Source organism: Bidens hawaiensis, unplaced genomic scaffold, assembly GCF_021521415.1.
Source record: "Bidens hawaiensis isolate Kalapana, Puna unplaced genomic scaffold, B.hawaiensis_p1.1 tig00010384_1, whole genome shotgun sequence".
NCBI classification, from domain to species: domain Eukaryota; kingdom Viridiplantae; phylum Streptophyta; class Magnoliopsida; order Asterales; family Asteraceae; genus Bidens; species Bidens hawaiensis.
Window position 1 is genome coordinate 483,092 of NW_027491789.1, and position 105,393 is coordinate 588,484.

The 105,393-nt window shown below is 36.0% G+C and overlaps 8 protein-coding genes, 2 non-coding genes and 1 pseudogene across 10 annotated transcripts; 5 read left to right on the forward strand and 6 right to left on the reverse strand.

Annotated features, from left to right (window-relative positions):
- Positions 1-8,686: 8,686 nt before the first annotated feature.
- LOC143535018 (kinesin-like protein KIN-14T) lies at positions 8,687-15,704 on the reverse strand. Its single transcript, XM_077029365.1, has 11 exons — positions 15,494-15,704; positions 14,372-14,455; positions 13,704-13,871; positions 12,984-13,090; positions 12,710-12,888; positions 11,962-12,123; positions 11,654-11,869; positions 11,281-11,318; positions 10,856-10,983; positions 9,442-10,315; positions 8,687-8,834 (listed from the first exon to the last, which is right to left on the reverse strand). The coding sequence occupies exons 1-11, from the start codon at positions 15,702-15,704 to the stop codon at positions 8,719-8,721; spliced, it is 2,283 nt and encodes a 760-aa protein (XP_076885480.1). The 3' UTR covers positions 8,687-8,718.
- Positions 15,705-27,830: 12,126 nt separating this feature from the next.
- Positions 27,831-32,275, reverse strand: LOC143535048 (pyruvate kinase, cytosolic isozyme-like; annotated as a pseudogene).
- Positions 32,276-35,003: 2,728 nt separating this feature from the next.
- Positions 35,004-42,813, reverse strand: LOC143535070 (glucosidase 2 subunit beta-like). The gene is made up of 17 exons (XM_077029403.1): positions 42,763-42,813; positions 42,564-42,690; positions 42,371-42,499; positions 40,367-40,462; positions 39,338-39,577; positions 38,738-38,934; positions 38,285-38,362; positions 38,122-38,193; positions 37,333-37,633; positions 37,142-37,246; positions 36,965-37,066; positions 36,827-36,884; positions 36,653-36,721; positions 36,428-36,515; positions 35,990-36,051; positions 35,214-35,265; positions 35,004-35,080 (listed from the first exon to the last, which is right to left on the reverse strand). The coding sequence occupies exons 2-17, from the start codon at positions 42,670-42,672 to the stop codon at positions 35,030-35,032; spliced, it is 1,809 nt and encodes a 602-aa protein (XP_076885518.1). The 5' UTR covers positions 42,673-42,690; positions 42,763-42,813; the 3' UTR covers positions 35,004-35,029.
- A 15,116-nt stretch (positions 42,814-57,929) lies between these two features.
- Positions 57,930-58,006, forward strand: LOC143535080 (small nucleolar RNA R12). Its single transcript, XR_013135656.1, has one exon. It is a non-coding gene; the product is annotated as a small nucleolar RNA R12 (small nucleolar RNA).
- A 179-nt stretch (positions 58,007-58,185) lies between these two features.
- On the forward strand, positions 58,186-58,271 carry LOC143535079 (small nucleolar RNA SNORD24). Its single transcript, XR_013135655.1, has one exon. It is a non-coding gene; the product is annotated as a small nucleolar RNA SNORD24 (small nucleolar RNA).
- A 3,944-nt stretch (positions 58,272-62,215) lies between these two features.
- LOC143535049 (YTH domain-containing protein ECT4-like) lies at positions 62,216-65,660 on the forward strand. The gene is made up of 8 exons (XM_077029387.1): positions 62,216-62,387; positions 63,255-63,331; positions 63,429-63,525; positions 63,601-63,647; positions 63,729-64,544; positions 64,641-64,853; positions 64,931-65,077; positions 65,209-65,660. Exons 1-8 carry the CDS (start codon positions 62,360-62,362, stop codon positions 65,398-65,400), a joined length of 1,617 nt encoding a protein of 538 aa, XP_076885502.1. The 5' UTR covers positions 62,216-62,359; the 3' UTR covers positions 65,401-65,660.
- A 345-nt stretch (positions 65,661-66,005) lies between these two features.
- LOC143535071 (YTH domain-containing protein ECT2-like) lies at positions 66,006-70,770 on the reverse strand. The gene is made up of 8 exons (XM_077029404.1): positions 70,557-70,770; positions 69,158-69,228; positions 68,927-69,068; positions 67,666-68,147; positions 66,998-67,597; positions 66,710-66,922; positions 66,464-66,610; positions 66,006-66,180 (listed from the first exon to the last, which is right to left on the reverse strand). Exons 1-8 carry the CDS (start codon positions 70,576-70,578, stop codon positions 66,079-66,081), a joined length of 1,779 nt encoding a protein of 592 aa, XP_076885519.1. The 5' UTR covers positions 70,579-70,770; the 3' UTR covers positions 66,006-66,078.
- Positions 70,771-72,063: 1,293 nt separating this feature from the next.
- LOC143535019 (protein MET1, chloroplastic-like) lies at positions 72,064-76,718 on the forward strand. The gene is made up of 7 exons (XM_077029366.1): positions 72,064-72,719; positions 73,779-73,885; positions 74,602-74,696; positions 74,793-74,869; positions 74,954-75,074; positions 76,279-76,338; positions 76,430-76,718. The coding sequence occupies exons 1-7, from the start codon at positions 72,064-72,066 to the stop codon at positions 76,568-76,570; spliced, it is 1,257 nt and encodes a 418-aa protein (XP_076885481.1). The 3' UTR covers positions 76,571-76,718.
- Positions 76,719-77,009: 291 nt separating this feature from the next.
- LOC143535020 (beta-amyrin 28-monooxygenase-like) lies at positions 77,010-85,628 on the reverse strand. The gene is made up of 5 exons (XM_077029367.1): positions 85,324-85,628; positions 84,640-84,932; positions 78,106-78,462; positions 77,693-77,880; positions 77,010-77,357 (listed from the first exon to the last, which is right to left on the reverse strand). Exons 1-5 carry the CDS (start codon positions 85,518-85,520, stop codon positions 77,058-77,060), a joined length of 1,335 nt encoding a protein of 444 aa, XP_076885482.1. The 5' UTR covers positions 85,521-85,628; the 3' UTR covers positions 77,010-77,057.
- A 1,937-nt stretch (positions 85,629-87,565) lies between these two features.
- On the forward strand, positions 87,566-90,499 carry LOC143535072 (uncharacterized). The gene has a single exon (XM_077029405.1). It carries the CDS (start codon positions 87,683-87,685, stop codon positions 90,317-90,319), a length of 2,637 nt encoding a protein of 878 aa, XP_076885520.1. The 5' UTR covers positions 87,566-87,682; the 3' UTR covers positions 90,320-90,499.
- A 1,229-nt stretch (positions 90,500-91,728) lies between these two features.
- On the reverse strand, positions 91,729-93,597 carry LOC143535021 (uncharacterized). The gene is made up of 2 exons (XM_077029368.1): positions 92,825-93,597; positions 91,729-91,925 (listed from the first exon to the last, which is right to left on the reverse strand). The coding sequence occupies exons 1-2, from the start codon at positions 93,142-93,144 to the stop codon at positions 91,865-91,867; spliced, it is 381 nt and encodes a 126-aa protein (XP_076885483.1). The 5' UTR covers positions 93,145-93,597; the 3' UTR covers positions 91,729-91,864.
- Positions 93,598-105,393: the final 11,796 nt, after the last annotated feature.

Below are 105,393 nucleotides of genomic sequence, written 5' to 3' on the forward strand. Positions count from 1 at the left end.
TATAATTATTTTCTTTTTATTTGTTTTTCAATCAAGCCATGTTAGTTACAGCTTAAAAATCATCTAAATAAACTTCAAAGTAAGATAAGAAATGTAAAAAAACAAGCATTTCAAACTAAACGGTCTCAATATCAAAGACAAAAAAAAAATAAGAACGTCAAATAAAGTCAACTTGATAAAAATTAAGTACAGAATAAAATAAAAATATCAAAACAACTTCACCCACTTAGACATCCATTCTTCTAGCCTTGGAGCGACATGTTGACATATTATGACTACGTTCTCCACAAATTCCACAACGGTTACCACTTTTTTCTTCTTTCATGTCCATTCCATTCCGTAGCCTTGTTGAGTGAGTGTGACCCTTTTTGTCTCGCTTTAGATCCGAATTTGAAAGTAATCTAATAGATGGTGATTGTGGCCAATAAGCTTCATGAGGAATCGGGAAAAACTCGGATGACCAAGTAGTACAATAATCCACAATTGATCAGTAACACTTGTTAATGTATTGCCAATTGTTCAAAGAAAGTTTGACGTTCTTATTTTTGTTTGTCTTTGATATTAAGACCGTTTAGTTTGAAATGCTTGTTTAGTGTGTTTTTACTTTTCTTATCTGATTTTGAATTTTATTTAGATTTTTATTAAACTGTAGCTAACATGGTTTGATTGAAGAAAAAATTAAAAGAAAATAATTATAATAAGTTAATTAAAAAAATAAATTAAAACTCCTTTTAGTTCCCTGTAGGTGTCAAAAATCTTTTTTTTTGTTGTTTATTTTATTTTTATTTTTTTAACCTTAGAGATAAAAACATATAATAAGGAGAGAGAAAAGAAAGAATCCCTAATTTGATAAATAGTTCTAAAATAACATATATTGATAAATATTTTTCCCTCTCCACCCATTTTGGTAAAAATCCACTTCTAAAATCATCATACATACGTTCTGCATAAAGATTCATGGAGCACGCCACTTCACCACCAGGTTTCTTGAAAACAAGATTTCTTAATGCGGATTAAATTGATCGTATAAATGAACTGGAGATTAACATGAATAAAAAGTTATAACTTGGTTCGGTTTCAATTTAAAAAATTAAAATTGAACGAAAACCTTAAACCAATTACTCATCTAACATCCATTACTGTATTTACACGTTTCAATAAAAAATCAATTTTAAGTAAAGAAAAACAAACATATGTCTAAATATGGTGAAGGTGAAATATATTGTTAGTGGTGAGATGATACGATAGTTATTTAAATAAATCAAGTCATATTTTAAAAGGATTTTAGTGTTAAAAATTAAATGAATAATTAATTTGCGTAGTTAACTATATATAAATCATCCGAGGCACGTCTCATCAATAATGCTCTAATCCATACACGAGTCACATGTTTTCAATGTATTGTTCGTTGTCGAGGCCTAAAGGTCATAACCTTTTCTCTCCTATTATTTGAGACAAGCGGTCATTCCTGAGGTTTGAGGGTATGAGGAACGACTCGAATATGAGATTGCACAACAACTTTAGTGATGTAAAATAAAATGTAAAAAGTATAGTGCTTAAATCTTTAGTGATTATCAGAATGATAATATCGGTGTTGAAATGTTGAATGTTAAAGAGTTTTGTTCAATTTTTTAATATGTTACGACTAAATAATGTAGCGGAAAAAATAATTCACCATTAGAATATTTAAATGATTCGAATAATTGTATATGACAATTGGGTTTTTTTGACCGATTATACTTTATTTTTTTTATCAAGAAAACTTACCAACTTTGACTCGATTATTGGTAAATGGATACTCTTTAAGAGTTACTAATTAATTTGGTGGCCCCAAAATATTTTTTTTTATTACCATGCATGCACTTCATTGTAAAAAATATTCAAACAAATATGGATTAGGAGCTTTTCACACTTCACTTCATCTGATAGAAAAGTAAGATTATCAATAATAAACCGTTACCGGTGGACAAAAATGGTAAATGACATAGGTGTCAAAGCTTGAGCCTATATTGGAAGGATGATGCATATTTAACTTTATCATTTTTCCTTTGTGATATTTAGGTTTGTGTTTGTATTTTTATACATTCAGGCTTCTTGCGACTTGTCAGTTGTCTATAGCTTTTCCCTTAATAAATATTTGGCGCTCTAAAGAGCCGTATTAGCGATTTTTCTTTTATAACAGGGTAAATACGGTAGGGGAGAGTAACTCAAAACCATCCATTAATTTAATTATTATAAAATAAAAATATTTAAAAAAGTAGATGCAAATGTCACTATTCAATCAATCAATCAATCAATCATGCCAGGTAAAATCCCATCGACAGCAAAGCTATAAGTAGGGTCTGGGGAGGGTGGGATGTAGGCACACCGTACCTCTATCCAAAGGAATAAAGAGGTGGCTTTCAGAGAGACCCTCGGCTCTAAGTACATGTGTATGAAGCAAAATAAAGGAAATCAAAGTTTAACAGTTATATAAAAACTACTACTAATTATAATAATATTAATAATAAGATCACAGTTTAACAGCTTATATAAAAGCTAATAATAATAATAATAATATATGTAAGGGAAATACCATTATGGTATGTGACCTAAATAAGTTAAGTCTAAGCCCTAAGGTATTCAATTCTCTCTAAAAATCCTTAACTTTAATTCTACTTCTTCACGAATTCCTATCCTCAACCATGTCCTCGGAGAGGTTTAGGTCTATCAAATCATGCCTAATCCTCTGATCCCAAGTCAATTTCGGTCGTCCTCTACCCCTCCTCCCCTCTATAGTAATGTTTTCTACGGATCTAACAGGATTCGTCGTCTGTCTTCTCTTTACATGTCCAAACCATCTCAATCTCCCTTCTCTTATCTTGTCTGCTATGTTCGCCACCCCTAATCTCTCGCGAAACACAACGTTTCTTATTCGGTCTAGCCTTGTGTGCCCACACATCCAACGTAGCATTCTCATTTCTGCTACCTCCATCTTCCGCCAAATGTCACTATTGTAACATTTAATTTAGTACGTAATCACGTATGTAGACAGCCGGTGATTTTGAACCGGAACATAGTACTATAGTAGTTGAGACGCATCAACTCGAAACAGTAGTTTTTTTTCCAACTATCCAAGAAACTATGGTGTCACACCCCGCCAAGGCGGAAGCGCGGGCGCGTGACTTCATGTATATCGTAAGCATATGATTATCGTAAACATAAATTTATATAGGATACCAATTGTTTAGAGCGTTTACAAAACATGAGTTATTCAAAATACATAGTAAGATTTCAAAACATTTTAAGTTATAACAATGAAATCCTTCAAAAAGTGGTATCCTACGATGCATGTGAGGTCCCTACCTGTATTCCATGACTTTGGTTTTAACCTGAAAAACATACTCGAAAACGTTAACATAATGTTGGTGAGTTCACAAGTTTTATAGTCGTAATGTAAAACAGTTTTCCAAGGAAAATTAAAAAGTTTACGTGCTCGTAATACAAAAACATTCTTGCGGAAAACGTTAGTAGGAATTCTTGTCCACAAATAGAAATACGATTTTCATAAAAACATCACATATATTCCAAAGACCATATTTAGAAAGCGTTTTCCCTTAATAATGACCAATAACAGTAGTAATATAGGGGTCGTAACAAGTAATCATTTCCTAAAAAGAAACTTCAGTATCAACAGTGATGATCTTGTGTATAAGTATGATTCAATCCTCGTGGGTCTAGGTCTAGCTTGGACTACAATTATGTTATTATATGAGCTTATATCCAACACTTGACCTATAAATCATATATTCCTAGAGTTTTTATGCGCCTCATTTGATAACGAGTATCGGCGATTTAAGTGACCAACCATGATTGAAGAGTCAACCCATTAGTCCTATTCGTATAACCTCATGTTAAGCCGTAGCTAATGATTTACATTGTGAATGATCTCGACAATCCTTAGTGAATGATCCTACAGTCCCCAAGTGAATGATCTTTCGATCCTACGAGAATGATCTTTCGATCCCAGTGAATGATCTTTCGATCCTACGTGAATTGGATGAACTTTCGAACCCAGTGAATGATCTTTCGATCCCAATGAATGATCTTTCGATCCAATGAATGATCAGTAATTTGTAGTCTTGTGTTCGCATAAAACTTAGTTATATCCAATAAAACTTGGTTATAAAATAATATAAGTATAATATGGTCTAGTGATTGTATAAAAATAGGTTTGAGTATGTTTCTCCCCCGGAGTTATAAAATCACTAAAAAGCATAAAAGGGGGTCGTGAACTCACCTGGTGAGCGCGAATTTGTAACGATGGTGAATATTGCAAAACCTTGTCTCTATGTCGACCTATTAATGTCCTAACATTTATAAGGACATTTTAAGTTCTAGAGACATAATCTCCAAAGTGTATGTCGGTTTATGCAAACCGATCACCCAATAAGTTAGATTCATGTATTTGGTGATGACCCTTTAGTGATATATTCTTGTGGTTTCAATTAAAATATTTATATAAATTATATAAACATAACTAACCACAAATAAAATATTTATATAAATTGTATAAACAGAGTATCGCTTTCGCTTCAAATTTTACTCGGGTGGTTTCGTATATTATCGTTTTATTTAATTCGAATCAATTTAAATTGATCAATATTTTCATAAAGTATGTAAAGAATTATGTTTTGTTGAAATTTTCAAACCGACATCACCGGTCGTTTATGTTGCGAAAATTGTTATTTTTCATACGTTTTAAACACATCAATTATACAACTTAAGAAACAGATTTTTGACTTCATAAAATATATAAGTTTCCATTTTCCAATATATCTGTTTTTCAATATATTTTACCCGCAACATATTTATTCAAATACTTCATAAGCCCTTATTCTTGTACAAGATAATCCACCATTACACATAAACATGCCTAATGTTTTTGTTTTAGGAATATTTAACCATCATTTTTGTATATTTTCCTGTTTATCCAAACTTTTTTAACAACGCTTCAAAATCAAACAACTTTATTCAAGATTACACATAATTCAAGCATATTTGTGTCTGTAGTTTAACTTTCAAACATGGATTTAATTAGGTCTAACTCTTTGGGTGAGATTTAAGCATAAACACTATCTTATATGTGCATAAATACGTGATGTAAAAGTTAGAAGCTCACTTTGCTATAGTATAGGTTTAGGATGAAGATCTTGAGCTAATTCACTGGTTAAACATAGACACCTTCTTGCAACCATGATTTATTTCTTTCTTCTTGGTATGATGTTGTTCAAAAGAGAGGGAGAGAATGTAGAGAGAGATAGGTGGCCAGTGGTGGTGTAGTTACGGCGAAGACTGTGTACGGTGGGGCCGGGGTGGCGTATTGGTCATGATCGTGTTACGATGCGGGTGGAATACGTTGGCGGCTGGTGGCGGAGGTATGCGTTTGTTCCGGTCAGACCCGGCTGTAAGGGACACCTCGATAGGCCCGGATTTTATTTAAAAAAATAATTATATATATATTTTAATAAAAACAATATGTATATATAATGTTTAAACTTAATATCACAACCACTAGCTTGGTTTAGTGGTAAAGGGGTATGACTTTCAACTAAAACGTTGTGGGTTCTAACCTCACTTGAGGCATTTTGACTATATTTTTATATAAAACTTTTTTTTACACAACCAAATCATAAGGCCCAAAAAATTAAGGCTTTTTAAAAAAATTAAATTGTAAACCCAACAAGATACCCCTTTTTTTATTAAGGCCCAAAAATTTTTTTTGTCTTCGACACCAAAATTTTTAACCGTTCTCGGAGCCGGGCCTGGTTCCGGTCACCAGAGTGAGAGCCGAGAGAGTGTATATGTGTGTTTGAGATTTGTTTGCTTGGCTGTGATTTTCTCCAAATGTATAAGTCTTGGTTATATACCAAGGTGTGGAGGTGGGATATTTCTTAAAATAATCAAGTGATGGTCTGTTTATAAAAAATAAAAGTAGAATAAGTATGGTTTCCAATATTAAGAAACATATGAAATGATGAATGAGATTGAGTGTAAGAGTAAAGTTTGAAAATTGGAACAAAACAAATGGTTTGGTTTGGTTTGGTTTGGTTTGGTTTGGTTTGTGTGTTGTCGGTCAAATTCAAGAAAGAAAGGTGGTGATAGATATGATTGTTTAGGTGATGGTAAAAGATTTTATGTTGACCATTAGCTTTCATTATTCCCCCAAAGTGGAAGGCATAAGGCTGAGGGGTGTGGGGCTTCAGCGGGGGCGCGAGAGCCCCTCCGCTCGCGCCCCCAGGCGCGAGCACCACACCACCGGGGCGCGAGAGGGGCGCGAGCGCGGAATTCAAAGCAGGCGCAAGGGGGGTCGCGGGAGAAAGGTGGCGTAAAGGTGCATGGGAAAGTGTGATCTAGCCGTTGGAAAAGTGCAGGTTGGTCGGAAAACTGATACGGCAGATTTTGAACGTAACTATGTGATCGAACTAACACGATCAATATGAGATTAACAACCGGTTCATCGGAAAAAGTGCAGGTTGGTCGGAAAGGGTATTGTTTTGTTGTTGGGTTTCATATCGGTTCATCGGAAAAAGTGCAGGTTGGTCGGAAACCTTCTTTCAAAGGTGGCGGGGTGGGTTATGGAGTGAAGATGGTAAATCAAGGGTATTGTTTTGTTGTTGGGTTTCATATCGGTTCATCGGAAAAAGTGCAGGTTGGTCGGAAACCTTCTTTCAAAGGTGGCGGGGTGGGTTATGGAGATTATAATAGCAAGGGGTATTTTTTATTTATAAAAAAATAAAAAAAAAATCCGCTGGAGCCCCTGCTGGAGCCCCTCCACACCAGGGCCAGGGGCTCCAACGGGGGCTCCAACACCCATCTTATCCAGTTTCTCTCTCTGCCACACGTCACAATATTATTGGCTGGAGCCCCCACTCGCGCCCCCATTAGAGCCCCCCACACCCCTTAGCCTAATAACTCACCAAGAGATAAAACAGTATGCTAGAAATTTTATGTTTTAACGTTTTGTTAACTTGCTAGAAACAAGTATCTCTTTCTTTCTTTTTTTTTTTTGCTAAACATAATTAACCATATCCATACATATGTATTGTATATGTATTTTTGCATGATATAATTTTTATAAGTTCATACGTTTACTATTCACTAAAAGTTCAAGAAGTAAATAATAATAACACCTGAGGAGTCATTTCTTATTTGTTGTCAATTTTTTTTATAATTGTATAACATGAAATTTAAACCTCCTGTTTTTGTTTAATATATATATTTAAGTTGTTTAAAAATATTATCACCGTACGCACTGTTTAGTTTAGTGTTTTTTTTTCGGTACGCGGTTCGGTAATCCCTATAACTACCTAACGTATGCGATAGACAAGAATGAATTTGCTCAATTCATGATAAGACGACACATTTAAAAAGAAAAATAGTTTAACACAAGTATGCTTAATTAAGCGTTAAAGTTCTACGGACGTTGACCAAATTTGACGGGTGTTACAGATGGCCATTGACCAGTCCAAAAATATATAAAAAAAATAAAATTAAAAAATTATGGACTCAACATGATGACGTAATTGCTAACGTCATTGAAATCGTGACTACAAATATGTTCTTTGATAGTTCAATGTCTTTCCGGATTTTTTGTAAATTCATTTTCTATATTTTTTTTATAGCTTTATTATAATTTATTTTCATTAATATTTTTTAACATTAAACTTGATAAGTGATTAAAAATATTAGCAAATGTATTATGAATTTGATTGCTATTATTTTGCTTATATAGTATTAATAAGTGAGTACCATAAGTATAATCGATTTACGAGTCGTTCTGGTGAAATTGTGTAATTGATGAAGGCGGGGTCGTTTTGAGCTACAAGCTCGGGTTGAGTTTGTCTGTAGAGACGGACGAAAGTGTTTGGTTCATCTGTTAAGAATAAATCAAAATAAAATACAGAGAATTTTTATGTAACATTCGTGAACAATCTTCAAGATCCTTGAACCGTCTAGCTAAACAAGTTATAGAATAATAGAATTACTAGCATTATGACCTATATGGTTCAAGGATTAAACGTGTTTGGTAATACACTAGCATTATGTTACGATTTATTCGAGACAACCGTCAATCTCCCAATAACACAAGAGAAGAAGAGAAAATAGACCCAAAATAATATTTCTCTTTTATTCTTTTTCTTAAACGAGATTACAATATATAGAAAAACAAAGACATAAAGATAGAACAAAGATAAACAATAAGGAAACATAATTCGACTATAATAAGGAAACTAAATAAAAGATAAACTTAAATATTAATAATAAATTTATTAATATAATAGGTTCGTATCACATTATGACAATGATAATTAAATGTGTTCGATTGTGTTAACCAGACACACTTTTTAACCATTTTTTCATAAATAACTAGTGTCGAATATGATTTAAAAAAATGGTATCTCAACAAGAAACCGATATTTGTTAATAAAATGATTTAGAAGGTTTTATGCATTAATTTTTTTTTTGGGTGACTTCATGAAAAAAATACTCTTTGATTGAACCCAAAACTTATATAATGTGATTGAAACAAAGTTTGATTTTGTCATGATGGTTAATATATAACTTGAACAGTTGAACTTCAATCTAGATAACAACACATATTTATAAATATACATGCATATTACTTGTTGATGTATGATATCTTACATATAATTACAATATGTAGTTTTGTTACCATTAAATCATTAAATCTTGGAAGAAATCATGATCAAAGCCCAAGCTTTTAAATCCCAATCCTAGAAGGACAATATTGTACATTACCACAATAGTTTCTTTTAGGCTATAAGAGTAACCTGCCAAGATGCATAAAATCATTTAGTTTTCATTAGAGATGGCGGTTTCGATGAACAGGTTGATTCAGATCATGTTTTTTTTATCTAACCCCGTTGATTCAGATCATGTTTTATATAATTAAAACATGTTCGTTTTGACTCGTTATCTGACTCTTTTATTTTGACAAAACACTATATTTAGTTAACGGGTCAATTTGGATATGTTTCGTATCTAGCCGGTCAAATGGGTTAGAAATGTATTTTTTATGCGCAAAGTCTCCAAAATATTTACAAAAACTTTAAAAAAAATGTTCGGGTCAACCTAACACCTCTGTTTTTACCTGCACAAAAATATTTATTTTGACCCGTTATCTGACCCGTTTATTTTGGTAAACACTACTTTTAGTTAACGGGTCAATTTGTTTATGTTTCATATCTAACCGGTCAAACGGGCTAGAAATTTATTTTCATGCATAAAATCTCCAAAAAAATTGTAAAAAAATTTCAAATTTTTCATCAAAAAGTGCTTGTGTCAACTTAACACCCTTATATTACTTGCATAAAAAATATATTCGTTTTGACCCGTTATCTGACCCGTTTACTTTTACAAACACATACGCTTTTTTACCTTTGACTTCTGCATTTTCACGCGTTTGGGACGAGTGATTAGTCAAATCCTCAAGAATAACTTTATCAGTATACGAAAACTTTGCAGGCAAGTCGTCTTCCAGCTCACGGGCCTCTAAATCCCGTGCTGTTTCTTGTTTTGGCACTTGAGATATAACTGTCCAACCGACTTCAATATCATTATCATTCTGATCACATATATCATTTATACTACGACAATAAATGTCACATTCGGTTGATGAGTCATCAACAACGGTTGAAGTAACCGTTGAAATGCATTTCTTTTGTTTACTTTTCTGTACACGGGTCGGGTCTGAAACGACCCGTTTATTCTCATGCAAACTGGCCCGGTAGTTAGCTTCTGACTCATTTACTGAGCTAAACTCCATGTCATCATCGAATCCCGAGTGTATCTCATTCAAACCAACCAAACAGCTTGTTCTCGAGACACTGCTGCCCGAATAACTCGCTGTCATATTCTTTAACGGAAAGCTAACAGACTCTGCACGAGTTAACGGTAACTGCTTTCTTCTCGCGGGCCTGATGTCTTTTTTGTATAAGTTTTGATTACTCGTTATTCCTGATTTTCTTGTGCTGCATATTGTCGGTTTCATGAATCTTGGAATCTTTGATGAGTGGTGTGTTTTGGTGTTTTCGGGTGCATGTTGAGGGGGTTTTGAATAAGAGGATGATAATGATGGTGGTGATAGTAGCCCGTCTAGTTTTTCGGTTGAGTCTGTTGGTGTTTTTGTTAGTGAGTCAAGTTTTTGGTTCAGTTTCTTGATTTGTTTTATGAATCTGTCACGGTTGTTTTCGATCTCTTGCATTTCGTGTTGCAGGTTAGTCATTGCTTCTTCCCTCAATACTCTTGCTTCCTGTTAAGAACGTTAAAGGGATAAAACGGATGAACAAGTCTAAACGGGCCATTCGGGTTGACTGGCAACACTTTTTTTTTTTGCTTTCTATATAATGTACATATTTAATTCGGCCCGTTTGACCAGTTTGCTTGACTTGTAAAACACATTTTGTTTACTTTTACTTTAAAGTATACATATTTAATTCGGCCCGTTTGACTAGTTTGCTTGACTCCTCAAACACTTTTTTTTTACTTTAAAGTATACATACTTAGTTCGGCTCGTTTGACCAGTTTGATTGACTTGTAAAACACTTTATTTATTATCTTTATAGTATAAATATTTGATGTGGCCTGTTTGACCATTTTGCTTGACTCATAAAACATTTTTTTGTTTTCTTCAAACTATACATATTTGATTCGGCCCGTTTGACCAGTTTGCTTGACTGTAAAACTCTCTCTCTTTTATATAATTTTCTTTAAAGTGTACATACTTGATTCGGCTTGTTTGACACATTTATATATATGAAGAAGTTAGCAGCTTAAGGTTTGGTCAACTCACATTCGGTTCAGTCTTCCCCAAGTGGATGCTTCTCAAGCGTAATGCAAAATTTAGAGAACATACGGTCTCGCATATATCTTCTTCTTTTGGGCTGACATGAACAAGCATCAGTGTTTTGGAATCCTCTCCTGGAAATAACAAGATCAAGAAACAAGCTTTTGACTGAACTCAAAAAGTCAAAACCAATATTTTGACTCAACCAAAAAGCCCAAATCAAACTTTTAACTCAGCCCAGAAGTCAAAATCAAGTTTTGACTCAAACCAAAAGTAAAAATAAAGTTTTGGACTCAACCCAAAAATCAAAGCCAAATTTTGACTCAACCAAAAGTCAAAATCAAGTTTTTGACCTAACCCAAAAGTCAAAATCAAGTTTTTGACTCAACCTAGAAGTCAAATCTAATTTTTTGGGCACTTTGTATAATTACCTAATGAATCTTTAAGCACTTGTGTCAGCTTGCTGTTCCTGTAAAACACAAGAATATGTCACGTTAACGGTTAGCGTTTTGTCCAAAATTTTAAAAAACAGGTAAGTGTGTGAAATTAAATTTTAAAAATTAAAAAAATTCTATAACAACTTTAGTTTGTTCTAAAAAAATAATATAAAACTTTAGTTTGCTCTTAAAAAAAATAATATATAATATTTTATCTTTTGAGCATTAAAAAAGATCTTGACCCTTACGATTTATTTGTTTGACCCGTTAAAGATATAACATAACCTGAATCAACCCGTTCATAAATAAATGGTCTAACCGCTACCGATATGTATTTGATGTTTACTTAAAGTACCTTATAAGTTACCTGTAAGGTATGTGACTATTCTTCCTTTGGAGGGCATTGATGACATCACCAAGAGCCGAAAGCGAAAGATTAATAGATTTTCCTTCTTCAAATCTTCTTCCCCATGCTTTCGTTTTTAAAACGCGCTCGCTTCCTCCCAAATCAACCATCCAAATTTTATTTGTAACTTTTCGCCTTTCGGTAGCGTCAGAACAAGTCATTGACATGCGAATCATGCTTCGAATAATAACAAAAAGAATAAAAACATTTTGTTTATTTCATCATATAATAAATTTCTTGCTCTTATTTCACCAAAAAAAAGGGTATACCAATGTGATCTACTTGAAACTTTATTTGAATTTGTTGAAGCAGTTGACCTGAGTTGACTTCCAAGTCTATAAAGACTTATTGCATGATTAAAGTTGCTGACTTGGATGCTTACAAGATTATCAATCACAATCCCACCATTAGGATCTGTTTGGATGGAAAGACTGCATGCATAAAAAATTTCAACTTTACATAATTGTTGGTATCTGCAACCGATAAGGGTCGGTTTTGGACTAAAACCAAAACCGAAATTTCTGTTTTCGAAACCGTTCACTTTCTGTTTTCAGTTTTCACAACGGGTTCGGTTTTTATTTTTTTGGTTGTCATTTGGGCTTGAAATGTTTGCGCCACAAAAATGTCTCAAAATAATGAATTTGTTAGTTAAAGATTTATATATCATTATTACACATTTGGGTCTAAATATTTTGGGCTACACCCTTTGTTAATTTCTTTTGCATTACTTAACAATCAAAAATAAAATTATAATCCATAAAGTAAATAACAAACATTAAAAAATAAACAATTTTGTGGTTTTTTCAGTTCAGTTAGGTATTTTTGGTTTTCAGAAAATACAAAACCAAACCATATGTTTTTTGTATGGTTTAGTTATTTTGGTTAATTTAGTTTCGGTTTGGTTAATCGGTTTTCTACTCACCCCTAGCAACCAATGTGATAATTTTATTTTTTTTATTTATTTTATTTTTATTTTTTTATTATAAATTTTTCGACATTTTATAATATTAAACTCACCATGGTGGCATAGGATCAGTTGTTTTTCTTCCATGAGGTATGAGTAAATCTTTGAGTTGACCAAGGTATATTTCAAGCATGCTGAAACTAAAAAGATATGTATAGTTGCTATCTGCAGCTTGTTTGAATAATGCTTCGATTGTTCGTGGCACTACACCAGGACAATCTGGATTTCCTTCCTATAAATGTTTTTTTTTGTACAAAAATAATAAGATGAGTAGAAGTAGAATGTGTTTATTCAAAAAAAAAAAAAAAAAAAAAAAAAACTAGTTACCATGGTGAAAGTTTTGCCTGTGCCCGTTTGCCCGTATGCTAATATGCAGACATTATATCCGTCCAAAGCGGATTTAATAACGGGCTCGATTTCTGAAAATACTTCATCTGACAGTTTAAGATCATGATAATTATCTGTTAGCTTTTTACTGTGTAAACGAACATGAACACATGTCCCAGTTGTTGTTTACGTGTTCATTAATATTTTTATGGCCCGCTACATTTTATTATAGTTTTATGAAGGTAAAGTATCACTAGTTACAATTTAATCAAGTTTTATTAAATTTTAGGTCCAACATATTAATGCTCGTTCGTTTGTGTACGTTAATGTTAGTGAGCCGCTCGTTTATACTATTAACGAACGAACATGAATACGCTCATTTTCTTAACGAATGAACACGAACAAGAAACTCGCCCATTTAACTGTTTGTGCTCAATCGTTTGTTTGGTTAAAGTTATACGAACATGCCTCGTTCGTGTTCGTTCGGTTCGTTTACAAGACTTGATAAAAGGGTGAGATCACAAGAAAGTAGAGGTGACAGTTTTGACCCGTTTACATATGAATATGCAAATTCGGGTTATGATTAATATCTAACGGGCCAAAAGGGTAAAACTGGGAATTTTAACTAAAAAGTAAAAAAAAAAAAAAAGGTGCCCGTTATGGTTTTGACCCGTTACCCAACCCGTCTAGTTTACCATATGGACATGATAGGTAAATCACCTTGTGTTGAACCAGGGTGTAAAACCATGTCAAAATTGTATAACTTTCTCTTGTTCTCAGCAAAATTTATGACAATGCCACTTGAATCTAGAGGAACAACGGGCCTTTGATGGCTAAACGTCTCGCCATTTAATGCGGGCCTGATTCGACAAAATACACGAATATTTCCTGAAAATGTAAATAAGGTAGAGAATTATATTAGCACCTATATGACTATATCAACCATCTTTGTTAATGTAACAAGATCAAAACGAGTCGAGTTGAAACGGGTCATTTTAGTATGAGTCGGGTTGGCCCGTAAACAATTGTTTTCTATTTCTAAAAAAAATAAAAATAAAAATAAAATTTGGCAACTCTCAACCCCTTTGACCCGTTTCCCTTTTAGCTAAATGTTGGTTTAACACATTTGACCCGTTTAAGATGAAATAAAACCAAACGGGCCCGTTTTACATTTGTTATTAAAACGGGCTTCGTAGTTTAAATCATTTAATTATTTAATTATTGTTCATTTTTATAGTTATTTAATGTGTTATGTGTTGATCATATTTTTTTTATAATTCCATTTTAGCTGAATGTTGGTTTGACCCGTTAAAGATAAAATGCAACCGAACAGGCCCGTTTTACATTTATTATTAGAACGGGCTTTATAAATTTAAATCATTTAATACCTTTCAGTTGCAGAAACTGATTTAGAACTTGCCTTCTTTGTGCACTCAATCTACAAACTTCTTGATTCAAGGTGGCAAGTTCACCTGTTAACAATCAAGAAACCGAATTTAGTCGATTCCACAACATAAAGATAACCTTTTTTTAAAACTTTTAACTGTAACATCCTAGGCGAAATACACATCGCCCGTGGACAGGAGAAATTATTGGTTCATAAGTAAATGTCCCCCCTCTTAAATCACGAACGTGTTTTGGGCTTAATGCCAGTGGACGAGAGAAGAGCTCCACAATTAAGCGTGCTATGGTGGAAGGGCTGTAAACGGACCGAACTGTACCGGACAAAAGCTTGTCCCTGTTCGTCCGTTAAATTCTGACGGACAAACGGACAGTTCATGAACACTTTACCAAACGAAAATTCGTGTATGTGTCCGTCCATTAAGGAATTGACTAACGAACAAACAAACACTAACGGACCCTAATGGACATTAATGGACAAACGAACGCTAGCAGATACTAATGAACATTAATGGACAAACATACATAAACGACTCTAATGAACAAATGAACATAAATGATTTTTTCATGTCCGGTTCGTCCGTTAAGCTTACTGGACAATTTTATTTTTTCATGTCTGGTTCGTTTATCAAACAGACAAACATAAACGAACTTCTCGCCGAACGAACGCCGGGACGTCCGGTTCGTTTACAGCCCTAGGTAGAAGTAGTACTATGACGGTATGACCTCCTGGGAAGTCTCTATCAGACCAACCAAAAACAAATCCTTCATGAACAAAGCAGACAATATTGGTGGTACGAGGGGGTCGGATGTTACATTAACACGAAAAACAGAATGATATTTACCATGAATATTTGAAATAAATTGATCATGATCATGATGATTCTCATAGTGGATGGCAAAGCGGACAATATTGGTGGTACGATGGCCCAGATATTACGTTAACATGAAAAACAGACTGGTTAAAAAATATTTACCATGAATATTTGTAATAAGTTCATCATGATGATTCTCATAGTCAGCAGTGGATGGTAAAGCGGACAATATTGGTGGTACGGCCAGATATTACATTAACTCGAAAAACATACCGGTTAAAAAAAAATCTTTACCATTAATATTTGAAATAAGAAGTTCATCAAGATCATGATCATGATCATGATGAATCTCATAGTCATAGTCAGCAGTTGATGGCAAGCTTTTGATGATGTCACACACAGTGTTAGCCCATGTGGCATTAGTTTCAGTCTTGAATCCCAACAAAGAATGGATTGTTTCAGATAAACTTCTAAAAGATTTCTTGGTGTTCATCTTCATATTCATGATCTTCATTATTATTAATAATATTATATTATTCAATGTTTATGTGATTGTAAAAGTTTGTAAAAGTTGATGATATTGAATATGAGAGTTTAGCCTTTTAGTAATAGGTATTGGAATCAACCCATCATCAGAATGGGGCCACTTCATTTTAACAAGTTACCTTCTCTCTCTCACTTGTCAAAATATATATTTTTATAAAAAAAAACATGAAAGTCTTGTATCTTGCTTGTTAAGAATAAGGGTGTAAACGAGCCGAGTTTGAGTTTAAAATTGACTTGTTTCGGGCTTTTTTTAAAGTTTAAGCTCAGCTCGTGAGTAGTTTTGCAAGCTCAAGCTCGGCTCATTTTTAAATTGTATAAATTTTGATAAAAACCTTAAACGAGTCTAGCTTGTGTAGTACCTTAAACGAGCCAAAAGCTCAGCTGTGCAACATGAAATTAATACATACAAGTCCAAAAGAGGTAAAATTTAAAATACGCAAGGCTCGTTAATGTTTGACGAGCCTAAATGAGCTTTCTATATAAGGCTGGAGTTCGCGCTCAATAACTAAACGAGCTGTATTTGAGACCCAGACTCAAAAAAAGCTCTACTTATTCGAGCTTTTATTGATCTATCTCATCATCAGAATGGGGCCCACTTAATTTTTAACCTATTCAAACTATATAAAATAACACTGAATTCTTATATCTTGGATGTGAAGAGGTATGTACCCGCCTTAACATCGAGCGGGGCGGGTCAACCCACAAGATATAGACAAGAGGCTTGAAATCAAGATATCATGAAGGCACAAAGCCAAAACCTATGCGCACGGCGCATATCACATATGCTCACGCATCACATATGCTCACGCATATCACATGCTCGCGCACCATATATGCTCACGCATATCACATCTACGCGTGGCGCATCTGCGCGTGGCGCATATCGCATGCTCACGCATCATATATGCTCACGCATATCACATCTGCGCGTGGCGCATATTACATATGCTCGCGCATATCACATCTGCGCATGAAACATCTGCGCTTGAGAATAAAGAGAAGACTTCGCGCATCCTCAGGATAGGCGCATATCACACGTGCACATAATCAACCTCGTCCTTATCCAAATCAGGATAAGGACAACCTTGATTGTGCTCGTCAGACAACCTTCCAGAAGGTATCCTTTAAGGAATAAGAATATGCTGATGTTGACAGCTGCCAATGAAAGGTGGACAACTCAGCAAAACCCATGTGCTACCACGTGATTGCACATGGGTCAGGTAAAATGCCTGGGTCAGAGAATAATCAATGAAAAAGCACCAGGTGTCCTAAGGACACGTGGCGCAAAGCAATAGGAGGAGGCCAAAAAGGCCCTAATGGGATCTGAGCCCAATCATTGGAAACCCTAACACTATAAATACCACACCACCTCCACAAGGGGAGGTAAGCAAGAAAATACATTCCAATTCCTTACTCACTCTCAGATTATTATTATCTTCTCCTACAATCTCTTATTCTCACACCGGAGGGTTACCCCAAAGAGGACCCCTCTGTCCCTTTCTGAGGGGTAAGTTCACGGTGCTGCTCGTTTTGTAGGTGGAACAAACTCATACTCCGGAGAACCATCGGTGAAATAGTATACTCATACCCGAGGAAAGTTGATCGTCTACCAGTGAGCCGATCCACGTTTCTTCATTGGCGCCATCCGTGGGACAACGGCAACAAAATCTCATCAGTTCTCTCTGAAAAACTTCACCATGGTTTCTGGTGTTCGAAACAGCGATCAAGTTCTGGAGGATATTGAGCGTGAGGATGTTAATGAGGGACAGCAGTTTCTGAGGGTGCCGCGTGATTCTGCGCGCACCACCAGTAACCATCCCTTCATCACAACTCCTCATAGCCAGACTGAAACTCCTCCAGACGATCTCACGTTCCAAAATTTGACCGGGCCGAAACAAAAAGGACCAATGGGTCCAGAAGATGAAACAAATGACCCTAAAGAATGGTTCATAAACGAACAACGGCGTTTAATGGACAAATACAATGAGCTGGTCAAACACAAAAAGTTAGCCGACCTAACACAAAGGCTCGCGTTTGATAAGCAAACCGTTCAAGGAACAACAAAAAGGGCGCGCGCGCCGGAAGATGGTCACTCTGTTCATACTGAACACGCTGATTTTAGTGATGAAGAAGTGCACAGCATGAGGAAGACGCGAGATACTCATGCAGGAGGCTCACAGCTCCGCGCGCACATGAACATGGCGCCTGGAGCCAAAGCCGATCTGGATCTGTACACACCGTACAGCCCACCAGCGAGAGGGCAAGTGGACGTAACCACACCGTACAAACCAGCCATCTTGGTGAAGCATTCAAAATTCACTGAGCGCATCGCGAAGGCTCCCATTCAACACAAAACCAAGATGCCAAGTGGGTTGGGCAAGTACGATGGCACAACAGATCCAGACGATTTCTTACAAGGTTTTTATAACACTGGAAACCTAGAAAGCTGGACGATGCCAACATGGTGTCACATGTTTGCTCGCTGCCTCACGGGCGCGGCGCGTGTCTGGTTCGAAAGCTTGCCGACTGGGCAAATCGATGGGTTCGAAGAGCTATTGGAGAAGTTCCAAGCTCACTTCGTACAGCAGCGCAGACACACGCGCGACCCTGATGACATCATGCACTGCGTGCGCAGGAATGACGAAACGATTGAAGACTACATAACTCGTTTCAATCAGGAATCTCTTGCAATTGGAGGTATCACTGAGCAACTCTTGCGCGTGGCCTTTATACAAGGTGCGCGCAGTGATCAACTCCGCAGAGCTCTCGTGAACAGAGATGGCATGCCAACCACTTGGGCCAAGCTAATGGAAGCATCGCGAGTCTTCGCGCGAAATGAAAAACAAATTGCCCAAGATAGAGCAAGAGAAAGAGGGCACCAAGCAGAAGCACCGCGCAACAACGAAAGGAGGGGCAAACAAAACTCTGTATGGTCCAGGTTGCAACAAACCAGTTTTTCTCCCGCAGAAAAGCAGGCGCAACCAAGCTCACCCCAGCCCCAAAAAGACAGTCGTAATCGCGAAGAGGGTGACAAGAGGGAAGGGGGCAGAGAGCCTAACAGACCTCTACCAAGAATATGGACTCCCCTCACTAAAACGCCTTCACAAGTGTTAAGCACAGAGAATGTCCAGTTTAAAAGCCCCAAGCCACTACACTATAAGGGACCACCAAACAGTGGCAAGTATTGTGAGTTTCACAAGTCCACAGGGCACAACACCGATGCATGCCATCATTTGAAGGATGCGATTGAAAGAGATGTGAAATCAGGCAAGTTGGCTCACCTGGTGAAAAACCCAAGACCAGAGAATGAACAACCAGATGGAGCCTCAGCCAGCAAAAAGTTCAAAAGAATCTGTGTAGCCGAGGGAGGAAGGCAAGGGCAAAGATCGAGAAAGAGAAGCACGCAAGTCCAAGGAGATTGGCGCGAGCAACAAGTAATCTTCCCAAGAATCAGGGGAGGCCCTTCTATCAGCAGTCCTCTAGTCATCACTACACACATTGCTCATTATGAAGTGTCAAAAGTCCTGGTGGACACTGGCAGTGAATCAGACATCATATATGAGCAATGTTTCAGGAAGTTGGATCCAGCAGACCAAGCAAGGCTCGAAATTGTGAATGCACCAATCTCGGGTGATTCAAATGAAATCATTCACCCCTTAGGTCAGATACAATTTGAACTAACTATGGGGGATGAGAAACACAAGCGAGCTGAAATTGTCAACTTCTTGGTCTTGCCCACCACTTCATGCCACAATATGATCTTGGGTAGAGGAACGATTGCCCAATTCAACGCCATACCGTCGCCAGCGCACGGCGCGTTGGGGTTCCCAACACCAATAGGTGTAACATTTGTATACCGAGTTAATTTGTGCGCAGTGACAAGTATTCCGCGGGAAGGGAGAATGAAACTTCCAATGGCAAACAACGCGCCAGAGGAATGGATTCTCAACCCAAAATTCCCAGAGCAAACAATCACAATTGGAGCTACGATATCAGACGACACAAGGTTGAGAATGAAAAGATTGCTCACAACGTATATGTCGGTCTTCGCGTGGCAACATTCCGATATGACTGGGGTTCCGCGAGACCTGGCGCAACATTCTCTCAACACGTTCAAGTCCGTAGAGCCAATTGCTCAAAAGAAGAGAATCATGGGGGATGAGAAGGCAAAGGCCATGAATGAGCAAGTAGAGGATCTACTACGCGCAAACATCATCCGCCCAATACGATACCAGACATGGGTAGCCAATCCTGTGATGGTAAAGAAGAGCAACGGGTCATGGAGGATGTGCATTGACTTCAAAGACCTCAACAAAGCATGTCCAAAAGATTGTTACCCCCTCCCAAACATTGACGCGAAGGTGGACTCCGTGGCGCCATTTAAGCTCAAATGTTTTCTGGATGCCTATAAGGGCTATCACCAAATTCAAATGGCACCACAAGACGAGGACAAGACTGCCTTCAGAACCGACAAGGGTGTTTTTTGTTACACAAAAATGCCCTTTGGTTTGAAGAATGCGGGAGCCACCTACCAAAGACTCATGGACGCGGTTTTCAACGAGCAAATTGGAAGAAACCTAGAAGTCTACGTGGATGATTTGGTTATCAAAAGCAGGGAGGAAAAACAAATGCTCAAAGACATCGAAGAAACCCTTTGGCGCCTAAAGGAAGTAAACATGAAGCTCAACCCGAGCAAATGCACATTTGGCGTAGAAGAAGGGAAATTTCTCGGTGTAATGGTCACCAAGGATGGTTTCAAGGTGAACCCAGAGAAGGTGGAGGCTATCCTTGACATGCCCTCACCATCCACCATAAAAGAAGTTCAAAAGTTGAATGGTAGATTGGTATCAATCAACAGGTTCCTAGCGAACCATGCAAGCAAATCTACCCCATTCGTTAACACATTGAGAAATTGCCTAAAGAAAATCCAATTCAAGTGGACGCCTGAGGCCGAGCAAGCTTTCAGTGAGATAAAAGAATGTCTGATAAATCTGCCTGCGCTCACAGCTCCACTTCCTGGCGAAACTTTAACATTGTACCTGTCAACAGGAGAGCGCGCCATCGGCGCAGTGTTGTTGGTGGATCGCAAGGGAATCCAAACACCAATTTATTATGTGAGTCGGGTGCTGACAGATCCTGAGACGCGCTACTCCATCATGGAAAAGTTAGTTTTGTCACTAACACACGCGTCGCGCAAGCTTCATAGATATTTCAACGGTCATCCTATTGAAGTTCTGACTGGTTACAACATCCAGCAAGTCTTGCGGCGTCCCGCGCTCTCAGGAAGGCTGACAAAATGGGCGCTGGAATTAGGAGAGCATACGATCGCCTATAAGCCCCGTCCAGCAATAAAGGGACAAGTCTTAGCTGATTTCATCGCAGAAATCCCTGAAGGAAAAATTGAAGAGGCTCAGCGCGAGGTAGACCCTCCGCGAGCCAATAATGAAGAAAATGTTTGGAGATTATTCACTGATGGAGCTTCAAACAATGAAGGGTCCGGCGCAGGCCTCAAGCTGGTGGATCCAGAAAGTCATGAGTATACTTACGCAATCAGGTTGGATTTCAAGAGCACCAACAATGAAGCTGAGTATGAAGCCCTGCTGGCTGGTCTGCGCATCGCGCACAAGTTCGGAGTTAAAAAGCTAGAGGCCCATGTTGATTCATACTTGGTAGCAGCACAGGTCAATGGCCTTTATGATGCCAAGGAGAACACCATGCCTCTGTATCTAGAGCAGGTGAAAAAGCTCATCGAGCAATTTGACTTCTTCAGAATCATACATATTCCGCGCAGTGAAAACAAGTCTGCTGACGCGCTGAGTAAGATGGCATCAACCAGCTTCGATCACTTTGGCAAAGATGTCAGGGTAGAAGTAATGAGCAACCCGTCGGTGGGAGCGAAGTCTGTCCTTGTAATTTATACAATCCCTTCATCATGGATAACTCCAATAATGGAATTCTTGAAGGAGGGAAAGGTACCGGACGATCGCGCACAGGCGAGGAAGATAAGACACAAGTCGCAGAACTATGAACTGCTTGATGGTACATTATATCGACGCTCTTATCTTGGACCGCTCATGAAATGCCTAAATGCTGAGGAAGCAAGCTATGTGATCAGAGAGATATACGAAGGAATCTGTGGAATACATGCTGGCCCGCGCATGGTGGTTGCCAAGGCAATGAGCGCAGGTTACTATTGGCCAGGCATGTACTTGGACGCGTTAAAAGAGATCCAAAAATGCAAAGCGTGTCAGAGCTATGCGCCAAACACCATGCGGCCAAAGAACAACTTGATTCCGGTGACCTCCGCATGGCCTTTCCACAAATGGGCAATCGATATTGTGGGTCCCCTACCGCAAGCGCAAGGGCGAGTAAAATTTTTGGTAGTGGCAGTAGACTATTTCACAAAATGGATTGAAGCCAAGCCACTAGCAAAAATCACAGCCGAGGCGATGAAGCAATTTATCTGGAGCCACATCATATGCCGTTTTGGCCTGCCCATGGAAATTGTGAGCGACAATGGCAAACAATTCACCGACAGGAAGATATCCAGCTGGCTCAAGAAATTGCGCATCAACCAAATCTTCACTTCAGTATACCACCCTCAGGGGAATAACCAAGTGGAGCGCGCGAACCAAAGCTTGCTAAATGGGCTGAAGAAAAGGTTGGAGGGAGAATCCCATTCATGGGTCGAGGAGCTACCTAATGTCCTGTGGGCGCACAGGACATTAAGCAAAACCAGCAATGGCGAATCCCCGTTCAGCCTAACCTATGGAACGGAGGCTATGATTCCAGCAGAAATTGGATGCCCATCCCATAGAGTGCTCACGATGAGTAAGATTGATAACGAGCGCGAAAGAAGGTTGGATCTCAACTTACTTGAAGGGCGCAGAGAAGCGGCTATCATCAGTGAAGCCAAATACAAGAAAAAACTAGAAAAGTATTACAATCAGCGCGTGAAAGAATGCCACTTCAAGAATAATGATTTTGTCCTTCGAAACAATGAAGCTAGCCGCGCGATACCCCCGGGAAAGATGTCCCCCAATTGGGAGGGACCTTATCAAGTCTCGGAAGAACTGGGAAAAGGCGCATACGCTTTAAAAGATTTGAATGGAAAGAAGATCCCGCGCGCATGGAACGCAGCACAGCTTAGAAAATGTTTCATGTAAAAATTGTCAAGTTTGTAATCAAGGCTTTTTAAGCCATTATGAATAATGATACGCGCTATCTTCTCTTAATGTGTGTTCTATTACCTTTTGCATACATGTTTCACACTTCCCTTTATTAATTTTGAGCAATATGACAACATTGTATTGACATCAAAACAAAAATAAAACGAAGTAAAACATACATGCGCGAGCATCAAGCTCAAACGCGTTAACGAGTTTTAACTCTAAAACGTCAGGGCCTTAGCCCAATAATATGAGCCTTAGCTCAGGGCCTTAGCCCAATAATACGAGGCTTAGCTCAAATCACTCACAAGATCCATCCTACATGCTGCGCAGCTAGACCATAAAAATACCTAAACACAACTAAGGCAAAGCACATGCCAAAACATAGTTGTTAAGGTCTCAGGTCGAGGTCGCGCATGGAATTGTAATGGATATCAGAGTAACACATACTGACACGTAAAGGCTAAAAAACTCATAATTCCCTATAATAAATGTGCGATAACGTCGCGCAAAAGAGGAATAATGAAACGCCAAGGCACGTGTCAACATAGTCAGGATATTGCAAAATCACTTAAAATATGACAAGGATGAAGTAAAATAATTTCCTTACAACCTTGTTCTTATTTCAACGTGCAAGCATATCTTATATTCAACAAGCAAACATGCAATATAAAGAGATGAATGGGGAATGCGCAAGATGCGAATAAGGGAAAAACAAAATTTCATTCCAAAACATAGAAGGTTACAAATTTACAAAATGATGAGATACAAACTGCAAATAAAAAAAAAAAAAAAAAAACATGAAGGGCTTCTCAAGTCTCTATGTCGACGTCAGCCTCTTCATCGCCCTCATCATTACCTCCCTCAGCATCTGGCGCAGCCCGCTCCTCGTCATCTCCAAACTTGCCATAGTCAAGCTGTTCGTCTTGAATGGAGTCGTCTTCTATCACAATAGTGTCAGGAACGGGTCCTTTGGCCACGCCAGAGCCGCTAGCAGAGGTAGCATTGCCCGCGCCATCATCGCCGCCACCAGCCCCTTCACACTCGTCAAGTAATTTCTTTAGAGCGCCGAGATCGGGCTGATCAGCAAGCAAGGCTATCTGCAAAGCATAAGGAAAAGTGTGAGTACAAAAAGACTAGGAAAATAAGTCAAGGTAAACTCATTAAGGTTAAAATACCTGCTCAAGGATGGGAATGGGAGTATTCAAATACTTCTCCCCCACCTCGGCCATGTCTGCGCAGACAACGTCGAGCTGATAAGGGTAGTCGGATGGGTTCTTCTTCAGCATGCTATATTCACAGCCATCCTTAAACCCTTCAGCTCAACCCACCAAGCGCGAGGCAGCGTTGCAATCCATCACAAGGGTCTGAAACTCGTCTGAGTATTTCATCGCATAAGCGCAACGAGTCATACCCTGTGAGACTAGCCATCGGCGATCCTGCGCGAGGGAAGAAACAGACGTCTCAAGAGCAGGAATATGAGAGTTTTACAACTCAACAGTTTCCTTCGCTGTCAAAGCAAAATCCCAAATCAACAGGGATGAACATATCAGCGAAGCGATCGGGGAAGCCAACTTCCCCAGCGCCCAGCGCGACAGAGCCACCCTCCATATGCTCATCATAGGCGGCGTGGACGTACTCCTTGCTTACTGCATAAAACAAGACAAATGATATCAGCAAAACGAATTATATTCACGCAGAAATAATGCAATGAGCTAATAACTCACATAATCCATCAACTTGGATAACAGGCTCAGTCGCGCTGTCGGCCCACCTCCTGCTCATGCCAACCCCCACCAGCGCTTCCTCGCAAATATTCTTGGCGGGGGATGGTTCAGCAGTCAACTTATTAACCCATGCGCCAGTTGGGTTCTTAAAAACATTCACATCCGCGGGCGCAGAAGTGATCGCGCGCATGGTCATGTGGATGGGAATCACACCAGCCTTAATATAGAAAAATTTCTCAGACCAGTCATGAAGGCTCTTGAAGGAAACAGTGCAGCACTTGACCTTCTGACTGCGAGGAACTAATGAGAACCAAGAATCTTGGATTTTTGGCTTATAGAAAAATTGAAAGCGCCGAGTGGTTGGCGCCTCGCGCTGAGCTTTGCACATGAACTCAAAATGAGTCATGCGCACAAGTCCAAAAGGATGGACTTGGGATATGTGAATCCCATAAAATTGAAGCAGCGCACCCATAAACCTTGTCATCGGGAGACGAAGGTTGCAGTGAGTGAAAAAATGGCAATATAAGGAGATATAGCCGGTGGGCGGATCTGCCGCCGTTTGCCCGGCCGCCGGGAGCATACAGCCGTACTCAGGGAGAAAACCCTGAGAGGCGATGAGACTGTCGAAATCAGACTGTCTCAACTTGCAGGGAATCTCATCCCACCTCTTCACCGTCTTGCCCTTCCCCACCTCCTCCGACGAGGCCTCAGCAGCCCGTTTTCCCTTGCCGGTCTTCTTCAAAGTGGACATGACTAATGGTTTTACACGGCGTCTGCTGGGGGAGATTGTGGCGTCTGGGTTATCAGACATATAACTGTGAATCAAACAGAGGTTACTTCAAGAACGGAAATCTGGAAGCAAAAGACAAGCTCTTAATCGGAATAAAAATGAAAGGAAAGAAAAAGCTCTGAAATAACAATGAAGATGAAGAATAACAACTCAAAAGGCTTGCTTTTATAGGCCCAGGAGAGAGAGAAACAGGTACTGATCAGAGTTCACGCGCCCCCACTCGCAGGTGCAGGCCAACGCGAGCGTGACACGTGTTCCTGACACTGTGTGAGGGGACATAAAAGGGAACGAAACAGGTACCGATCAGAGTTCACGCGCCCCCACTCGCAGGTGCAGGCCAACGCGAGCGCGACACGTGTTCCTGACACTGTGTGAGGGGACATGAAAGGCAACTGTAGCACCTCGAGCACACGAAAAGTCTGACACGTCTCCATCTCTGACGCATGTCAGCACCAACCAACCACGTACATGGACGATTCATTTCAACCACAATGATAGAATTTCGCGCAACGATGAGAAATAAAAAAGGAAATGACAAAACCCTATTAAAAGAGAACTATTAAGTCTAATATCTATCTTACCTCGCTCGCGCGAGACAAGACACACATTAGACTGGGGGGGCTTGAAGAGGTATGTATCCGCCTTAACATCGAGCGGGGCGGGTCAACCCACAAGATATAGACAAGAGGCTTGAAATCAAGATATCATGAAGGCACAAAGCCAAAACCTATGCGCATGGCGCATATCACATATGCTCACGCATCACATATGCTCACGCATATCACATGCTCGCGCACCATATATGCTCACGCATATCACATCTGCGCGTGGCGCATCTGCGCGTGGCGCATCTGCGCCTGGCGCATATCGCATGCTCACGCATCATATATGCTCACGCATATCACATCTGCGCGTGGCGCATATTACATATGCTCGCGCATATCACATCTGCGCATGAAACATCTGCGCGTGAGAATAAAGAGAAGACTTCGCGCATCCTCAGGATAGGCGCATATCACACGTGCACATAATCAACCTCGTCCTTATCCAAATCAGGATAAGGACAACCTTGATTGTGCTCGTCAGACAACCTTCCAGAAGGTATCCTTTAAGGAATAAGAATATGCTGATGTTGACAGCTGCCAATGAAAGGTGGACAACTCAGCAAAACCCATGTGCTACCACGTGATTGCACATGGGTCAGGTAAAATGCCTGGGTCAGAGAATAATCAATGAAAAAGCACCAGGTGTCCTAAGGACACGTGGCGCAAAGCAATAGGAGGAGGCCAAAAAGGCCCTAATGGGATCTGAGCCCAATCATTGAAAACCCTAACACTATAAATACCACACCACCTCCACAAGGGGAGGTAAGCAAGAAAATACATTCCAATTCCTTACTCACTCTCAGATTATTATTATCTTCTCCTACAATCTCTTATTCTCACACCGGAGGGTTACCCCAAAGAGGACCCCTCTGTCCCTTTCTGAGGGGTAAGTTCACGGTGCTGCTCGTTTTGTGGGTGGAAGAACTCATACTCCGGAGAACCATCGGTGAAATAGCATACTCATACCCGAGGAAAGTTGATCGTCTACCAGTGAGCCGATCCACGTTTCTTCAGTTAAGAAAAAGAAATTTTAAATAATTGAAATGGTCAAAATTATGATGAAGTTTTAGTTGAGTAGGAGTGACTTTGGATGCTTTAAAAATGATGAAATTATTATTTATAAATTATAAAACAGTTTTTTTTGTTTGTTTTAATGTCATAGATTTGGAATAATATGTAGTGATACTGTCTGTGTGTGTGCTAGTGTTTTTTGTATTATTGAGATTCTTTTGAAGTACAATATCATGTGATGGTATGAAGAGAACCAAATTTCATGGCTGTAAATAATATAACTATTTTTGGAATGTGGCTTGTGGACACAAAAACATACATTCTTCATCACTATGATTACTTTAAAAAAATAAAAATAAAAATAAAAATAAAAATAAAAAATTATATTTTTTATTTGAGTTAGAGGTAAGTTATATTAATTAAATTATGATGAAAATTTACCAACTACTACATAATTAAAATAAGAAATCTATTGCCATGTTTTTAATCCAAGCTACCAACATTATGAAAGACACATTCCATCTGTGGTTATGTCAAAGTCATCTTGTAATTTTATTTTACTTTAATATACACAACAAAAAAAAGAAAAAAAATGATTAAATTATTTATGTTTATGTTTATAATTTATGTATATCATAGATAAATTGTTAAATTATTTATGTTTATGTTTATAACTCTATTTATATTATGTATAGATAAATGTATATTATGCAACAAGCCCATTATGTTAAAAGTTAAAAAAAACACTAAGCATTAAAGGCCCATATGAATATATCCCAATAAGTCATGAAACCAAATAATATCAAATCTAGTTAGCCATCAAGCAACAAAAATGACTTATTATTAACCGAAAACAACCCGAAAACCGAGACGAAAAACGTGAACCCAATCACTTAACGTTGACGATCTTGATAATCGACGAGGTCCCAATGCGGTGTAACGCCACAACCGCGTCACCCTCCTTGCAAAGTCCAACTTTTTTCGCATGTTGCAACCCAAACTCCAATGCTTCCGTGGTTGCCTCAGTGGGACAACCTTTAGTAGACCTTTCACACAAAAGTGGGACCAACCCGCGAACAATGAAACTATGTCGGTACGGTGCTTCGTCACTGGCTGACAACTCAGACCCGTCCTCGGGTACCACAACAGATAATATAGTACCCGAGGTCGGTACTTGGCCACCAGTTTAGCTGTGGTCCCGCCACGTGTCAGGACTAGAATAAGACTAGCCTGGGACGTGTTAGCGGTTCGGACAGCGGAAGCGGCTAAGCTTTCGAGTGGGCTCATTGGAACCGCTATCCGTGTGGAAATTCTTTTGCAAGCAGCCGAGTAGTCGACCTTGCTTTCGGCCTGCATGCATATTTTATTCATGGTTTGGACCGCGATTTCGGGGTATGCACCGGCTGCAGACTCGCCACTAAGCATGACACAGTCGGTCCCGTCTAGGACCGCATTGGCTACATCGGTGGCTTCAGCACGGGTCGGTCTAGGAGACTTGATCATCGACTCGAGCATCTGGGTCGCGGTTATAACGGGTTTTCCTTTGAGGTTGCATTTGTAGATCATGAGTTTTTGTGCTAAGAATATTTTCTCTATGGGAATCTCCATTCCTAAATCGCCTCGGGCCACCATGAACCCATCGGTGTTGGCGAGGATGTCGTCGAAATTCGCCACCCCTTCTTGATTCTCCACCTGCCAAAACAAAGTCTCTGTATCATTTGAACACATATGATCGTGTCGGGTTGACGGGTTGAAATGTGCAGCCCGGACCCGACCCGTATTATTATTCGTGCCAAAGATTTCAACACTGACCCAGACACGCATAAATTCAGGTTGACCCGAACATGACTCGTTTAACCCATTTATCATAATAATAATAATAATAATAGTAATAATAATAATAAACAAAATGATACATATTAGAGTCGGCAGAGTAAATGAGTAATATAAATATTTTTTTTTTGAAAATTTATAAAAATCTTGGAAATTACAAGTGTATCTTTAGAAAAATGGAAAACGAAAAAACATAAATAAAAAAATAATCATAATTTTTTTTAATACTTGAACAGGTTAATAGGTCAACCCGAACCCAACCCATTTTTTAAACAACTTGCGTTAGTCAACCCGAACCCGACACATTTTTTAACAGCTTGCGTTAGTCAACCCGACCCGTTTTTTAAACGTGTCATGTTAGTCGACTCTAAACCTGTTCATATAACTTAGAGTCGGTAGAGTAAATGAGTAACAAAAATATTTTTTTTTTGAAAATTATTAAAAGTCTTGAAACTGAATTAGAAATTATATTATAAGTATACCTTCTAGGAAAATGGAAATTGAAAAAAAAAACATAAATAAAAAAATATTCATAAATTTTTTTAATACTTGAACGGGTTAACGGGTCAACCCGAACCCAGCCCGTTTGTTAAAACGTGTCATGTTAGTCGACTTTAAACATGTTCATATAATTTAGAGTCGGTAGAGTAAATGAGTAAACATAAATTTTTTTTTTGAAAATTATTAAAAATCTTGAAACTGAATTAGAAATTATATTATAAGTATATCTTCTAGAAAAATGGAAATTGAAAAAAAAAACATAAATAAAAAAATAATCAACGGGTCAACCCGAACCCGGCAAATTTTTTAAACGGGTCATGTTAGTCAACTCTAAACCTGTTTTTTTTTCGTGTCAGGTTCGGGTCGTGTCAAGTGTCAACAGTCTATGCAGTCGATATCGCCGATATATCACCGATATATCAGTGATATATCGGTTATCGGTCCCTTGACGATATATAAATCAGAATATCAGTTCAGAATATCATTACCGATAATATCAACGATATTGACCGATATTGGACTAATATTTGGCCAATATATCACCGATATTCATGGTATTAGTGTTTTAAGTCTTAATAATCAACTTTTAGCGTTCAATGTTAGTGCTTTAAGTCTTACTCAGTTCTTACTTGTTACGACTGTTAGTGTTTTGCAATTTGAAAAAGGTTAATTTGTTAATGGTAGGAGACTATACTCAAGTATTAGTGTTAAATTGCTATATATATGAATTTTTCATGTTATTAAAATTACCGATATCCAACCGATATCTCACTGCGATAACCGATATCTCAGATATCGGTACTTGACCGATATCCGATATTTTTCCGCATTAACTGGTTAGTCAACAGTTGATGCCCCTAATGGAGACAAAAGAACAAATTACCTTCGAAATAAGCGCGATATTTTTGGCATGTTCGCCAAGCACCCTGCGAACCTCAACCAAATCCGAGCCTTTTCGAACAAAAGACAAAGCAATCATATTAATCTTATTAGGAACCCCCCACTTAAGCAAATCTTCTTGGTCCTTTTCAGTCAAAGTTGGGAGGTCAACAATGACCCCAGGAAGGTTCACATTCTTTCGTTCGCCAAGGGTCCAAGTGTTCTCACACCGACAATGAACCAGGCCTTTTTCGGTGTCACAAGAAAGGACCATGAAGGTAATAGTGCCGCCGAGCAAAGGATTTGACTCCCGGGTTTGACATCTTGAGCTAGCTTTTTGTAGCTCATGCATATCATCTTTTCATCACCCTTGATGTTGTAATCAGTTGATATGGTGATCTCATTGCCTTGTGTCACTTGTATGGGCTTCCCATCTTTTAGAAACCCGGTTCGGAACCCTGTCACGAATTTTGTCATTTGTCATTCTGACGTTAAACTTCACCCTTTTTAAAGTTATCTTAATAAAATTTATAATGATATGTCACAGCCTATGAAACAAAAAGACAGATAATAATCTGTGTCTATATTCTTTAATAAAAAGTTACAAGTTTTGTCGTTATTATTACATTAAACCTCACCCTTTACAAACTTATTTTAAATAAATTTACAATAATATTTGTCATAACCTATAAAAAATCGAAAACAAAAAGACAGATAATAAAAAATAATAATAATATTATCTGGTACTGCATACTTACTATTCCTAAAATTTATGCTTTAAAAATTGTTATTTAATATTTACATCTTATTTATTCTCAAATATCTTAAAGAGTTTCTTTTCTAATTCTTATAATGTAATGTAAATCGTTATTCTATTAACAAGAACAGGATTAAATATATTGTATTCTTAACATGAAAACAGTGAGAAACAATTTGCTGTTATCATTAGGTTTATTTTTATAGTTGTTTGTTGTTATTTTCTATTCGTATTTGCTAATTTTCGATTGTGAGACGTTATAAGTATCTGATGATTTATATTTTGTTGTTATTATTAAATTTTTTCTTTTGTTGTTATAAGTATTTGTTGGTATTGTTGTTATTATTTTGTTCTTAATTTTGATTCTTTTGTTGTAATTTTTAGGTTTTTTTCTTTGTTATATTAAAAATCATTGTTGATGTAGATTGGTATTTGTTTCTTACATTCTCATTTTTTTTATAAATTAGTATTAATTTCTACGTTCTCATCTTAGGTTGAAATATACATGAACATTCCCCCTATATATTAACAATATATGATATTATGTTTTATGGTGTATTGTGTTTAATTATTAAAAGTTATAGATTTTCAATGTATTCAACTAAACTAGTAACAAATGGATTTCCATGCAATCGCCTGATAAATACCCATCCCAAACCCGTAAAAAAATTTAAAAACTAATCCCATATGCTTTTCCAATATTATTTGACTCTTATAATGATGCATGATTCAGTTTGGTTCAGATTTAACTTTCAACAACTGTTACTAATGGTTTGGTTCACAGTCTAAATAATTGTTAACCATGCAAACGGTTTGGTTTGGTTTGGTTCACAGTTTGGCCTAAAATCCGTGAAACCCGAAACAAAAACAAACATAAACGAACAAATACCATACTTTGGTATCGAGCATGACCGCGCACTGAATCCCGGTATTCTTCATAGCAGCACGTAGATTATCAAGTGTCTCTTGATGGTACTCATGAGACCCATGCGAGAAGTTGAACCGAGCCACATTCATGCCTGCTCTCAACATCTTTTCAGCCATTGGAATCGACCTCGAAACCGGACCGAGAGTGCATACAATCTTTGTTTTCGGGTGTTTCCATCCGCCTTCGTTGGTGGTGTTTAGATCACACTTTATCATTTGTTCCATTGTTGTTGTTGTTTTGTTGGTGGTTTTTGTTGTTATGTTGTTTGTGTGTTTGTTTGTTTGTAATTAAGAATATTGTTATGGTTGGAGAATTGGTGGTTAAACGAAATGAATGTGAAGAGGTAGGTCCCAGCAGAGCCCAGTTGGACCCGCAAGACTCACCTTGAACAGGGACGTCTGCGCAACGACCAACTGCTCACGCAGGACCCACCATGCTCAGAGAAAACCTTACGCGCAGTACGCCAGCTGTACCCGCAGGGAAAGCCTCCCAATGGTGAAGTACCCCGCCTGTTCCCGCAGTTGCGGATACAAGCCATCAGGGAAGGCTACCCGCACTAACAGCAAGGCTACACGCACAAGGCACTAGCTACTTCAGTAGTCACATGAAGGAATGAGCAAGGCGGGAATACTCCCGCCTAAATGAGCCAGTCCGTATGCTTCTGGAAGATCTTTTGTACTATACCTACTAAGGTATGGGCAGAACAGACGATTTGACCAGAACAGACGATTTGACCAGAACAGGGTGACAGCTCACCGACAACAGTACGAGGAGGAGCACCCTCTAGTACTGTTTGTCACTATTAGCAGCTGCCTACTCACCAACCCTTACGATGGGACGTGCGCAGCCTACAGTTGGTGGAACAGTGCGTAGCCGGCAGTAAAGGAACAGTGTACAGCCGACCTTGTTAATGTCGGCCGTAGCCTATCCACCAACCAGCATGGCCTGTGCGTAGTCCACTGTTGGTGGAACATGAATACTATTCAGCCGGCTGTACCTTCTAGGAAACCTACCTTCGGCTATAAATACTCCAACACCTTGGAATGGTAAGGACATCATCTGATATCTCATCTTATCTAGCAATCTCTTAATATACACTTATATTCAGAGCAATCTAGTCTGATTCTCACGCCGGAGGGTGGTCACAAGGAGGAACCCCCCCCCCCCTTCTCAGTGACGAGCTTACGGTGTCTGTTTTGCAGGTCATCTGAAGAACAATCTTCTCTGCTGAACCTCATCCTCGTGGGAAACATTACTTAACCCCAGATTATCTATAATCTGCCCAGGGTTCACTTAGTGTTTCTTCAGAATGGAAGAAAAACTGTGCATGAGATGCGGATATGTTTACGGTTTCTTTGTTTTCATCACAAACTGTTTTTTTTATTTATTATTATTAATTTTTTATTTTTATTAATTAAACATTTTATATTTTAACTTTTACTAGACGGGTGCCCGCGCGATGCAGCGGGTGTTTGAACCTGTTAATCACGTACAAATATAAGTGTTTATGGTTCGGTTAAAACCTTGAAATCGTTTAAATCGGTAATTGGTTTGACTTCTTTTTTCTTTTTCTTTTTTACTTTCGTTTTGTTGGTCGGTTTCAAAACGTAGTGAACGGTTGGTTTGCGGTTTATACTGGCAACCGGCCATATGAAACCAGACCAGAATGTAAATGTTGAATGCATTTTAATGTTTTTTTATTATTAATTATTAGATATGTTTTGTAAAATATATTAGATATAGTTAAAATTTAATTGAACATAATCTTTTTATTACAAACAATTTGAAAATACACCTTCAAGTTAACTTAATTGCAGTATGATTCATTTTGTGATCTTAGTTGTTATTATTGAAATCTTTTAAATTTTAAATTTTGTGATATACTCTAACTTTTTAAAACTAAGGTGAGATTCTTTTCTTAAAAATATATTTACTAAATTTATATTATTAACAAATGATAATAAATATTTAAAAAGTTGTGAAAGTGTATGTGGTGATGACACCTAGGCAAAAAGTGGCAGTTTTTTTTATTAAGAATATGTAAAAGTATAAAAGTTATTCGGTTTGTTTTTATGCATAAAAGTAGCTAGAAAATCATAAACCAAAGATTTTATAAAATTGTTCGAAGAGTTTTTTTCCCTTGATATTCATGCTCACCAAAAATTGTAAATTAGGGATATGGATTTCTTACCTTGAAAAAAATGCTAACATAAAATTTGTGAGTTGAAGTTTAGTCCAAGCGACTTTGGGTCAATTACTAGTCAAAACCGCATACACATTTAGCTAAACTAGTATCGAGCTATCGTGATTATAAACAGGTTGACAAGTTTATTTTTACAATTGTTTTAAAGAGATATTTGATCATAAAATGAAACTGGTAAAAGTAATTTGTGTCTAAAACTAAAAATTTAAAAGATAGATGAGTGATGGATTATGTTGTTATAAGCCTTTAAGCCCAGCTAATTTATAAACGTGTGCATTTTTTCCTTTTTTTGTAAACAAATATCTCCACGTGCGCGTTGCGACGGAGCGCATTAAATGCATTACATGTTCAAAAGCTATCATGCGTTGTTGTGGAAACTCGATCGGTATTAATTCAGTTCATTACGGTATAAGTTTTTGTTCAAAGTTGAAAGCCTAAAAGTTTCTAATTTTTTTGTAACCAAAGTTGAAAGTCTAAAAATTTTAGGCTTTTAGCAGCATGTTCGTGTTTTATTCTTGAAGCATCGCAAACACATTAAGTACCTATCACGTACGTTCGTTTGTATCCATTTATTGTCTTACCAAACAGACAAAAATGAACACAAACAAGAACATACATTCGTTTATGTTAACACGAGGACGGCTGTAATCTTTTGTAAGTCGTGTATATTAAACTAAAACAAGCACGGGGTGTTGGCTTGTTATATTACTCGTTAACGTTTCTATTTTATCTTGTACCTATAAAATGTCCCTTCTTACATGCCTCGCCCCACCATGTTTCACTCGACACGGTGTCACCTACATTGCCCGCCAAAAACTATGTTGATCGAATATTCGAACGTACATCAAGTAACACTTTAACCATCACATGTTAAACAAGACTCAAAGCTCGTCATGAAAAGGCGCTTGCTTGTTTACTTCATCTTCTAGCTCCTGAAACATTTTCGGTTACCCCCAAAACGGTTAGAAGATTTGATCAAGTTAAATGTAACTAAATAAATTTAGTTATATTAAATTTTAACGCTTATAGCAGGTTACGATAGCAGAGTGATATGGAGACAGATACCTTGAGTTTTCGTTCTAGGCAAAGAGCCGGGGTGGTTAACGTTGCAGTGTATCTGAAATGAAAATACCAATTTAGAATCTAAAGAAAACAATGCCTCGTGGTTGGATTGATTATCGCACAATGCAAATAATCAGGAAATAATAAAATTAAATAAAAAGAAAATGGTAAAATAAATGGCAGAAAATGGGTCATAATAGTCCAAAATCATGTAACTGCATTTTAATATGCTGACGCTATACAAATACCATTGATGTGCTATCCAGACACAAGTGACGTGTCATACGGCCCGTATGGTAGGACGAAAAGTGGTCAAAGAAAAAGATCATACGAGTTTAATGATTTTTTGACTTACAAAAAAATGACTAGTGTGACCACTGACAAAGCATACGGACTGTATGACCTTTTTCGCACTCTCATACGCTCCATATGACAACATACAGCCTGCATGATAGAAAAGGGTCATACGACCGGCGTGATAAGGATAAAAAGGTCATGTGTCCCGTATGATAGGGTGAAAAAAGGTCACACGTCCAGTGTGATAGGGAGAAAAGGGTCACACGGCCCGTATGATGTGATAGGCAAGTTGGTGTACTGATAGCATGATCCTGTTAATAACACAGGCTCCTAAATCATTTCTCAAAAAAATAAGATTATTTATAAAAGAAATATAGCTTTTACTATCATATTTAACATATTAACTATTTATAAAAGAATTTGAACAGCATGCAAGCCACATCCAATACGTTGCGCAAGAAAACAAAAGGAGGGGGGCTTACTCGCAACGACTTGGTTCATCTATGTCAGCAACCTCGACTTTCAATCCACAGCTTAATCTGACCTGTCATATGTGGATAAAAGACCAGATAAATGGCTGTTCAAAAACTAAGGAAACATGATATGACAAACATAAAGGTGTTTAACGATTATTTGGATTTTGACAATCGAATGGTTGGGTAACAAGTCAAAACATCTATCTTTTGGTGTCGCTTGGTCAGTTGACCTAGAACACACTTAGTCCAAATTTAATATACTGAAAAATACACTTTTGGCCAATTTTCAACACATGAACTGTTGCCTTTTATGAATTTTTATATAGCAGAGCCTAAGTCAACTCAATGACAAGTAAGCGAGTTATAAACGCCACAAATACAGATACTTTGTGGTCAGAAAATCATAACATGAACTAATATCAGACGATGAAGTTTAATTAGTACCTTTAAACTTCTATCAGGACCATTCCAGCAATTGTCACCGTTTGAAAAAAGCATTACATTATATGACTCCTCAAACTTCTCCCATTTCCTGTACATTTGATGGAGGATTAAAGATGAGTAATTGAACATTCAAGAAATCTTCACAAAACTACAGCCTAAATGGATCAACCCGACCCGGCTCCACCCATACTAAAACCAACCCGTTTCAACCGTGTTTTAACTTACCCCAAACGTGTTGTACTGTACCCTTCCTCCTGAGTGGCTTGTTTAAAAGGGCAAACTTTGTAAACATATCTGGAATGCAACGAACAAAAAGCATTAAAGCAGGAACAATTTAGATCAATATGTAAAAAATAGAAAAACAAAAAAATTAAACTGAAGAAGTTGCAAAGGGTGTACTTGTTCTGTTTGCTTTCATAGCATTGGCCAAATAACGAGTAGAATTCCTTTTCTGGTCCTGCGAAGTCAAACACGTGTCATAGAATACGAATGGATAAAAATCTGTTATATTCTATAAATAAATTTAATAAAAAATACCAAAATCATTTCCTAGCTTCTTTGTTAAGCGAGATATCCTTGATTTTAGCTTAGATAACTTTGTGCTGGCCTCATCATATTCTTTTTGTACATTTTCAGCTTCTGCATAGCATACAAACAAATAAAAAATTTAGAAAAAAACAGTTATATTTAAATCTTAAAAGATACTTGTTTTACCAGATATGTTGACTGGAGTCTGAAATGGATTGACAGTGAACAAGACATTCCTCGCAGTTCTTCGAATCTTATCAAACCATGATGGGCTGCTTTCGGTGTCCACGTCTAGAAATTATCATTGTGTTATTATTATTACAAAACCAATATTATTAAATATTAATATTTTCCAGATGTACAAATTAACCGCATACCTAACATGTCCATGTCATCATCTGGGTCATAGTTGTATGAAGAACTTGAATCATCATGAGCTTCATCTCCAACACCATTCATGTGAGCCTCAGTGTCATCATCATCATAATGCTGATCTTCATCAGTATCATATCCATTATTTTCTTCATCATGGGCATTAACAGATGTCTCGTGATCATTCTTAGCATCGTTAGCATCATGATCATGCTGATCTGTCTTTTTTCCAGTCCATCGTGAACCAATTTCACGGCCCAAATCTTCCCTTGACAATGAATCAATGTCTTTAGTTGAATCTTCTCCCTGAGCAAATATCCAATTGTGACTTAAGGTTGTAAGGGAATAAAATGATATGATAGATTAATTTTTCATGTATTCAAAAGATTGTGATTTATGGAGATGACATAACGTTGCAGGTTTTCATGTGACATGTGAGCAAAAACAGTCAACACAGTCAAAACTTGCCAACAAGTTACCTACCACGTTATCTATTCTAAGTTTCTACCCGGTGATCAGGTGAGATTACCTTAAAAAAAAAAAAAAAAAAGTTGACTACCTTAATCACAACTGAAAGTATGATGGTTCTTTCACCCCTAAAATAAGTTTGTTACCTTTTTTATGCATTTACCTATCTAAATATGGAATCTCATGAGTTAAAAATATCTAAGGGAAATTCAGTAACTTCAATGCTTTTCAAGTTGTCATTTTTGCTGAATAACTAACATAGATAGATCTAAACAATTGTTATGAACTTATGATTGCTTGAAAATTTAATAAAATATTAAAAGTACCTTACTTCCGAGCTCAGTATTAGGTTCAGATCCATGAACGACTTCAGACACTTCCTCGTCCTTCGGATCATGCTATGTAGAAAAATGCAATAATATTTGAAACGAGAAATTAGCTCACATGAAAGATACTAAATGGGAATTTAAAATTGTATTATTTATTCACCTTTTCTCCATTATCAAGTGATGCATCAGTATTCTGTACCGCTTCAGGTTCCAGTTCAGCAGGATCTTCCTTTGAGTTCTAATAAAAGAAACTGAGTATGAGAAGTAGAAGATAACATGGGGTAGAATATCACATATATAAAATAATAAACATCAAATGATGCAAGAACCATACACTAACGAATATAGCCTGCTAACAAAGATTTGAAAAATTGATTATTACTGAAATGATACTTCTTTTTTAATGGTATATGACATGCTAATTGTTTATAGAAAGATTTTTAAAAATTTTAACAAAGAGGCTTTCGGGTCAACCCGTTTTTGCCCCATTGCGGCAATACCAAACCGTTTACCACCTCTATTATACACAGTGGGACTAGTGTTGGAAACGTCTAATTATCACAATGATTTGTTCAGATTATGAAAAACTTTAAGTTTGCAGGGTTACTCCAACCTGGCTCGAAGGAGAGTCATCAAGTATTGCAGCTTCATCATGATTATTTTTCACGGTCTCCTGTTCTTCAACATCATTTTTTTCTTCACCTTTGTTTTCCTTTGATTCAGTTTCTTCGGCTTCCTTTTTCTGCTTTTCCTCTTTTTCTTTTTGGATGCGTTCTTTCTCAACTGCCGTATCTATTCGTTCCTTGTGCTCTAGAGAAATAGTGACACAAAAACATACCATAATTAATAACTTATAATATATGTGAATAACATATGTAACAATCCCTAAACAATATGGCAATTCTAACCCATTAAATAGTGAATGGGTCAACTTGAGCTAAAAATGAAAGTAGTCAAATGGAACCAGGTCAAAAATGACCCAAATATTTTTTTTACTACAGGGACGATCTGCTAAATCCTTTTATTAGAAATATAGATTGGTGACTACTGTTGTGTTAATATATATTTGTGATCATATTTAACACAACACACTTATTTAAAAAAAAAAAAGGAGAAAAGTGTTTTGGGCCAATCATAAAAATTATGTTAAGATTACCACCTCTAGTATGAATAGAAAAGCCAATTTGAAGACAATGGATGATATAAAAAATACCCTTAAGTTGTTGAACAATCCCCTTGAGAACCTTCTCTTCATTCTTCAGCTTTGACAGCTCAGCCTCATCTTTGGCTGCTGAAATTTTTGCTTGTTCAACTTCATGCTTTCTTATGGCAACACCCTCCCGAAATAATGCAATCTTTTCCATTAATTTATCTCTGGCCGCTTTTCCAGCCTCCCAACACGTGTTGTTGCACCTGGTTTTGCCATCATACTCATCACTTCCATCACAGCAATCTGTTCAATAAAGCCAAGTTAAATTTGTTGGTAGTGATGAGAAATAAAGACTATATTCTGAAAATTCCACTGACCAATAGTATATTATATTTGAATCATGTTATATCAAATAAAGATCAATGTAATCAGAAATAAAGATATTAAGCTGCATTTCAGTCTCCAGATGGGATCCATTATATAACGTATAGAAACAGATTATTGACAATATGCCATGAAATTCTAATGATTCAATTTGTCACACTGTATTATCAAAGAGAACTGACCATAAAGGAGAAGAACAAGATAATACATACGAAACATGTCAATAAAGGACTAGAGGGTCCTTAAAGACATGTTGAACAGTAGGAATACCAATGGACAAACCAAACAAAAAAAGTGCTATTGGTTGGCACAATGATTACATCTTATAGAAAGGACAGTAGGGAGTCTTTGTTCTTGGGGTGTACAAAGGCATCTAACTCCAAGTTATGTGAATGCCACGTGACAAGAAAACCTTTGATTTCGGTTCATAGATAATCAGTTATCTTTAGCAGTTATATTACGAGATTTTTTTTATTCTTTTGAATCAAAAAGAAAGCAGGATTTTGTATGTGCTATGGATAACTCTCATCATGGTATATCCTAAACTTCAAAATTCAATGTCCCATTGCTATGTTAGGCAGATATGTTTTTTTTTTTAATAGAAAAACCATAATACTCACGAGTATAATCCTCAGGAAATAGGGATTGTAGTTTCTTACATGTGACATGATGAAATTTTTTAAGTATAAATGTATAATCATCACTTACCACAGATACCATCATTTATCCTAGACGAAAATATAGTAAGAGCCTTATGTCCAGCATTTCTGCAATAGAACTTCCCAGTAGGACATGCTGATGTACCTGCAAAGACAAATATACCATTATGTTAAGATAACTGCATTACTTTCAACTCTGTCAAGTTGCATTCAAATGGCATTAAAATGCGCCAAACACACTGGTCAAAAAAATTAATCCAATTACACTAACGTATCTAACAGAAAACACTCTTATTAAAGTTTATATCTATCAATAGGCCTGTAAACAAACCAAACGAACACGAACACTTAATTGGACAAATATTTGTGTACATGTCCGTGTTTGTTTATGTGTTTTCGTTTAAAATCTAAACGAACATAACTGAACAAAGATAAACGAATATATTATGAACCAATGTAAACAAACACAAGAAAAAAAAGATAAATGAACATGAATAAACGAACAAACGAAACATGTGTTCATGTTCGTTCGTTTAATCAAATAAACACAAGATTTATGTTCATGTTTGTTCGTTTATTAAATGAACGAACATAAACGAACCCCCCGCCGAACAGTTCACTAAACGTAAACGTTTAGTTCACGAAACGTTCGGTTCGTTTACAGGCCTATCTATCCATCTATCAAATTAAACAATAAATCAATCAATCAATCAATCAATCAATCATGCCCAGTGAAAATCCCACCGACAGCAAAGCTATAAGTAGGGTCTGGGGAGGGTGGGATGTAGGCACACCGTACCTCTATCCAAAGGAATAAAGAGGTGGCTTCCAGAGAGACCCTCGGCTCTAAGTACATGTGTATGAAGCAAAATAAAGGAAATCAAAGTTTAACAGTTATATAAAAACTACTACTAATTATAATAATATTAATAATAAGATCACAGTTTAACAGCTATATAAAAGCTAATAATAATTATAATAATAATAATAATATATGTAAGGGAAATACCATTATGGTATGTGACCTAAATAAGTAAAGTCTAAGCCCTAAGGTATTCAATTCTCTCTAAAAATCCTTAACTTTAATTCTACTTCTCCACGAATTCCTATCCTCAACCATGTCCTCGGAGAGGTTTAGGTCTATCAAATCATGCCTAATCCTCTCATCCCAAGTCAATTTCGGTCGACCTCTACCCCTCCTCCCCTCTATAGTAATGTTTTCTACGGATCTAACAGGATTCGTCGTCTGTCTTCTCTTTACATGTCCAAACCATCTCAATCTCCACTCTCTTATCTTGTCTGCTATGTTCGCCACCCCTAATCTCTCGCGAAACACAACGTTTCTTATTCGGTCTAGCCTTGTGTGCCCACACATCCAACGTAGCATTCTCATTTCTGCTACCTCCATCTTCCGCACTTGTGCCTTCTTGATGGCCCAACAATCTGTTCCATATAGCATTGCAGGTCTAACTGCCACCCTATAGAATTTTCCCTTTAGTTTAGTCGGGAAACTCTTGTCGCACAATATACCTGTGGCTGCTTTCCATCTACACCATCCTACCTGAACTCGGTGGGTCACATCACTGTCTAATTCCCCATCGCTCTGTACAAATGATCCTAAATACTTGAACTTCGTTACCTGCGGGACCACCTGCCCTTCAATTGTGATCTGTGCGTCTTCAAACAATAAATCAATCAATCAAAGGTAAAATGCAATCACTAATTCACTATATGAGAATCATTTCATTTCAGGTAATAACAACTTCAGTTCACAATAATAACTAACAATAACAAACTAATAAACCACAACCTAGTTCATCAATGCCGTCAAAGCAATCGCAAAAATCATTCAACACAAACGGACATAAACGAACGTTCACGAACATATACAAACAAACAAAAAAGAAAGTGTTCATGTCAATTCGTTTACCGTCCACTAAACATAAACGAGCTTCCTGCCGAACCGTCCACTAAACATTCGGTTCGTTTACAAGCCTATCTATAACATCAATTCATAACAATAACTAATACTAACAAACTAATAAACCTTCACCTGGTTCATCGGTACCGTCAAAGCAATCGCAGAAATCGTCATTCAGCTGCGCCTTCGTAAACGCTCTAGATCCGTCTCTACATTTAACCGTTCCTGAACTAGTCCATAATCCTTTATAATACTTCTCATCTAATAACATAACATACATATCATAAACACTAACAATTAATAATAATAATAATAATAATCGGACCTTCCGGTGCAACTCCGAGCAGATCGTTGGATGAAATTGAAATTGAAATTGATGAAATTAAAATGACGATGAATGTGAATGTGAAGACTGATGCGTTAATCTTCTTCATTTTGAGCTTCTGATAACACTAATTGTGGCCTAATTATTGATAATAATATACATGAAATTGAAATTAAACGTAATGACGGTTTTAGATTACCTGATGGAAGATCAGTGTTGACTGTTGAGTGTTAAACGATGATGCAGTCGAACGACGTCGTCGTAATTTGATGGTTTTATTTTGTCTCTCGTTGAGCTTTTTTCGAGAGAGCCGACGAGCTACGGTGGTGGGTTCGAGCTCGAGCTTGAAATTAGACGAGGAAGTTCAGCTAGGCTTTAGGTTGGTTTTAAAGTTAAATGAGCCTGGGCTGCTCACGAGTCAAGTCTGGATTGTTTCGAGCTCGGGCTCAAAATTAAACAAGTCAACTCAACTAAAGCTCTAGCTTCATTTTAAAGTTAAACGAGATTAAGATCGAGCCAACGAGCCGAGCCATGATCGAGCCAAGCCTATGTCGATTTTGGCTCGATAACAAAAATGAGCCAACTAGCTCAGGATGTTTCAAATCAAGCATTTTTAGTTAAATTTATTCGAGCTTTTATCGAGCGAGCCTCGAGATTTTTGAACAGCCCTATTTATGAGCCTAAGATCGAGACAATGAGCCGAGCTTGGGATGGGTTTTGGTCGGTTACAAAAATAAGCAAACTTGGACCAGGTTGTTTTGAAATCAAGTTTTTGTAGCTTGTTTTATTCGAGCTTTTATCGAGCAAGACGCAAGCTTTTTAAGTAGCCCTAACTAGGGGTGTTCACGGTCTGGTTTTAGTTATTGCAAACCATAACCAAATCGTAAAACTTTTGAATCGAACCAAACCATTGCATGGTTTGGGCCTTTCGGGTTTTTAGACAAATTGTTCAACATAAGGTATGATATATTTATAGTAAAGTTGTCAATAATTTGCAAATATAAAAAAATGTTTAAACAATATGTTCACGATCTAAGTTTAAACACAAGTTGCTTGAAACACACATCAAAATAACTATGTTACCAGACTTCATTATGCCAAAATACATCAAACATTAACGATTTGACTTAGCACATTTTCTAATTCATTGCAAGTATGTAGTTAATATATTATATACATTACTATTTCTAGTTTAACAATATATTCATATATAATCTAAAATATTTTAAGAAATTAAATATAATTAAATTATACAATACGGTCCCGTTTTATACGGTTAGTTTTGGAGGTAACCCCAAACCGGGCCTGGCCCAATAAGGTTAGGGTTTCATGATGGTGGCCTTGGAAGCAATCGGAGAAAAAGATTGAGGTGCGAGTTCGTTCGTGTTCAAAACCATGTTTCTTCACCGACAAAACTGAACTAGTTTTTTGGTAATATATATGTTCTAAAAGGTAACTACCACAAACCGCAAATAAATGTTCCTTTCAGTTTCAGTGCTTGGATTTTGGTAAAAATACTATTATTAGCACAATAACAAAAAAAAACATTAATAACAATTTGATTCAAAATATCTTTAACATTCATATATTCATATAAACGAAACATACATCAACACTAAACGAATCAAAGAACAAACGAATTAAAACACTAAATGAATCAAAGAAATGAATCAGATAATAGAACAAACGGAGAACTAGTTCTTCGGCTTTTTCGGGCAATCCAATGAGTAAAATCCATAAATGGATTTAAAGAAACCCACCTCGACCCATGCATGGCCGCCATCGCCCCACTCAATTCTCCAGGAATTATTTATACGCATGCTTAGCCTTAAAGGATTAGTTGAGATGGTGTGCACATCAACGATGACGACAATAAGGGAGTATACAAAATGAGGTGAAACATGGGCACAAAAAGGTGATCGTTTATCGGATGCCTGCGCAAGCGGAGGCCAACCCAAGTCGGTCATCTAGCAGGACCCGAGCATGGGATAACACGTACCGTCTCGTCCAAAGTTGTTGATTATCGCCTTCCTTTTATATTTGTCCTCATCATACTTGATGAGGCTGTGGATCGTGCATCCCTCCCCCTCCGCTCCATACTCGTAGTAATCTGAACCATTCTTCCAGTTTTGTTTGATTTTCTTGTCTTGAAGGCCACGATTAGATTTTGTAATAACTTTGTGGGCATCATTAACCGTATGCGATTTTATTAACGGTTGAGCGCACAAAAACAATTTCTTGTTTTTCTCCCAATCCTTCATACGGAAGAAGATAGTCATCATCTCCGCAATCACAAGAGGAAGGCATAAGTATTCTTGGTATTGGTTGTGAACTCTTCTCGACGCGCGCGCGCACGATGCTCCATAGCCTCGCACACGAATGCTGCAAATAAAAAAAAAGATAATGATCAAGAACATGCAGATCGATCGATGAAGGAAAAATAAAGAATTAATGAGAACCAAAAGTTGCAGGTAACTTACTTCGTGCCGGTTCTCCGTGGCTTTCCACTTCTGGCCATTATGTTGAAACCTAACAGAAGTCGATGATCAAGAAGCTAGGGTATGATTGATGATATTGATCGATCGATTAAGAACGTAGAGGAAATTAAGTAGTGGAAGAATATAATGGGTAAGTTGATGATGGAACGTTGGGTTTATATACACAAATATTATAATTTGTATGTTGGTTTATAAATCTTGATTGACCAGCCAGTTTTGACGGACATGTTTCGACCTGAAAACGTTTTAACCGAAGCCCATTTTGACATGAAGCCTTTCGATCTAAACCCATCCCGACATCCTGTTTCTCTCCCAATCCTTCATCCTGAAGAATATGATCATCATATCGGCGATCGCTAGCGCAAGACATATTAATTCTTCTCCCTAGTTGCGAACCCTATCGACACGTGCTCACAGGATGCTTCGTAGCCTCGCAGAAGAATGCTATAAATTAAAAAAGAAAAGATAATAATGACCAGAAAATGCAAATCGATCGATGATCAAGAAATAAAGAATTAAGGAGAGTCAAAGTGAACTTACTTCACGCCGGTTCGTTGTGGCTCTCCATTTGCGGCCATCATGGTTTCAACAAAATTAGTCGATCAAGAAGGCTGGCTAGGGTATGATGATGGTATCAAGAACGTACGTAAAATTGAAATCAAGTAGTGAAAGAGAGAATAGGTAAGTTGATATGGAATAGGTAAGAGAGAATATATACACACACAAATATTTGTATGTTGCGAAATCCTGTTATTTTTTCAAAAGATTTGGTTTTTGTATATGCGTGTCTTAATATTACTTATACATATGTATATTACACACACTTATTCAAACCTAGTGTTTAAAAGGACGGTTCAAATTCACCGCCTCATTTTTTTTAGTAATTAACATCAGTTCGTAAGCTTTTATATTATCATGTTCTTATATCGTTGTGCGGTGAAATCCTTTCAACCCCCCCTCTTATAGCCATTATTCGCCAAAAAAGATATACTACTACTCAACAAAAAAAATGTCAATTCAATAGAAAACTAACTAACACGAACATGCATTCGAACGAATAATATAAGCACTTGCCTGTTGAGTACTCTCGTTCCCATATTCATCAAAACCACATCATCCTCGGAAGCAGCCTCTAGATTCTGATAATTGATGCCAAAACATGAACATATTTTACAATAGGGGTTTGGATCAAATACAAATGAAATTAATGCGCTAAACGTGAGAATCAAATAGAGTAATTATATAAACGTGAAAATTCCGAGTTCAAAGTATCAACTTTCCAAAGTCTAGGGATTAAAATTGCCAAAATCCAAAATTGAGGGTTAAAAATGTAAATTCTGTTTTATTGACCCATAGCGGTACGCGCCGGGTCAAAAGAGACACCCATCGCGGTACGGGATGGGGTGTCTGACAAGTTGTGACACGTGTGCCACGTGGCACACAGTGGCACTATGTGCTGCCACGTGTCACCATGTGGCAACACTGTTGCCACGTGTAGCCACGTGTCGCAACAGCTGCCACGTGTTGCCACGTGGCAAGCCTACGCAGTGACTCACCTGGGCTACGTCGCGGTACGCGACGGGTGCCCAGGAACCCGGGCGCGGTACTCGATGGGACACCATATTTGGTCTATAAATAGCGGCCAAGGGCTGCTCAATTTCACATCCCAAACAGCTCTCTCACATCTCTCTACTCTCTCACTAAAAATCCCAAAGTTTGTATAAACGATTTCCTCGATAAACGTGCCTCGAATCTCGTTTGTGTATCATCGTTTCCTTAAAAGTTCATACCACCCTCCACCCACATACCAAGAAGGTGTTGTTGATATGGCAATGAATCTCGATAAACGTGACGACGAGTATTGAAGCTTGACGTTTGACGATCGAGAAGATAAAGCGGCGTCGAAGTGCTGCTCAAGTCCCTAGAGTTTCTGTACGCCATTAAGGTTAGGCGTAATAATGAATTCAATATAATTTAATATTATATTTAAGGCTTAGGCCTTAAGTCGAGGGTATACTCGATACCTCGATAAAAGAAAAGAAAAGAAAACATAACAAAGAAACGAATGAAAGTTTGAGTATTGAATATTGATAAATACATATGTGTGTAAGTATGTATATATGATCTTTGTTATGAAAAATATTATTTAATGAATAAAGAGTATTCTTAAATAATAAAGAAAATGATTACGTTTCTTGGAGAAGAAGAAACGTCAGGTTTTTGATATAAACTAAAGGCTTATAATTTACTTTTAAACAAGAGGTTTTCAAGTAAATAAAGAATTGAACTAGAGGTTCAATCGAGGATTGAGATATAAGACTAAAGGTCTTAAGCCGGATCGTGTATCCGACTAACAAATATTTATACTCGTAACTATAGGTTCGAGATAAAGAAAGGGAAAGACCCTTGGACGGTGAGTGAAGCCGATCCTAAAGAGATAAGGTGAATACGCCCCCAAACTTTTAAACTTGTTTTCAAAATGAGTCTACTTGTTAAATGAAATTGTTTACAAGGAACTACGTGTTCCTAAAACCATTATAACTATGGGTATGAACCTAGCCCTCAGGCTGTGGTATACGTGTGTTTGGATCCTTACATAGGTGGTACTATGCGATGTATGGGCATGATCGCACCACCCTTGGTTGTAGGACGCTCCTCTGCAGGGAGTACGACCGTATGTGTATATTTAGGGGGTACTTAACTAAGTCGAACGCTCCGGTGTTCGTGAAGTGACATGGTGTAGAGGCTCTAGTTTATAATGTGTTATTTGACTTGATTATTCCTAAGCCACGTTGGGCCGAGGCAGACGTAGTCTCGAGGGGTAATTAAGTAAAAGATATTATTTTGCGTCAGCGTGTTCACCAGCATTCGTTGCTGACGTATTTTTTTACATTTTGCAGGTGAACAAGTTTAGCACTTGGAGTGACGAAGTGCTTAGATATATCCGATGGCTCGGATTTCTTTTGTAAACTTAATATGGTGGTTTGTAAATATAAACACATAAATAATTTGTAACTCTAACGGGTATTTTATAATTCCCGTCTTTTGTTTATATATATAAATTTTACTTTCGATCCTTAAAGTTTATAAAGTCTTCCGCAATTAAACGTAACTCTGATTTATTTACAATTACGATACCAACTTATGGGTCACGCTCCTAGGCCTTAGAAGGGGGTGTGACATATTTAGGTCCCGCCTTTGCAAAAAATGAGTCACAACTGGCAACAAGTGACGCGACATTGTCCGGTCGCTACACAATTAATTAAAAACTTATAAATAAATATATATTAATGCATAATTAACTATAAATTAATTATTATAACGTACTATTTCCAGCCAACGGGCAGAAGTAGTCGCAAAAGAAATTAATTTTTTTCTCGGCTCTTGTTAAATCATCTAAGGACAAGGTGTTAACCGCTTCCTTAACCAACAGATATAAATGATATAGAATACGATCAGGTGCACTCCCGGGAGAATAAAATCCGATTTGGAATGGTCTGGTGTACCTCAGCAGCCGCCGTTGGGGTTGTAAATTTTCCTAGGCGCAAATTAAACAATGTACAAAAGCGTGATTATTAATTCGTACATCGTACTAGCTAGATAAAAAAACTCGAAATCATGAGTTCGATATTCGATTTTACCTCTTGATCTTGACTGCTCTTCCTCTCATTAGCTAACCTCTCACTTTTCATTAAAAACAAACGATCATGAGAAATTAATATTAAAAATAAAATAAAAAAAATAAAAACCTTACATTCAATGAGCTATTATGAAATTTAAATATAAAATAATAAATAAATACTTACAGGTTCTACTTCTTATTAGCTGATGTTGCTGACCTCTTACTGTTCACCAAAAACAATAATATAATAACAGTTACGTAGGCTTGTAAACGAACCGAACGAACACGAACAATGGGGCTTTGTTCAGTTATCTTGGCGGGTTCGCTAATAAGGACACCGTCCCCCCTAAAGCCCAAAATGCTTTGGCAAGTGCCCTTTATAGTAAAACCGTCCAAAGTTTGGGAGAAAAGTTTGGCATGTCCTCTTGTCAGAAAGCGGTATTAGAATGTCTTCAGGCTCCTCATGCTCAAGACTTTTTGACTGTCACCCCCGTCGAAGGGTTAGGCCAGCACATGTCAGCAGTGGAGTACCGAGCCATTCTTAAATATCGGTTAATGATCCCCGTGTTCCAAGTTGATGAGCCCTGCCCGGTCTGTTGTAAGGCGTGTTTAGACAATTTTGGTGAACATGCGGTTCATTGCAAAGAACTCCCGGGATTTAAATATAGACATGATTTGGTCAGGGATGTCCTTTTGATGTGTTAAAACGAGCGGGAATTTCGGCAAGAAAAGAGGCTTCTGTGAATTTCTTGTCGGATCCGAGTGAATGAAGGTCTACTCTCCAACCAGCGGACATTCTTGTGTTTGGATGGGCTGGGGGGAAGCATGCTTGTGTGGACCTTACTGGGGGTGTCCCCTCTTGTCGGGCTTAGGGACACCGGCTTTGTTGCTATGCAGGCCGTGTTAAAGGCAGAAGCTGGAAAAATTGCTAAACACGAGAAAGCGTGTGTGGAGAATCAACACGCCTTCATTCCTTTTGCTTTTGATACATTTAGGTCTCTCGCTCCCGATGCTGCTACGTTTCTAAAACGAGTTCAGCGGGTCGTGCACAGTAACTCAACGACGCCAAAAAACGATAATTTTATTTTCAGTAGGATCGGTTTTGCCATTCAAAAGAGGGTGGCGGCCCAACTTGTTGCCCGCTTACCTGTCTCTTTATTGTAATTGGATCCTTTTATTTGAAATGAAGTATTATATAAAAAAAAAGGTTTAGGATCTTGAAAAAAAAAGTTAACTTTAAACGAACACGAACACATAATATGTGTTCGTGTTCGTTTATGTTCATTTTTTTAAAAATTCTAAACGAGCAATTCACGAACATCTATAAATACTATTAAATCAATACAATGTGGACACATTGCCTTCTTCTAGGCTGTCCACATGTGCAATCCAGTCAGCATGTTTCCATTCTCATATGCTCTAATATTCTGTCATGTGTCATGTTGACCAAACACCCAAAAAAACTTATTTAAACCTTAAGATTTTCCACCAAAATCATTTTAATCTCTCTCTATCTCTCTCTCGGCTTACTAACTCCACCATCTTCTATATTCCGGTAATATAGATCAGAATTAATCGTTTTCTGGTAAGGTTTTCCGATATGGTTTTATATTTATTTTAATTGTTATATGATTTTGTAATGATCTCTTTAGGTTGTATATCAAAATTCAATATTGAATTGATATTTTGAAGTTATGACGGTTTTCTGGTAAAGTTTCTGGTAAGATTTTTGTCACAAATTCAACGTTTTCCGGTAAATTTATATATTATACTTTAATGGCCAACAATGTTATATGATTTTCCAGCAAGGTAATATCTTTTTCCGCTAAGGTTTTCCGATATGGTTTTATATTTATTTTAATTGTTATTTGATTTTGTAATAATCTCTTTAGGTTGTATATCAAAATCGAAGATTGAATTGATATTTTGAAGTTATAACGATTTTCCGGTAAGATTTTCGTTTTTGTTTGTATTTATATTAATTATTATATAATTTTCTATTAATCTCTTTAGGTTCTATATCAAAATCGAAGATACAATGGAGATTTTTCCTATTTCGTTTTTCCGGTAACGCGATTTAAATTTTCGGTTATCGATTAGAATATTTGTTTACATAATTCAAATCTTCTATAATTGGCAATTTATTTATTTTGTGATATTAATATTAATATTTAATTTTCTCATTTCAGGTTATCTCTCCAACTTGATATGGTTAATTTCATGGATTGAAGATTTTTTGATAAGATTTCTTATTTTTTGTTTAATATTGATATATTTTTGTTATTATTCATGTATTTATGTATTTTTGTTTAATATTGATGTATATTTTTGTTATTATTTATGTATATTTTTTGCACTTTCAAAAAATATTCCATAAATGTCAATACTATTGTCAATCTCCATTAGTAAGATTAAGTATTGAGTATTTCCTAATTTTCACATGCTTTCCATTTTTTTTGTTTGACTAATGTATAATGAGACATAAATGTCACAATTAATGCTAATGAGTGTCATCATTTAGTTATGGAAACTGTTTAACAATTAATGCACTATAAAAATTCGAAATATTATTTGAATTTGAATTCTAAAAAAAGATATAGTACAATTGGTTATGAAAATTTTTTGTTTCCATTGTTAATATTATTATGTTTATTAGTTTCCAATCTCCACAAGCTTCCTATCTTATACGTTTGAACAATTCGTAATTAGACATAAATGTCACAATTAATGATAATGAGTTTGTAACAAAATTAAATGCAAATTTCAAAGACCGTAATAAAATAATATAAATTAATGATCGCCTAAAAAAGTAATAATTTCAAGGTTACATTATGCCATGGTTTTGTAATATTTTTTGTATTTTGGATCTTTGACTATAATAAATTTCGTTTAACAATTTTGATAAACAGATTTATAACTTAAATAACAATTTATTATATTTTAATTTAATCAAATCATATAATAAAGTTGAAAGTCATTATTTATAATTATTATTTTTTACGTGTATTCAAATTAATAATTTGAATTTCAAATAAATAAGTTAAGTATAATTTATTTATTTATTTTTGGAATTGACTATAATGTGGGTCGGTGTTTTCTAAAATTTTTAAAGTTAATAACTTTCTTTAATATTGTTGACCTACTATTAGTTTTGATAGTTCCAGAAATTTTGATAAACAGATTTATAACTTAAATAGCCATTTAATATATTTCCTAATTTTCACACATTTTCCATCTTTTTTGTTTGACCAATGTATAATGAGACATAAATGTCACAATTAATGCTAATGAGTGTCATCATTTGGTTATGGAAACTGTTTAACAATTGATGCACTATAAAAATTCGAAATATTTTTTGAATTTGAATTCTAAAAAAAGATATATTACAATTGGTTATGGAAAATTTTTCTTTCCATTGTCAATATTATTATGTTTATTAGTTTCCAATCTCCACAATCTTCCTATCTTATACGTTTGAATAATTCGTAATTAGACATAAATGTCACAATTAATGATAATGAGTTTGTAACAAAATTGAATGCAAATTTCAAAGACCGTAATAAAATAATATAAATTATGGATCGCCTAAAAAGTAATAATTTCAAGGTTACATTATGCCATGGTTTTTGTAATATTTTTTTATATTTAGGATCTTTGACTATAATAAATTTCGTTTAACAATTTTGATAAACAAATTTATAACTTAAATAACAATTTATTATATTTTAATTTAATCAAATCATATAATAAAGTTGAAAGTCATTATTTATAATTATTATTTTTTACGTGTATTCAAATTAATAATTCGAATTTCAAATAAATAAGTTGAGTATAATTTATTTATTTATTTTTGGAATTGACTATAATGTGGGTCGGTGTTTTCTAAAATTTTTAAAGTTAATAACTTTCTTTAATATTGTTGACCGACTATTAGTTTTGATAGTTCCAGAAATTTTGGTAAACAGATTTATAACTTAAATAGCCATTTAATATATTCTAATTTAATTCATTTTCCTAATATATACTCAACATAAAATGTCAATGTCTTAAATACGTGTCTATTACATTTTCTGTTTTTACGGGATATTCATGTGCGTTCGTTAGTAATGTCTTTAATAATATTCTCATTTAAATATAACAATTAATTTCCATGTTTTTAATATATTTTTTTTATTAAAATACGTGTATGTATGGTATATATATTTTTGTATCATATTTTTTCACCTTTAAATATTTTTAAAGTCAACATAAATTTTTTTACTCTTTCAAAATTTATTTGAAAATTCATTTATTGTAAAACGTATTTATGTTTTGCAAGTTTAACAAGATATTAATGTCATTGATTTAAAAGTTTGTAGCAAGATTGGTAAAAAACTAAAAAAATATTCATAATTTTTTGAAGTTGACTAATTCCATTTTTTTTATTTTTTGTAACTATTTTGAAATATTTCAAAACGGGTTGTTTTAAAAGAGTATCAAATTTGTCATCTATACAATTACGGCCAAAAAAGTTTTTATTGATATATCTTTTCGGTTTAATGGTTTAAGTTAGAAAGATGTTTTATGTTGTCATTTTACTTTGTTTGTTGTTGTATGTTATTTTGTTTTAATAAAAACAACAATTTAATAAAAACAATTTTATTAATATTCAAATGTTACTCATTATTAAATATATTTAATTTGGATGCTATGTTTTATTATATTTTCAGGTGGTAAAACAAAATGAGTTTCTTTTGATAGAATGTTTGAAGAAGTTGATGATGGTTTAATATGAAAAAACATGTTTATGTCTTTTGTTGATTTATTTGGTTGTTCGATGTACATTAACTTATTGTAATTTTTAACTTTTAAAATCTAGAACATGTAAATGGTTAACGTTTTGGTCCGAAAGTTTGAAGAAGTCTAGTGTTGCTTGAATTTGTTGTTTAAATTTATTATGTTTATTGACATGTTTTTCCACCCGTGTGTAACATGGGCTATACCCTAGTAAATGAATATAACTAAACAAATATAAACAAACATAAATGAACACAAATAAACATTTAAACAGACATAAATAAACGGACGTTCACGAACATAAATGAACGAACAAAACATGTGTTCATGTTCGCTCACTTAGTTAAACAAACACAAATCTTTTGTTCATGTCTCGTTCGTTTATTAACAAACGAACTTCCCGCTGCCGAATGTTCACGAATAGGTACAATTACGTACTGCTTCTTCTTCCTCAACATGCAACCTTGACAACCCATGATGCCAAACTCTAATTAATCAATAATCACTAAATGGTGGGATATATATATTAAGAAGGTTAAACCCTAATCAGTAATTAGTTACAAGAGTTTCTTTTTAATATGAAGCCCAAAAAAATAAAAAATAAAAACAGGCCATTGGGTAAAATGGGCTGACACGTAATTACTAAAAAGGATAAAATGGACATATTATTATTATTAGTTACATTCGTTCATTGCGGCTTGAAACGTTGAGGGTGCATTAGTTAGGCCGAATGACATGACCAAGAGCTTGTAGTGACCATCAACAGTCTGAAAAGCCATTTTACATATATCTTATGGGCTACTAGAATTTGATGATAGCATGCCCGTAAGTCTATTTTGGAAAAAAAAACTGTCGATTGATATAGTTTGTCTAACAATTCATCGATAGTGGGAATAGAAAAACGGTCGCGTAATTAAGGGTGCTTATAGTGACCAACTTGTTGAGTTGTTCACCCGTCAAGACGCATTCGGTTCCTTTCACTTGATTTTTGGAATTGAAAAGTCCGTCACTATTGGTCCGAGCGAACTTAGCCATTGGATGCCAAGTACAATATTACTTTTAGACTTCTATGTATTAGTTTTATATTACACAATCAAGTTCTAGCCGAGTTTTGACTTATTTAAGGCACTACACTTACACCAACTTGATCTGACTTTAGTGTCACATACCAAATATTTGATGTGACAATCGTCAATTTCAGGTTAACTCCGTTAACTCAACTCCGTCAATTCAAACTTAAGATCACTAAATCTATAACGCACACTTCATTACATTTAAACTAGGGTTTAAATGACGCTTAACACTTACTGCATGTGTAGTCTTTCGGGATTTGCACCGAAACGCAAACGAGTTGACGCAAACGATTGATGAATAAACGAAAAACGTCAAAACAGTAATTATGTGATAATTATGTGTTAGACTTAGTTGTTACGTGATAACATGGTTATAAACATTAACTCAAGATGTAAACTAGTTAGTTAAGTTAGAAAAACAACAATTGAAAGTAGAGGGACTTGAGTGTAACTTGTATGTTTATAAATATATCCTTAACAATCAACCCTAACTCATTATTATTAACCCCACAAGTCCGATCGGCCCCTCCCTCCCTTGCTCCCTTGGCTGCCGTCCACTATACACACACATACAAGCAAGAAATCAAGTGTTTGATTGAAGAACTAGGTGCTAGGAAGGTATAATTGATCATCCTTTACATCCTTGTTACTTGATTTTGATGTTTGTTGGGTTAATTGTAAACCCTAAGCTGCCGATTTCATGAATACATGTAATCAATATGATTGTTGTTGATTGAGTAATGATTTGATAAGTAGAATTGATCTTGTAACATGTTGATTGTTGTGTCTTTGATTTGAGTTCAAACAAAAACCCTAATCTTGTATGTAATGTGTAATTGATGTGCATGGATGGTGTTTATGGAGTCTAGAGGGTTATATGAATGCATGATAGTTCATAGATTGTTATTATGTTGAGTTTGGATGCAAACAGTTTCTGGACAGAATGTATATTTGATGTTTAAGTGACTGTAACGAAGTGTAAACATGAAAATTGGTTGAGATTATTGGTACTACAGTAAACTAGGTTGAGTCTAGTTTCTATAAAGTATAAATTTGTAATTTTTGGACAAGTAGAAGTTAACTTTTATGATTTTACAAAAACGTTGTGCAAAGCTGAGCTGTTAGACCTGCTGTTAGGTTGTTTTGTAAATGTTATATCTCATGAACTACGAGACCAATTGGGTTGGTTCCACTTCTGGAAGTTGACTTATTGAGTTAGGAACCTAACCCAAGTGGTCTTGCATTTATTGGATTTTTCGTTTAACGGGAATTGCAAATAACATTCTGTTGCGCATGAATTTGACTGTTATGAGTTTGCTGTAATGATTTGATGATTGTGAGAAAATTATGTGGAATAAAAATATAATTAAATATGTTCTGGAAACCTAAGACATATATGCTTCTGTGATGATTTTTGGTAAATTAATTGAAATGCTATGATCGGTGAAATAGTACAATCTTTCTAGTAGGATTTCTGTCTCGGTGAAACTAGCTGCTGAGTTGTGTAAAAATGCATGAAACATGATACTTGCTATATAATTGTTATGTTTTGACCAAAATACCCTTGCGGGGAATAAATGCTAATTGATTGCCATGATTTGACCAAATTTCCCTCATGGGGAATAATGGCTAGTTAATTGTTATTTGTTGACCAAAATGCCCTTACGGGGAATAATTGATAGTGAGGTACTTTATGAATATATGACACGTATATGATTGCTTACACATGTAATGTGTCACAAATACGCTGGTTAAAGTCACACACAATTTACAAACGAAACACAAAACATGTTATGTGCTTAGGTATTATGTGCCGGGTCTAGAGACTCGATAATATTCCGACACTTAGAAAAATCTCTTTGTTGTTTTAGAACGCTAGAGAGAGTTTTTCTGTGACGCGCATCTTGGTGATTTAATTTGGGAAATTCTTCGCAAACAGTGAGTTTCACTTTCCCCTCTTTAAACTGTTTTCAAACGCTTTTCACTTGGGGGAGATAACATACTCCACAACGCATTTAAGATTTTGTTATAAATTATATATCACTTGTAAAGGCTAAGTGGCAAACGAAACATTTGAAGTCCTACACATCGAACCGGTTAATGTTTAGAATAGCGAGTCATTGTTGAGTAGTACTACTGGGTTTGACAAACCCCACCCAACGCTAAACTCGACTGGAGGTCGAGCGGGTGTAATTTTGGCTAACACGTACCATGGTCTGGATGACCTGGTGACAAGGCACTTAATAAACGAGTCAGCTTCGGTGTCGAACACTTAGTAATACTTGTTGTATAGACTAGCTACCTATCGATATATAATTGACATAACACTATCTGTAACGCAAAACGCTGTAACGCAAAACGCTGTAACGCTGTAACGCAAAACGCTGAACGCAAACGCTAAACGATTTATTTTTATATAACTTGTGAACTCACCAACCTTGTGTTGACACTTTTAGTATGTTATTCTCAGGTAGCCGAGGCGGGCGCGCGGTTTAGGAACATGCATTGCTTGATAAACTTTTAACTATGCAAATTTACTTTTAACTGTTATCATTGGTTTTAAATCGTCCTGCGTGACGTAACATTGTTTCTATGGTTTTACGCTTCCGCACTTATTTTCATTTAAACGTTTTTATGGTTTGATTATAACTGATGATTCCGATCCTGTTAGTTCACACCCTCTGACGGTAAAACTCCGTTAGTGGATTTTGAGGGTGTGACATTTGAAGATCGAGATGCTTGATTTGTGTTGAAACGCTTGGGTTTGTTGGCTCGTCCCGAACTTCATCGGGCACAGACTCAGGGGAAAGGAGGCCTATATGCCTAGTCGTGCTTGCACGGGGAACGTATCGATGGTAGCAAGCTGTTGCCGCTCGCCTAATGAATCCAAGGCATGACGAAACCAACAGACCCTGATCATAAGTGGATTGATTGGTTGGCCTTCGAATGCCACACGGAGTTTGAGAACATAACTTAGTCGCATTAGGCTCGTTTAGATGTTTTCTCAAAATATATAAAAATAACCAAAAACATATATAAATTAATTAATGAATGGTAAACGAGCCGAGTTTGAGATTTGAATAAGATCGAGTTTTGCTGAGCACGGGCTCAACTTGGCTCGTTTACACCCGTATATATGAATCTTGTATCTTTGATGTGGTGGGCCTTGATGTACCAAATGTTTAACTATGGCCCATAAAACAAAATCCGGTCCGTTAACAATTAGGGTTTCCATAGCCATGTCATACTCATAAACCATAACTACTATATATATATGTCGCCTAACAATTACAATATGCTTATACTTATCTCATTCTAAGTTCCAACGTTTTATTCTTCTTTTTTCTTAGTTTAATATATACTTGTATTTTTTTTAATTATATTATTTATGATGATAATGAGGATGATGAAAAAATCAGACGGATTCCCAATGATTTTACAAAATGATCATACAACCAGCTACTTCTGACTCATTATTATTATTATTGTTGTTGTTATTATTATTATTATTATTATTATTATTATTATCTAGTTTCTTACATTTGTTCAATTTTATTTTATGTTTTGGTGTAATTTTGGTTAACTGGTATTTGTTATGAAAATAAATTTGTTTTTTTAGTGTTGTTAATTGGTCATTGATTTAAATTAAGTGATACCAGTGATGTAAGAATGATATTTGCTACTCTTGATGAGTTTAGGCTCACTTGATGAATTATATTCCACCAAGATCTCTGAGGTATCATTAAATTTGAATTTATATTATGATTTCAACATCCATTTTTCAATTTTTACAAAACTTTTATGTATTTAACTAAAATTGTTTTTTTATAAACAAAGGGTTTATTTTTTATGTATTTGCAAACATGAGTTTCAAACCTTTTATCCATTGGACGTAAATGCTTATTTAGACCTCTGGAATATGTTGAACCATTCATTTAAACACAACGTACCTTTTTGTCATTTACAGACGGTAACAAACCTCGACACCATATCCCGACATGCGATAACAATGATATTTAACAGACTTCGGACAACAACCCTTTAGAGTGACTCATAAAGCACCATTTCTTTAACCACAATGAGTATAACTCAACCGGTTGTGGATTTTAAACTATACGATCGGCTTGTATTTTGTCATTTCACCTGATTTTGTTGTTAAGAAGTACAAACCAATAAAATGAAAAAAAAAAAAAGAATAACGCTTATGATCTAGAGACCATAGTGCTATCAAAAAACAAGAAACATTATAGAAGTCTCATTTTTTTTTCTTTTGAAATTCTATCAGTTAGGGATGAAATTTGTATCATACCAAACACAACCAGTCTCAACATTCCCTTTTTATGTCTTTGTCATGATCGATTGCTTACCCACTTCAAACAAATTAAAATTTGGATCCCACTTATTATTTTTAATTAGGTTAAGTGAGAATTGGGTTTGGTATTGAGCTTAAAATTGGGTATTGAATTCAAATTTTAGTAAATAAATTATTTATATTTTATATTTTCTAAAAGTTTTATTTTAGTTTTTTTTATCAAGGCCGGTCTCGAACTTTCATGGGGTCATCTTGAAATTCCACAAAGATCGGTAACAAATTTTTATTCAAATCAGTCGGGATTCTAACAAGGTTAAAGTTTGTGGAAACAAGTTTAAGATCCAAGTTTTCAACCAATCTTATGGGGGGTAAGGTATATGGCACATGATTTTTGTTATGAAAAACTTATATAGATATAGTATATATCATGATTATAGTCTACTTTGGACTTTATTGAAAGGAAGATCAGTGTGAAGATTCTTACTTGTTGAAAACGGTATTTTCTGTATTGTTCTAAGTTGTGAAATTGTCTTAAGGTATAAATGTTAATGATGTGTTTATAATAGTTATTGGATTCTAATGTCTTAGTTATGTTGTTGAAACTGGACAGATATGTTTTCATGTCCGCGATTGATATGTGACTTTTGTCACCTTTGTTAACAATTCTCTAAGTTTTCGGTTTATCTATAAATCAACATTCGCCAAGATGAACCGAACGTTAACATTTACCACCGGACATAAAAATCAACATCACCTAAGCTAGATATGATTTAAAAAATAAAACATTGGCATTGCTTCACCATATGGACGGAATGGCAGTTTACTCATTTTCTAGCTAGTCATCCTTTGGTGTATAAGAAGATCGTGGTATGTAATCCTTTACCAATTCTTATTGTTGCGATTTGTGGTTGATTTAGGTTAGTAATTATAACATACATTTATGTGAAGCCATTTTAAATTTATCAACACACAATTGTAGAAGTTCTAGCCTTCTTGCATGATAAAAAATGGGAAATCAAAGGGGTTTTAAGGTGAAATGTATATATCTTATTTTACTAATGATAAAATTTGACTAATGACATCTCTTTTGATGTAAAATTTGACTAATTCGATTAATCAAGCAAAAATCATGTTGTTGAGTTTTTATTGTCTAAAACTTGAACTAATAAGTTAAATGGTTTTATGTTAATTTGTTATTAAATGGTGTGTTATAATTTAAATATTGTGTGTAATTGCTTACAAGGAGGATAATTGCCATGATCTCGAATAAATAAATCATGGTAAAACATACTAAACAACTCAAGCCGTTGACGGGGTATTTCATGACAAGCTTCGAGTCCAAGTTGTAACACCGCCGCCACCTATGTAGTATGTATTCATGCATGGCTTCGAACCCATCTAGTAAACCTTTGCCACATAAACCCAAACCATTTTCCTTCTAACTTCTAATAATCAATTTAAAAACAAAAAGTTCTAAGATACTTGTGAGTAGGTTCCGACTATGATTTTACGGTTTGTAAGTACTTGAGGATAGAAATGAAGTAACAGTGCAGGATTTGCCGGTTCAATGGTGCATGAATAATACACATGAGTGCCTCTTCCACTATAATGATTATTGGACGGGATTACCAAATGAATGAGCTTGACAATATACATGTTTGGACAATAATGACAGGTTGAATTGCACGAAGTGTATTGTATGAATAGATGTTTGTGAAATACTCGATTGTTGACTAACAAACTTGTAAAGGACGTCTTATAGACGGTCAAAGTTCATACGTAGCTGTATTGCCTACATTGAAGAATTACATATGAAAAGGAGCAACTTGGCATATAATACGCCCACCGATGTATTATATGCCGAGTATGATTATTTTTCAATTTGCTTCAATGTTTGTGGTGTAACGTGCTAGTTTGATAGCGTCCATTCCATTAAATACTTGCTAACCAGTACGTTGTGTATGTATTTTAGGCATGAAAGAAGAATTGGGGGTCGATCGTGATCAAGGATCAAATAAGTAAAGATAGAACACACTTTTTATTGGACTTTATATATGTAATTGGACTTTTAACCAGTAATGGAATAATCGATATACTTTGTTTTTGTAACTAAAGATGTTATAAGGTGTGTTTGTAAATTGTTTTGTTAATCTCCTAACATGATAAGGCTGGCATATAAATTACGCGTGTTATTTTTTTAGTGCTAGACAGTTGGCCGTTGCATTTATAGAAAAGTCATAAATTTCTATGTTTCATTTAGACCCCCTAGAAAATGTTGAGCCATTCATTTAAACACAACATACCTTTTTGCCATTGTCATGACAAACCTCGTTACGATATACAAAGATGAGATAGAGATTGATGTTTTCAAAAGAGACTGCTTAATCCTTCATTTAAGTGACTTATTTAAAGCTCTAAACCATAAATTAAAATTAGTATAACTCAACCAAATTCTAATTGTGGATTCTAAGGGATCTAAGAGACTTGTATTTTAACGTTCCACTTGATTTTGATGTTAAAAAGTACAAACTATAGAATAAAATAACGTTTATGATCTAGAACATGCTACTATCAGAAAAACGAGAAACATTATAGAAGTCTCACATTATTTTTTTATAAAATGCTATTAGTTAGGAATGAAAAAGTTTGTACCGAGTACTGGTACCGTACCAAACACATCCGGTACCAACATTCCCTTTTCATGTATTTGGCATTATCAATAATACCAAACCAACAAAACCAGTACAATATTCAATTTACACTTTCATTCATTTTCAATATCAATACTTTCGATATTGACCCTAAAATCGAACCAAAACTGAACCAGTTTGAAACCGATTATGTAGAAACTGGTTAACCAAAACGAAACCGACCAAAACCCGAACCAAAACCGATTGTAACCTGGTCAAGAAACCGGTTTTAACCTGGACCGAAGCCGATCATAAACCGGTTTTGACTTTTGTTAACCAAACCGAACCGGTTTTGGGTTTTAACCTGGCTTGAAACCGACTATTTATAAACTTGTTTCAAACAGGTTAGCCGAACCGAAACAAAACTAGCCAAAAACCGATCATAACCCGAACCAAAACTGATAGAAACTCAAACCAAACCGATCATAAATCGGTTTAGACTTTTAGTGACCAAACCAAACTGACTTCAACCCCAAACAAGTTATGAATTTTAACCCGGTTTATGCACCTCTAACCACAACATATATACTACTATACTAGTATAAAAAAATTAGTAACCAACATTGAAAACATATAACTAACTATAAGACAAACTAAAAATATAAAAAACTCAATGAAACCAAAACCCAAGGGGGTAAAAATGTAAATACAAGTTAAAGGGGTCTATTTGAACCGATTGAATTCATTCACACAAAACCCTCTTTCTTCAAAAACCCTAAAATTCTATACTTTTGTGGCGGCGGAAACCCTAGTAATAATCTTCCGTCAAACCCTAACATTTTTAGGGGTTTTCTATCCCATTTTTGAAGATCTCTCTCTTCCGGCATGGCCGCCGTTGTTCCTACCGTCGATGGTATGTTCCGATTACTCTGTTTTTTTGATTAATTCGGCACTGGTTTCTGTCAATTTTGACTCTTTTTTCTTAATTCGAGCTGGGTTTTGTGTAATTTGAACTGGGTTTGGTTTATTTCAAGTGGGTTTCTTGTATATGTACGTGATTGTTAGTTTGTTGTGTCAATTTTAGCTTTTTTTAGCTAATTTGATCTGGGTTTTGTTTAATTTGAAATGGGTTCTGTTTAATTTGAACTGGGTTTGGTTTATTTCATCTGGGTTTTTTGTATATTTATATGATTGTTAGTGTTTTTCGTCAATTTAAACTTTTTTTTGGCTAATTTGAACTGGGTTTTGTTTAATTCAAATGGGTTTTTTTGTTTAAATTTTACATTTCATGAGTGGATCTTGGTTCAGATCTTTTGGGTGTTAGGGTTTAATTTTCTTGATCCAGTTATATGATTCTGTTAATTTTATGATATAGATGAAAAGCTTAGGGTTTTTAAGTGTATAATAAGGTTTAATTTTCAATTTCCAGTTGTTATATGATTTAGTTGTTATTTGTTAATTTGCTGTAAAAGTTTAAGGGTTTAAAGTATTTTTTATGATTTGGCTGTTTTATGATTTTGTTGACTTTATGATACAGATGCTGCTAATATGATGAAAGCTTAGGGCTTTTAAGTATAATTTGGATTTATTTAGGATACTTTAGGTGTTAATTTTCTTGATTTGGTTGTCATATGATACCGTTAACTTTATGATAAAGATGATGCTAATTTGCTGGAAAGTTTAGAGTTTAAGTTGAAATCGGTGTTTTTTAATTCACTTTACGGTTTAATTTTTTATGACCCGGCTGTTATGTGATTTTGTTAACTTTTTGGTCATACAGATGCTGCTAGTTTGTTGAAGAACTTGGCGTTGGATTCTAAAACTAAGGCTTTGGAGATTACCGATCCTGTTAAGAAGGTTAGTTTTTATTTTTTTTTGGCTTTTTTATTATATTTTTTAAAAGATTACATAAGTTTAGTTATATTAATTGATGACTATTTGTTTACTATTTCAGCTCTCGGTTGATACCGCGAACACCAAGATTCAACCTAACAATGGGAATGTAACTCCTTTCAATCCAGCATTGGCTTATTATCCCTATTATTACGGAGGTATGCGATACTTTCATGTTTAAATAGTTTTTTATATTTAGTTGGTCTAGTTTGTTAATTTTATGTCTTTGGTAGGTTATGATGGGACTACGAACAGTTGGGATGAAGTTGATTTGGCTCATGTAAGTACACGTTTTTACGCTAAATCTTTAAATTTTTAATTTTATTGTTTTACTGATTGTTGTTCTGTTTTATTATTGCAGGGTCTTTACGGTTACGCACCGTACGGGGCGTACGATGGTCAACTATACGGTTCCCAACCTTACCAATACCCGAACACATATTACCAACCGCCTACTTCAACCGGTAGTGCATATCCCGCTAAAGGTGACACCACCACACCCGCAACTACCGATGCAACCAAAGCAGGTTTAGGAAACGGTATCGGTCTCAAGGGGACCACTGGCTCCACACTCGCAAAGCCGACACCTTATCAAAACTCGGCTTTTAAGGCTAATGGCTTATACGGAACGGGTGCACAGAATAGTATGTACCCGTCGAGTGGTTACATGAACGGGATGTATTCGGACAAGTTATACAGTCAGTACGGTTATGGAACTGCGGGTTACGGAACTACCGGTTATGGTTATCAGAATAACGGACGTGGGTGGTTAACCGTTGATAACAAGTTCAAGCCTCGAATGCGATCCAACGGTTTCTTCGGGTACAGTCACGACAACAGCAATGGACTTAACGAGCTAAACCGGGGTCCGCGGGCTAAGCCCGTGAAGACTCAAAATCCGTTGACGCCAGTCGCTGATGGGGGTGAGGACGAGTCGAAGGATGTGAAAGAGGTTTTTGTGGGACCGGATAGGGAGGATTACAACAATGCTGAGTTTCCTGAAACGTATGCGGATGCCAAGTTTTTTATTATCAAGTCGTATAGTGAAGATGATGTTCATAAGAGCATTAAGTATAATGTTTGGGCCAGTACACAAAATGGTAACAAGAAACTTGATGCTGCGTATCGTGAGGCTCAGGAGAAGCTCGACGGATGCCCGATATTTCTTTTTTTCTCGGTATGCTTTCAGTTACGAGTGTTTTATCTCGTTTACACTCTTAGTTCTTTAAATGTTATGATTTTTATTTTTCAATTATATTTAATTTTTTTATAGGTTAATACGAGTGGACAATTTGTCGGTGTGGCGGAGATGGTGGGCTCGGTTGATTTTAACAAAAGTTTGGAGTATTGGCAGCAAGATAAGTGGATCGGTTGCTTTCCTGTGAAGTGGCATATCGTTAAGGATTTACCGAACGGGATGTTGAAGCACATTATTCTCGAGTACAATGAAAACAAACCGGTTACCAATAGTAGGGATACACAAGAGGTATGCTATTTTATTTTATAAATTTATGAACATACGGTTTTTGGTTTTAAGCTGATTAATCTTTGTTATATGTTTAGGTGAAGCTGGTGCAGGGATTGCAGATGATCAAGATCTTTAAGGAACATTCGAGCAAGCAGTGCATTTTAGATGACTTCGAGTTTTACGAGGACCGACAGAAGAAAATTCAGCAGAAAAAGGCGAAGCAACAGCAGTTCCAGAAACAGGTTAGTTACTGGTTTTTAAATGTTTGTTCGTTTATTGAGGGTTGTGCAAGAAATCAAAAAAAACGACGATTTGGTTTTGCATGTAATAAACACTGAACCAAATATTTAACATTGTTTTAAATGTTTTTTAGTCTTGGGAAGGAAAAGTTGTTACTGATAAGAAGATTAAAGAAGATATTGAAGAAGGCGAGATCTTGGAGTCAGACGATGAGGCCTCGAAGTTGGTCAAAGAGGTCAAACTTGTGGATACTGTGAAAGACGTTGCGGTGAAAGTTGAAGAGGAAAAGGTTGTAGTAAACGGCGAAGTTGCCAACGCCTGCTAAATTTTTAGCAGTTTCGGGCGGTCTGTGGCTTGTTGACTGGAATTCACAAATGAGTCAATGGTGTTGCAGATGGGAAAATAGGAAAAATGTAAACTTGAATAGAGTTCGTGTGTGTTTTGTTTCGGGTCGGTTGGGGGCTTTTTTATAGTGGTTTTAGCAGCTACAAACGGTTTTATTTTCAGAACTCAAGATTTTCAGTAAGGTGTTTTAAACCTCCATTTTTGTTTCTTTAACGGTCTTACTGTGTTTTAAGCTTCGGTTATTAGCTCGGTTTCAGTGTTGTCTGTTATCGTTGCGTGTTGCGCCATAATGGTGCAAGTAAAAATTGATACAACATCCAGTTAATAAAAAAAGTAATTGCATGACTTAAAAATATAAAAATAAATTACATCTGTTTTTTGTTTATTTTTATAAAAGCAGAAACTAACATTAAACATTCATGATATAAAAGCCACAGAGAGTGATTTAATAGAAACATAACAAAAAAGATTAACAAAAAAAGCTAAAACAAAAACCTTGTTAGAAACTGAAAAAGCTATAAAAAAAGATGATACACCAAGATAATCAAATCTGGATCTTTCTTTTTTATATAAAAACGATGGATCTGATTTGGGCAGCAATTCGTAAATGGATTTTATCAAAGCGATCAGCCGAACCATCGTCCTGCAGATCTTGAATTTAGCAACTATCTTTGGGGTTGACATCTCCATTTATTATTTGAATAGAAGTAGCTTCCTTGAAAGTTTCTTGAGAAACTTCATATAATTTTGGTGCTAATATCTGAAAACAAAATAAAAATCAAAACTTCATTATATTTAGTTCTATTTAGTTCTAAGTTCTACAGCCAAAAAACGTTTTTTTCCAGCAACCTGCAACTAACGGAGTTAGTCCTCCGTTAGTCGTGGACCGTTATAAACAATGCACCTTTAGTTTGGACCGCCACCAGCCAAGAATGAAGTTGGAACAGTTATTTGCCAATATGATGTAGTTGGGATCATCTAAAACCTATATTCCAAAGATAAATAAAATGCAATGACTAGACATTTAAAGTTTTAAACCAAACCTGTTTCTGAAACTGTTGTTGTTTCACCTTCTTTTCTTGAATCCTTTGTTGTCGGTCTTCATAGAAATCGAAATCGTCTAATATGCATTGCTTGCTAGTCTCCTCTTTGAAGATCTTCAACACTTGCAACCCTTGTTCTAACTTCACCTAAACAAATATACAAAATATTAAAAATCAAATTAAAAATAATTTAAATATAAAACAAAATCTAAATGTATAACAAAAAATAGTAAAATAGTAAAATACCTCTTGGGTGTCTCGGCTATTAGTAACCGGCTTATTCTCGTTGTTTTCTAGAGTAATATGCTTCAACAAACTGTTAGGCAAATCCTTAACAATATGCCACTTAACGGGAAAACAACCGATCCATTTATCTTGTTGCCAGTATTCCAAGCTTTTGTTGAAATCAACCGGGCCCACCATCTCAGCAACGCCAACGAACTGTCCACTTGTATTGACCTATAAACATAAAAGGTAATACAATTAGACAGTAGATAAACAAAGTCAAAGTCAAACTGTGAAAAATATGCTTACCGAAAAGAAAAGAAAAACCGGGCATGATCCCGACTTCTGTTGGGCCTCTTGATAAGCGGAATCAAGTTTCTTGTTTCCGTTTTGCGTACTGGCCCAAACGTTATACTTTATGCTTTTATGAACATCATCCTCACTGTATGATTTTATTACAAAAAACTTTGCGTCTTCGTAACTGTCGGGAAATTCGGGCTGGTTGTATTGCTCACGGTTCGGGGTTAAATCCAACTTCTCAATAACCTCGGGCTTCTTTTCAACACCTTCGGGAGGTACAACAGTCACATTTTGATCCTTGACCGCTAAGGTTATCGGGGTCAAAACCTTTTGGTTGACCGATCGGGTTCTTGGTCCACGGTTTAGCTCGTTTAAACCATCACCGTTTTCGTTATTGTAAAAGAAAAAACCGTTGACACGTCCTAGAGGTTTGTACTTGTTATCTGTACTTGATAACCAACCACGCCCGTTTATTTGGGAATCATACACGTTCGCTCCGTACCCGTAACCAGAGCGATAATTATTTCTGTATTGGTTGTATAACTTGTTTGGATACATTTGGTTCATATATCCACTTGTCGTGCTTACGCCCGACATCGGTCTTGCACTCTACAAGTTCAAAAAATATTAATATTATTTAAAACTTGATTTCAACTTCAAGATTTAGATTTGCATACCATGATATGAGAATTTGGATAATAGCTTTGATTTCTTGATGCAAAGCCGTTCCCGTTGGCACCAGGGGTAATATTGGAATTGTTTCTCGCTTGTCCATTAGATAACAACGGGGCGTCAAGCCACGGGACTCCATCTGCACCTCTTCTGTATGAACCATTTGCATTAAAGATCGAATTTTGATACGGATTCGGTCTAACCGAGCCGGACCCGTTAATTCCCTTGACAGCATTAGTCGAGTCAACAGCTGCAGATGGCGTGTTTTGACCTTTGGGCGGGACTGCAGCCGATGAGTAGGGTCCACTTGTTGGATTCATCGGTTGGAAGTAAGGGTTCGGGTATTGAAACTGTTGACCTCCGTAAAGTTGACCATCTTGACCGACTGTCGGCATTGGTGAGCCTGCAGGCGAATAAGGACCGTATGGTGCATAACCATAACTGTATCTTGAATAGTCATCCCACTCGTTGGCAGTCCCGTTGTAACCTATAGATAACATATGCATAATAATTAACCAAAAACAAGATTCAAGCAGTGGCGAAACCAGAAATTTTTTCCTATGGGTTCGGGATTTTTTGGTGCTTGATTATTTCCGGTGTCAAAGTTTTCGGGCCCGGATGGGTCGGTCATTCAGCCAAATAAAAAAACGCAATATCACTACCACAACAAAAGTACATCGTAAAACATTCAATAAAATACAAAGTCATATTAAATAAAAAGATATTACATATTACAATTGTCCCTACGCGACTTTTAAAAATGAACTCATTTTCAACATAACAAATGCATATATGGGTTATTGTTGGCCTATTTATAGTGTTGGCCCGTTAATAATATTGGGCTTTTTCTTATAATCTATATATGGTTATTGTAGGCAAATTTATAGTGTTTGTTAGTAATTTTTTTGTTTTTTTTAACTATTTATATTTTGTAAAAAATATTCGTTACTAAAAAATATTTTAACTAAATTTTTTCTTATTGGGTCGAATATCTTTTTTTAAATGATATTGGGCTTTTTCTTATAATCTATATATGGGTTATTGTTGGCCCATTTATAGTGTTTGTTAGTAATTTTTTTTTGTTTTTTAACTTTTTATATTTTGTAAAAAATATTCATTACTAAAAAAAATTATCTAAAATTTTCATAATCAATGGGTTCGAATATATATATTTTTAAACGATACTAGATTCGCTCATCGAAAAAAAATGGGTTCGCTCATCAAATTACACAAAACAAATACAAATATGAATCGTCTTAGTATTACCTCCGTAATAATAAGGTGAAGATGCATAACTGTTGGGAAAATAAGTCACGCTCGGGTCCATGAGATCCGGTATCAAGGGAGTTACAGACCTACTTAAAGGCTGGTTTAGACCACTCCCAGTGATGGTGGTATCACCTGAAGGCTACATGATAATAACACATATATAGAGTTACACTATGCAGTAAAAATATTAGCTTTAATAATGCAACATTAATGAAAACTATGTCTTACCTTCTTAGCGGGCATTTCCAACGTCTTCGATTGAGGATCCAACGATAGATTCTTGAGCAAATCGACAGTTTCTGTAGCGAACGAAATAAAGGCATTCCATTCTTTCGTAATAAATAAATAACTTGGGTGCCACATGGCGTCTTCCTAGGGTATCCACCTAGGATTTTTCCACTTGTCACCGCATTAAATTCTAACCAATGAATAGCATCAAGTATTGAGTAGACACCGACATAATCGATAAAAATATTTTAATAAGAATTTTATAAATTTATTTTACTTAAAAAGGTTCTATTCAAGTCACAAAATAGCACCAAGTTAAATTACGTTCGTTAACATATTAAAAATAAATAAAGAATAGCGATTACAATTGTTTTCTAAAGTGAGTGAATTTTTTTTTTAAATTAACTGAACAGAACTTATAACGGTCACGTCAAAGTTTATTTCTTTAAAAGACATATCTTGACGACCGTATATGTTAACAGATTACATCTAAATTTTCTTCAACCCGTGATACTAACCTAGTAACATAACTAAAATCATCAAACTTTAAAACCTTAAATTTCTAAAACAGGTAACAATTATTCAAATCAACATCCAACAGAGCATATAACAAGAACAGCTAACATATATCTAATACCAAGCTAAAAGTAAGTGACTTTTAACAGATTCTAAATTTCAAATCAAAACCCCAAATTATAAAAAATTATAAATCATCATTCAGAAAAAGAGCTATATAATCACCACATAAATAAAATAGAGCAACCGAGCTCGTACGCATTAAATTTACATTGGACAACTGAGCTCGAGCCAAGCTTTGGCTTATTTAATGTACTGCACACGGGCTCGAGCAGAGCTTAGACTCATTAACAATGATCTCAAAACATATAAAAATAATTAAAATTTATTAACAACTAATAACCAACTTACAAAAATATATTAAAAATAGTAAAAAATGTATATAAATTAATTAATAACTAATAAACAATTTCTCAAAATAAATAAAAATAACTAAAAAACTATATGAATTAATTAGCCCAAGCTTAAAATATCAACTTTTAAGCAACTCGCAGGCCGAGCTCAAGCTTCAGAAGAATAGCTCGAAATGATACACAAATCAAATAATTTAGCTAAAAGTAACTAAATTTCATAATCATCGACGCCGAATAACGATAACTTTGTTTTCAGTAGGATCGGTTTTGCCATTCAAAAGGGGGTGGCGGCGCAGCTTGTTGCCCGCTTACCTGCCTCTTTATTGTAATTGGAACTATTTTTAATATAATTTAACTATATTAAAAGAGACCTCAGTCAAAAAAAAAATTAAAAAAAATCAACATATTCAAATTTAACCATTAAAACCCTAATTCAAATCAAATCAAGATTAAACATATAATAAGGATACTATCTGCAGCAATCTGAGCCATTATTAAAGGTTAAAGATTAAAGATCTTGAATACCCAGAAGCTAAAACCCTATAAAGTTTGAATCTTTGACACTAAAACCCCAAGAAAATGATGGAACAAACAGGGTTTCAGTTTCAGGTTCAGTCTCAGCCGCCAAGGGTTTCAAGAAAGAGGATTAGATGTGTTTGGATGTGTGTGATTCAAATAGCTACACGCACGTGCCACGTGGGTTCTTTGCTAGTTTAGACTTTTAGTCCCTAGAGTTCGTGAGTTGATGATTTTAGTGGCTCGTTAAAAGCTTGAATCGAGCTAACATTACCCGAGGCTAAAAGTGTACTTGCAATATGTTTGTTTTTTAAAAGACATTTCATTAAAAAATAAAATGTATGTGTGCCCTTTTATAAGACTTGGACTAATGACTTATGACCTCTTCTTAAGACTTCCAAACACTACTTTAGACTTAAAACAAAATAACATATCGTTCATCTCCTCTAACCTCCAATCCCACTGCCGCCCCACTCTCCTCCACCCGCACAATTGCCGCCTCCCTATCCTATGCCGTCTCTTATCCACCTGCTAGTAACGTAACTGATTATGTTGTTTTGAGATTGATTTGTGTGTTGTAGTTAAAAAAATGTACAATGTTTTTTTCTCAAGACTGCAGAGATTTAGTTCATCTGTTATTTTATATATGTATGTAGATGTGGTTCACAAACTGCATACATTTTAGTTATGAAAAAACAATATGCACCTTAATGTCCCATTGTTTTCTTTAGCCCCTTCCATGAGACGTAGCCTAATAATAATAAGAGCAACCACAAATAGTGGATGAGTAAAAACAAACTAAACATGTCACATCAGATTTTTACTCATTCACTTTCAAACACCAAAAACTCTCATTTCTCTTTCAACACTGCATCCACTTTTAATCACCCCTATATTCCATATTATCACCTACTATATTTTCTTTCTATAAACTAAAATACTTTTATAAGTATCTTATTTTTTCTATTTCATATTACTATTTAAATATTTATAGATGGTTATTAACTTTCAAAAAAGAAAAGTTTAAGATGGTTACCTTTGGTATATAAGATTAGAAATAAATAATGTCTTTACCGTTGAAAGTAAAAATAAACAAACAAATTTATTTTTTAATTCAAAAAAATAACAATTTTAAAGTGAGATTAAAATTTGTTTCAAACTTTAAATGAAAATTAAAAGTTTGTTAGATTAGGCCCATGTTTGTTTTCATTCAATTTTATAAATATATTTTAAACTAAACATCACCTCCAAGAGGTATTTGTTTATTTCAGAATTATGAATAGGCATTTCTCTAGACTTGTGATCCACATATAAGCTGCCAGGTCACATCAGATAACTGAACTCCAACAACCAATAACAACCACTGATAACTCAACGGTAATCTTTCATCATTCCAAACCAGTTCTCCTCCAATGACCACTTTCAACTCCAAATTGTACACACACTTCACCTAAATCAGCCATGTCAACTGCTTCCAACACCTACCCATCTCTCTGTTCTTCACCACCACTACCAAGAACCACCTTAACCAAACAACCCTTCTATTTAACAACTACCTATTTCAAGAATTCCATAAAGCTTCAACCTTTAGCAAATTTAGGCCATTCGGGCTCCCGAAAACACTCGTTCTTGATCGTTCGGGCCCAAAATGGGCCCAAAGGATCGTCGGTAGAGGAAACCTTATCTTTCTCAACTACCCATTTCAAGATTCACAAAAAGCTTCAACCTTTAACAAGTTTAGCTCACTCGGGCTCCAAAAAACACTCGGGCTTGATCGTTCGGGCCCAAAATGGGCCCGAAGGATCGCCAAGTGTTAAAACCTTATCTTTCTCAAATACTCATTTCAAGATTCCCAAAAAGGTTCAACCTTTATTAAGTTTAGGCCATTCGGGCTCCCGAAAACACTCGGGATTGATCGTTCGGGCCGGAAATGGGCCCGAAGAGGCGCAGACAGAGGAAGAGAAGTATGAGGAGTATGAGGTGGAGATTGAGCAGCCTTATGGGTTGAAGTTTGCTAAGGGGAGAGATGGTGGGACCTACATTGATGCAATTGCACCTGGAGGGTCTGCTGATAAGACTAATATGTTTACTGTTGGGGATAAAGTTTTGGCCACAAGGTATATAATGAAATGTTTTAAGTATGCAGGTTTTGATATTTTATGCAGTTGTTTTTATGATTTTTTAATATTTTGTTGATAGTTGACTGGATGTGAAAGTAGGGTTGTAAGTGAACGGTTAGGTAGGAAGTTCGTTTATGTTCGTCTATTTGATAAATAAACGAACATGAACAAATAATTTCGTTAGGTAAGTTTAACGAATGAACACGAACAGAGGCTGCGTTAGTTCATTTCTGTTCGTTTAGATTCGTTCATTCATTCATTTACGTTCGTATGCGTCCGTTAGTATCTGTTAGTGTCCGTTAACAAAATGAATGAACGAACACGAACAAGCTCAATTCCTTAACGAATGAACACGAATACAAATTTCGTTTGGTAAAATTTTCAAGAACTGTCCGCTTGTCTAACAAAAGCTTAACGAATGAACACGACCAATTTCTCGTTCGGTTCCAGCCTACTAGAACCGTTAGATGTGTACAAAACCGTCTTTTTTGCAAAACAGGTTCGGGTTGTAAACCGAACCGGGTTGGTCAACAGGTTATAAAAGTCAGTTCAGATTTTAAACCGGTTTAATAGGAAAAATGTTTGAACCTATCCAACCGATTCGGTTTGGGTTATAAACTGGTTTGGGGCAAAAAAACCGTTTTTTTCAAATCGGGTCGGGTCCAAAATCGGTTTCAGTGAATGCGACTGCGAAATGGTATACGAACTAGCGGGTTGGGCCGGGTCTAAACAGGTGTTGCTCAAACCGGTCCTTTTGGTGAAGTGGGCCCGGTCAGAAACCGGTTTACCGGGCCGAGAGCATTTTTTTGTACATCTCTAGAAACCATTGATTATCTATCATAATGAACCAATTGCAAGGTTAGTCATTATTTGTAACTGAAATGATTGAATGGTAATATAGATATTTTTTATTTTGGTAACTGTGAGAACCCGTTACCAGAAAACTCATGGGACCATAACAATACACAAATGTTGTTCAAGATCTTTTTTTTCTTAGATTTACTTAAGAAAATGAGTGGTTGAAAAAAGTGGTAACCGAATGCTAAAATGTTGCAGTGCGATGTTTGGAACAGAGGTATGGCCTGCAGCCGAATATGGAAGAACAATGTACAACATTCGCCAAAGAATGGGGCCTTTGTACATGAAAATGCAAAAAAGATATGGTTAGTTCACAATTTACTCTTTAGTCTTTACATGTAATGATACTATTAATAAACAAACATGAACAAAATATATATATCTTTTTTCATTTAACTAAATGAGACAAGAACACACATTTTGTTCGGTCATTTATGTTCGTTTATTTACGTCTGTTTATGTTTTAATAAATACATAAGTAGCTATATTTATATAAATATAAACATAAAAGGGGCTCGTTTAAACTATATGCATATGCATACTAGGTTATGTTTGGTCAATTCTGTTCATTTTTGTTCGTTTATGTTTGTTTTATTATGTTCTTTTAAGTTTGTTTTTGTTTGTCCATGTTCGTTTACGTTCGTGAACTATTCGTTTAGTTTTTAAATGAACAAACACGAACATTATCGTTTTCTTAATGATCAAACATGTATACAAAATTTTGTTCGATCATATATTCGTGCTTATGTTCAGTTAAAGTTAAATGAACGAACACGAACATGCCACTGTTCATGTTCATTCGGTTCATTTACTGGCTTAAATTTTTATTCAAGACAACTTATTTCACTCACAATTAACACGATAAACAGTTTTGACGAGTAATCATAAATATTAAACACTCTCAATACAGTTTATTGATGTATCAAAACACCATCTTAAACATTTGTAAACTTTAGTCTTTTTTAAAAAAAGATGCAAACTTTTTTTTTTTTTTTGAATATATGTGATATGGTGTGTGTAGGGAAGAGGGAAGACGCGGGTGAGCTAACTGAAAAGGAGATCATTCGGGCCGAGAGAAATTCAGGAGTTGTTAGCAGTCAAATTAGAGAAATCCAAGTAAGATTTCATGCCCAAAGTTATAATAAAACATGCACATTTTAATGTTTTGTATTTGTTGCTAAAGTTTGTGTTTTATAAATTTCTTTTGTTTAGATGCAAAATTACTTGAGGAAGAAGGAACAGAAGGAAACTCGAGCCCGAGATCTTCGTGAAGGCTTGCAGCTTTACAAGTATATATATATATATAACCTTTGAAACAACACTTTTGAAATGAGTAGTTTTTATATGATTATATTTCTTGATACTTTGTTTAGGAGTGGAAAGTATGATGATGCATTGGAAAAATTCGAGTCGGTTTTGGGGTCAAAACCGGAGGCTGATGAAGCCTCGGTAGCAAGTTACAATGTTGCATGCTGCTATTCTAAGCTTAACCAGGTATGATACTATTAATTACACGTTGGCAGTTCTGACTTATTTACTTATGAATGAGTTGATTCGGGTTATATATTTTCTATATCGGGTCGAACATGAAAATTAAAAAAAAGTTTGGCTTAAATGAAAACAAGTCAAATAGGACGAAAGTTTGCGTAAATAATATACTTTTTGTTAGGGGTGTGCGTGATGCAGTTCGGTGCGTTTAGGCTAACACCCAAACCAAAAACCAAAACTTCGGTTTTTGGATTCAAACCGTTCTGTTTCGCTTTTTTCGGTTTTTTGTTTTGGTTTCGTTTTTTTTTCCATTTGAGCTTGAAAATTTTAGGCCGAAAAAAGTTGGGGAAAAATAATGAATTTTTAAGTATAAATAATTTTTTTAACCATTAACTAGTTGATAATTTACATTTGGTAAAAATATTCTAGTTACATATTTATTTAATTCTTATTAATTATTAAAAAAAATAAAAAATAAAAGTATAAAAATTTAGAAATTCGGTTTGGTTTTTTCGGTTTTTCATTTTCTATATCGGGTCGAACATGAAAATTAAAAAAAAGTTTGGCTTAAATGAAAACAAGTCAGATAGGACGAAAGTTTGCGTAAATAATATACTTTTTGTTAGGGGTGTGCGTGATGCAGTTCGGTGCGTTTAGGCTAACACCCAAACCAAAAACCAAAACTTCGGTTTTTGGATTCAAACCGTTTTGTTTCGCTTTTTTCGGTTTTTTGTTTTGGTTTCGTTTTTTTTTTCCATTTGAGATTGAAAATTTTAGGCCGAAAAAAGTTGGGGAAAAATAATGAATTTTTAAGTATAAATAATTTTGTTAACCGTTAACTAGTTGATAATTTACATTTGGTAAAAATATTCTAGTTACATACTTATTTAATTCTTATTAATTATTAAAAAAAATAAAAAAATAAAAGTATAAAAATTTAGAAATTCGGTTTGGTTTTTTCGGTTTTTCTTTCATGCAAAACCAAAATCGAACCATAAGTTCGGTTTTTACATAAACATAAAACCAAACCGTCAGTTTTTGTTTCAGCTTGGTTTTTTCAGTTTCAGATCGATTTTCTCAGTTTCTTGCACATTAATTGTTTGTTACATTGTAAAATGAAAATGGACAAAACTTGTTTCGGGCCGATCAGAACCAATCTGTATCGACCCGTTAACAAGAAGTTAGCTCATTTTTAATATGCAAATAACAGACACAAGCCGGACTTTCTGCTCTAAAAGATGCTTTGCAAGCAGGATATGAAGATTTCAAGGTACTCGACTACTCGAAAACTGTTATTTTTATTTTTTTAGCAGTTATACGTCGTGTTAACATGCTTTTAACCATTACTAATAACAATGCAGCGAATCCGTACTGACCCTGATCTAGAGAACTTAAGGAAATCTGGAGAGTTTGATCCATTGATTAAACAATTTGACGAGTCATTTATCAACGAGAACGCTTTAAATGCCATTAAATCATTGTTTGGATTCAACAAGAAATAAGAGCATTTTGTGTAAGTGTGAATTTACACGAATCAATCCGTTTTTTGACTCTTTTTTGTTTATAGAATATGTTCATCAATCTTTAATGAAGATGAACAAGTATAATATATTTTTTTCATAATTCTTGAGCATTTATACATAACCATTGTGTGAAACCGATATACATTTGATCAGGGCCGTCTGGGATGGGGAGACAGGGAGGTAGACCGCCTTAGGCCCGATCATCCTAGAGGCCCGAAAATTATAAAAAAAATTATACATTTGTACATTCATATATATAAAAAACTGTATTAGGCCCAATCAAAAGTTTTGTTTAAACAAGGGCCAATAAGTCAGGCCCAAAATCCAAATCATATACGATAATTGATTACTTTACATATATGAGTTATCAAATTTATATTTTACTCAAGGCCCGGATTTATACTCGCCTTCGCCTCATAATTTTTTAGTGATTCACATAGACGGCCCTGTACTTGATAGAAAAGCTTCAAACTTTATGTGGATGGAGTCGAATAGGGAGTCCTTTTACGGGTGTAGCGAAAGGATCGTACTCGATTTTCTCATCCGGAATTAGTAGGTCCCAAGAAAACTTAGTCACAATGTTATGTAGGAACACAAGTATTTGCATACGCGCTAGCTCTTTCCCTAAGCACATCCTGGGCCCGCCTCCAAACGGGACATAGGCGAACGGTGTGGGTCCCGTTCCTTCGAATCTCGAAGGATCAAATTTGGTTACATTTGGGTAGTTATCTTCTTCCTTATGTGTCATGGCTGCACTCCACATTATCTAGCATTCACAACATGAACACACAAAATATTCAAATAAGTTTTAAAAAGTTGTATATTTGTATGCAGGGCCGTCTCGAGAATTGTGAAAAAAATTTGGGACGAAGGAGAAAAAAACTTTGGGCCTTAAATCAGTTGAGTAATTGGGCTTAAACATTAAGAATACATATTTTTTTTTCAAAAATATTTATATATATAATTTAAAAAATAAATCGGGCCTACCGGCCCTGCCTCATAGCTGGCTCTGCTTGTATGGATTAAATGTGGGCTTGGGCCACTTTCAACCCGTTTGGCCCGTTTCATATAAAAACCAAATCGACCCGTAAACTGGTTTACCTTCCATCCTTTGGGGATTGTATAACCCGCGTACTCAAAATCCACGAGGGCCTCCCGAAAAGCTCCAATCACGGGTGGATTTAATCTAAGTACTTCGCATACTACATTCCACGAGTATCTCATCTTCTGTATGTCCTCCCAGTTTAGCGCTTCACCGGGCGCTTTACCCTCCAAAATGCCCATTTGTTCTAATAACATCATATAAAAATTATCATTAATCACTTATATAGATTGAAAAACTTGAAATATATACATATACATATACATATATATATATGTGTGTGTGTGTGTGTAAAATATGAGAGAACTCATGCTTCGTTAAAGAACTAGAGAACTCCATACTACATATATGCAGTATTATATACTGCATATAGTATATGCACACACATGTATGCATGGATAGCAAAAACGACCTTTTAACACGTTTTTGTAAACGTCGGGATGTTCTCCAAGACTCTTCATGAGTAACGTTATGGAGACCGCAGAAGTGTCGTGTGACAAAAGGTCTTCAAAAGATGATGCATTTTGTTGTTTCCTTTGGTTGATGAGCATGATTAGTTGTTTTTTAATAGCATTAGTTGCTTTTTTACCGTAGTAAAACCTTGTCCCTGGGATGTCGATAGGCAACGATCCGATCCCTGTTAGGAAAGTGTTGAATAAAGATCCGAGTTTTGCAACGTGGGTTGGGTCATCGAGGCTTATAAATAGAAGACATGCGAGCTCGAATAAGTATGGTTTCACCGTGTCGAAAACTGTCACCTCACTCCTACCTTCACAACAACAAATCTATGATGTGTTAAGGAACAAATCAAACCAAAATAAATGGAGCATCTAATGACAGTGAACCTATTAGAAAAAAATTATTGGATCCGTCATTGTAAACGGCATAATATGGATATTGGATTATCAAAACACCCAGAGGTGCGCAAAATACCTGGTAACGGACCCGACCCGTAGTTACGACCCGGTACAAGGTTTTTCCCCATACATTTACCTGGAACTGGTTCCACCTTTACCCGGTCAAAATCCGACCCGCCCCTACTCAAAAACCCAGAAAACCCGGTCAAATACCTGGCTATACCCGGAACGATTCCTACCAACCCGGTTTTGAGTTTTGTTGACCATACCCGGAACCAGTTCCTACCCAGTTCCGATTCCTAAAATACCCGGTTTATGCACTTTTAAATACACCTACTGGATTTCTAGAGTCCATTAACAAGCTAAATTGGGCTTGGGCCCGGAAGACGGCCCTTTGGAGTTTGGTTATATAGAAAGGATAAATAAGGGCTTATTTTTAGTGTTGGTTTAAGGTATTCGAAATCTTGAAGACGGCCCTGATGATATATCTTGGACTTTTTGATTAATCCAATGTTAATTAATTCCAGTTTCAAAACCATTCCAGTTTCAAACACTGTTTTAATATTTCTCTCTCGTTCCACCTTCTTCTCTCAAAAACCCTAATAATAATTATGAAGATGTAGTCATGTAGAAGAACAACAACAGTGTTCACTCCTTCTATCCGTCATGTCTGCACTTTCTTCTGTTCAGTTTTTTCGTTTTCTGAAGCGCCCACAAGGTGTTCGATGAAATGCTCGGTGTAAGTTTTTCTATGAGCTTTGGTTCAAAAAGCTTTTGAACCGGCGGGTAGCTCTTGTTTCTATTTTTTTCCTTCCCGTTTTGAGGTGGAGACATTGTCTAAGTGTCTCGGTTGAAGTTGTTCTCAATTCGGTGGTTTCTTTTGGCCATGTCTAATGGTTTTTGGCCTTGCCCCTTTAAGGGGTTCCATTGTTGCCCCGATGGTGTTGTTGGGTCTAAGGGGATCCGAAGGCTTATGCCTCATATTAAAAGTCACCATTTTGGTTCGGATGATAGAAAAGATACTTTGAGGCGTGCTATTGCTGAAGACCCTTATCTTTTTACCTCTGTTTGCGAAGCCCTTAGGTTGTCTGAACAATGGTTGTGTTGGGAATGCATGCGTCTTCATTCCTTCCGTCGGGCGTGTCATCATGAAGATCGGGTTATTCGGTTTATGCCAAGGGAAGGGGATGAGGAGGGTTTTATTGTGGGAGTCCCTAGACCGTGTGTCACAACGGGGGCTTCCTTGTCTGGAGAGGTATGTGTGGATGTTGCTCTCCTTGACCGGGTTTTTTCTCTTCCTATTAAAACTGTTAAGAGCATCCCTTTTAGTTGTCGCATGGCGTTTGCCCAAGCCTTGACCACAGCTTTGGACAACGAGGTGGCTATTCTTGATTCGGTTGATGCATGGATTCGTCTGCTACTTTTACCTCGGTGTACGTTGCGTGTGTTTACGCCAGTCAGGCGCTAGGATAAGAGGTCGGGCAACAGGAAAACCGGTCAATGCCTCAGTATACAACGGGCGCTGGCCCAATGGGGTGACCGTGAGGGGTTTGGTTGTCTATGTTCTTCTGGGGTCGCACCACTTGATAAGAAAACTTTGAAGGCTCTCGAGGATAAACACCCGTGTATGCCTCCCCCTACCATGCCCGCTTTCTTACCAGCAGAGCCTCCCCTTGTAGCAGAGACTGACAGTGTACTGGTGTGCATCAAATCCTTCCCTAAAGGGACATCGTGTGGGAGAGATGGTTTGAGGGCTCAACACCTTTTGGACGCCCTTTGTGGGGAAGGATCTGTGATTGCGGCTAGTCAGCTTAGGGCGACTGCAGCTATGGTTAACTTATGCTTGAAGGGTAGGTGCCCTAGGAGTTTGGCGGGGTTCGTTGCATCTGCTCCTCTTACGCCTTTTCTCAAGCCCGATAATGGGATTAGACCTATTGCAGTGGGTTCAATATGGATGAGAGTAGTCTCCAAGGTGGCTATGAAGGGGGTGGGGAAGGATATGGCCAAATATCTTGGCGACTTTCAGTTTGGGGTCGGGGTTCCAAACGGGGCTGAGGAAGTTCTTCATAGTGCGAATAGGTTTGTAAATGCGCACCACCGAGACGGGTCGTTGGCTATGCTTACCGTCGATTTTTCGAATGCCTTTAACCTTGTGGATAGAACTGCCCTTTTAAATGAGGTAAGGAAAATGTGTCCATCCATCTCTGCTTGGGTTGATTTTTTATAGGGGCAGCCAGCTAGGCTTTATGTGGGAAATGATAATATTTGGTCTTCCACGGGGGTTCAGCAAGGGGATCCCTTAGGGCCTCTTCTGTTTGCCCTTGTTTTACACCCCCTTGTCCACCGGATCAGAGATCGCTGTAAGCTTCTTTTTCACGCCTGGTACCTGGATGATGGGACCCTTATTGGAGATGCTACTCAGGTTGCCAAGGCTTTAGACATCATTAGAGTGAAGGGCCCCTCTTTGGGCCTCCTTCTCAACATCAAAAAAACTGAAGTTTTTTGGCCTACATGTGACGGGGTGAAGACTCAAGAGGGTTTATTTCCGCGGGAGATTGGTAGGCCGGTGCACGGTGTGAAACTTTTGGGTGGTGCTGTCAGTAGAAACGAGGAGTTTATTAGTGGCTTGGCCCTCAAAAGAGCAAAACGTGCGGTTGAGCTGATGGAATGCCTCAAAGGCCTTCGTGACCCTCAAAGTGAACTCCTCCTGCTTCGTTCGTGTATGGGGGTCGCTAAACTACTGTTTGGGCTTAGGACGTGTCAGCCTTCCTATGTCGGAGGAGCCGTCTCTGTTTTTGACACGGGTCCTCGGAAAGCGATCGAGGACATTGTTGTTTGTGGTGGTGCCTTTTTTGGGGACCTCCAATGGAGGTTAGCTTCCCTCCCAACCCGTTTTGGGGGTCTTGGGATCTGCTCGGCTGAGGATGCCTCTTCCTACGCTTTTGTGGCTTCAAGGGCCCAATCTTGGGTTCTTCAAGACCACATCCTACGGGAGTGTGGGGGTGGGTTGTTTGACTTTGATTATAGAGGTGCGTTGGATACCCTGCATAGTTCTCTTCCTGATCTTGATCTTGGCGGTTTCTACTTTAAAGACACCGGCCCTCCTAAAGCCTAGAAAATTTTGGCGAATGCCTTATATGGTGAAATCGTCAAGACAGTTGAAGAGAAATTTGCTTTGTCTCCGCGGCAGCGAGCCGTGTTTGAGTGTTTACGTGCCCCTCACGCTCAGGATTTCCTGTCAGTTGTTCCCATTGAAGATTTAGGGCAATGTATGTCGGCAGTGGAATATCGGGCCATCCTCAAATACCGGTTGATGGTACCCTTTTTCCCGGTGGATGACCCATGTCCCGTATGCCGAAAGGCTTGTTTGGATTCTTTTGGGGAGCATGCAGTCCATTGCAAAGAATTACCAGGCTTTAAATATCGACATGATCTAGTTCGAGATGTGCTTTACGACGTCCTTAAGCGGGCCGGGATCTCGGCAAAAAGGAATCCCCGGTGAACTTCTTAACCGACCCTTTAGATGGGAGATCAACCCTACGATCCGCTGACATTCTTGTTTTTGGATGGGAAAAAGGGAAGCACGCGTGCGTTGATTTGACAGGTGTGTCCCCCCTCGTTGGGCTACGGGACCATGGGTTTGTGGTGGGTCATGCGATAAACAAGGCAGAGGCTGGTAAAGTAGCGAAGCATGAGAAAGCTTGCCTTGAGAATCAGCACGCGTTCGTACCGTTTGCTTTTGACACCTTTGGCGCTCTTGGCCCTGACGCGGTTCAGTTCCTTAAGCGGGTTCAGCAGGTGGTCAGCAGTAACTCCGCCCATGCTAAAGGGAATATTGTGTTTAGTAGGGTAGGGTTTGCTATTCAGAAGGGGGTAGCGGTGCAGCTTGTTGCCCGTCTATCTGCCGTTAGTCTAATTGTCTCGGTGTAAAAGTTACTTGTTTTATTTATAAAAAAAATGTTAATTGTTTAGATAATGCAACTAAAAAAAGCTAGTATTTTTGGCATGTATGTCGTAGGATTCATTAGTATATACCTTTTGTTTATGAAACAATATTAAATTAAAACGAGCTGAGCTTGAGCCTTAACAAGCTTGGGCTTGGCTCGTTGCGTTAACAATACCTTCCCATTGATTTTGAATATGGAGACGAGTTACTACATCCATGGCGCCAGCGTAACGATTAGATAACGCATCAGGACCTACACATGGTAACATCACCTTCCTCAACTATTTCGCTTCATGTCCTCGGCTCGTGTTCAAGCATTTACCGCACAAAGATCCGATCGCTTCAGGCAACCACAACGCCAACAGTTTGTTCTCATTCCCGAATACAAACTTGTTCCCCTCCGGTTTGTAAAAGACAACCACACGGTGACCGAACAACGATGTTTTAAAAACTGGAGGACCACCATACCTAAGGGTGTGCATGAAACCGAAGAAAACTAAAAAAACCATTATAACCGAACCGAAACAAAAACTGATGGATAGATTTTATGTTTTTGCAAAATAATAAACTTTCGGTTTGGTTTTGGTTTTGCGTGTAAATAAAGCCGAAAAGTACGAATCGAACTTATAAATTTTCATTTTTTATTTTGAATTTCAAGTAATTTATAATAATTTAATATATATATATATATATATATATCCAAATATCTCAGCTAAAATGTGTAATAATAAAATAAATTATTAACAAGCAAAATAATTTAGACCTAAATTCATATTTTGCAATTTTTCTTTGGGCCCAAAATTTTAAGCCCAAGTTGCAAAACCGAACCCAAATGGTTTTTAAAAACTTAAAAACCGAATTGGTTACGTTTTAGCCATACCTCTCGATTCTATCTTTAAAGAATTTCTCCGGGGTTCCGTTTCTTTGTGCACGGATGAACTCTAAAGTTTCGCCTAAAACTGGCCACCCAAAGCCTCCAGGTGGGAGATTGTTAGTGGTTACTGGTTTTTTTCGATGGATATGAACGACGAAGCATGTGACGACGAACACAAAGAAAAATGCAAGCAACATGCCAGCCATTGACACCATGAAACTAGCCATGATTTTAACTATTTAAACAAGTTTTTTAACCTATGCAAATTGCCGGAATTGGCATCAAATGTTAAGAAGAAGATGTTGGATACTTAAAATAATACATAGGATTAGATGAGAGGTCAACATCTTGATGTTAGAAGATATATTTAGATAATATTGAATTGTAATGTTTAGTTTAACATATTTAAAACTTGTTACAACATGTTTGACATTTATTAAATAAAGTGGTTAGACGAGTCATGTTCAGGTTGACTGGTTCAATCCGTACATATACATAAAATCCTTTCGAAGGTTGGACGGCTCAATAAGCCTAGATTTCTTTTTTATCGACAATGGTAATAGATGACACCGTTTGCTCCTCACTCGTAACAAGTATAACATCTCGTATTCTCCATACACTGACCACATACCTTACATTACTAAAGACAAAAATATTGTTATTGGGTTTATAGGGATGCATCCCCCCCTTCTTATAACTATTATGCGCAAATTAACACGTAACATGTATAAATAATAATGCAACCTATAAATCGATCACGCTATCAAAGTTAATAATTACACAACCTATATTTGATCCATTCCACTAAGTTAATAGTCCTTTGTATTTAATCAATTTTTTATAAAAGCAATATATATATATATATATATATATATATATATATATTTGTTTTTCATAAAAGTAATTGTCATATCCGGCCAAAATCAAGATTAATCTGACTTAATCGACTTTTTCTGATGAGGTCCTGGCCAAAATCGGCAGTTTTCGACGAGATTCTGGCTAAAATCAGCGGTTTTTTGCGAGATTCCATCTAATTTCCAGCAAAAATGTCTTTGTGTATGTATAAAACTGAAAATTACATAAAAAAATGTGTACGTGTATATATAAAACAGAAAATTATACATTAAAGTCCAATCCAATTAATCTCGATTAGCCCAATTAATCGCTAGTCCCGACCCCACAGTTAATAGAAGATATTATAGTATTTTTACAACACAGTTAATAGTAGATACTAGTAAAGCAATGAATATGCATAATTTAAAATGTTACCTTCCCATTGATTTTGTATATGAACACGAGTTACTACATCCATAACAATATCATAGCGATTCGACAAAGCATCAGGACCAACATATGGTAACATAATCTTCCTCAACCATTTCGCTTCGTATCCACGACTCGTATTCAAGCATTTACCGAACAATGATCTGATCGCTTTCGGCCACCATGACACCACTAGCTTATTCTCGTTTGCAAACAAAAACTTATTCCCCTCCGGCCCACAAAATACGGCCATACGCTCGCCAAGCAAAGATGTTTTGAAAACCAGAGGACTGTCGTACCTAGGGACGTGCATGAAACGGAAGAAAATATATAATTGAACTGAAATAAAACGGATGTATTTGTTTTATGCTTTTGTAAAAACTGAACTTTTGGTTTGATTTCGGTTTTATGGAAAAATAAAACCGAAAAACAGACTTATTTTGAATTTTAAGTAATTTATAATAATTTAATATATATAGTGAAACTCAAATATTTTAGGATAAATGTATAGTAATAAAATAAATTAATAACTACCAACAAAAAAAAATAATCTAGGCCTAAATTCATATATTTTGATTTTTGGGCCAAAGTTTTAAGCCCAATTTGCAAAGTTGAAACCATACTGTTTTTAAAAACTCAAAAATCAGAATTCGGACTTTGTGTCTGTTTTACCCAAAAACCGAACCGTACCTGTCGATTCTCCCTCTTATGAATTTATTCGCGCCTCCATCTTTTCGTGAACGCTGGAAGTCTAAGGTTTCGCCTAAAACTGGCCATCCGAAGCTTCCAGGTGGGAGATTGTTAGCGGTGGTTGGCTTTTTCGGTTGGATTTGAATGAAGAAGTATAAGATGAACAGAAAGAAAAAGGCTAGCAATGTGGTGGCCATTGATAAATGCTATGTACTTCATGGCTTAGCTAATAGCTATTTAAGATGTGAATATTTAAACAAGTTTTAACCATATGTGCATTGGAATCTAATGATGAAAAGAAGAAGAATATTAGATGTTTAGATGAAAGGTCAACATCTTGATCAACAACTTTCAGTTTTGATATGTTAGATAATGGAAACTATTGATTATATCGGTGCGTATTCAGTGCTGGCTACTCGTGTGGCGTCAATTATGTGTCTTGCCTAATACACGTAACCAGCTTCACATGCGAAACCGGCACCAGAATGCGCACAACTAATGTATAAAATTTATTCTTTTAACGTTGTTAAATGTTAATTATTCTTTCAAAAGATAATTGACAATTATTCCATTTTATTTGTTTTGGATAACAAAATTTGAATTAACAGGGTTATTAAACATATAATAATTTTTTTAAAACAAATACTTTTTATTTACGAAAATGATATAAAATAATGAAAACATAAGCAGATGCAATTCTAGGTACATACATGATACATCTTTCACTTTTTGTCAACCTTAAAATGAGAGAAGCTAAACGTTTACTTTGTCACTCTTAACATATATTAAAAAAATGATATATTTATAAATAATTACCTGATAATGTTTATATGTATGAGACAAGCATAGATTTGACTATATACATGTGTTAATCTGAACTAATTACCTGATAATATATACTCATTTACCTATTATATACTCGATCTAATTACCTGATAATATATACTCATTTATCTGTTATATACTCAACATGATTTTTTATTTTTACTTTTTGAAAAAATCAGTGGCAAATTTTTTAATTTATATTTTTGTTCAATAACGAATTTATTGATAATATGATATAAAGAGGCTATTAAAAATATTATATTTTAAAATATTAAAAATATTAAGTACTGTTCTCTTACAAAAAAACAATATGAATATATAATAAGCATATGCAATTTCTAGGTAAATTACATCTTCATTTTTTTTTCAACCTCATTGACTTAAACCATTTACTTTGTCACTCTCAAGATGAAAGATAAATTTAAAAATAAACTATTTTAACTAATAATTATATTCAAATTAGTTGATTCTGTCAAAAATCAAAATACAAACCATGCATGCAAGCAACATCATATAATTCAACTTTCAACTACTTATCCTCGTTATTGCTATCATCTACCTTGAAATAGATTATCTGTAACATATCAAAATTCATATTGCGATGCAAGGATGGTAACAAGACAGGTATGAATAATCATTATTTTACATGTGATCGTAAACTGTGTCACATACCCAACCAATAGCCATAGGGGTATGCGTCCAGTTTTGTCGAAAATTATCTGTTGGGATTCTTGTGTACGTATCTATTGCATATTTAATATAATTTTATTATATAAGAAAATTAGAAATATAAAAGAAAAGTTAGTAAATTAGTGACTATTCAATTTTTTTTAACTAATTGCTCTTCTGCCTATATATTTCACCTCGTGTCTCAAATGAGACTAGAATGCACAAGCTTTTGGTTGTTAGGCGGGCTATTAAACCAAGCTAGTAGTTGTGGCTATTCTATTACTAAGAGCAAGATATAACAAGAACAGTAGAAAATGTTTATATGTATGTGTATTTAAGTAAACGTGTATGTATGTTTCGAGCAATTGTAACGACTATATATATATCATGAAATGGTTCATGCATGTTTGTCGCCGGTGACAACAAGATCAAGTTGGTAAGGTGTCATACCTGAATACCTATCCTGAATGTTTCAGACTCATTACAATTACTAGTGTTATTTTTAATATATATTTATGAAAACTAATAAATATATAAATTTATGCATTTCCCCATAAATTAAAATAAAAGGTTTAATGAGAATTCTTTTGAGTGGAGTACACTTATCTTTGGGTCCACTCAACTCCTATAGTCAAACTAGTTACTTATATTTTGTCACACCCATTGACTTTGACTTTTAAGTCGCTGACCCTTAAATTCCTTCTTCCACCACTAAAACCACCAACTCAAAACTAATCATTCTTTACCACTTGTACATTATGCAACAAAATTAGTACACTCCTTGAGTTTATCAAATACAGAACAACAATTTCAATCTATTTATAAACCACCTTTCACAAACAAATTCAAACCTAAACACACCACAATGACCAACCTCAATTCCATTTCAATCACACCACTCTCAATAATATTATCAATCTTATTAACCCTCAATTCCATTCCAATCCCATCATTTTCTTGCCCAATTCAACAAAAACAAGCCCTACTTCAATTCAAATCCACCCTCACCACCCTTTACAATTCCAATTCCAATTCCGATCCCAGTTCCGACGACTACATCCCATTTCTAGAACTCGACACATGGAATCCCAAAACCGATTGTTGCACGTGGGACCGCGTCAACTGCACCTCAACACAAAACAATACAACCACCATAATCGAACTCTACTTATCCGCGGTGGTCCCCTTATTCGAAAATCCAGTTCCAGTGTTTTCAGATATCCTGACCCCGATTTTCACAATCAGGTCACTTAAACTACTTGATATCTCGATGAACTCTTTATCGGGTGAGGTTCCTGGAGATGGGCTCGAGAACCTCACCCGACTGGTTCATCTCGACATGATGCAAAACAACTTCAACGGCTCCATTCCCGCCAAAATTTTCGGGTTAACAAATTTACGTTATTTGGATATTAGCACTAACTCGCTAGAGGGCGAGTTAGCACCCGAGTTGGGGATTATGCGGAATCTTACGACGCTAATGTTAAGTGTGAACCGGTTACAAGGTTCTATTCCTGATCAACTTTTTCAACTCGAAAATCTTCGGGTTCTTGATTTAAGCAACAATAGTTTCGGTGGCGAGTTAAGTTACAAAGTCGGTAAGTTAACAAATCTTGAAACTTTTAAGTTAAACGAGAATTTCGTAACGGGAAACGTCCCGGAAGAGATCGGGAACTTAATGAAGCTACGTGAGCTTTCGCTCGCCAAGAACCAGTTTTCGGGTGGGATTCCGACAACAATCGCAAATCTCAAGAATCTTGAATCACTTGATTTATCTGAAAATTTGTTTTCTAGTCAAATTCCTGCTAGAGTTGGTGAGCTAGTGAACTTGACTATACTTGATCTTAGCAAGAACCGGTTAACCGGACTGATACCTTCATCGGTGCAAAACTTGACTAAATTAGAAACCTTGAAGCTCAAGAATAATATGCTGACTGGGATAATCCCATCTTGGTTGTTCAAAATCAAGACTTTAAAGAAACTGTTTATTGGTGGTAAAGGTAGCAGCTTGATTTGGAACAATAATACTAATAATAATAATAATATTAACAAAGGGTATTTCAAGATTCTTCCAAGATGCAATCTTGAACAGATATCCATGTCATCATGTGGAATCTTTGGTCAGATTCCTAAATGGATATCAACACAGAAAGCTTTAAACTTTCTTGATTTAAGTAATAATCAGTTACATGGTGAGTTACCAAATTGGCTTGCAGAGATGAATATTGGAAGCATAATATTATCAGACAACAAACTAACCGGTAAACTCCCGCCAAAACTATTCGAATTGTCAAGTTTATCGATTCTTGCATTGTCAAGAAACAATTTTTCCGGTGAGTTACCGGAGAATTTGGGCAGTGCAAGAGGAATTATGATTCTTATGTTGTCTGGGAATAGTTTTACCGGGCAGATTCCGGTTTCGATTTCCAATATTTACCGGCTGCTGCTGTTGGATTTGTCGAGAAACCGCCTTTCGGGCGATAAATTTCCGGTTTTTAAAGATAACTCTCTTCTTGCTTATATTGATTTGTCGTATAACGAGTTTTCGGGTGAGATTCCGACGACTTTTTCTAACGAAACGCAGATTCTTTCGTTGGGTGGGAACTTGTTTTCGGGTGAGTTACCTGGGGATTTGACTAAGTTGGTCAACCTGGAACATCTTGATCTTCATGACAATAATATTACTGGAAATTTCGAATATGTGATACCGCGGATCCCGAGTCTTCAAGTTTTGAACTTGAGACACAATTCCCTTGAAGGGTTTATCCCGAAAACGATATCGAATCTTACTTCGCTTCGGATTCTTGATATTTCCGGGAACAAGTTGACCGGAAAGATCCCGCAGGAGATAGGAAACCTTGCGAGAATGATAGAAACTCCGAACGTGTTACCATCTGTCGACATTTTCAACTTCTTGATCGAGTTTCAAGACTTGATCTTAAACTGGAAGAACTCGTTTCAAGGGTTATCGAGTCGGAATCTTGATATCTACTCTTTCTTGGACTTGTCGGATAACCGAATCTCGGGTGAGATTCCGGGAAGGTTAGGGAATCTCAAAGGACTAAAGCTTCTAAACATTTCGCATAATAAAATCACCGGGAAGATACCGGTGTCTTTCGGGAATTTAAAAGTGATAGAGAGCTTGGATTTATCACACAATGAGATCTCGGGTTCGATTCCTCAATCGTTTTCGAAGCTGAATCAGTTATCGATTCTTGATGTGAGCGATAACAAGCTGACGGGTAAGATTCCTACGGGTGGACAAATGAGCACGATGAACGAGTTGAATTATTATGCGAACAATAGTGGATTATGCGGTATGCAGATTAGAGTAATATGTCCCGAGGATATGCGACCATCAACTGGACAAGAGGTGGATGATGAGGAACTATCGTGGATTTCGTGGGAGGCAACTTTGGTCGGTTTTCCAGTCGGGTTATTTTCGACAATCTTGATCATGGGATACTCACTGAATTTTCTACATCTGTTCAAATTTTGGTAAAAATGTGCAGCAACATGTAAAATATTTAAATATCTAGTCTTTATAGCTCAAGTATGTGTTATGAATACTTATGTGTTGTTCCCAGTTTCTAACTTTAGCAAGAAACAACTAAAATCTTGTAACCCGAATACAAAAAGCAACTAACTTGAATATAAACTCATTATTAGGGGTGCAAACGAGCCGAGCTGCTCACGAGTTACCTGAGATTGACTCGTTAAAAAGCTCGATCGAGTCGATTTTAATCGAGCCCGAGCCTAAAATTAAGTTCATTTAACAAACGAGCCCGCGCTCGCAAGCCTAAACAAGCCTGTCATTTATATAATATTTTAAAATATATATTAATAATTATTAATTGATATATATAATGTTATGACAAAATAAATAAAAAAACTAAATAATATATATTATTTTATATATAAATTATAATTGAAAAAAAATATAAAAATAATTATAAATATATTAAAAGACAATTAATAAATAGTAAACGAGCCGAGCTCGAGCCTGAGAATCTACTCACGAGCTGAGCTCAAGTTTTGAAAATAGAGCTAGAAACGAGCCAAGCTCAAGCTCGAGCTCCGTGTAAGTTAAACGAGCTGAGCTCAAGCCAAGTCATTATGGGACCAAAAACCGAATGCGTGCTCCTCAGTTTCTAAGTTTAGCAAGAAACCGGCTTTGGTTTATGATCTTGAATAAATTCCCATTTCACTCATAAGGGTAATTTAGAAAATCAAGAAAATTTAAGTTACAAAACCTGAATACAAAAAGCAACTAACTTGAATACAAAATTTGTTACGGGAATGAGTCGAGCCGAGCCCGAGTTCAACCAGGCTCGAGCCCGGCTTGTGAGTAATTTTTCAGGCTCAAGCTCGGCTCAGATCCTATTTATTATTTGTTAATACACACACACACACACACATATATAAATTATAAAATTATATACAACAAATATATATTATTTAGTTATTTGTATCATATTTCTATCTATATAACTAATATATATTAAATAAATATTATACAAATAATATTAAACAAGCTTACTTTTAGGCTCAAGCTTGAGCTCGTTTAAGCTCGGCTCGAGCTTTTTCGAGCCGATCTCTAGTAGCTCATGAGCGGCTTGGCTCGTTTACATCCCTAGACCAAGAACCGAATGTGCATTTCCTAGTTTCTAACTTTAGCATAAATTCCCATCGCACTAAAAATGGCGATTCAGAAAATCTAGAAACATACCGCCTTTCCAGAAAACAAAGAAAATCTAGAAACTGTTAATTTTCCTAATCAGAACACAAAAATGAACAAACTTTACTGAAATCTTCATTATGAAACCGAGAACAGAGTGTTTGGAAGCTCGTTAATTACATATATTCTTACATAAGATCGTGGTAAAGGCAGAGGCAGCTTCAAAGAATTACAAAACAAGATCTAAAAATGTAGCTTGGATCTTTGCAGGGCACTCGATATTTATACAAATTTAATAAAGTAAATGTAGTATTGAACTTACAGCCGATATTTTCTTATCCTATTAACATGGAGATTTTGAAAGCAACGTTATTGAATCGCGCAAAAGCAAGCATTGTTATCTTCATCATTATCTGCATCTCTTGTTTCACTGTCATAAAACATGCCAAATAATACAAGAATCAGTTTTCAAACCAGTAACCATTTGATCTTTAATAAGAATCATGACCGATAACAATTTTTCAAACCATTAACCATTTGGTTTGTAAACGGACAGAACGTTTATGAACTGTTCGGCGGGATGTTCATTTATGTTTATTTATTTAGAATCATGACCAATAACAATTTTTCAAACCAATAATCATTTGGTTTGTAAACGGACCAAAAGTTTATGAACTGTTAGGTGGGACGTTCGTTTATGTTTATTTATTTAATTTTTTTTTTTTGGTAGAAGAATTTACATATTATTAATGACAATTACCATTTGGTTTCTTCAATGTGCACTTTTTTTTTTTCATTTAATATGTAATTAAAACGAACATGAACACACGTTTTGTTTGTTCATTTATGCTCATTAAATTTTAATAAGTACCCAACACGATATATTTATATGAATATAAACACAAAACAGGCTCGTTTAAATTATATTTACTTGATTATTTTTTTGTTGTAAAAAAATAAATCATCGTGATGTATTAGAATTGCTCGTTTGTATTCGTTTATGTTTGTTCAATTATCTTCGTTAAAGTTTGTTTGTTTAGGTTCGTTTACGTCTATGAACTGTCCGCTTAGGTTTTAAACAAACATGAACAAAGTAACTAGTTGGTTTATATGTTCGTGTTCGATTAAAGTTAAACGTAAGAGCATATACATGTGACATGCCCAAGTTCGTGTCCATTCGAGTCGTTTACAGGCCTATTTTTTGTTCAACAATTTCTCAAACTATCCTACTACTAAAGTTAATACTAGAATCTAAAGATTTCTAATTCATGATGATCAAAGGCAATAAATATATAATACAAATTTTTACATGAATTTATAAAAGCTAACCTGAACTCAAACTCTCTGATATCAACAAGCTCTTTGCCTAAATCATCCACCCACTGCACTTTCTTTCTATCAGTTTTCGATCTCGACTGCGAATCGCCTTTATTCTTCATACAACTTCTAAGAACAACAATCTCAACTTGTGACTCTTGTTTTCCATCTTCTAAAATCTCATTATCCTTAACCTCTTCAACAACATGATTTTGATCACATGGATCAGTTACAACTGACAACTCAGGGGCATTATGGGAATTTTCCAATTTCAAAGGACCAGAATTGCAAAAACATATGAATGAAGAACAGTGGATCTTAATACTCTTCATTAACTTTTTACTAACCCATTAATCAAAAAACCATAAAAATCACAACTTGGATCTTAAATCACTAAAACAATTAAGGGTTTTGAAAATCTTGAAATCAAGATTCATAAAAAGGTGAAAAAAAAAACTCAACTTTTCACTAACCCATTAATCAAGAAACCATAAAAATCCAAACTTGGATCTTAAATCACTAAAATAATTAAGGGTTTTGAAAATCTTGAAAATCAAGATTCAAGATTTATACAAAAGGTGTAATCTTGGGAGAAAATAAAGATGACCCAGATGAATTCAAGGCAAATAATAACTGGGTTTATTGTTAAAAGCATAGAAATTTAAAATGACTCAAGATTCTTTGCAAAAGAAACAAGTTTTGATGCAAAGAATGAAGAAAAGAAGAAAAAGAATACCTACTAAACAAGACTTTGTTTTTAGAACAAGAATTTATTATCCACAAATCTTTGTGTATAAAAGACAAGACAGTGTTTTGTAATCTTTATCATCTTCTCATCAATGAAAGAGAAAGAAGCATTCTTGAAGAATCTTGGTTCTTGATTGACCATTTTGCCCTCACTCATGCAGTTAGTTAGAGAATAATAGGAATAGTTAAAAACACAGTCTTTTTTACTATGCAGTAAATATTTCAAACAAGAATTTAGGGGTCTTAACGAGCCAAGCTCGGCTCGTTTTGACTTACGTGAGCTCGGGTTCGGTTTGTTTTGAGCTATTTTTTAAAGCTTGAGCTTAGCTCGTGAATTTTATATGTGTGTTAATTACTTTTTTACGTTTTGAGAAAAACCTTAAACGAGCCTAAGCTCGACTCAAGATCGTGTAGTAGCTTAAATGAGCCAAAGTTCAGCTTGAACTCGACCGCGAAGTGTGAAATTAATACACAAGGTTTGTTAAGGTTTGACAAGTTTAAACGAGCTTCCTATACAAAGCTCAAGCTTCAGCTCAATAACTAAATTATATGAGGATCGGGCTCGGCTCGAGCTCGAGCTCGAAAAACTCTATTCATTTCAAACTTTTATTCGGTGCGATTTCAAATAACTCGTAAGCGATTTGACTCGTTTGACACAAAGTAATAGTTCCAACTGCCAACTGCCATGACCCAAATAAAACATAATATACTCATTCTAAAATTAAATATTGTCCATGAATGAATAACAGACAAACTGAAAACAAATGAAAAGGGATGATGATTGTCGTGAGCTGTCAAATAAATTATATAAAACTAGTCAAAAAGTTTGGAAAAGGGTACTAAGAAAAAGCCATAAAGTTGTTAGTTTCATTTTCATATGCAGAATCCAATCTTTATCACATACTATAATCTTTATTAATTGTTTTTAAGTTACAATATACAGTATAGTGTCAAACTTCCACATGTATTAACTGTCATGAATGACTGTTTTTTTAATACTGTTTTTTTTAAATATTGTTTTTGCTCTTTTCATGGGGTTTTTGCCTTTTTGCTAAAGAAACTTTTCACTATTGATAAAAGCTATAAATGTGTTCTATTGGCTTCATATGAAATCATTCCTTTTTGTAATATTACAAAATTATTCTTTTTTTTCTTTTAAACTTTGTAAAATTACAAAATTATTCTTTTTTTTCTTTTAAACTTATTCACTAGTTTATATTATTCTTTTAACTTGATGGGATTAGTCCCACCCTATAAGCAATTTTTTGTAATTAATATAGCTATATGACATCTTTGATTTCTTATTTGTTTAAATCATTGGAGGACCGTGAGAAGGGTCTCTTTTCACGGGATAGTGCTTATTACTTGCTGGCGATCCTGGAAATCTAGAAACAAGAGTTTTTTTTAGACAAAGAGGTTAAGATAGAAGATAATTGGTGATATCAAGACCTTGGGCTAATTAATATCTATCTTTGTAATTATTTACGGGTTATGCTAAACGTACCCCCTTGTGTACTTGTCATATCCCCCCCCCCCTTAGACTTTCATTTCCTTCAACAATTTTATTTGACATAATACTACCCTCTGATATTTTTAGTCATTTCAAGTCTTCCTTTAAAATATCAAATCAAATACTATAAAGTTTATTTTTTTTCTTCCTTTGTGTTTATTGTTTTTTATAATAATAATAACAATAATAATGATAATGATAATAATAATAATAATATTTATTATCATTATAAAATGTATTTAAAGAATAATGATATAACGCCTTTATAAATAGATAAAAAATTTTGTATATATTTATCTTATCATATGCCTCACACCCGACAAAAAGAGCATTTAAATCTTTTTTAATAAGTTCGAAAGTATGAAGTTAATGTCACATGAGAAAAGACCCAATTTGTTGATCAAGTTGTATGTTGTTTAATATATTTTATTGATGAAAAAAATGTGTTTATTTTTTAATATAAGCTATCTCTAAAAAGTATTTTAAAAGAAAAACACATCCTAAAAATATTAAAACACTTGTAGAAAAAAAATGTTTTTATTCATTTTAATTTAAAAAAAAACGTTTTTTACATAAACAGTTTTTTTGTTATTTAAAAAAACAAAAAAAATGTTTTATAATATAAAAAAAGATTAAAAAAAAGGAAAATAAAAACTCTTTAAATAATAAAAAAAACTTTTTTAATTAATAATGATAATAAAAGATGACAAAATGATAAAAAATAAACATAAATGTTTAAATTATATTAATGTAAAACTTGAAGGAGAGAGTATATTTAGTAAAAATGAAGGGGGGAGGGGTACGTTTAGTAACACCCTTATTTACATTTACTTAAAATTTTCTTGTTTGGGATAGAAGTATTTCATAGGGGTGAGCAATAACCGAATCGTTAACCGAAACCGAACCGAAAACCAACGAAACCGAACAGATATAACCGAAAACCGAATTAACCGAACCGAACCGAACTCTTCACTTTTTAATATTTTCAAGCCTTTTCCCCCTCTATTTCATGTATTATATGTATTAATAGTTTAATACTATCATTTTCATGTATTTATATCTCTATTTCATATACTAATATCTCAATTTCATATATTTATACCTTCATTTCATGTGGTTATGCATTCATTTAATGTATTTAAACATTCATTTCATGTATTTTTAAGCAAAATTTTAGTCCAAGTTTGAAAATGGTTATTAACCGAAATTAACGAACCGAACCGATAACCGATCGGTTAGGTTGGGTTATTGCTAATAACCGAACCGAACCGTGCACACCCCTAGTATTTCACTCCTATCCGGTGTTAACCCTCTCTTTATGTTCAGTGCTTCACTGGTTAATGGTGGTGTGCTTGGTGGAATAGAAGAAAGCTTTTGAGGGCGGAGCCACTTGTTTTTGTGTTTTTTATGTTATTTTAATTTGTAGTAAGTCCTTCAATAATTAATTATGTTTTTATTTATTTATATATCTAACATATTAAGAATATATTTATTATTAATAAGCGATGGAAATTACCCTTTCTACTCACATGCTTGACAGTTGACACATGCTTCAACTTAACTAAAAAAATTGATAGCCGTTAGTTAAAATGACAAAAAAAAAATGAAAAAGAAAAAGAAAGAGAGAGAGAGTATATTTTCCCTTTTAAAAGGACGAGTGAAATTGAACCTTTTAAAAGATTTTATCCATAATTTTACTACGTTTAAAAGATAAAAATTGTAATTTAGTCTATTCTTTTTACAAGTCTAGAGACAATTTTTTCTAAAACGGTAAGTTACCAACTCATCATTTTATAATGTTATTAAGTTGTTATGAAAAACATGTATGATATGACTTCATGTAAATATTATGGCTCATTTGTCTATAGGTTTTCTAATCAAGTTAAATAAATTCTATTGAAGCCTAAGTCCTGCTGCCTTCACGACAATTGATAGCTTATAATAACACGTATATAAACATCTTAGATTGTTGCTTCCATAATATTTCTAGATCTCACTGAATGAAGAACAATGATGTTATGATTTTTCCACCAAATCTTAAAGAGATGTAAAAAACTTAGAAAGTAGCCCACGATAAAGATTGAATTGATGTTGAAAGTTTAGAAAGTAGCCTATAATCAAGATTGATGAGAAGAATCCAACAAGGAAACCAACCCAAGTTCCCTCCCATAAAACCATGATTGTGTGTCTTCTTCATCAACTCTTCCTTCTAGCAGTGGGTATATCCTCAGGACACATGACTTGGATTTGATTACCACATAAACTAGTGTTGTTTTAAAAACGTCCATATTATCCATTTGTTGACCAACTGGAATCTTACCCTGTTGTTGCTCATACCTAACATTGTAAGTTGGTTGAGCTTCACTAGTGATTGAGGAATCGAACATGAGATTTCATTATGAGACAAGTCCAAGCTTTCAATGTTCTCTAGATCACCAAAAGACACCGGAATATGCCCTGGAATCCGGTTGCGTGAAAAGTTGAGCACTTTTAGGGCTTTGAGCCTGCCTAACGACGCCGGAATTTCCCCATATATTTTGTTACATGACAAGTCTAATAAAGAGTAGATATTGAGTGTCAACCGCTAGGCCTTGAAAATATTTCTTCCAATTCACGACTAAGTCCCCGGTCATAGGATATCCAGAGACGGTCTCTAAATGGAATACGAAAGGTACAAATCAGGCATTGATATGTTAGGAGTTTTGATCATTCTGTGGCTCTTCCTGTTGACTGTAACAAGTTTGACTTCCTCTTACTGTTGGTGGAGGAGAAGGAGATCTCCTAGGAGATTCCTCATAATCCAAAGTACGAAAGTGAAACCTCTCATTACGCTTTCTGCGTTCGTACTCAGCCACCAAACTTTGTTGTTGTGCATGGAGCCATTCCTCAGGAGTTAACGTTCCTCTAGGTCTAGAATTACGTTGTTGAGATCTCGCCCTGTCAGAATCACCCAAGTCGTTTTCCGGATTGAATATTGACCGGTTTCGACGAGTCTCTTCTGTAACTCGTCTGAAATTACCCAGATTAGAACCTTCTGGTACCGAGGCACGTCCCATATCTGTGGGAGTACGGCCAGCCGGTGCTGTAACATTTTCTAGGGTGAGACCCTCAGGTGTTACCTCAGTGATTCGTGACCCTGGAGCAGTGACACGCTCAAGAGCACGACCACTTGGAGTCGTGATGCGTGCAAAAACATAGCCACATCACAGTGACCCCCGAAGCGATCTTATTCTAGTTGCGGGACGAAATCGATGGAATATCTCTTACACAAAAGGAAAAAGACTTGCATCAATCAATGGCATGAAGGAGTTGAAAAGCCAGCCCGGGCCGGGGTCAGTATAGGATGAAGGGGACGGCCCTAATGTTGTGTTGGCAAAGCCAACTTCTTGGGTTTCGGGCGGAGAAAAGCGGACGTGGGGACTCGGGTCGAGGCGCAGCGTAACTAAGAGATTCCATTTAGGGCGAGACAAAATGGGCGGGCACGGGGCAAAGCAAAGGGCAGAGCTTCGAGTGACGGGCTGTCGAAGAGCTCAATCCATCTATCCTGTCTGATTGAGAAAGTCTTTAGGTTCCAGAGTTCCGACCTATAAAGGAGTGAAACCGCTTCCAAAGACTCAGCGATAGGGTAGGCCGTAGTGACTACTCAGATAGAAAGCTTCGGAGGAAGCTTTCTATCTTGCTTTCTCCTCCGCTGTGAAGGCTTTTCTCTCTGCGGGTTCATCTCTCTCGACCAGTTCAGGTTCAAGGGAGGGTGATCGAGGGGACCCAGACTTTAGATCTCTTCTCTATGGCGGGAGGTCTCTTTCGTATCAAGAGTGTTTTAGGAAGGATCGAACCATGGGAACGAATCTACAGGGCTATCACCTTCTCTGGCCAGATCTTCCAACCTTTTCACAATTACAATTCACAGCGCCCTTGACTAAACTAATCTAATAGAAAGTCAAGGGGCTTGAAAGCTTACCTGATTATTACCCGGAGGTGCTTCTGTGTTAGTTACACGTGAATCGGGTGCAGGGTTCCTGTCGGCCCTTCAGGAAGGTTACTCATATCAAACGAACCAAAAAACCAACGAAAATTAGTGCTGTTCTAACAAAAACACGGATGGCGCCAATGAAGAAACACGGATCCACTCCCTGGGTATGGGTCTTAGATCCGATGAATCAACAGGGTACAATATAATAACTACTACCACGATATGAGTAACACTTCCCAAAGTCCAATGACCAGAACCTGCAAAATAGACACCGTGAGTCTCGTTACAGGAAGGACAAGAGGGGGGGGGGGGTCTTCCTGTAACCACCCTCCGGCGTGAGAATCAGTAACGTTCGTAGTGGAGAAAGTACTGAAGTAAATAGACTAAGTGTAGTCAGAATGTAGGTGAGTGAATGAATATCTCATACCATTTGACAAGGTATTTATAGCTGAAGGATGAAGGAAGATGACTGGGGCAGCTGTCCTCTTCTAGAAGATCTTTGATAACCGCCTGGACACGTGTCTTCTTGTGATAGGTTGAGCTATACGTTCCATGTGCATGGGCGTAACAACTTGGACACGTGTCTCCCAATGATAGGACGAATCATACGCTGTCCATGTGCACAGTTATAACAACCTGGCCAGGTGTCCTTTGTTCATTGGTTAGTATGTCACGTATTCCCCAAGTAAAGGTCATGATCCCTCTTCTAGAGAGTACTTGAATGGTGACAGCTGTCCTGCTGGCATTGTCTTCCGGACGTCTTGGGCGGACAAATGTCCTGTCTCGCGGATGACTTTTGAGGATGCCAGGATGCTTCCGCATGTACTATAAGGACACTCTTCCTCAATCGTTATGTGCGGGTGGTCCATGTGTCCCGCGGGTGACTTATAAGAGGATTCTTTGTGAACCGTGGGTGGTACTTAAGGGTATTTGGGTCTTTTTGGTACCCTACCTCTACAATAATCAAGTTAGACCATATTTTGTTATAAAAAATTTGCTTGTTTTTAAAGTTTTATGAACTAAGAATCATAATTTTGACCATAAATTTTGTCATTTATCAAATATTAGGTTTTATTGTTAAATATCTTTATAATATATGTTAATCATAATTCTTGATCGAGTTTTCTTCGTTATTAAAACAAAAGCGCATCTTTATTTAATTCTTATCAAAATTGTACTTTTGAAGTTGCAGACATCAACTCAAAAAACAAAATGGCCCTGCTTCGTTTGTCATTTTGAATTTGAAGATACTTTGTAAGGCAAATTTTAGTGACTTACGATATCAAATTATGAAACCCATTATATATTTATGGTCAAGTTAATAATTTATGTTGGCGAGAAAACCAGACACGAAACGAGAGCTTCGGTGCACTCGTTAGCTTCAACGGTGAAGAGATCTTCTTGTTTACTTGTATTATGTTATAAATAGAGAATGTTGTTGTTCTTTATTTGTGTGTTTGTAAGATGGAAGTCACCACCCAAGGGGAGCTCACCTTGGGTGGGTCGGTTGTTAGTTTATTATATAAATCTTTTAATCGATTACGGAGTCGTTCACTATACTTATTATCTTTATATTTTTGTTCGATCGTTTGATTTACTGCACCCGTCTCGACACGTTTATCGAGAGCAAAACCGTTCGGTGGTCGTTTTGGGACCTACAATTGGTATCAGAGCTTTCGTGCTCTACTAGTTGTAGATATTGGGTCACAACCTTGGATTTTGGTCTTGTGTGTGAAAAGACGGATTTTTCAAAGAAAATAAGTGGGTTTTGGGTTCATAAATTTTTCAAAGTTTCTAAGAAAATAAGCATGTTCTTGTTGAAGATGATAAAATTTGGTTGAAAAGTTATTGGTTTTGGTGTGTGAATCTCAAAATATTTGTGTTTGTAGTGTTATGCATGTATTTGGGTTGGTTTGAGAAAGGTGATAAGAAAGTGAGTTTGTGACATTCCAAAAGAGGAATTCTAATACTTTGTCACTTGAATACTTTTGTCACTTGAATACAATTGCATATAAGTAAATTGTATTCAAATCCTTTATCACTTGAATACAATTGTTCATTTGAATACAATTGCTCTAAGTAAATTGTATTCAAATCCAAGCTTCCGAGTTCTAAGTAAATTGTATTAAAATCCTTCATTATTTGAATACAATTGATCTAAGAAAATTGTATTCAAATCCTTCATTATTTGAATACAATTGATCTAAGTAAAATGTATTCAAATCCAAGCTTCCGAGTTCTAAGTAAATTGTATTCAAATCCTTCATTATTTGAATACAGTTGATCTAAGAAAATTGTATTCAAATCCAAGCTTCCGAGTTCTAAGTAAATTGTATTCAAATCCTTCATTATTTGAATACAATTGATCCAAGTAAATTGTATTCAAATCTTTCATCATTTGAATACAATTGTCCATTTGAATACAATTGTTATTTGAATACAATTCTCCATTTGAATACAATTGTTATTTGAATACAATGTCCATTTGAATACAATTGTTATTTGAATACTTTAGACTTAGCTTTTGAGCAGTTTTTGTTTCAAGAGTGTTTGATATTTGGGAAAAGGGTTGACCCATTGACTGTTGACTTTGACCCATTGACCGTTGACTTTGACTTGTTGACTGTTGACTTTGACCTGTTGACCATTGACTTTGACCCGTTAAAATTTTTTTATTTTTATTTTTTACTTAGTTTTCTATTAAAAAAATTGTCTTACAATTCTGAGCTTGGAGGAAGTCTGAATATGAGGGAAGGCCAAAAGAACATTTTAAAAGAAGAATTCAACATGTTTAAACATACTCAAGGAGAATCGGTTGCCTCTCTCATCAACAGATTTGAGTCACTTGTTACTAAATTGAGTAGTGTCGGTATCATCCCTGGGTTGTCTGAGATCAACATGAAGTTGTTAGATTCACTGCCTTACGCGTGGTATAGCAGTGTGATTACCATCAGAAGAACGACAAACCTAGATACCTTAACACTCTCAGAGTTGACTTCTACCATCAAGTCTTTTGAATCAATGGATGCCAACCTTCGAATAAATAATAAGTCAAAAGAAAATAAAGGTGAGACAAATGTTACGGGTGTGAGCAGTCAAGCAAGTCCTATCATCCCCGAGTTTGCTGCATGTGGAAGTAGTCAAGCAAACACCTCGTCAAGCTCCACTTATGGGATTCCTAATCCTGCCTCTTGCATTCCCGAGGTACACAAACTTTGCACAAAATAATGTATTGATAAAGTCCTGCACTATAGAAACCATAATGCTAAAATTTTAGAACAAATTCGTAGCATTAAGTGTCAGAATGATGAACTTAAGAAAACTGAAAAGATATACGCTACTAGGATTAAAACTCATATATGGTAATGATATGGCAAATCTTAGGGAAAAAGTTACCATTGCTACTAATTTAGCCAAACGTCATGAAAATCATGTAATTGAACTAAACGCTACGATTGTTAAATTATAGATTGAATTAGCCCAAAGAAAAATTTCCATAGAAAACTTTGAGTTATCATCTGAAAAACTGAATAAACTAATTGGGGCACAGATGGGATTAAGAGTAAAGTTAGGAATCGGCTATGATAGTTCTGTAGTTCCACCTCCTATCAATGATAACTATACTAGTCTTCCTCACTTTAGTTTTAACTCACCACCAGAGGAAGAAATGGTCTATGGTATTGGTCATGTGCCCACATCAAAGACATTTGTTCCTGGTGCTCCAAAGACTGTTGATTCAGCTGTTCCTTCAGTTAGTCCTAATAGTAGTTCATCTTCTGTAGCGGGTTGTGTAGAAGAAAAGGGGTGCGTGGAAACAAACAATGGTTGTGGAGATAATATTGATTCCAAAAACATTTTGAACAATGATGTATCTGATGAGAGTGTTCATGTTGGCACGACTCTTAAAAATGAAAATGTTGTTTCCATTTCTGATAGTGACTGTGAAACTATTTTTGATGAAACCATTGTTGATAGAAACGTGCATGAAAAGGTACATATGAATACTAACTTACCTAGTTGTTCGTCAAATAGTTGTAAAGTTGAAGAAACCAAAGTTAATGAAAATTGTATTGAAAAGGAAAAGGCAAGTACATCTGGTAAATATGTCCCACCTCATAGAAACAATTTTTATCAATCTACTAATCAATATTATCAACCTCAACTGTACAATCAATTTGATAATAGCTACTATTGTTATTATCCACAAGATTATGTTAACTCTTTCTACACTAATGTTTTTGATAATCGGGGTCAATCATCAAATGTGTTTTATAATCATGTTCCTTTCCATGGATCACCTTTCCCACCACACCAACCATTTTATAGTTCTGATGAGTTCTACAGTGCTCCTAGGAGAAAATGTTGTTTTGTTTGTGGTCATTCTTCTCACCTTGCAAGACATTGCAAGCACTAGTTCAAGCAACAACTTGATATTCAAAGGCGGCTTAGTCAGTCCCTAAAAGGTGCTTTTAGTAGCCCAGATTCAAGGACTGATCAATCTGATAGTGAAGCCAGTGAAATGGATGTGAGATCCAAAGTCAATAAAGTAAAACACAAGAGAAAACCTTTTTGGAGAACTAAAAAGGATAAAATCAAAAAGGATCCTAAGACTGAAAAATCTAATGATTCACCAAAAGCAGTTTTAAAATTTAGAAAACAAAAGTCCAAAATCTTCAAAACCAAGTAACAAGCTTGTGCTTGGATTCCTAAGGATTATTCTTCAAGCGATGAGTCGCCAAGAAATAAATTGTTTTCAAGAAATAAAATCAAGTTTTGTCGATTTATGGTCGACTTTCCCGAGACAACTAAGTCGGGAACCCATGTCTATTTAAACGCTTAATGCATGTAGGGTCAATCAAGGAGGACTATCAAGAGTATTCGGTACTTAGATAGTGGTTGCACCCGACATATGATGGGAGACGAACCCTTGCTATTTGATGCTAAACCATTCGATGGCGGATTCGAGTCTTTCATAAGCTACATGGGATGACAAACTTCAGGGAATGGGAAATGTTTCATACTTTGTGCTTTCAACAATGCCAACCTTGCTCAAATGGATCAACCACAACTTGTCGAGCGCTTCTCAAGTGATGGATCCAGCGTCAGCTGCTGGGCTTCGGTTTGAATTTATTCAACTTTGTTATATATGTGATAATGCATGCTTAGGATAGTCTATCTGACAACAACTTTGTTGACCTTTTCACTAAAGCCATCGTTCAATTTTGATTAAAACAATTTATCTAATTTTTTGTATATAAAATTGTAAATATTTTTTAAATATGTCACAATTTTAGAGGGAGAAAAGGAGTTAACTTTAACTCATCAAAAAGATTTTCACTTTTGCTTTAAGAAAAATAGAAAATTAAGTCATTTGACTTGACAAAAATATTATATATTTTATTATTTAATTCTATTCTGTTAAGAAAATCTGAAAAGGTATCAAAGATATTCTCTCGTTTAGAGGGAACTCCTGTTTAGAGGGAGTCGGATAATATTAAAATATCAGAAATTTTTGAGAAATTGATCCGACCTTTGGAAAATGATAGAAAATTGTCTTCGGTGAACCTAGCACATGAAAAGAGTAGATCAAAAGCCAACAAGATCATTGCTTGATGTGTAGATAAGCTTGACAAATGAGTAAGTATCATAGTGATATAAACTTAAACATCTGCATATGCTAGTGGTTACACTCTTATGAAGCGGTTGCCGACTCCAAATAAGTCATATCAATGAAGGCAAAAATCATAATAGTCAGTCATACACGAGCCCGTTAGTGATTGGTCACAATGAAAATTATTTCTTGCTTTAGCTTCAGATATTGAAAAATATCAAAAATTATTAAAATAACAGAAAAACTGCAAAGTACTCAAAAAGTATTCAAAATGAACAACAAAAATGTTGATAATTTAGCAAACAAAAAGGGGTATATTATGTAACACCCGCCCCTCGCACCACCAATATTGTCCGCTTTGCCTACGAAGAGCTCACGGATTTGTTTTTTGTTTGCCCAAAACGCGTTGGTGATTGAAGAGGCAGGACATTACTTATGAACCAGTGATCTCTCTTGTCCACGGCCGATGTGGGATAGCCTAAGAGTGGGACGATGTTGTGTTTGCCAAGGGTGTTACAGACAACCCCCCTTTGGACTCATCGTCCTCGATGAGGCGTGTCCCAACATCCCGAACGACACAAGAGTGGCTTTGATACCAACTGTAACACCGGCCCCTCGCACCACCAATATTGTCCGCTTTGCCCACGAAGAGCTCACGGATTTGTTTTTTGTTGCCCAAAACGCGTTGATGATTGAAGAGGCAGGACATTACTTATGAACCAGTTATCTCTCTTGTCCAC

Bases quoted from the DNA above. Each gene is read 5' to 3' on its own strand.
- LOC143535018 (XM_077029365.1), bottom strand. From the start codon at position 15,704: ATGAATATGAAGATGAACACCAAGAAATCTTTTAGAAGTTTATCTGAA. The intron at 11,319-11,653 runs GTAACTTATAAG...TGTGTTTTACAG, and splicing joins AATAGTCACATACCTTACAG to GAACAGCAAGCTGACACAAG. The intron at 10,984-11,280 runs GTAATTATACAA...TGTTATTTCCAG, and splicing joins AGTGCTTAAAGATTCATTAG to GAGAGGATTCCAAAACACTG.
- LOC143535070 (XM_077029403.1), bottom strand. From the start codon at position 42,672: ATGAAGAAGATTAACGCATCAGTCTTCACATTCACATTCATCGTCATT. The intron at 39,578-40,366 runs GTAAGTGATGAT...TTTATTGAACAG, and splicing joins GATAAATGATGGTATCTGTG to ATTGCTGTGATGGAAGTGAT. The intron at 35,081-35,213 runs GTATCTGTCTCC...AAAATGTTTCAG, and splicing joins GCCTAGAACGAAAACTCAAG to GAGCTAGAAGATGAAGTAAA.
- LOC143535049 (XM_077029387.1), top strand. From the start codon at position 62,360: ATGGCCGCCGTTGTTCCTACCGTCGATG. The intron at 62,388-63,254 runs GTATGTTCCGAT...TTGGTCATACAG, and splicing joins CGTTGTTCCTACCGTCGATG to ATGCTGCTAGTTTGTTGAAG. The intron at 63,332-63,428 runs GTTAGTTTTTAT...TTACTATTTCAG, and splicing joins TTACCGATCCTGTTAAGAAG to CTCTCGGTTGATACCGCGAA.
- LOC143535071 (XM_077029404.1), bottom strand. From the start codon at position 70,578: ATGGCTCAGATTGCTGCAGATA. The intron at 67,598-67,665 runs GTATGCAAATCT...TTGAACTTGTAG, and splicing joins ATCCAAATTCTCATATCATG to AGTGCAAGACCGATGTCGGG. The intron at 66,611-66,709 runs GTATTTTACTAT...ATATTTGTTTAG, and splicing joins ATAGCCGAGACACCCAAGAG to GTGAAGTTAGAACAAGGGTT.
- LOC143535019 (XM_077029366.1), top strand. From the start codon at position 72,064: ATGTCAACTGCTTCCAACACCTACCCATCTCTCTGTTCTTCACCACCA. The intron at 72,720-73,778 runs GTATATAATGAA...AAAATGTTGCAG, and splicing joins GATAAAGTTTTGGCCACAAG to TGCGATGTTTGGAACAGAGG. The intron at 74,697-74,792 runs GTAAGATTTCAT...TCTTTTGTTTAG, and splicing joins GTCAAATTAGAGAAATCCAA to ATGCAAAATTACTTGAGGAA.
- LOC143535020 (XM_077029367.1), bottom strand. From the start codon at position 85,520: ATGGCCACCACATTGCTAGCCTTTTTCTTTCTGTTCATCTTATACTTC. The intron at 84,933-85,323 runs GTACGGTTCGGT...GCACGTCCCTAG, and splicing joins ATAAGAGGGAGAATCGACAG to GTACGACAGTCCTCTGGTTT. The intron at 78,463-84,639 runs GTAACATTTTAA...GTTGTTGTGAAG, and splicing joins TATACAAAATCAATGGGAAG to GTAGGAGTGAGGTGACAGTT.
- LOC143535072 (XM_077029405.1), top strand. From the start codon at position 87,683: ATGACCAACCTCAATTCCATTTCAATCACACCACTCTCAATAATATTA.
- LOC143535021 (XM_077029368.1), bottom strand. From the start codon at position 93,144: ATGAAGAGTATTAAGATCCACTGTTCTTCATTCATATGTTTTTGCAAT. The intron at 91,926-92,824 runs GTTAGCTTTTAT...GTTTTATGACAG, and splicing joins ATCAGAGAGTTTGAGTTCAG to TGAAACAAGAGATGCAGATA.